The 144,179-nt window shown below is 44.2% G+C and overlaps 1 protein-coding gene and 1 pseudogene across 4 annotated transcripts; one reads left to right on the top strand and one right to left on the bottom strand.

The window, feature by feature from the left end:
• The first annotated feature begins 54,369 nt into the window (after positions 1-54,369).
• LOC133892184 (ubiquitin-conjugating enzyme E2 2-like) lies at positions 54,370-110,410 on the top strand (annotated as a pseudogene).
• An 8,021-nt stretch (positions 110,411-118,431) lies between these two features.
• On the bottom strand, positions 118,432-131,043 carry LOC133892325 (serine/threonine protein phosphatase 2A 57 kDa regulatory subunit B' theta isoform-like). Of its 4 annotated transcripts, none has more exons than XM_062333022.1 (5): positions 130,774-131,043; positions 130,498-130,630; positions 128,896-130,283; positions 118,881-119,255; positions 118,432-118,760 (listed from the first exon to the last, which is right to left on the bottom strand). In XM_062333022.1, exons 3-4 carry the CDS (start codon positions 130,063-130,065, stop codon positions 118,896-118,898), a joined length of 1,530 nt encoding a protein of 509 aa, XP_062189006.1. In that variant the 5' UTR covers positions 130,066-130,283; positions 130,498-130,630; positions 130,774-131,043; the 3' UTR covers positions 118,432-118,760; positions 118,881-118,895. The 4 variants fall into 4 exon arrangements, with proteins under 4 accessions (XP_062189006.1, XP_062189005.1, XP_062189004.1 ...); XM_062333021.1 differs by having other exon boundaries at positions 130,502-130,630; XM_062333020.1 differs by lacking the exon at positions 130,498-130,630.
• Between the last annotated feature and the right edge of the window lie 13,136 nt (positions 131,044-144,179).

Genomic DNA, 144,179 nt, shown 5'->3' with positions numbered 1-144,179 from the left:
ACTATATGTTTTTATGTGGTAGTTTGCTCAGGGGTGAGCTGTGTAGTCGTAGGTGGCTTTGTTAGCGGGCTGTTTCCTCGTTAAGCTGGTAGCCCAGCTATCTTTTGTTTTGTTTACGTTTTAACTCTGTGTTTTGTACAATTCTATATTGGCTTTCAATAGAAGCCAAGTTTTATCTCGTTTTTAAAAAAAATCTGATGATTACATATTTATACAAGCATGTGAGACATTGAGCCATGTCTAACCAACTAACTAACTAGCAATAGGTTAGCTGATTACAAGTAGAGAACGCTAGAGAACCGGTCATGACAGTTGAGGTACATACGTGCAGTAACATTATGGAAAAATTTGCTACAGGACATACTAGAAGTGTGGTTTTTGCTGCAGGATATAATTTTTTTTTAATTTATAGTGTTGGACACTACAAAAATGTGGTTATTTGTCAAAACACACTTTAGCCATTAAAATATAATATTTTGCTAATTAGGAGGGAGAAACAATCTGAAATGCTCTCGATGCCCTTTTGACCCAGTGGGACCCATTGTCAGTAAGAGGTAGAGAAGATAAGGCTGGCCGGATTTTTCCCATGTGTGTGCGGGCAGCTCAAAGAGAGAGAGAGAGAGAAAGAGCGGAGACCGGGTGGGGTTGAGGAAGGCTGGAGGGAGGTGGTGCCTGTGGGAAGAGAGAAGGAGAACGGAGAGGGGAGGAGCCGGCCAGTGCAATAAGCTCAGTGGCGATGGTGGCCTTGGCTGATTGTGGTGGCACGAGAGCAAGAACAAAGAGGAGAGGGTGGCGCTGAGGGAAAAGAGGCACCAGCGGAGAGGGAGATGGCCGCTGAGTGGTCCGCGGTGCACGCGAGCAGCACAAGGGGTCAACGCGGTGGCACGGCTATGCGCACAACGGTGGGCAAGCAACGGCGCGGACTAGCGACAGGGCATGGCTGCAAGTGCTCGTGGCCGTGCGTGCGGCGATGGCATGATGACGTGCTACGGATCGTGGCCTAGCCGCGGCATGCACTGTGTTCACGTGGTGGATGGCGCGGGCAGAGCGATGGCCTCCGCTTGTTCCGTCTTGATCCTCATCGCGAGAGCACCCCTGCTATCTCATTACCCATCGCCATGCCTCCGCCTCCGCCCTGCCTAAGAGCCACTACCGCCCCCTACCTGAGAGCCATCGCCGCCCTGCGAGCCCTATTGGCCACAGATGAAGGTTTGAATGCCCTGCTATCCTTGTGGCCGAACAATGAGGCAGAGTCCTCTGCTGCGACGCCTCCCATGGCAGTGGCCTCTTCAGAAGGTGATGGCGGAGCTTCTCTAGCTAGTTGGAGATCCAGCACCGGCGAGGCCCCAATTGATGAGTAGCTCTTGGGCTTCAATACGGTGAGGAACTTGGATCTGCTCTGGTTCTGGTGTTTCACCATGGAGAAAGGGAGGCAGAGAAGAGACAAGTGGTGATCAATTTACTCATGGATCGGGCTTAGAACATCTGGTGGTGGTGGTCTTGTGGCTACTATTCTCTTGCACAAGGGATGAACAGGGAGAAACAGATGGGTGCTTGTAGTGTGAATCCATGGAGGCAATTGATGTTGTGCTTGTTTTTTTGATCTAGGAAAAGAGAGTCCAAGAGAGATTGAGAGGAGAGGAAGCACGACTGTGGCTTCTACCCATGACACTCTTCCTACTGCCACTGCCTATGGAGATCGATCGGGCATGGCCCTCGTTGCAGCTCGTACATGTGGACGATAGAAAGGAAAACTGACTTGTAGGCCCCACCTTAACCAGTGGCAAAAATAGAAATTTCACACCCTTTTTTCTCTCCACACAAGCAGAAAATGATTATTATAATAGTTGCGGTGTGTGGTAGCAAATTACCACGTGGAGCGGTATCTAGCAGCAAATTAAAAAAAGTCATGTCATGTAGCAAATTTTCCCTAACATTATCGACTACACTTGCACACGATCAACCTTACCACGAGAGCCACTCGTACTTGCAAGAAATCGAAGGAACTCATAGGAATAAGGTATGGACAAAATATGAATTGCAAATAAAGATGAAGTACTCAAATGTGGAGTTCCTCAAATCAGCACTACTACAGAAACTATTTCTAGAGGTGGTTCTTAACCGGTTTTCACAGGCGTTTAGCGCAACTGCCTGTGATCTAAGGCCTGTGGAAATGAATGATTTTCACACAGGCCTAAGGAACCGCCTGTGGAAAAAGATTTTCGCAGGCGGTTCCTTAAGTGAACCACATGTGAAAACGGTTTTTATAGGCAGCGCACTTTAGCGTTCGCCTGTAGATAGATAGATTTCCACATGCGGATTACTTTAAGAAACCGTCTATGAAATAGATTTCATTCAAAAGAACAATGAGCATATATTTTTATTCCCTCTAGATTTCAACACATTTTCAAGACATATTTCAAACATCACAGATTTCAACAGCATTTGAATCTAACACAAGTCAAATATTTAACACAAGTACAATAATATTGACAAGTACAATATTTTACATCAAAAGTCAATTTACATCACAAGCTAACATTGCTAAGAGTCTTTCTCTCCTACTCACAAAGCCTCGGATGGCTAGCCAATTCACCTCCGAGATCAAAGAATCTTCCACTTGTGGATGACTTCGTGCATAATGAACATGCACATGTCACATTGCACATTTTGGATATCTTCATCTGTGAGACAGGTGTTGGTATGTTTGATCATCCGTGCTTGAAATGAAAATACAACTAAAAGAGTTAAAACACTATTGACAACAAAAACAGAACCAAATTAGAATGTGCAAGTGCAATGATGACTTACATACTCGGGGTTCATTTTGTACCTCCCGTTTACCCGAAGAAACTCGCAAATATAATATCCAAAAAGAACGGTATCAAAACCTTGCTTGTGGCACTTAAAAAAATGCAACGTATTGGTTAATTAAATAGGACACTTCATCATAAATAGTGAGATACAAGTATTAGAGGTGTGTTATTACCAGAAAATATGTACGGACGGCCATCGCATCTGGCTTGACTGTATCGTGTATCACACCTTTTGTTACGTGCCACTTGTAGGCCCTATTTGAATGCCAATAAGTAATTATCAATTCATAAATGTTTTTTAAGAATTTTATGTATGGGGATTGTCTTTACCTCTATATAACGTTGACAAGATCTTGGTAGGATTTTTGAGGGAGATCGGCTGAGTCAAGGACCACGAGTCTGCTCAACTTTGGCATCAGCATTATCCAAATAAAGTGGTCGCTACCTAAATCTTTATGTTAGGTTCTCGATCGACAATTAAGTTGAATACTTATGTTAGGTCCTTAACATATCACTCTTACTTAAATTTGTATGGAGCTATGATGTAGTCCTTGTCTTGCATTTCAAGCATAGCCCTTTCTACGTAGGTTGACATTTCAAGCTTGTGTGTTTTGGTAATTTCTCTTATGACACTTGTTTTCTCCTTATTACTCTTCCCCTTAATCTGAGGGTCATCATTCCTCAACTTCACAATCAAATTGGGCTGGGAAATTCATTGCAGATTAATGAATCTAACCGATAACTTCAACTTTTCTGCATCGTCAAATTGCATCGTACATAACAAGTCACTAGTCATTAGCTTCTATAGCATACATTGGTAGATATATGAATGTAGGGGTAGATTGTAGGCACTTATAGGCACCACACGCTTATGAGATTGATTTTGAGTTTGTCGCGATGGAACAAAGTGTGCATTTCCTTAAAATCCACCGTGAGATAGGAGTCTCCGCTTAGATAAATGTTAGAAGGGATAGAAGTAGTGATTATGGAGAACCCCGCGTGACATGCTCTCATGTACCAATCATGGAATGTCCTCATCTCCCATGGATCTTCTTGGAGTTGAAACAATGGCAGAAATGGCTTGCCATTCTCATATTTCTCAGGAACATCTGGTGTAGGCAAGAAATCCATCTGAGGGTACTTTATGTTTTGCTGGTCTCTTTTGCGAGATCGCCCATCGCTACAGATTCCAGAGCGGATGATGCCTTTGCTTTTGAGGACAGAATCCACCTCTTCACCGGTGATGTTAGAGTCTTTTCGTATGGGGTAACCATGATAGGGACTCTCCGATGCTTAGGTGAATGTGCCAGAGGCACAGACGCTGGAGGCAGAGATGCCAGAGTCGTAGACGCTCGAGGCGGAGGTACCGTAGTCGCAGACGATGAAGCATGATGCGGAGGTGCCTGAGGCAGAGATGCTGGGCACAGGGGCGGTCATGATGCTGGTGATTGTGACTGATGATGACTGAAGATGATATCCTGTCTGGGCCACAGAATGAAGTTACCAATAGCCTCCTCAAGAATCATGATACTCTCATGTGTGCTGATGTCTAGCTTGTACTTTATGAAAAGCGGCTGTACCGAGTCCACTTGTACGTTGGCGTAACCAGTTAAAATATCTTGATTGTGAAATGCATGGCCTGGAATGGCCTAGCCTGTGGTAGCCTTGACAGTGAAGTCTCCCTTGCCAACCGAAACATGTAGCATGCAAGGGGTAGACTCGGTGATATCATCCACAGGATATCTCTGGTTAGCAACCTGCATGGATCAGATGTTGCTCCAAAAGCCTGGGCTGGTTGGTTGATCTGTCAGTATTAATGCCACCCTTTCCTTCTCCTTTACATTACACATTTTCATAAATTGGACCTTAACCTATTCTTGTATCCCTTGCACCAAGGTCTTCTTATATCTATTACGAGTATTGTACTTGTCCGCTGCATCTGGGAATCCATGCTTTCAGCCCACTTTTGATCCAATACCTCAAGTGCAACCCGGGTGTTCCTTGTTCCCTAGGACGTTGGTAAGCAGGTCATTCTCCCTATCGGGATCTAGAGACCCTTTGTTAGCAATCTCTCGAATGGTCTGGGTCACTTACATGGCCTGGGGGCTTTTGATGGATAAGTCCCCAGACTCGATTCATTCTGACCGAGTGTAGGCCCAGTTCCTGCTTCGCTCATCACAACTTTCCAAAGGGTTGGGTTTCCTAGCCCCGACAGCCTCTTCTTCTTGCCTCCTCCATTCAGAAATTTTGGGGCGTACCCCGACGAGCCCAGGTGATGGTGGTACTTGTTCTTCTTCGCAAGGTGCTTGAATGATTCACCCAGTTTGATGGCCTCGGGTGTGGTCTTCTGTCGGATAAACTCCGCCCATTGGTCTGGTGTAATCTTTCCATATTTATTAAAGGGTACCAAGTTCTTCTTCATGAAGTTCTTATTCAGCTCACTCTTCCATCCCCGAAAGCTCTTTCCCATGGTTTTGAATGCATTCTGTTTGGCGGCTTCCTCTGTTCCCAAGGGGAATTGGATGGTTCTCTGCAATGTTGCCCACACGAACTCCTTCGCCTCATCTGGCAGCAACCACCAATCATTTATAGTGATTGGGACGTACTCCTTGACTAGAAGTCTGCAATTGTTGTGAAATTTGGCACATGCCTTACGAGGTGCAACAGGCTCCCCTTCAACACTGACTTGAGTTATTATATAAGTGTCGGATGGCAACTTGTTCCTACTTCGCTCACCCCATCTTAGTTTCAGCGTACCCCTAGAGGGACCCAGAGTTTTGGGCACAGAGGGAGCGGAAGGTTGTGTCACAGATGATCAACATGAAGATCTTTGCACCCTCACCCTCTGGAGAGAAAAAAAGGAGAGTTTACATAAACCAAAGAATTATTCCGCCATTTAAGAAGTATATATTGACTCAACTAAATACCTCTTCAGCGGGATCGTAGTCGTTGTCACTTTCCCATCATCACCTCTTCCGATCGCACAGAACAAGGCTCGGGATATGATACAAGTCCGATCTTTTGTTGCTATCAGAGAAGGACGATTGGTGCGGGATTGAGCTCCTATCTAACCTCCTGCTTGAATCCGCCCCATCTTGTGGTGGGGTGGCCTCTATTGCGAGGATCCTCTATGCCGAAGAGCCCTCGATTGCGAGGATCCTCTGTGTCGGAGAGCCCTCTATTGTGAGGATCCTTTGTGTCGGGGAGCCCTCTATTGTGAGGATCCTCTGTGCTTCTAGTTTCCTAGGGGGGCTTGGGCTCCTATCCGACCTTCTGCTTGCTTCTGGTTTCTTAGGGGACATTGTCCTCTTCTGCCCCATGGTACTTAATCGACCACTGGATTAATGTTGCCTAGAAAAAACTGACAAGTATACCATGGTTCATCAATGAAATTTCTCGTTCCAATATGCCATTGTGAAGAAAAATGCAATAAATATCATATTGCAATGGGTAATATTATTTTAGAGAATAGAAAAGGAATCAAAGTATGTGTTTTAAACTTTTAGTGAGCACATCCTTAACTTTCGTGCAAGGCGATTGCAATTCAGTAGACTGAAACACAACTACAAAAAGTCTATAAAAAGGCAATTGCATTTGTAGTACATGTCTAGGATCCATTTGAGACTCGTGAATTTCGCAATAAAAGGTCTAACTCAAATCACACATGAAACGATTGTGGTGTGCTCCCATGACTCCATGAGGGGAGTTAACTCAAATCACACTTCATATATCTTGCACCCAAAAAAGCTAATACCAGCACAAATTAAGTAGGTTGATTATGAGAAGTATCATACAGCTAGATTATGAGAAGTTTATTTATTGGATACCAGTTTCTCTTATTTATTTATTCAGTGTAGAGTTGAATTTTATACATGGTCCATGTACTACCTATAAAATGCATTAGAGTTCTGCTGTGTAAATTTTGTTTCACTTTGCTCTGTCTTATAGTTATGTAAACAATTATGTGTTACTCCACTAGTTAATATACTGCAAGAAAATAGGCCCTTTTTAGTAACATGAATATTAATTTGATTAAAATGCATTAGAGTTCAGCTTTTGGTCTATGGCACCAGGTTTAATTTGTCCACTATGCTGTTATCAGAATGACTTCATCCTGCATCACCCGAATACCCAATAGTATTTGTGGGTTTGATTGCGCTTTCATGTTTGCTGTTCGGCATACAAAGCTAATTAGTCCCCTAAATTTTTTGTATTTTACAGTTCTCTAGCCTTTATGCGGCTAGTGATGCTGTTGGTACCCCAGGTAAATTAACATACTGCCTCTTGCTTAAGTTTCTGAGATAATAAATATTTAATTAGATTGTTGTGTTTGATCTTGTGTACAGCCTTACATCATCTACAAGAAATTTCAACCATATTGATGCTTATCCACCTTTTCACCACAAGACTGAATGCCATGTATCTATGAATGCCATTTTCTATATTTGGACTTGTAGTCTGTTGATTATTGTTGGGTTTGTTTCCCCTCATTATGTTGTGTGAACTGTTATAGCGCTTATGTTGCCTTTGCTTGGCCACAAATTGAGTTAGCTGATCTGAACTTACTTTGATTTGAGTGAAGTTACTGAGATGCAGTGAGGCATATATACTCATTTGGACTTTTAGATCTATAAACAGTAAACACTAAATGATAATCATCTATTTCTTCAGTCTAAAAAGTAACAATTGAACAACCTGATTAGGTTTTATTTTTCATTAATTATACTAGTGTGCATACCTTTTCTGTGATATGATTCATTGATGACCAATAAATTCTATTCAGCCCATCCAAGAGCTCCAGCTCCAAAATGGTTCAAATGCCCCACTGGTGCATCTTTTGACTTCAGGGGTAAACTTGTTTCCTTCGATCTGGCAGCACCCACCCAAGGCGGCACGATGGTTAGGTGTCACACAGAGCAGAAGGGAGGACCACAGCATGATGGCCTGGCATCACATGGGGTAGAAGAGGGGGATGGCTACTCACCACTCCAAGGCGTCGCCGGTGAGGTGGATGGGGTCGGAGGCAGAGGGAGAGACCGTCGGCATCAGGGTCGGCTGTGGCAGATGGTGTCGGAGGGAGAGGCCGTCAGCATCAGTGGTGGTGGCGCTCGGACGAGGAAGCCGGGCTCGTGGCGGCATGGATCCACGTTGGGAGGAGGCTGGGCTCGATGACAAGGAAGATGTCGGGTTCGGGGACGAGGAGGAGGCCAGGCTTGGAGGCGTCGTGGAGGAGAGGTAGCCTGATGGCGTGGAGGAGAGTCTGTAAATGGGGTCTAGGGTTCCGTGGGGCTCGTGTGTGATATATATAAACATTCATTTCCATAGGTGGTTTGTTATGTCAACCGCCTGTGGAAATGTTTTTGACAATCTATTAATCATTGTCATTTTTTGTCACTATTGTAAATCATTGTCATGTTTGTCACTTTTGTAAATCAATAATGACATTTAAATATTTGGAGTAAAATAATGCAACACACATATATTTTTGCCACTTTTGTAAATCAATATTCAATTTTGCCTGTTTTAAATATGTTTTTGACAGGCCTATTACATAACATCAATGTCACATTGGAAAATAAGTTGCATAACATGAAAATCGCATTGAAACCTAAGTTACATAACATGGCACTATTTGCCTTGAACCGTTTCCCTACACCATCAAGGCGTATGTAGGGCATCACAGATCTATCAAGGGTTGCTTCTACAAGCTTGATCTTTTCTGGAACTTCGAAAGGTGGCACATTATCGAACTGATTGTACTCTTCCTCATCCTCCACATTCTCAACTCTGACAATTCTTTGTTTTCCAGCAACAACTATGTGCTTCTTTTCATTTGCAGGGTCGTTTATATAGAAAAGTTGTGCGACGTGATTAGCGAGTACCCACGTGTCATCTTTATGGCCTACAATGTTGGGGTCGACAGTTGTGAACCCGTAGCCTCCACCGCCACGCCATTTGGGTGTTTCACCCATTTGCACCAAAAGACGGGAATCTGCCGCTTCACTCCATACTTGAGTTCCTAGATTTCATCTATGAACCCATAGTAGGTGATCTTTTCACCTGTTGTGTCATAGGCTTCTATCTGAACATCATTGTTTTGGATCGTGCTCTTCTTGTCCATTGCTTTGGTATAAAATATGTACCCATTAATGTCATATGCTTGCCATGACGTAACTAAACTTGATGGGCCACAAACCAATATTTTCATATTTTTTCATCTACGGATTCACCATCTGGTAGGTTTTGGTTCTTGAACCATGTGGTGAAGCGACGCTTGTGCTCTTTCAAGATCCAATCATATGAGTGGCCTTGATTTTCTGTTTGAAGCTCATTCAGGTGTTGCTCGACATACAATGCCACTATCTGGAGCTACTGCAAGATGGTGAAATGTGCTTCTTCCACTGCTTTGTAATCATGATCGATGAATCTTTTCTTTCCTTTGGTCCCTCTCCCAAACAACCTCCCCTCATGTCAAGATACAGGTATACCAATCGTTTTAGCATCTTTTATGTAATTGATGCAACACTCAACGACTTCCTTGGTACTGTAGCCCTCGATCATAGAACCCTCTGGGTGAGCACGATTCCATACATAGCCCTTGAGAATGCCAATGTACCGCTCCAACGCATACATCTGATATAAGAATACAGGGCCCAGTGCAATTATCTCATTTCACAATGTGAACCAAGAGATGTACCATGACATCAAAAAAAGATGGAGGGAAGCACATCTCAAGTTGGCACAGAGTCTCTACCAAGTAACTATGTAAAGCACCACGTTTTTTAGCATCAATCACCTTCTCAAAAATTGTGTTGAAGAAGTGACACAACCGTGTGATGACCACCTTTATGTATCTTGGCTTGATACCCCTGATTGCAATAGAGAGAATCTACATCATCATCACATGACAATCGTGAGACTTTATGCTGATTAGCTTCAAATCTTTTATCGAGACTAGTTTCTTGATGTTGGATGAGTAACTAGTCGGGACTCTCACCCCATATAAGCACTTGCATAATGCCTTTTTCTCCTCAGGTGTCAGAGAGTAGTTGGTCGGAGGAAGATAATATTTCCAATTTGGTCTGTCTTCACGGTGTAGCTCTGGCCTGATTTTAAAATGCACCAAGTCCTTATGTGACTTGATTCCATCCTTTGTCTTGCCCGGTATGTCCAGTAAGAGGCCAAGGATGCTATCACACACATTCTTTTCAATGTGCAAGACATCAATGTTGTGGCGAACGTCCAAGTCCTTCCAGTAGGGCAAATACTTAAAGAAAATCGACATCTTCTTCCACAGCATTCTGGTCGGCGTCTCACTTTTCTTCCTCTTTTTACCCTTTGGCGGCTTCCCAAAAAGAATCTTGATGCTCTTGACCATTTTAAACACTAATGCCCTGTTGCGAGGTTTTGGGGCAGTACCTTACTCAATCGTGTTGTCAAAATATTTCTTCATCCTGTGGTATTTGTGAGTTTTGAGTAAGAACCATTGGTCTCACATGTACACTACCTTTTGTGAGTACGGGAGGTACACATACATGGTTTCATCCAAGCACACTACACATCCTTGCTTCCCTTTAACCTATCCCGATAGGGAAAAAATGGTGGGATAATCATTGATGGTAACGAAAATTATGGCTTTCAGCGTGAAGTACTGCCGTCAAAACTCATCCCACACCTGGACGCCATCATTCCATAGTTTCGCCATATCTTCTATCAATGGTTCCAAAAACACATCTATATCGTTGCTAGGTTGTTTCGGTCCTTGGATAAGAATGGACAGCATAAGGTACTTTCTCTTCATGCATAGCCATGGAGGAAGGTTGTAGATTGCCAGGACCACTGGCCAAATGCTATGTGAGGTGCTCATGTCACAAAAAAGATTTATTCCATTGGTACTCAACGCCAACCTTACATTCCTTGGTTCTTCAATGAAATCTGGATACATGACATCAAACTTTCTCCATTGGCTAGCATCAGCGGGATGTTGAAACCTAGTTCCATCCTTCTTGCACTTATCGAAATGCCAACATATCAGTTCAGAGTCCCTAGGGTTCAAGTATAAACGCTGCAAGCAGGAGATTACTAGCAGGTACCACATCACCATGGCAAGACCCTTCTCTTCTTCTTCGCGTTGGAAGAAGTGTCTTCTACATCACGACTAGCATTACTCTTCTTCTTCTTTACGTTTGCGGAAGCATCTTCATCCTCACAATCATCATTCCTCTTATATCGACTCGCATTGCACACTGGGCATCTATCCAAGGCTTCGTACTCTTTACGGTAGAGGACACAGTGGTTTGGACACGTATGCATTTTTTTACACATCCAATGACAACGATTAGTAAGCTTCTTCGCCTAATAAGTGGTGGTGGGCAAGGAGTTACGTTTTGGAAGAATGTTTGAAAAGAGACTCAACAGATCGGAGAAACTCTTGCCAGACCATACATTACTGGCCTTCAACCTTAGAAGTTCAAACACCGAATGCAACACCGTAAACTCCTTATCACAGCCCTTCAATTCCTCATACAAAAGATCCTTCGATGCCTTCTGTAATGCCTCAAAATTATGTAAATTTCTAATGTCCCTTAAAACATGTAGTTCTGCATGGCGCAACATTTCCTCCAAATCAAAATCAGTATCATCTTCCATCATAACATCAGTGTTGCCTTCGACTACCTCATCATCACCATCCCCTTGATCAGCAGCGATGTCGTCATTTGGTTCACTTGCACGTTGTTCATCGTGATTGGACCAACATGTGTAATCCTCGACAAAACCTCTCAAGATCAAGTGTGATTTGATTATGCTTGATTTCTCCCATAATTTCTGGTTCTTGGAGTCAGAACATGGATAATATATTTCCTTTATTTTCTTAGTCAAAATGTCCATCTCGGCAGTTTCAATAAAAGCAGAGTCATTTAATGTATATTTCTCCATATTTTGGCGCATCGTACATACATGCTCTATCCATCTTTAACTTAATTCACAAAATTAGACACATAAATTAATTAATTAATAAGAAAATCATAATTAAAAAAGTTTTTTTAGAAAAATGGCAAAATTAGGCATGTTATGATTATAATATGTCTACGCAATTAAATCTATATTGGCGCAAATTTATGGCTCAAAACAGTGTAGATTTGTTACTCTATCCCTCTACATCTAGACCTAGATCCAAAAAATTTCTATTCATAATAAAACCTCCTAGAGGCTAAAAAACATCACATTGAAGATACATTTTTGAAATGTAATGCTAGAATCATGTGAATCTACACAATTGAGTCAATATTGCCATAAATTTAAGCTAATTCGAGGATCTAAATGGCTAGAACAATGAGCATCTCTAAAACCTATTCAAACCCTAAATAAGCCACAAATCTAAATCTAGACTTCAAAAAGATGCTAGCTAGGGATGAGATACTCTTACCTTAGTTCTCTCCTCCAAAGAATTGAAAAACAAAACCTTTCTCTTTATTTTCAAATTTTGCGGCCGCCTTATGAACTCTACTGTTCGAACAACAGTGGGCTCGGTCTGAATGGAGCTCCCTATAGATAGGAACTATTTATGGAGATATTATCACAGGCGGTTCATATAACGAACCGCCTATGAAAAATAATTTGCACATATGGTTTATTATCACAGGCTGTTCCTTATGTGAACCACATGTAGAATTGACTCTATTATCACAGGGGTTCATATAATGAACCGTCCGTGAAAATGGTTATTTTCACATGCGATAACTTATGTGAACCGCCTGTGATAATTTAGTTATTTTCACAAGCGGTTCACATAGGTAACCGCCTGTGAGTTATTTTCACAAGCGGTTCCATAGGTGGTTTCTTATGTGAACCGCCTGTGATAATAGAACTATTTTCACTGGCGGTCCGAAACCGCATGGGCCCCTAGCCTACTACTCAAGTGGTTTGTCATATGAACCGCCTGTAGAAATGAACTCTAGGTGTCTCGAAAAATAGCTTTTATAGTAGTGCGATGAAATGATGAAAAATGTATTGGCAGTATTAATCTAAGAAAAAACCAAAAATTGATCAAGGGTATTCTCTAGATATTTACGAGAGGGAGGAACAGAAGGCTTCAGCCAAAGGAAAGGGTGTGCACGGCAGTAGGCAGAAGCACACGACCCAGACCCTCCTCATCACATTAAATGACATATGGGTCCAAGATAGGGGTGACACAGCACCCAAAAACACCCTCAAATAATTCTGGTCAGTTGGAGATAAATCAAGGAAACATTATGTTGTATTTCTAATTTTTCAGAAGGCTTTCCTTGATAGAAGAGGATCCTGATCTGATATTTGTCTTACGTGCGAGGAAAGGAACACGACAGGGGCTGGTTGGAGTCGATCTCGGGATTGGGCCGATGGAGGAAATAGAAGAAACCACATGTTTTCTGGTGGGGTGACACTTGATGTGTTGGTGCAGGACTTGTCTGAGATAGTAGCAACTAACTTGAACTCGGTTTGGAGCTGCCCTGGACCTGAGGAAATGCACAGCATGATGTAGCTCCACATAAACAAATAAGCAGAGTTGCTGCTGTCCTCTCCGATATTTCTGAGTAATAGAATATCACAAATGTGATTAGGTAGCAGAATGTCCTCACAATAATTATTGTTCACACCTAGAAACGAGCTCACCAGAAATTTAATTTATGTTGCACCTACTCGCGTAATTGGTCCCTGTATAAACTCAGCAGTCAAGAAGGATTACTTAACAGTATGTGTATCCGAAAGATTGATGCCCTCATCATTCTCCTCCTCTTGAATTGGAGTCATTGTTGACTCAAGCTCATCTTCTTCTCCCACATAAAACTTTAAATATGAAATATTAAAAGTGAGGCTAACCCAAAAATCTACAGGCAAATCGAGCTTGTAGGCATTATCATTAATCTTTTGTAAGACTTTAAAAGGACAACTAGCTCTAACCATTAACTTTGACTTTCTAAAGTAGAGGAATCATTGCATGTAGTGCAGCGAGCCACATAGTGCTAAACATCGCGTCTCAACTTTGACCAACAGAAATGTGCAGTCAGTACATCTTCCATATTCTGTACTCCAAAATGCACCATCAGCTCTCCTCCGTTCAACACCTGCAACAACAAAAGATAAATGGACCTAGCTGGAATGTATAGCTTGTTAGCACGATAAAGCAAACCATCATTCAACACATAGTTATTCCATGTTTTTCCATCATTAAAATATTCTATCATTCTTTTAAAATCCAAATCAGAAGCATACAAATCTTTTATTGTCTCCAAACCAAAACTTCTGTGATAGGTCAGCGCGTCGTTTATTCAGTCTATCTTGACTCGTGATATGTTTTAATGATTCATGATCATAATGTATAACAAATTCTTTAAGCCATAAATAATATCGCCATGTTTCAAGAACACAAACTAGAGTATACAATTCCTTATCATAAGTAGAGTAGTTCAGACTAGGCCCATTTAATTTCTCACTGAAATAAGTGATGGGTTTACCTTCTTGAATCAATACACGGCCTATTCCAATCCCACCAACATCTCACTCAATCTGGAAAGTCATAGCAAAATCAGGGAGTTAGAGTAGTGGTGCATGAGTGAGTTTTTCTTTCAACAAGTTGAATCCTTTCTCTTGCACAGGTCCCCATCTGAATGCCACTCCTTTCTTTATCAACTCATTCAATGGTGTGGTGGTAGTTCTAAAATCCCACACAAATCGGTGATAGAACCCAGCGAGACCATGGAAGCTCTACATCAGTGACATGGTAGTAGGCGTGGCCAGCTCTAAATGGCCTCAACCTTTGCCTCATCAACTTTAATTCCTTGCGATGTCACAACATAAGCAAGAAACACAAGTCAATTGGTGCAAAATGTGTACCTTTCGAGGTTACCAAACAAGCATGCATCTCTCAAAGTATTAAAAACAACATCTATATGATACATGTGTTCTTCATATGACTTGCTATAAATCAGGATATCATTGAAATAAACCACCACAAATTTAATGAAAACATGCAAAACTTCATTCATTAAACGCATGAAAGTACTAGGTGTATTAGTTATACAAGCTAAAAATTATAATTTTCTATTCATCTCCAAGTTTCATCCTAATTTGGTGGTAGTCACTCTGCAAATCAATTTTATTCAAAATTATAGAACCACTCAACTCATTAAGCATGACGTCTAGCCTAGGAATAAGATGACAATAACGTATTATTAATGGATCTACAATCAACACACATTCACCAACTATAAGTTTCTTAGGAACCAAAATAACATGAACAACACAAGACTGAGATTTCCTATATGTACCCTTAGTCCAATAACTCTTGGACTTGTCGCTGAATTTCTTTATTCTCTTATTTATTGGTCCTATATGGAGAACGGTTTGGTAAAGTAGCTCCTGGTATCAAGTCAATTTTATGTTCAATTCATTGCAAAGGTGGAAGACCCAGGGGTAGTTCACTTGAAAACAGCCTAGCAAACTCCTACAAAAGGTTAGCAATAGTAGGAGGCAAAGAAGGATGCAAGTCTTCAAGTGTAAAGAAAGCCTCTTTATAAATTAAAGCATAGCAAACTGAATCATGTGCACTCAACTCAAGAAATTCAGCTTTAGTAGCTAGCATGGTAGCACCCTTCAACTTAATTGTCCTTTTCTTAGTAGGTATTTCTTTCTCCTACTTTTTAGGTGGGAAAACATCGTTAGCTACTTGATGAATTTCAGAATAAGATTTATTTTCTTTTCTCTCAATTTCATCACATTCTATTTCATCTAGCAAGATTTCAGCAGGTGTCAAAGGTAATAATTTAATCTTTTACCCTTACGTGAGAACGCGTATGCATTAGCTCTACAATTGTGCACCACACCATTATCATATATCCATGGCCTACCTAGCGATAAAAACATGCTTGCAAAGGTAGTACATCAAAATGTGCACTATCCTGGTAATTACCGACCAAAAATTGAATTCTCACAACCTTGTTTACCTTTAATTACTGCAATAGTTGAACAACTAGATGTAGTAGGGACGTAGATGTGGTTCTGTAGTCAAGCAAAGCTTCTCAACCATCTTGGAGCATGCAAGATTATTGGAACTCCTTCCATCAATGATAACTTGGCCGACTCTTTCCGTCACAACAAATATGGTTTGGAACAATAGCACACATTGTGCCACGATGCTCATATATCTCCCTGTATCAACATCACCGATTTCCTCCTCTCCATCATCTTCATCACTGTTCATCTAATCGACTTCACCTGCAATGTTAATTGCAAATACTTATTCATCCCCAACGTCACTGGCACATACATAACCACCATCTTCTATTGCAATGTATGCTCACTGACTTAGGCAATCCTTCATGACGTGACCCAATCTGTATCAATGGTAGCACACAATCCCAGTCATATGACCAGTGAAAGCAACCGATGAAGAACTCTTCAGTGGAGCCTACACATTAGTAGATTTTCTCATCTCAAATGCATGTGATGGTGTTGGTGGTGATGTTGAATGTGACCTACTAGAGGAGGGGGCAACAGACCGATCAACAGAAGGTTGGGCTGTTTTGGCTTGCCCTGACGTCAATTGCTGTGTGGATGTACTAACGAAGTTGCTCCTTGTCCTTTGTTGTCTACTCCACAATTTTTTTTGACAAACAAGCAAGTGGAACAACATATGGATATTATTATAACCCTTGTGATCAACTATATCATGAATCTCACAACTAGAACCCCCAAAAAAGTGTGCCATCTTATCCTCATCATCCTCATGTAGGTCACAACGCAACAAGCCTTGATATAGGGGACAACCCGATTTTCTCGATGTAGGATCACCGAAGATAGATGGGCAAATCATAGACGTACACCTGCTGTCATTGCATGTACCTATGCCTCTTTAATACACCAAAGATATAATGTGAAACTCGTAGAATCCATAGGTGTTCACCCATTGCCATCACATGGACTTACACTTCTATAGATCAGTTGAATCACATGTTTGAAGATAACTATAAAAGCCGCAATTCTAGAGGAAAAGCAAGCACAGACTTGATTGGAACGTCCTGTTCCCCTCTATATTGGTTGTGCCTAGTCATAGGAAGAATGGGCATGAGACCCTCATCATGGGAATAGCTTGTAGCTAAGATATATTCGTAATATCGAGTCTAAGTTACATGGACACACACATGTAGCTTATATAGACTCATAATACAACTAAAATAGAAAACAAACTCATTATAAAACTTGGACTTCAATAAACAAAGACTAAACTTTCCACCATCGATTTCTCTTTGATATTGCAGTGCAAATGAAAACAAATAGAGGTTGGGACTATATCCATTTTGTGGGACATCAAATAAGTTTTCCAACGGATACTCACATGTCCAAAACAGTCTCCATACATGGGAGATATGGACTTTCTAACCTGATTCTGACTGGTGGCAATGAGGTGAATCCAAATTCACTTCAAACTTTCTTATCTTCAATCTCTATATTTGGGATGATTTGAATCCATGAAGAACTTAGAAAGAAGCCTTTTAAACCTATAGAAAGATGTGGTATAGTTGGATATCATATAGAAGTGCCTTGTAAACCACGGACTCTCCATGTTCGGCCATACTCTCGCGTCACCTTGACAGCTCACACATCTTCCATTGAAATAGCTATATCTCTTAGTAGGAAATTATAAATCTCATATATATATATATATATATATATATTAGAAAGAAGACTTCATATCCTTTCAAAATATTAATATTTTTTGCCTTTGAATCCACAGTACACGTGCTCACCACTCTATAAACATGATGGACCAAAGTGCATTGCGTGCTGATTAAAAACGATGCTAGCGCTCCACCTAGGTTGACCTCTCACTACTCTCTAGCACAAATGGTGATTAGGCAATACAATTAGATGACACAATTGATAACTACAAACTTGATTTACAATTCAGATATAACTCCATCTAATGACAATCAACACCAACAATTGATAGAACCTGGTGAGAATAAAAAATTCTTCGAAACTCATCCAACCCTACACTAAACCATCAGTATATGTCAAAAATCAATATGGAATTAAAATCCAAATGTAGAACAAGATTGCAAGATCCTACCAAGTCAACCCAGAAATCTGATACCATATGATACGGGGGATGGCCAAATCTTCTTGACGTAGGATCACCGAAGATAGATGGCGAATTGTAGGTGTAGACCCACTGCTATTGCATGGACTTGCGCCTTTTTAATCCACCAAAGATAGAATGTGAAACTCACCAAATTTTTTGGCATTCACATATTGCCATCGCAGAGGCTTTCACTTCTATAGATTAGTTTAATTCCATGCTTGAAGATAACTATCTAACTCTCAATTCCCAGTGGAAAAACAAGCACAATCTTGATTGGAATGCCCTATTCCCCTCTGTATTGGCTACACCTAGTCATAGAAAGAATGAGCATTAGACCTTCATCATGGAAGTAGCTTGTAACTATGAGTTACATGGAAACACACATCTAGCTTATATAGACTCCTAAGATACATAAAGCATAAAACAAACTAATTATACAACTTGGACTTGAATAAAAAAAGATTAAACTTTTTGTTGTCATTTTCTCTTTGATATTGCAATGCAACTGAAAAGAAACAGAGGTTGTGACTAGATCCATTGTGTGGGTCATCAAATAAGCTTTCCAACAGGTCCTTACACATCAGAAATGGACTTCGTACATGAGAGATATCAGCAAGATGTTCTCTCAGCGGCGCTAGGAAACCCGGAGCACCCAGGTCAAGTGCGAGGTGTGTTAAGTTCCCAGGGCTGGAAATATGGCTTTCCTGAAGACTTCGGGATGTACAAGAGAAAGAGGCCTGCAGTGGACATAGATGCATTGACACAGACATTGACACAGGATATCACCCGAAAAGTTTACACAAACATCATAGAGCAGCTTGCAGCAAAGGGAAAGATATTTCCATCACAGCGGAAGCTAGCCCCAGAGCTGTAGGGAAGAGTAGCTGCGCCGCCAAGGAGGTTGATCAACAAGTAGTTGCTGCTAACTGAGCGGACCTGCTAGAAGGGCCCACGCCCCGCAGCCTTGTAATCAGGCCTGGCGAGTATCACATCAAGGTTGCAAGGGGTCAGGTGCTTCCAGGCGTCCGCATCTTACATACGGTCCCAATACATGTAGCCTATGTTGTGGTTACAGTGGACATGATACATAGCAATGCCACCGCTCACGTGTTGGAGCTCCCCTCCAATGATGAAGTCATAACTTTGGGAGGAGCTCTTCGTCAAAGGATCTAGTGGAAGAGGGGCAACATCATTGTCTCCAATGCATCCCAGTCTGTATGAGCTCCAAGTGCACCGCCACCGTGCCCCTCACTTCTAGAGAAAGCAGCTTCAATGCCTTCTCCTCCTCCAGAGAAGTCAGCTTCACTGCCTTCTCCTCTGCATCCGGTAGTCTTACCTCCAGAACCAATTCCGTCGCCCCCAAAGAGCCCAAAGAAGAAGGAAAAGAGAGCTAAGAAGAAAGGCTCTAAGAAGAACCTGCAAAAGATGTTGAAGGCCATTGTATCGGAGAAGAAGACAGCGCACATTGGAGTAGTGTGGACTAGTGCCAACACAAAAATTCAATATGGGAAGCCCATGATGACGGTAGATGGCCTGACAAGGGCGGGACAAGCATGTGTCGACCTGCATAATTACTACACGTATGCTTCTAGAGATATCAATGCCACATCCATAGTCGTACAATACAAACGACGACACCTCTTAAGTAATGACGACGGCTACTTCATTGTGGGTTTCAATGACTTATACGGACCTCGTCAACCTTGATGGCCTGGACATTTCGTTATTGCGGATCTTCATATTGTAAGTCCCTTGAAACTCAATATTCATTAGTTAATACGACTAATTCTTTAATCTAACTATGTTGTTACCTGTAGAAACTTGATGAAAGAAACAAAGAAGAATAAGGATTCCATCGCATGTCTTGACCCTGAGGCCATTACAACATCGGTCATCCAACTTCACCCTGATTACGCTATGGACCATGTGGCCATAGAAATGCAACAATATTCCAAAATGTAGTACCTGATGGGCGCCCACAAAACCGTGGCCATTGGATCTTACTTCTCATTTGTCTCAAGTGGGACTTGGTATTCTACCTCGACTCACCAAGACCAATAGGACAAAAAGACAAACTTGGAGAGCGTGATTACAATGCTATAAAAGGAATGCTCGACGTGTAAGTTCTGCCTGACTTAGTTTGCATATTTAACTTTTCTAAAATTCAAATGTTCCCTAATTGATCCATCCTTATGCAGGGCTTTTGACAAGTACACTCGAGCTCAACCTGACTATGATGCAAAAGTCAGGTGCAGACTGACTCACAAGACCGGATTTGTGGTAAATGCTACCTAATAGAATACAAAATGCTCTCTATTGCTACTTTTTTCCTTGATATCTAACACTAAATTTTCTTTCCAGCAGTGCCACAAACAACCACCGGGTAACACCTACGGATTCTATGTTGTGTGGAACATACTCCTCATGCTCCGTATGAAGGATATCAAATCCTCCAATGTAAGTTCAATACGAGATTATTCGTAACTAATTTTAGTAATTGGTTTAATTCCATGATAACATGATATTGGTTACCCGTCAAATTATTCATGAATTTGATGGTCTTTTTTTCGACGATGGTGCACTTCTAGATATTCAACGACGGATCGCAGAGTTCTTGGTGGCTGAAGTCATAAACCCACACGGTGAGTTCCACTATAGAATCCCTAGGTTATGAGGTCTTCGAACATTACGATTATTTTGCCTGTCCAGTATGCTTTTTCCACTATTTTTTTTGTTGATGAAATATAATTAGCATAAGTAGATACAATACATATTAGTATGTGTTATACCCATCCTCGAAACTTGCTATTTGAAAATACGTTGATACCTGAAAGCTCAACTAGACATATTACTAGATGCATCAGACCTCGAGTAATCACTTCAAGTAACAAAAAGAATAAGGAAAAGACTTGTACAAAACTAGAAAAATAAATAACATGATGATTTTTTGCAAAATTTCACCGACTTGCATATTTAACCACTTTGCGAACATGAACTCGGTAGAGAACACACATGAGACCAACTAGAACTTCAGAACCTTGTGGTCCATTAGGCGTGAGATGTCTGACAATCTCTAATGTCGTTGTGCCTTATAAGGTGTAGTTGTTTGTCATTGACCCAACACATACCAACGTTGGTTCTATCTACTATAATAGTTGCAAAGCTAGATAAATCTTTGCAAAAAATATGTATTTATAGAATATGGTATTACTATGTAGGCCCTGACTTCCTTGTCGAGGAGAAGATTTTCCGATCAAAGAGTAAGACATAATATGCCTGTACTGTAACACCCTAGTTTTTTAACTTTTTGGAAATAGTAATAAATATCCTTTTCCTTAGAATAGGGTGTTATTCTTTGCCTCAAAATCTTAGGAGAAAGAAATTATTTTCTAAAAGCTAGAAAAATTAACCTAGGCTATATTATAGTTTGATTGCTTTCATGCCGAAATAGCTGCATTAGGATTTTTAGTGTGTGAAAAATAAGTTTTGAAAACCCCGAGACATGCCATTTAAGTTTTTGGAAAATGTTGCAAAAGTTTTCCTAAAAGAAAAGTTTTTTTTCTTCCTTGGGCTTCCTTTCTTTCCTTTTCTTTTCCTCCCCCTTTTCTTTTTCGTTGGCAGCCCAACCAAACCCTCCATTTGGAATGAGCTGGTCGGCCTCCCTTCTTTCCGGGCCGAGCACCAGCTATCTCCCGCCTACCCGTCTGGGCCGGCCGGAGGCCGCGGCCCAGCAGTGCAGCCCTTCCATTGTTGGCGCCTAGCCGGTTTCCGCCTCCGCCCGCATGTTAGCGCCCCCCGGTCTCCTTCTTCCTCCCGTAGCCACCCCGGGCACTGCCGAGCCGGACTCGAATTCGATCACCGTGCGCCGTGCACCTCTCTCCCCGAGTTCAAATCTTAACCACCTCGGTTCCATCCAAAAGCGAGCCCCGCCTATATAAACAACTGAGCCCTCCCCTCTTTCCCATCTATTCTCGTCCAGCACAAGCCACCGCCGCCTGCCACCATTGCCGGCTGACCCGAGCTCCGCCGTAGACCGAATCGTCGCCGCTTGACGTAGCCGAGCAGCCAATTATCTTCGTCGTCGCCATCCGCACACACCGGTGCCATCGCCATCGAGCGTTGGCCACCGGAGCTCCCTCCCCGTAGCTCACCCGAGACCACTGCCGTCTAACCCACCGTCGACTGCATTTTGGTGCCCCGCCGCTCGAGGTAAGCGCTAAAATGGATCCCCCTTGTTGTAACACCCTAATTTTTTTCCCATTTTTAAAAATTCTCAAAATTTGCTAAGTTTAAAATGAGTTTAAATAATTTAAAAGAGAGAAAATCCTATTTTATATGAAAGAAGGTATAATTGACATAGGAAATAAATGATTATTTTGCATTCATGCTGAATTAGGCAAATAGGATTTTTATTTGGTTTTTTATGAAATTTATTTGAAGAGTTTTTGCCTTGATTTTGAATTTGAAGTTGCATTTGAATTTAGAGAGAAAAGAAAAAGATTAAAATCTTCGCGGGCTGTTTTTCCTTTTTCCAGGCCCGGCTCCTCTTCAGCCTCGGTCCATCAGCCGCCCCGGCCTCCTCTCCCACCTGGGCCGCATCCCTGCCAGCCCACGCGCCGAGCCGCCCTCACCTGAGCCGCCGACATGCGGGCCTCGCATGTCAGGCCCTTCTTCCTCCTTCAGTCGGATTTCGACTCGAACACAAAAACGCGCCGGCCGCCGCCTCTCGATTCAAATCTGAGCCGTCCCGAGCCCTAGAGCTTCTAGATTTTTGCCAAATCAAAGCCCGGGATCCCCTCTATCTCTAATCGGCCTTATCCCTAAAGATTTCACGTTTAAACGAGGAAACCGAGCTCGAATTTAGCCCTCCGCCGCCGTGTCCGAGTCGAACGCGCTGCGCCGACGCCCTGGATGTCCCGAGCCGCCTATATAAGTAGAACCCCCTCCCCGAACTCATCTCCTCCGAAAATCGTCGAGACCTGAGCCCTAGTCGTCGAGTTCGAAGCTTGCCGAGCCGCCATTGCCGCCGCTTCAACCGAGCTCGCCGCCGCGCCGTTCCAGAGCAACACAGTGCAGCCCGAGACCACCATCACGCACGCCTGCCCCTACTGAAGCTTTCCCAGCCATCGCCTTGGTCCCTGCGCCGCCGGAGAGCCCTTCCCGACAAGATCCCGAGGCCTCCGCCGCCCCATCCGTCGCTGCCCGCCTTCCCGTGCCGCGCCGCTTCCGGTAAGCCTCAAAACGGACTCCCCGCGCTTCCCCAAACCTTTTCCGCCGCTCGTCATCGACGATTGAAGCCAGCGACGACCGTTTTCCCCTGCTCCGACGAGTCGCCGCCGTGCCCGAGCTCGGCTCCGCCGAGGACCACCCTGCCGACCGTCCCCTTTAAGCCCAGCTGTCGGATCTGAAACCCACGGCCCAGATTAGATCTATTCTTACCTCTTCGGCCAGCCAACCAGAAGCTGCCACGTGTTGCCACTTAACCCAGTTAGCAGCCATGCCATGTCATCCAGCCACCTCAGCCGCCACCTAGCCCTCTCTGCTGATGTGTCACCCCTGTCACCATGCCACGTTAGCCAGAGCAGTCCAATCAGTAATTCAAGCCTTTTTCAGTATAAAAATAAATCTGATAATTCCTTTAATTGGTAATTTTGCAATTTAGCCCTGGACTTTTCTGAAATAACAAAAAGAGCCCTATCTTTTTGCAGTTAGGTCCCTATACTTTTCATAATTACATTTAGGTCCTTCTATTTTTACAAAAAGGTCCCTAAACTTTCTGTTTAATTCAATATAAGCCCTTTCCTTTTTCCAGATTTAACCCTAGACTTGTTTTAGCCTTAACTTTTTCATCGTAGCTCTGATTTAAGCGATTCTTGCACTGATGGATTCATTTTTCAGTGCTCTTTCTTTTTAACCAGTTTTTATCTCGTTGTTCTTTTGTTTTGTGCTCTATTCTTAGTGTATCTTATTTGTTTGTTTGCTGGTTATTGTGCAATTAACTGACAATGTCCCAGATCAATTTGAGAATACACTGAGCAGCAGCAAGGAGAAGGCAAGTGTCCTTGATCATATTGAACCTACGTTTTTAAATGTTTTGTTTTACAAAATTGCATGCAATGTCTGTCAACATGATGGGTAGACCTATGTTAGGGTTTTCCCTAGATTTTCCCTTATCATCCCTTGCAACCTAGATGGTTTATGGTTAGGTGTCTTTTATGGGTAGATTGCTTAGCCATGCTTTTGGGATGTTGAAAAGTGTCATAATCTTGACTAATGAATATATGCAGTAACGATGGTTAATATGTTGATGGTCTAGCAACATGGAACCTTAGGCCTTGAGCATAGGGATGTTGATGATAGTGGTCATGGTTATGATGTTGGTTTAGTGTTTGCTCAAGTAACCTAAGTAAGGACAGGTTCGTGAAGCGACAATCCAAGAAGTAACGTACCAACCACGAGGCTGATATGGGTAAGACGTGACATACTGATTAGAGTCTGTCCAGTGTGCGTTGGGTCAGCACAAAAGGGGGCTTCTGGGTAGGAGCTTTGCTTGCGTAAAGCTTGGCGGTGAAACCTAGTGGGCAGACACACACTGGATTAGTCTCTGGTTAGTGGGAAGTGTCATACAGTGATTCTTGGCGGCACACCACTAGCGTGTGTTAAGTGTCTTGCAAGCACGGCAACATGGAATTCACTGACTCGTGGGGAAAGCTGGACAACCTCTGCAGAGTGTAAAACTGTTATAACAGTCGTGCTCACGGATATGAGAGACTTGGATCCTCACATGATTAGAGGGTGGATGGTTTTGGTTCTGGTACAGGGAGTACTAGATGGTGTGGTTTTGGTCTTAGTACAGGGAGTACTGGACGGTTCTGGTATACAGGGTGGGGAACCTTGTATGCTAGATGATGGAATGTTGGGTTACATTCATTTAATACTTGTCTAATGCTTTTGAGTCCAAATGTGTTTTCATTACTCGCATTTACGCAAATATTACTTTATGTCAGCCTATTCTTGATATAAGCCTACATGTCATTTTTTTCCCACACTTGCTGAGTACTTTATGTGCTCACCCTTGCTTTCTCCTACAAAAACATATGCTGCTCAGTGGAAGACTTTGAGGATTTCCAAGACGACGACCTGGTTTTCTAAGGAGTGTGTCTTCCAGTCGGTGCCTGTGGAGTATTGGTCGCCAATGTTCTATCCCACTGCCGTCGTTTAGATGCTGTCGTTTAGGTTAATTTTGAGGTTGCTTAGGTGAAGTCTTTTATTGTAAGAAGTGAACATTTAATTAAATAAAGAATTGCTTTTGTTACTTCACCTATGATCTCCTTATGTGTGTTAAACTTGTTGGGCACACATAAGTCGCACTTAGTCTTAGACGTTAAAACCGGGTGTGACACTTGTCCACTTCTCCCTCCGCTGCCGCTCGCCGTTGACCCCCGTGCTTGGCGATGACGTTCGCCATCTCTTCGACGACAACGCGCTGTGCCGAGCTGTCCACCGCCGCTTTCATCTCTGGAGCCGGTCAAGTAAGCCCCCCTTGCCATCAACCGTTAGATTTGTTTTGGATGGCCATGATTAAAAGCTTCACATACCCTTTCGGCATCCAATCGCATGCTGCCACGTGGCCACTTAATCCTAGTGAGCGAGTCAGGCCACGTCATCGCTTGCATAAGACGGCCACCTCATCGATTTAGCCCACGTGGCGTGCCACATCAGCACACCTTATCCAATCATAATTTCTATTTGCTAATTCGGGAATAATGGCAATTTTGCAAATAAGCCCCTGGACTTTCCTGTATTTAAATAAAAACCCCTATAGTTATGCAGTTTAGCCCCTAAACCTTTTCTTAATTACAAATAGGTCCCTCAATTTTTGCAATAAGGCCCCTAACCTCTCTTTGTTTATTTAAACTAAGCCCTTTTTATTTTCAGATTTAACCCTAATCTTGTTTGTAGCTTAACTTTCTCGTTTTAGCTTTGATTTAGATGGTTTTCGCGCTTACGTGTTTGTAGCGACGTGTACTATCTCATAGTACCTTTTTCATAGATGTTAGCTATTGTTTGGTGTACTGTACTTAGTTGGTTTTGTTGTATGTTTTCTGGTGTGTTTCGAGAGCAGACGAAGAGCAGTTTGAGAATCTTCAGGACCAAGTTTTTGAAGAGTCTGAGCAGCAAGTTGGGAGAGGCAAGTGTCCTTGAACATTTTGATCCCACTTTTGTTTAAAATGCGCTCTTTTATTTCAAACATGCATGCTGTTAATCCTGAATCCTATGTACTTATAGTATCCTGTTCCGTATAATTCCTTGTCGCCATGTGTTAGTAGAGGATATGATGGGTAGTCATGCTTAGCTTTGCATAAGGGGATGGAAGAGTTAAGGGTTAAACATGATTAACAAATTAACGCAACTATGAGTTGGGAATATTAAAGATGGCATTAGCAACATGGAACCTTAGGCCTTCAGCAAAGTTGGGTCAATGATGATGAAGTTATGATGTTGGGTTAGCGTTTACTCAAGTGACCTAAATAAGGACCGGTTCGTGGAGCGACAACCCAAGATATATCTTACCAACCACGAGACCTTGTATGGGACAGGCCTAGCCTATTAATTAGTGGATTCCAGTTTTGTGCGTGCCAAACGGAAGAGTGGTTGTGTGGGGATGGCAAAGGCCAGAACCATTTGGTTAGTGGTATGAGATGTGTAGTGGAAGGGAAGGGTGAAAATTTCCTGGAGCTACAAGGCGCAAAAGGGGGCTTCTGGGTGGTGTGAATGCCACTTTGACAGTGGTGAAACCTAGCGGGCATGCACATGCTAGATGAAACTTTGTAACGGCTTCGTAGTGACTTTCCGGGCAACACACCATTGGCTTGTGTTAAGTGTTTCGCGGACACGGCAACAAGGAAAATCACGGCTTGTGGGGAAAGCTAGACAACCTCTGCAGAGTGTAAAAAACTGTTATAACTGCTGTGCTCATGGTTATGAGAGACTTGAATCCTCACATGATTAGCCGAATGGATTTGGGTTGGTTTGGTCTTTTGGGAGCCTGATGTGGGATTCAGGTGGTTGGGAAACATGTGGAGATGTTTCTAGAAGTGGGAGGTCTGCTGTAGATTCACCTAGACAAGTAGGATGCTTTCATAATACTTCATTAGTATAGTTGGCTTTTATGCAAAACTTTAACTGTTACAGCTTGTTCCTTGTTTAAGCTTGCATGGCATTTTATCTTCCCACACTTGCGGAGTACAAGTTGTACTCACACTTGTTGGTTTTACCCAAATGTCCTCCAACCGCTGCTCAGACATTGAAGGAGATCCAGACTTCTTCATTGACGAAGATGAAGACTGCTAGGCTGGCGTTTCCCCCGATCAATTGCCTGTGGAAGTTGGAGTTTTGCGGAGTTTAGTTGTGTGCTTTTGTTTAATACTTTGTGGTCTCTTTATTTATTCTAGTTAAATATTATAATAATGACACTGCGTGTGATACATTGATGAAGTCGCTACATGTATGAAACTTGATCCTGTCATACATGTGGTTTACATCTAGTTTTGTCCCTTTCTAAAACCGGGTGTGACAGAGGTGGTATCAGAGCCGTGTTGACCGTACGTCGCAAGCCTAGCTAGAATGGACGAGTTTCTAAGGACTATTTTGACAAACAAAACTAATTTTGAAAACTCTGCTCCGTCTTTTTACGTACTTCCCTTGCTAATCCTAATTAAAACCATGCTGCTAACTCTCCTTATTTTTTAAAAATGTTCTAGATGGCCTGGACCCATAAGACTGCGCGTAGGAGTACTAACGGCCGCCTTCCTGCTCGACCTTTGACCCCCACTCATGCCATGGCCTTCGCAAGACAGCATCCACCCCGAGTTCAGCGATGGAGCCGCATCTACCACTCCGACTGACGCCGCGCTGGATGGATCCCCGCCAAGCTTTGGGAGATACTTCATAATTTGGGATCCGAGAAGGCACCAGAATATGCAGGAGTGAAGACTGAGTACGTCGATGCCCCTCCTGAGTGGAAAGTCAAAGTGTGATCTTCGGTTCGCTACCGGAGCGTGGAGCCTACGAGGTGATGAGCATTCATTACGCCATCTCACCAAGAGCTGCCTTCAAGGCTGGAATACGTGACGCTGCATGCCAAGCCCTATTGGTCCTCTACCATCACCACAGCGACGACCTGATCTTCATGCAATACAACCATTACCCTCAGTGCATCAGTGGCTTCACCGACATCACCGCTACACCCGTCATCGTGGAAGGTACCACCAGGCTTGGAGAGAAGATCGCCCTGGCCTTGGAGCTAAGTCAGGAGTTGGATCGAACCACCGAGGAGCTGCAGTACATCAGAGGCAAGTTAGCTCAAGCGCAGAGTGAGCTATGCAACAAGAAGCATCACCACCCAGACTGCTGGGAATCTTCTTTATCTGACTCTGGATCTGAGGAAGAGACTCCCCATTCCCCGCACCGTCTTCAGGCTCAGCGTCGTCCAGCTCCAGCACCATGAGGTTTCGGCAGAGTTAGGGGTTCGTTTAGGAGGCTGTCCTATAGTTGTTATGAGTCATTAGAATTGTGTGTTAGTGAGTAGGTTGATCTGGTGGTGTGTTATATAATGATTTGGATCTTTGTTTGAGTGAGCGATGTTTTGTGAAGATTCTCTTCACGAATGCATCCTTATAATATAATATATTAGTTAGTTTGGGAGTCTACCTCTATTTTCCTTCTATTGTTCTTCATAAATTCCCTGTTTCCTCATCTACCTACCCCTATCTCAGATGGTGAACCTAAGGAACCACGCCAATGCTAATGGCAATACTTCTGATGGGCAAGACAATGATAATCCCACCCCACCACCACAACCATCTCTCGAGCAGCTTTTGGCAGTGCAAACTCATATTCTACAAGGAGTGGCTCAGACCATGACCCAAATGCAGCAGAATCTCCTCATCATCGCCCCTGCACCACAATAGCAATCCTGTGACAGGCTCGGAGAATTTCAAAGGACTAAACCGCCTACCTTCTCTCATGCTGTTGAACCTATGGATGCTGATAATTGGCTCAAGGTTATTGAAAAGAAACTCTCAGTCGCTCAGTGCAACACCAGGGAAAAGGTTTTGTTCGCGTCACACCACCTGATGGGACCTATTGCAGACTGGTGGGATGCCTATGTCGCTGCTCATGAAGAACCTGACATCATCAACTGGCAGGAGTTCAAGAACGTTTTCCGAGCTCATCATGTACCCCAAGGAGCTATCAAGATTAAGAGAAAGGAATTCCTATCGCTCAAGCAAGGAGGAATAGCAGTCAACCCAAGAAAGGTGGAAGATGTTTTGAATCGGAAGTCTCCCCAGAATGTCTCTGAGATCCGAAGCTTTCTTGGATTGGTAGGATATTACCGCCGGTTCATAGAAGGATTCTCCAAGATTGCCAAGCCCATCACCAAACCACTTGAGAAAGGACAAACGTTTAAATGGACTCCTGCTTGTGAGGTAAGTTTTGAAGAGTTGAAGGAAAGACTAACATCTGCGTCAGTACTGCTCATGCTAGATACGCAGAAACCGTTCTCCATTTATTGTGATGCCTCCCGTCAAGGATTAGGATGTGTGCTTATGCAGGAAGGCCATGTTGTAGCCTATGCATCAAGAAAATTAAGGAAGCATGAGGAGAACTACCCAACACATGTTTAGAGTTAGTCGCTGTAGTTCACGCACTCAAGATATGGAGACACTATTTAATTGGAAAAAGGTGCGAGATATATTCGAATCATAAGAGTTTGAAGTATATTTTTACTCAGCCAGATCTCAACCTTAGACAACGTAGATGGTTAGAGCTTATCAAGGATTATGATTTAGGAATTAACTACAATCCCAGAAAGGCGAATGTAGTTGCCGATGCTTTGAGTAGAAAGACTTATCTCCGAATAATGTCCATACAAGATAGACACCCCGAGCTAAGCAAAGATTTTGAGAGACTTAATCTGGGGTTGGTAAACAGCGCAGAAGCCATGGTGATGGAAGTCGATTCGACTTTGGAACAAGAAATTCATAAAGGACAACTTGAGGACGAGAAGGTTATGGAAATCAGGCAGCGTATTAAGGAGGTAAAGCCCTATGTTTTACCGAGGATGAGAATGGGACGGTATAGTTTGGGAAACGAATCTGTGTTCCAGATATCAAATCTATCAAGGAAACTATACTTCGCGAAGAGCATGAGTCTGCATATTCTATTCACCCCGGGAGCACCAAGGTGTATCAAGATCTGAAGGATCAATATTGGTGGTATTGAATGAAGAGAGAAATTGCAGAATATGTAGCAATATGTGATATATGTCAAAGAGTCAAAGCTGAACATCAGAGACCTGCAGGGTTGCTTCAACCTTTGAAAATACCAGAGTGGAAATGGGAAGAAATCAGTATGGATTTTATTGTTGGTCTGCCCCGAACTCAAACTGGATATGATTCTATTTGGGTGATAGTGGATCGTTTGACAAAGGTTGCTCATTTCATCTCAGTCAAGACCACCTACATAGGACTTAGACTTGCTGAACTATACATTGCCAGAATTGTGTGTCTGCATGGAGTACCCAAGAGGATAGTGTCTGATAGAGGAAGCCAGTTCACCTCCAGGTTTTGGCAAAAACTACATGAGTCATTGGACACCCGGTTAAACTTTAGTTTAGCATATCACCCGCAGACCGATGGTCAAACCGAGAGAGTAAATCAAATTTTGGAAGATATGTTAAGAGATTGTGCCTTGAGAAATAAGACTAGTTGGGATAAAAATCTTCCCTATGCAGAGTTCTCCTACAACAATAGTTATAAGACTAGTTTGAAGATGTCACCGTTCGAAGCCTTGTATGGAAGAAAATGCAAAACACAGCTGTACTGGAATGAAACCGGTGAAAATCAAGTGTTTGGCCCGAAAATTCTTAGAGATGCAGAAAGACAAGTACAACAGATCAGGGAAAATTTGGGAACAGCTCAATCACGGCAAAAGAGTTATGCAGATCACTGACGTCGTGAATTGACCTTCGAAGTAGGTGACTTCGTGTATCCATGAGTTTCGCCGATAAAGAGGATTTCGCAGATCTGAAGTAAAAGGAAAACTTGCACCCAGGTTTATAGGACCTTTTAAAGTGTTGGAAAAGCGAGGAGAGGTAGCATATCAATTGGAGCTACCGCCTCAATTGGCAGATGTTCACGATGTTTTTTCACGTGTCACAGTTGAAGAAATGTCTACGAGTTCCGGAAGAGCATATGCCCCTAGAGGAGGTAGAAGTTGGAGAGGATCTCACCTACATGGAGTATCCCGTCAGGATTCTAGAGACATCAGAGAGAGTTACTAGGAACAGAAAGATCCGTATGTGCAAGGTACAGTGGAGACACCGTTTCAAAGAAGAAGCAACGTGGGAAAGAGAATAAGATATGAACACAGAATTCCCGCATCTTTTCTCCAATCCTTCCGAATATCGAGGGCGAGATTCCTTCTAAGGGGGGTAGGTTTGTAACACCCTAGTTTTTAAACTTTTTGAAAATAATAATAAATATCCTTTTCCTTAGAATAGTGTGTTATTCTTTGCCTCAAAATCTTAGGAAAAAGCATTTATTTTCTAAAAGCTAGAAAAATTAACCTAGGCTATATTATAGTTTGATTGCTTTCATGCCGAAATAGTTGCATTAGAGTTTTAATTGTGCGAAAAATAAGTTTTGAAAACCCCGAGGTGTGCCATTTAAGTTTTTGGAAAATGTTGCAAAAATTTTCGTAAAAGAAAAGTTTTTTTTTTCATCCTTGGGCTTCCTTTCTTTCCTTTTCTTTTCCTCTCCCTTTTCTTTTTCCTTAGCAGCCCAACCAACCCTCCTTTTGGGCTGAGCCAGTCGGCCTCCCTTCTTTCCAGGACGAGCACCAACCATCTCCTGCCTACCCGCCTAGGCCGGCCAGAGACTGCGGTCTAGCAGCGCAGCCCTTCTGCTGTTGGCGCCTGGCCGGTTTCTGCCTCCGCCCGCACGTTAGTGCCCCCTGGTCTCCTCCTTCCTCTCGTAGCCACCCCGGGCACTGCCGAGCTGGACTCGAATTCGATCACCGTGCGCCATGTGCCTCTCTCCCCGAGTTCGAATCTTAACCACCTTGGTTCTATCCAAACATGAGCCCCGCCTATATAAACAACCGAGCCCTCCCCTCATTCCCATCTATTCTCGGCCACCACAAGCCACCGCTGCCCGCCACCATTGTCGGCTGAACCAAGCTCCACCGTGGGCCAAATCGTCGCCGCTTGACGTAGCCGAGCCGCCCATTAGCTTCGCCGTCGCAAGCCGCACGCGCCAGTGTCGTCGCCAACGAGTGTTGGCCACCAGAGCTCCCTCCCCGTAGCTCACCCGAGACCGCCGTCGTCTACCCCGCCGTTGGCTGCCTTTTAGTGCCCCACCACTCGAGGTAAGCGCTAAAACGGATTCCCCTTGTCCACTTCTCCCTCCATCACCGCTCGCCGTTGACCCCCATGCCCGGCAATAAGGTTCGCCATCTCTCCGGCGACAACGCCGCCGCGCCGAGCTGTCCGCCACCGCTTTCATCTCTGGAGCCGGTCAACTAAGCCCCCCTCGCCATCAACCGTTAGATCTGATTTGGATGGCCATGATTAAAAGCTTCGCATACCCTTTTGGCATCCAATCGCATGCTGCCACGTGGCCACTTAGTCCTAGTCAGTGAGTCAGGCCACGTCATCGCTTGCATAAGCCGGCCACCTCATCGATTTAGCCCACGTGGTAGTGCCATGTCAGCACACCTTATCCAATCATAATTTCTATTTGTTTTAATTCGGGAATAATGGCAATTTTGCAAATAAGCCCCTAGACTTTCATGTATTTAAATAAAAACCCCTATAGTTATGCAGTTTAGCCCCTAAACCTTTTCTTAATTACAAATAGGTCCCTCAATTTTTGCAATAAGGCCCCTAACCTCTCTGTGTTTATTTAAACTAAGCCCTTTTTATTTTCAGATTTAACCCTAATCTTGTTTGTAGCTTAACTTTCTCGTTTTAGCTCTGATTTAGATGGTTTTCGCGCTTACGTGTTTGTAGCGACGTGTACTATCTTATAGTACCTTTTTCATAGATGTTAGCTATTGTTTGGTGTACTGTACTTAGTTGGTTTTGTTGTATGTTTTTTGGTGTGTTTCGAGAGCAGACGAAGAGCAGTTTGAGAATCTTCAGGACCAACTTTTTGAAGAGTCTAAGCAGCAAGTTGGGAGAGGCAAGTGTCCTTGAACATTTTGATCCCACTTTTGTTTAAAATTCGCTCTTTTATTTCAAACATGCATGCTGTTAATCCTGAATCCTATGTACTTATAGTATCCTGTTCCGTATAATTCCTTGTCGCCAAGTGTTAGTAGAGGATATGATGGGTAGTCATGCTTAGCTTTGCACAAGGGGATGGAAGAGTTAAGGGTTAAACATGATTAACAAATTAATGCAACTATGAGTTGGGAATATTAATGATGGCATTAGCAACATGGAACCTTAGGCCTTCAGCAAAGTTGGGATAATGATGATGAAGTTATGATGTTGGGTTAGTGTTTACTCAAGTGACCTAAATAAGGACCGGTTTGTGGAGCGACAACCCAAGATATATCTTACCAACCACGAGACCTTGTATGGGACAGACCTAGCCTATTAATTAGTGGATTCCAGTTTTGTGCGTGCCAAACAGAAGAGTGGTTGTGTGGGGATGGCAAAGGCCAGAACCATTTGGTTAGTGGTATGAGATGTGTAGTGGAAGGGAAGGGTGAAAATTTCCTGGAGCTACAAGGCGCAAAAGGGGGCTTTTGGGTGGTGTGAATGCCACTTTGACAGCAGTGAAACCTAGCGGGCATGCACATGCTGGATGAAACTTTGTAACGGCTTCGTAGTGACTTTTCGGGCAACACACCATTGGCTTGTGTTAAGTGTTTCGCGGACACGGCAACAAGGAAAATCACGGCTTGTGGGGAAAGCTAGACAACCTCTGCAGAGTGTAAAAAACTGTTATAACTGTCGTGCTCGCGGTTATGAGAGACTTGAATCCTCACATGATTAGCCGAATGGGTTTGGGTTGGTTTGGTCTTTTGGGAGCCTGATGTGGGATTTAGGTGGTTGGGAAACATGTGGAGATGTTTCTAGGAGTGGGAGGTCTACTGTAGATTCACCTACACAAGTAGGATGCTTTCATAATTCTTCATTAGTATAGTTGGCTTTTATGCAAAACTTTAACTATTACAGCTTGTTCCTTGTTTAAGCTTGCATGGCATTTTATCTTCCCACACTTGCAGAGTACAAGTTGTACTCACACTTGTTGTTTTTACCCAAATGTCCACCAAGCGCTGCTCAGACATTGAAGGAGATCTAGATTTCTTCGTTGATGAAGATGAAGACTGCTAGGCTGGCGTTTCCCCCTGTCAATTGTCTTTTTTTGTACTTTCCTTGCTAATCCTATTTAAAACTATGCTGCTGACTCTCCTTATTTTTTAAAAAATGTTGTAGATGGCCTGGACCCATAAAACTGCGCGTAAGAGTACTAACGACCGCCTTCCTGCTCAACCTTTGACCCCGACTCGTGCCATGGCCTTCGCAAGACAATAGCCACCCCGAGTTCAGCGATGGAGCCGCATCTACGACTCCGACGAACGCCGCGCCGGATGGATCCCCGCCAAGCTTTGGGAGAGACTTCATAATTTGGGATCCGAGAAGGCACCAAAATATGCATGAGTGAATATGCAGGAGTGAATATGCAGATGATGTGGTGCTGACTTGGCATGTTATGCATGCATCAACTTGGATTAAAGAAGAAGTACGCTGAGGTCTAGTCTCGACCACCCATCATCAAATGGCCGAGATTACCCTTCTAGGTTAAGGATACTATCAGTAAGTCTGTGTAGTGGTGGTGGTTCGGGTTTCATCGGAGATGGTGATCAGGCATGCGGCCATTGACATCGATGTTGGACTTCTGTGGTGTTTCAGCGAAACAAGGGAAGCATAGCGTAGAACGCGGAAATACTAACTCTGCGGTATGGTTGGTTTTGGAAGGGGTCATCCGAGGTAGTGGCAAAACAGTGATGACTGCTGCCAGGTTTGGTGGTAACTGCGAACAGACACAGCAACGAAGATGCTAGCATTCCAGGAGATTGGCTATGAAATTTAAGAAACCGTCTGAAGAAAGACTTTCATATTCCCTGGGAACACAATGCTACGGCATGGGTTTTGGTAGATCATCCACTGAGAGGAAGAACGATCAGCGGAGATGAGATGGGTGACGGTTGTGACATGCTGTGGTTGGCAATCGTGTTCCGGTCGTTTCGCTGCACAAACAGGGATGGGCTCCTAGAGTCACGTAGAAGACTCGATGGGAGACGTCGTGACATAGTTGGTGGATCTGTACGGCTTTTGGATTGACAGGGAATGCAAATGCAAATCTGGTACGCGTGCAAAATGCATCCAGAAATTGGACAGCGGTATGTTGACCTATATTCAGGTCGTTTGGCTACTGTACTAGCCGATCTGGATGGTGAGGGCATGGGGAACATCATGGGACATGCACGGTGAAAGGGCTTGGTGATTTGATCTCTAGTCAGCCAGGAACATCGATGCCAATCAGCTACAGCGCAGCTATCAGCGACGACGATGACCGTGGCTATGTAGATTGGGCTTTGGCGGGGACTAGGGCTTGGCTAGGGACTTAGTATTATGGTAAAATAGTACTAAGGGAGGATAAGAAGTGGTTCTCACCTTGCTTTGATGGTCGAGGAAGGAGAATTCGCGGAGACGACGACGTAGCACATCACGTGCGGCGGCTCCACCAAACGGCGGCGCAAAGACAGGGCAGCAGCGGCGTCTAGGGCTTGGTGGTGTGGAATAGGGGTAGGAGAGGGCGTGCAACTCCTATTGATAGGGCTTGGGATGGCTGGTTAAGGTGGATTCCAAGCCAAACACGAATCGGGTTTGAGTTCGAGTCGGTTATGATTTCCTTTTTCGTAGTTCCCTATTCCAAGGTTGATATCTCCACCGTTCGGACTCCAAATTGGACATTTCTGGACTTTAAATTGTAGTACTCGATAAGATCTACAACTTTGGTATGCATTGAAAATTCTGAAAACATAATCTTGATTTTTAAAAATGCACCACAAGATAAACTCGACATGAGGAATTTTTATCCCGTGGTATCGGTGGCACACAAGTCACCCCTAGTCCACATTGGAGCTCCACAAAGGATATACTCCAGGTCGCCATGTCTCTTTCGATCATGGCCCTTGAGATACCAAGTCACCAAGACAAGGCCTCAAGCACGATGAGCCACCAAGTCACCAAGGTGAGGTCTCACCACTAACCTCTCTTCCAGTCACTTGCGCACCGTCTTCACTTCGGAGCTTTAATCACAAAGACAAAGGCCTCCGTGTCCCCGTATAATTCTCTTGTCACCGCTCCACACCAAGTCAGAGGTCAACAAGTTACCAGTGAGTCACAAAGACTCGAAGGTGCCAGCGTACCAAGAGGTACAAACTTAGATCACTCCTTGATCCACACTGTAAGTTGCAACACTTAGCAACTCTTCTTTCTATGCCTATAAGCACTAATCACTTTCTAATGGTGTGCTTAATTGCCTTAGATAAACACTTTATGCACTTATATGGCTTGGATGTCTTCTTAGATGTACAAGGGTTTCTCTGGACTCCAACTACTTCAAATGAATGAGTGGAGGGGTATTTATAGCCTCAACCCTGCGGACTAGCCGTTATCCCAACGGCTTACATATTCTGTGAACACCGGATGATCAGGCGTTAACACAGGTACAAGCATCGGACCATCCAGCGTGTACATTCTCAGAAACTAGCCGTTGGAACTCCACCTAGAGTTGTTCAGAACATCAGATTGTCCGGTGTAATCTTCAATCCATCACCGGACTATCTGATGAGTACACTTGAGCCAGACCGCGCCAAACTTCTTCTCTGCACAAAATACTCTAGAGTGCATTGTCTTCATGACCAGACCTTCTGGTATGTAGAACTTCTCCTTTTCTGGGTTTTCTACACACTCTGTTAAATGCTCCGGTGAAGCCTCTGGTGTGCATCATTTCATCACCGGACTATCCGATGAGTACATTCTCAGAAACTAGCTATTGCAACTCCACTCATAGTTCTTCTGAACACCAGATTGTCTGGTGTAATCTTCAATCCATCACCGGACTATCCGATGAGTACACTTGACCCAAACCGTGCCAAACTTCTTCTCTGCACAAAATACTCTAGAGTGCATTGTCTTCATCACCAGACCTTCTGGTGTGTAGAACTTCTCATTTTCTGGGTTTTCTACACACTCTGTTAAATGCTCCGGTGAAGCCTCTGGTGTCCATCATTTCATCACCGGACTATCCGGTGAGTTATAGTCTTCTACACCGTGACACAAGTCACAAAATGCTCCGGTGTGATATCCATCTCATCATCGGATCATCCGGTGCCTTATAATCCATTTCCTCCGAAAATACCAAGCTGATGTACATTCTTCTGATCACCGGACCTTCTGGTGAGTGCAATCCACTCTAACTCCTTCTAACAGAATTGCTCCGGTGTGTACACTCTTTATCACCGGATCATCTGGTGAGGGAAACTGCCTTTGGAAATAATGCTCCGGTGAGTGCAATTCTTACAGCGCTGAACCTTCCAGTGAGAATAATTTCTTTGAGACTTTTTCGAATTCAATCAAACTTTCACCTGGCTATGGTGGCTTCTTGATGTATTGCATCCATGAGAACTACTAACATATATTGTTGACAAACATGTTAGTCCCATTGACTATATTATCACTAATCACTAAAATCACAATCATGACCTAATAGTATCATTTTCGCTACAACGGTGATGACCGTGGGAAGTCTCTTGATAGAGAGGACGTTGTTGAAGGGTCATCAAATGACACTTCATAATTTACAAAAAAATAATTAATATTTGTTTTCAAAACTTGCTATAATTAATCTATCTAAATTTCAAATGAACAATAATACCAAATTAAAATATAATTTTACATAACAATTAATGCCAATTGTTAATCCATTGATCATAAATTAAGATTAATATATGCTCATATCCTTGCACATAGGTCTATTAAAATTTCTAATGTAAATTCATATACAGGATATATGTGACTCATCTATCTAGCTAGCTTTCAGCTAGATATATATTACCCATATGAACAATCTAAAAAAATCCTCATATGAGCTCATCCACCATAAACTACTGTTGGGGGAAAATAAGCCAGTCTGAGGATAATGGTTGAAGATTACTGTCCAGGTCCCTCTGGAGCTTTGATCTCCGGATCCTCAGCTAAAGGCTCAACCTCTGAAGTTATGAGGTCCCTTCACAGTACCTCTTCGTACCTGCGAAGCCTTCCCTTGGCTTAACCGGCTCGGCCTCTCGAAGGCTCAGCCTCCCCAAGTCTCAGTCCCCCGAAGCCTCAACCTCCCCAAGCCTAGGCTTCTAGAGTCCTGCTTCCCGAAGCGTTCACCTCCCGGATCCATGCCTCGCGAGGCCCTCGCCTCGGGACGATCAGGCCACCTTCCTGAAGGCAGCAGGGTGAGTCAGCAGTCCATGGGAAGATCTACCAAAATGGGAGCACTGGTCGTGCTTTGCCTGTCAAGAAGTGACTGTTATTAAAGACCTAGCTGATGGGTGCCACTCTGATACCTTGGCGTAATGGAGGCTATCCTGACACCCCTGACAGTGCAACGCCGAGACGCAATTGGCGGCCGGCTTGCCGCACTCCAGGGGGCAGGCACCATGATAGTTACCACGTGGATATTTATCTCCCTGAGAGGATGGATAGTAGTTATCCAGGATAGGGTCCAATAATTCGATCGGATCCCAGATATTCGTACATTATAATAACTTGTACGCTAAGCTAGACATGACCCTATAAATAGGGGGCCTTGGTCGTCTGGGGACAGGGGAGAGACAGGCGAACAAAAATGGTAGCGACGGACACAAAACACGCATCACAGTAGACTTGTGATTCTCCTCCAGATCGAGCCATTTTTCCTATCATCAATATACTCATCTTCTTGGCTTGCATGGTAGAACACTCAGATCCAGTCAGCTCAGATATGCCACCAGCCACCTTGCAACCATATCAGTACCCCATCATCCGCCACCTGAGCCTATATGCTTCCTTGTCATGCTACATGTCCTGCCTAGTCAATTTTTCTTTTTCTTTTGTTTTTGTTTTTGTTGTTGACGTTATAAATAGGTTAATGACGCAATAAATAAGTTTTCAATATAAAAATAATTTTATTAATTATTTTAGTTTGATAATAATTTTAATAATGTTTTATTGAATAAATAAATAGTTAATAAATATGTTTAATGCTTTTTTAGTTAAATAATTCAAATAAATTCTAAAAAAATCTTTAAAATCCCAGAAGATCATAGATCACATTGAAAAATTCTGGAAAATTCCTAATTGCTTAGTTTCACATGTAGTTATTCTTTTAGTCCTATTTTAATCTTTTGAAAGCCCTAACTTGTCAACTGTAGCTCTGATTTGATCTGTTCTTTCGCTAAAATTCTTAGAAAATCTTAATTTTTCTAGTGGAAGGTGTTTAGTATCAGTAAGGTAAGTTTCTATTTTTCTAGTCATTGATTCCTATTTGATCTATTATTAGCATGTATGTTTATTAGAAAAGTTCCTAATTTCTTAGTATTAGGAAGGTAAGTTGGGTCCTTAACCATATGGATCCTAGTCTTTCAAAATGTTTTGTTTTAAAAACATACATGCTAATAATATTATCAGAAATCTCAAGTTAGGGTTCATCCTAGTTTTTTTTAACATCCTTGTCACTGTGGTTATAGTTTTGGTTATAGAAGGGTTGATCATGCTTAGCATTGCTTTGGGATGGTGATAATGATATGGCTCAACTGAATATGAAACGCGGATAAAAGATAATAATATAATTTTTATAGCAACATGGAATTAGGATTTGGACAAGTGGTTTGGATGAGAGTGGTACATGTTGTACGGTTGGGTTTTGTGGTAGTCTTGATCACATCTAAGGATCAGTTCATGGAGCGATCACTCTGAGTTAATAGTACAACCACAAGCCTGGTATGCAATAGGCCTAGCTAATTAATTTGTTTTACTTTCAGCATGGTGTAGATCAGTTGATGGTACGTGGAATTGAATGGTGTAATTCCCTGGATCTGTATGGCACAAGAGGTGGCTTCCATTATTGAGGTGTAATTCATGCGGTGATTAAATCTTAGCTTGTATGAACATGTTGAGAGGGGCTTTGTAAAGTTTTTGTAGTGGTCTCTCGGCGGACACCTTAGTAGTTCTAAGGTACTGATGGATACAGGCAAAAGAGTTTATCATGACTTGTGGGTAAAGTATACAATATCTATAGAGTGTAAAACTAATTAATCAGCCATGCTCACGGTCAAGAGTGGCAAGAAACCCTCACATGATTAGAACTTGTTGGTTTGGTTAGTTTGGTCAATCACGGTGGTGATAGCTATGATTGAGGTGTTGGTAATGGTCAACCTAATTGGTGAGAATCTTGGTTGAGGTGGTCAGCTTTGTGGTTAAGTCAAGATGGTTCGAATCTTGATGTTATATTAGTGTTTATTTATTGTTGTTCACTTAATTCATTACCCGCTTTTAACTATTGTAATGTAAATGTCATTTTCATGCAAAGGAGCCACATTAGCCATGCTATTGGTAAAGCCTTCATATGCATATTTTTCTCACAACTTGTTGAGCACTACATGTGATCACACTTGCTATACCGAAACACAGTTAGTTGGAGAAGACTTATGGATTCTATGAAAGAAGGTGCATTCGAAGGTGGTTATTCATTGGTTCGCAAATGGAGTCATCAAGAGAAATAGAGACTAAGTAGATATATTGCAGTTTTAGTTGTTTCTTTGAACCTTGAAGGTCACTTTTGTAGGTCGATTCAAGTACGATTAAAATGAATATTGTTTTGATTATCATCAATAAAGTCACTATGTGTTGAGATTCGTTCCTAGCTTAGCACATAGCTGACTGCAAAAGTTGCCTCCAAACATCAAAACCGGGAAGAATGCTCAGCTTGAGCTTTCAAAGGTGATGGAGGGGCTCATTTATATTGTGACATGTTATCACTGTCAGTTCATATCATGAACCGGCAGTGATACATCATATATAGTCGTTTTAAAAAATAAACCGACAGTGATAATTTATACTATTATTGCTGGGTCATTGTATCAACCAACAGTAGTGTATCAATACCGGTTGATACCATGACTCGGTAGTGATAAGTTTTCATATATTGCTAGCTCAGTTTTTAAACCGACAATCTACATCGGTCAATAAAGTGAGCCGGCAGTAATACGGAGTTATCACTGTCGGTTCATAGCCACCTCAATCATTTGAGGCGGGTTGACTTCTTGTCAAGTTATTGATACTTGTTTATGCCACCATTGTATTCCATGCCAAATTGTTATGAAACATGATTTGGCACAAAGAAAAGTAATGTGACATTCATATAAGCACCATTTCCTCCCGCACTTCAGTCCGCTGCAATAGATTTTTAAACAAGCGACCCATTGTAATTGCATGCATAAGTTCGCGCATGTCGTAACATAAGAGATTTAGGAAATCAAAGGTCATGATGTCCTGATCGGTATTTTCAGGTTGGAAGATAAATGATTCCAAAGGAGCTTCCTTGCTCCCTTGAGCATTACGGCAGTGCTAGAGCAGACCCAGCACTGTGAAAGATGGGAGAGTGAGTAGCGAAGAATCGAACAGAGAGATGAGTTGCCGTAAGGAAGACTGGAGAGCCGACAATGGAGCGCTCTCCGTTATGCCATCTGGCCATTTCGTGAGGAATGGTAAGGACCGAGAGAAGAGGTTTTAAGTGGGCTAGAATGTGAATTTCCACTCAAATGTAATAATTTTAACCATCAATTGGGTCTAGCCCTGAAATGGATCATAGCAGGTTTCATATAATTATTTGGTCGCCGCGATATTTATACAGGGGCCGGTGACGCTGCGGTGTGGAGCAGGATTGTTACCGTCGCCCGCCTGACAGCGTTTGTCCGTTCGTAACCTTTACTTTACAGCCTGTTAATTAGCCTGTTGACCACTGGACGAATCTGCAATTGGGTTAGTTTGTTAACCAATTGAATTTAACATATTTTTTCTTTGTTTCATTTAAGTTTAGATAATGCTTTCTTCTTTTTCTTAGTTTATTTTCTGTACTTGTTTCCTTCCATCCAAATCCTTAAGATTACGCACAATTTCAGCTTCCTCACCAAAAAAGAAAAAGGATCCATAAATTGGAACTAAGCTAGTTAAATGCTCATGTTTTGCAACGGGAGCCAAAAATTTTCATTAGGATAATATAGTTGATTGAGTGAAATATATTCAAAATAACATAACACATCAAAAGAGTATTAATCTGACTCATCCGATAGCGTGCAATGACTTGAATCAAGATAATGAATAGAACTGCTGCGAGAAGCCCATCGATGGTTACACCACCATTGGTACCCTTTCGCACCCTCTGATTGTATTTAATGTTGAAAGCAATAACAAAATTATATGCTTGCCAATGGCTTGTGCAATCGAAAAAAGGTGTAATGCATAACTTGAATGTTGTGATAATTCGTGGCTCAGCTTTGCTTGTGCAATCGAAAAAAGATGTAATGAATACCTTGAATGTTGTGATAATTTGTGGCTCAGCTTTGCTAAGAATGCCGAGCTAAGAAGACCATGTATCACCATTACAGCAAGCATAATGTCCGATGATACCACCAATAAGAGCAGTTACAAGAGTCGACTCTTTTGAATCCAAGCACACATCTGTCCCTCCAGTGACTAATGCTATCAAAACTACTAAGATACTTGCAATGCCGCAATTTGACAAAACTTGCGTCCTGCCAATAAGAGTGGGGTGCACCTGCATTAGAAAGATTAGAAGGGAATTTTCTGAAATCCAAAGACATCCATCTCAGTAATGGTGATGTCAACATTTTTCAAAATTAGAAAGCACAAATACAGGCACATTGGTTGCATCATTTACATCCACATCAAGAGCTTTATCAGAAATTATCTCATTAAATCTGAAAATTGGATAAATATGGATGGAAGATAATATTACAACAAAATAGAAACTGTTTGTGCTTTATATTTACTTGTATTCTAGCAAAACTTTGTGTAAGACTGAACTTTATGTAATAATTAATAATATAGCTCCTGAGCTAAAGAAAGTAGGTGCAAAAGGAATGAGGGGCTTACCAGACAAACAAAGAGCCAGTTATAGAGATTGAGAGATTTATACTTCTGCATGGGAAACCATGCTGTAGTTTGAAAGAGATTAGAAAGCTACCAGCTGCCTTCGGTCACAAAGATGTTAAAAACAAGACAACATAGTTCACAATCATTTGCTTAACATATGGACTTATAACAAATTACATCTATGACTATATACAATAATGCAATACATTCACCAGTATCTACTCATGTGGCAACAAAAATCATTCAGTTAGGAAAGGAAGTTTCTCATTAGTTTAACCTGAGAGCCCAATCCAATGATGCCGATCTACTTGATCCCCTTGAATGCCTCCGGTAGCAGCGGAACAGATTCCTCCCACCCCTCACAATATACTGCATCACAAACCAACAAAAACCCACCAAATAAATGTAAGCTCGCACAAATCAATCTCCGAATTAGGACCAGCGAAAGCAACAACACGGGCTATAGATCAGACCTTGTCATGGTCAGCGAGGGATGCCTTCTCCTTCTTAAAAATGGAGGTCTCGAAGTCTAATGATGGCATGGTGGTGCCGATCGTTGATTGTGATGAACCTTCGCTGCCGCGTTGGTAGCCGGTGGAGGCGGCGAGGAGGCATGGGGGCTAGGTAACGGGGAAGGAGACGGAGGCGACGGCGGCACCTGGGGTTCTGGCAAGGCAAGGTTTAGGGTTTTATGGGATATGGTGAGTGTGGAAGCAGAGGAGGTGGCCACCGCCATTTGGAACAATATTGAACCCATATGGAAGAGATGGGTGCGGTCTAGCGGAACAGGGGAGGGAAGGGGAGCAGGGAATGAAGAGCAGAGATGGGTTGCTAGCGTTGTCGAGGATGAGCCCCACACTATGCGGTGGGAGGACGAGCTCTTCGTCGGTCTGGAACGGGATCTACGAGCAGAGCAGGTCCACCGTGGCCTGGCGGTATAGCCAAGGCACACAAGACAATGGTTGGCGTCGAGCTCGTCCTCCCGATAACGAGCTGGGGGTGGCCGAGCGGATCTGCGACTGGAGGCCGTCGAGTGGCGACGTGTGCATGTCCGCCTGGGGGCAGTGTGTGCGTGTGCGTCTAGGGGTGACAGGAGGCTAGGGGATGAGGAGCTAGGGTTCGCGCATGGGCTTAGGGGTGGGTCAGCTGGCTGGGCCTTGGCCCAAGTTGGAGGGAGGAGAGGCAGGACGTCCTACCTGGTGCGGGAACAACTATGTACTTTTTATGTAGTAGAGATTTTGAATGTTTGCAGAGCAGTCCTCTCGTAAACATGCCTTAGTTCTTTTCTAATATATTTTTTTATATTTGTTTGGTCCTTATTTTTTCACTCCTTCCCTATTGACATTAGTTCCCCACGGGTTTCAGACCAGGTGGGACTGCGTTCGGGTGAAAAAAAATATCTCGCTGGGCTATCGGGTTGTGGCCCCGACCTGAACCGGGTTCGAATCCAAGTCTGTTTTTTCACCCATAGGGCCACCCAAAACCCGAAAATACCTAGGCCAAATCTCGACCCAAACAGAAGCTTGTCCCGCTCCTGCAGAAGGCTAGCCCTGCACTACTGCTGCAGCGTGGGCGGCGTGAGCTATGAGCCTTAGTGGCTGGTGCTGTAGTGGCGTGGGCAGCGCCCCTACACCCACACTCACGGTCGGGGTGGCACCGCCGCACCCATGCCTGTATATTTGGCTTCCCTATGCTAACCATGTGTGATCAGTGACCCGTGTGTGTGTTCTTGGCAACGAGCCGGTGAGTTATTGATCTAGAGTGGTGAGAAGTGGTGCATGTGTGCTTCGTTGTGCCACCGACGCGGGCTCTTGACATCGTGTGTGGGTGATGTGGCAAGGGACGACACAACGAGGGAGGGTGCTAGCGAGGGAGGGTGTGTCGCAGCGCATGAGGGCACTAGCGTGGGTGATTGGCAGGATGTGTGGGAGGCACAGTGAGGGACGACGTACGCAGATGAGTGTGCACGGGCTACCGCTGGTGCAAGAGTCGCACCATCGTCACAAGGAAGGCAGATCTGGATCCCCAGGTCTCGAGTCCGCCATCAGGTCCCGGGTCCAGGGCCGGGGTTATTTTTGCACCCTGTAAGGATTTCAGGGTTGGGTCAGGTTTTCTATCTTGGATTTTGAGTCGAGTGCGTTCTTGCTCTATCTGGCCCCGACCCGATCCGTTATCACCCTTAATCAGTTCTTCCATTGATTGTCTATCTTTTCTTTTGAGAATGGAGATTTATTAACTATCATCGTTACATCAAGATGATACAAACGTATAAAAGTTTACTCCCAGCCTCTGCATAACTAAGATGCACGTATCCACCTTCCAAGCAAAAACAACCCGGTACATGAGACACAAAATAAGCAAAAGTCTAACAAGATGGAAATACATCTCCTTAGTTGAGATTATTTTGCTTAGGCTTCGATAAGAAGTTTAGGCCGTCATCCTAACTGGGTAAAAAGCTCCTTGGTTGCCCGCTCCAGTAGCGTACATGTAAAGAAGAAACATATTCCTTTATCCCTAATCAAGGTTCTTTATCCCTAATCCACTTAGGTCTTTGGGTTTACACAGGACTTTCTATTTTAACAGACAATACTTCTTTTTGTGACTATCACTTTTCCAATAGAATCTTGATCGAAGATAATCAATCTTTCTTAGAACTCTGCGTGGGATTTGGAAGAAGGACATCATATAGGCAGGTAGACTACTAAGAATTGAGTCAAGAAGTACAAATCTATCACCCACAGTTAAGTACTTGGTCTTCTAGCTACTCAGTCTTTTTTCGGTTCGTTCCTCAACTCCTTTCCAGTCTGAGTTTCTGAGTTTTCAATAGTGAATTGGGATTCCTAAGTATTGCAGGGGTAAGTCACCCATTGCGCATCCAAATATTTTAGAATATTGATCGCCTTGCCTTGAGCCACCCACAAAGCAAAACAATTCACTTTTATGAAAGTTATTTTTAACCCTGAAAGTTGCTCGAATGCACAAATCAAATTCTTCATGCTCTTGGTCATTTCTAGGTCATCATCCATGAATAAGATTGTGTCATCGACATATTGGAGGATTGATAGCCACTTTCTACCAATTGAGGTACAACTCTTTGACTAGGTCGGTATTTTTATCCCTCTCAATCAGTACTGCTAACATATATACGACAGTGTTAAACATAATCGGAGAGAGTGGGTTTCCTTGGCGTAGACCCTTTTTAGTTTGGAAGTAGTGGCTAGTTTCTTCATTGACTTTTACTGCTACGCTCCCCCAGAAATGAAGCTTTTAACCTATGTGCACCATTTTGGCAGAAAGCCTTTCATCCGAAGGGATTTTGCAAGAATGGCTATTTTACGTTGTTGTAGGCCTTCTCCAAGTCAATTTTGAGTATTACACTACTCATTTTTTTTCGATGGAGTTCATATAACATCTCATGTAGAATGATCAGCTCTTCTAGGATATCTCTTCCATGCATGAATGTCTCATTTGCCAATGTGTGATATGTAAATAATATCTATGATGTTATTTAATTTATGCATCATGAGGTGTTTATGCCATATTACGAGGGCAGCTAGGAACAAAACTGCTTACAGAGGAAAATGGTCACATTGACAGTTTTTTAAAAAACCGTCTGTGAGACTTAACACAGATGGTTTTAACAAAAACCTTCAGTGAGTCTTACTCCTCACAGATAGAGTTTAATAAAATCTATTTGTGATCCTTACTAAAGAAAGATGTTTTTTTAGAAAATCCATCTGTGTATAACTCTACTACAAATGGAGTTTTAACTATCTATAACAAGGTTGGTATCACATGTACTTTTACAGAGATATAACCTATAACTATTTATGATAGGGTTTAAAATCTATCTGTAATAACTCGTTCTGAGGTAGTGCAGTCAGATATCCTGTTCTAAGCTATCTAGTACTTTGGTCATAAATATAAGTCATTTTGAAAAATGTTCAGTCAAACTTTTAAAACGTTGATTAACAATAGATTTCAAAATATTTAGTTTCAAAACCTTAAAATCATATGTGTTGCTTTGTGTTGAAAACTAATTTGATAATATGATAGATTCAATGGATTTTATAACTATATTCTAATAGAAAATAGTGGTCAAAATTTTATATTAGAAACCGTGTCTTACCCAAAAAGACACGTATTTATGACCGGAGGAAGTAATTGTTTGTATTACATAGCTGATTTTTCTATGAACTATGGTTTTCATTAATTTCTTTTTCATGCTACCGTTATTTTGATTTCAATATTTCAAGTCATGGATTTATGATTCTAAGGTTGTCTTTCTGATTTTAATCATCGGTTTTCGTACGGTACCAACATATTTTCGTTCAGATGAGTTCGTTTTCCTATAGCCGACAATCACGTGTTCATTTTTGTTTTTAACTTTCCTATTTTATTTTTCTTCCTGTTGAGAAAACGTAATAGTGAAAACGATTAGATTTCCCCACCGGTTTTCATTCCTACTTCCAAAGTACTGCTCAAAGGAGAAGACAGCAGCGCTTAACCGCCTGACACTCCTGCTGTCAGGGCTTGACACAGAATCTGATTCTGCGACCGCCTAACACTACTACTGTAACAAACTGAAATCGCAGTCGCGTTCGCATATGCTTACTTCATCTGTATGTTTTTATCATGCACCGCATCCTTAGTTAGTGTCGTCACAAATTCATGTAACTCAAGTTGTAATTAGATTAGTTATATTAGATCTCTCCTTTAAATGGGAAACTTTTTACATTTGAAAGTCAACAAGACGTTAAGTCGACCATTAGATTTTGACAACGTATATTCGACAAAAAGTCATGGAAGTTTCATATGATCCATTCAAAAATTTACTGGTACCATTTTGTATCCGAATTACCGGTTTTAGATATATTTCATCGAACTTAATTCAGTTACAACCAAGGCTTGGTGCGTAGTAGTGACCAGAAAACCTGGCTTTACTTAACCCCCTGGCCTCAACTGGCCAGAAAATCCTTGCCACACCTGATTCGGCTCGCCAACAATAGGGACCTCTTTCTGCCTGCTAATTACGCTAGTTCTAGGCACCAGGCGAAACGAGCTTTGTCACCCTTGCCGGATTTTGCGCAGATTTCGGCTTGCGAACCACGTTGGGAATTTCCATACGAACGTGAAACCGTATAGATTTTGTGTAGATTTCGATTCCAAAAATGTTCAAGTTTATGTACATATTCAAATTTATTATACGATCGAAACAAATTCAGTAAACCTTTGTAAAACATGGAATAAAGTTTTAACACAAAATCATAAAACAATTCAAGAAAGAAGGGCGGAAAATTGAAGCTCAAGAAGGAAAACAAAAAGATCAATTTCACAAGGGCGAAAAATTGAAGCTCAAGAAGGAAAACAAAAATCACAACCGAAAATAAAAAACTTGCAAGAGAAGTAAGGGAACCAAAAGAAGGAGTCTAGAAGAAGATGAATACAAGCGTATGTGAGAGAATCAATTTCATTAAGTACAGAGGTTAGCCCTATTTTAAACAAATTATAAAGTATTTTTTCTCTCACAAAAGCTCTAACTTATTACAAAGGCTAAGCATATCATCTCATGTTCTCTAAAACCTATCACTAGGCTCTCAAATGGCTGGCTCCATGACTCTCCTACATCTCTACCCCTCTATTTATAAGTCTAGGGAGGTGTCTTAGCCCTTAGGTTTCTTTATTCCCCAAATACCTCTTATTTACAATGACCTCCTACATACCATCATGACATTTTGGTTTATTTTTCACTCCATCCATCGAACGGTCATGACACTGTCACGACTTAGCTTCGCCTCAACACTTGCTTCGTGATGATGCCACATGCACTCCATCCCTCTACAGTTTTGAAGCCAAACCGTGAAACCGCTTCGCACGCTTCTCAAAGCGTAACTTACTACTGCTTGCTTTGACCCTAAGTAAGCATCCTAATGTTGACACGTGTACTTCGTATTGCGATCTTGACTACTGGAAAGTCTCTCCCGCTCTCGATCTCTTAGGCCACCTTGTCACTTGCATCGGTATCCCCTTCGCTTGACTTTGTCACCACGTCGTCTTCATCCGTCCTTTCATGCTTTACTTGACCTCTATGTACACAGCTAGGATCACCCATGACTCCACCCAAGCTCCTTGATCATTCGGCACCAAACTCCCCGCTTGGCCCTGATCATCCCACCATCGTTCGTCAAATTGTATCCATCACTTGCACAATATGAAACAAGCAAATATGTTTCTCCAAATCTTAAAAACATCTTCAATTAGCCTAACATCAAAATCCCTATCGAAGGACCAAATCCATGAAATTTTTCAAACATCGGATGTTCTAGTGTGTACCCGACTCTGAACACCGAACCATCCGGTGTGTGCATTGATTTCTCTGCCGAAAACCTTCTTAAAACTCCTCCGGTTTGTACCAAGCCTATCACCAGATTATCTTGTGAGTACATCTGCATCAAACCCCATTATGCAACCTCTATTATAAGTTATAAATGATCTGGTGTACCCTCCAGTGTTCACTCTGCTCATTGATGGACTATCCGGTGTGCATCTTCTCTCTGACACTAAAAATAGACTTCTCTAGAAAATTGTCCGGTGTGTACTAAGCTCCATCGCCGGACCATCTGGTTGGTCGAACTCCACCTGACATCAAAAATATACCTTTCTGGAAAATACTCGGATATTCACATCCTCTGAACACTAAACCATCTGGTGCATAGTGCAAGTTTCGCCTCTGTATAGAAAAAGCTCTAGTGTGCACTATCTCTGATCACAACCATCCAGTGAGTACAATTTTTGTAGAATCACAGAGAAACATAAACTCCATTTCCTTTTCACCTTTGGTTAGACATGATCATATTTGCAGCATATAGACATGGTCATGCAACCCAAAGGTCATCAAACTAAGACTAAAATCTTGTTAATCACTCATCACACAGAAACCAAAACACACATCCACTTGGTTTAGCAGCATTCAAGAGAAAAATATTTGCATATTCATACCCCATATAATCGTCAAGCTTTTGTGCCTCTACTACAAACCTATCCAAGTGGGTCGTGCCTATTGGGCTGGACTGAGGCCTGTCACTATAGGCACGTCCTAGGCATAGCATGGCCCAAGCGTAGATGGGTCGGACTGGCACGACACAGTGTGACGGGCCATGCCTGGGCCGAGTGTGTGGCATGCCGCGCCAGCATAGCACGACCCGACTGATATAGGCTGGCACAGGCACGGCCTAGCCCACCACGCCAATGGCCCGTGCGGCATGGGGCCCGGCATGATAGCAGCCCACTGTGGCATGGCCGACCCGGCTAGGCACGCCTGGCTCGGCCTAGCACGGCACGCCAATGACCAACGCGGCACTCAGTGGCATAGCTGGCTCGACCAGCATGACATGCCTGGCGCTAGCTATTGGGCGTGTGGGGCCGACACGGCCAGAGCACGAGCGGCATGGCCGGCACGCGGGGGCACGGCCAGTTAACTAGCTAAATGGGCTACGCCCAGCCCGTTTAACCCGTTAACCCGATTTTTTTTTAATTTTGTAGCCATTTTGTGATCGTTTGAGCTGCAAAAAATTTGATTTTTTTGCAAAAATCATCATTTTTCACCTATAAATAGAGCATCATCCTGCTATTTTATTCCACACCAGCAACATCATTTTCTCTCTTGTTTCCTCCTCTCATTCTTGTTTCAATGTTCTTGCGAATTTGTGAAATTTGGCACAATTAGGATGAATTGTTGCCAAAAATCCTAGAAATTTCAACACCATCATCCTGCTGTCTTGAGAAAATCTTGTTTATTTTTTGAATCGTTGTTCGTTGTTGTTTCTTCCAAATTCCAATCTTTTTTTATTATTTGATTATTTCTAACTCTGAATATTTGAATTATTTGTAGTGCTATTCGATATTGATTATTGACGCTGGTGATCAGGATGATACATCTATCGATTATGATTTTTTTTTTCTTCAAGGATTCTCAGGGGACTATGACAACTTTGATACCAGTGCTGCAAATGAAGAAGGACCCGACGGTGAACTTCTAGTTGGTTCACATGCAACAACATCTCCATCATCAGGCTCTACAAGTGTACATACGTTAGCAAGCACCGGGTCCAAAAGATTAAGAGCCACTACTTCCGATGTTTGGTAATACTTCGAAAAGATCTACAGAGAGAAAGACGGGGTAAGTGTTAGGTATTCTAAATGTTATATTTTTAAATATGAATTATCTGTAAAGTCTTCAGGTGGAACATGATACTTGAAGAGGCACATCACAACTTGCAAGCGAAAGAGTGGAGTAGCCATGAAGCAGATGGTGCTGCAGTACAACCCCAATAGCTCTATTCGTCATTGGGAGTATGACTCCGCTAATGCTCGAAAAGAGCTATGCCACTTCATTGCAAGAGCGGATCTACCACTAAACATCAATGAGTCTGTGCATTTGATGATTACATTAACCAAGCTTATAAGCATAGGTTCACGCATGTTTCTAGATAGACAACTACTAGGGATATGGTAAAATACTACAATGCGAGTTGTAGCAAGCTTAAAGAAATTTTACAAACATGTACATTTTTAGTTGCTTTGACCTCGGACATAGGGGCAGGTAGAGCTAGCACCGACAACAAGTAAGAAGACCTCCACTAGCACTGACAACAAGTAAGAAGACGACAACATACGGAAAATATTTGGAGGAGGTTCTTTATCAAGAAGTTTAGACTCTTCATCATGATCAAGAGCCAAAATTCCAACATCTGGAGGGGAGTTGACAACCTTCATCGACAGTGACGTTATCAGCCATAACAAGAAACTTTCAAAATACTACAATGGTGGTATGAGCACAAGACGAATTATCCAATGCTTTCACTGTTACCACGAGATTTGTTAACGATCTCCATATCTACAGTTTCTTCGTAGGCTGTCTTCAGTCTTACTGGAAAGATAATCGAAGAGAGAAGAACAAATCCCACGAGTAAGATGGTGGAAATACTCGCCATAGTAAAAGACTAGGAACAAGTTGAAACATGAATGCAACACACTACAGAGAACACTGAGCTTGAAGATTCATTAAAAAATTTGTATCTAGATGTTGATGAGAACATGTAATTTGTGATTTTCTGAGCAAGGTTGTACTCTTTTTTCCTTTTCTGGAAAGGTTTTTAATGAGGCAACCTATCAATAAAGCTTATTCTTAAAATTAATTATGTGTCCCTATTATTTTTCATTTCTTTATTTTTTTGAAAGTGACCCGCAACCACTCACGGACTCACCTCTCTGGCTCTCTCCATATTATTTCCAATTTCTTTTATTTTTTTAAAGCGGCCCATCACCACTCACCTCTAGTCTTAGTCTATAAATAGCCACCATCCTAATACCTAAACTTCCAAAGTTCTAGTGATCACATCCGCCACCCATCTCGCTTTTTCTACTTTTTAGCCAAAGGCACTAGCCCACTTCAACAAATCAAAACATATTTTCATTCATGAATCAAGACGCGAGAACTCGCGTGTATGGTCATTTGTGTGACAACATTTTGGAAATATCTTTAGAGAAATTAACAGGGAACATATAATATTTGCTCAGTGTAATATATACAGCAATGAAATAGGCGCTAGGTCTACACATGGAATGGGGCACTTGAGGAGGCATGTTAAATATTGCAAGAAAATTTTGGGGTTTCTAATGAAACCATGTAATTTTCAGAGCATAGGTTGTACTCTTTTTTCCTTGTAATAGAAAGGTTTTTAACGACGCAACCAATCAATAAAATTCATTTTTATCTATTTTTAATATATATTTTTAGAATTTTATAGCTATTATTTTTCTATTTTTGGATCTCCTCTATGCCCCACTGCGGCACTACCCCGTGCCAAGGCTTGGCTCCACCCGTGACCCCTCCACCGTGCCCGTGCCTGGCCTTCTGCCTCCACCTGTGACCCCTCCACCATACCTGGGCCAACAGTGCCGCACCGTGTCTCTGGGCCGCACTGTGTCGGCGGGCCTCGCCGTGCCACTGGGTCATAATCGTGCAGGGCTGGCCCGGCACATTACGATGGCTAACGGGTCATATTGTGGGCTGAGTGCGCGGCATGCGGGCTGGCACGACGTGGCCTGTCACACTAACCAGGCCTATCGGGCTGGGCCATAACCGGGCCATGCCTAGATGGGCCCATGCTGGGCCGATCCAGTAGGCCCATTTGGACAACATTACTCTACTACTTAAAAAATATGAAGTGGTTCCTAAGGCCTTCCCACACCCTCTTTGTTCTGCCTCCACCCTTCTCCCAATTTTGCCACCGCTCTACTCTGCTGCACCTGACCTCAACCGGTCCTTGCACTACTACCTTGTCTCTCACCATTGCCCCGTCTCTCCCCGATTGAACCGTAGCTCTCTTCTCTCACAGCCGTGCCAGCGCCCGTGCCCTTCCTCCCTCCGCCGCCTCCCCTGTCCACCACGGCTGCCTCCTCCTTTCTTCTTCCCTACGCAACCTCCCTTGGCCATGTCCTCGCCCGCGTGCATGCCTCCGCCTCACCGCCTGCCATGCCGACACCCTCCTACCCTCCTTCGCTCAATCCACTCGATCTGGTCATGCCAGAATCGCTTGATCCAAAGGGAGGTGTTGCTCATCTAGATGTATGTGGCCGAGAGAGAAAAAGAGATGAGCCGGCACTGCCCTCACAATCTCAAGGAACGAGGGAAGAGGCACAAGAGGAGGGTGGCATGGGCAAGGCGGTAGTACGATAGACATAATGGGGTGGAGATAGCCGCTGTATTGCCTAGATGGACACTGAGCCTTGCCTCCTCGCATATGCCGTTGTCATGAGCGATGACGCTGCTACACTCCATGCATGGCTCGCTGAGGTGGTGGCCGAACCTACCATGCTACAGGCTGGTGTAGATCCGCTCGAGGGAATGTCACCAAGCATTATGAACTACTCAGTAGCAGGCGCTTCTTTCATCGCTTGCTCCTCTGCATCATGTTAAAATGGACTCCTTTTCACACCTGCCTTGCCTCTCGCTCCGAAGCTTCCCCTCTCTCGGCTCTCTTTCCAGCGAGAGGAGGCGTGCTTAGCTCGCACATGCGTGCTGGGAGCGAGAGAGATCGAAGTTAGAACCATGGTTTGGGAAGTGGCGGCGGGCTGAGATGTCGACGCCAGTGAGGAAGTGGCTAATGCGGGAATTCAAGCGGCTGCAGTAGGACCTGCTTGCCGGCATCAGTGGCATGTCGCACAACAAGAACATCATGCTCTAGAATGCCATCATCTTTAGGTAATAAGGTTGCAATCCCCCTCTTGTTTAGTTTGGGTGCTTAGGATCTAATAAGTTTGCAATTTTTTTCTTGGGGTTTTGGTGATAATAATGTTTGTTCCAATTCTGCAGGCTGGATGATACGTTGTGGGATGGAGGTGAGCACATCGACTTAGTATGCTTTGATTTGTAATTGTTCTATAGCCAGCGTTTGCAATTTGGGTACTGCCAATTTCGTAATTTGATGATTAGTTGACTGAAACTCTAGCTTATGTAAATTTTAGTTGGTAATTGTGTGAAAAAGATGCCATCTCTGTCGTTTGATTAGGCATCTTGAAGTGTAGATGCAAAGAGACACACATGAACTACAAATATTTAGCCCAACTGTCACACCCGATTTTAACGGAGAAAACCAGATGAGGCTTATATGTGCCTAGGATGTTTAACACACATAAATATGTCAAAGGTGAAGTAAAAAAATTAATAATTTAAAGAAATAAATGTTGAACTCTTACAGCAATTGACATATATTGTCTTCTATGTAGATATGTACAACGGAACAGAAACATTGATGCCAACAACACCATAGGCAACCGACCGGGAGACACGCGCCTAGAACGTCACAACCGTGTCCTGATAGTTCAACATGTTCAACGATAACTCCATAGGCAATCGACAGAGAACACCTCACTAGAATGCATCTTTCATGAGGTCTTCAAATTCTTTCCCAACAGAGTGTTTGGTTATAGTAAGTGTGAGCACATGTCGTACTCAACAAGTTGTGAAGGAAATATTATGCATATAAAGGCCTTAACAAGGTAAGGGTGGTTGGCTCTTTTGCATAAAACAACATTTAAGTAAAAACATTTGAAAAGAAGTAGTAATTAAGTATATGATTGTAAACAACCAAGCACCTCAAGATTACACCCATCTTGACTTAACTAATTGACCACTTCAAGCAAGGTTCTAACCACCAAGGTTGAACACCAACACCTCAACCATGGCTCCCACTGCCAATGTTGAACTACTAACCACCTCAACCACTATTCCCACTATCGTGACTGACTCACACCTCAACTATGTCCCCACCACCATAGTTGACCACACTGACCAAACCATCAAGTTATAATCATGGTAGGTTTTTCGTGCCGCTCGTGACCGTGAGCACGGCTGAATATTCAGTTTTAACTCTGCAGAGGTTTTACTTTACCCAAAAGACGTGATTTCATCACCTGCAAGTGACTAAGTCTCCATTTTGTCCGTTTTAGATGGACACTTGCACACTCCGAGGTGTGTGGTCAGGAGATCACTGCAAAGCCTTTAAAATGCCCCTCTTAGCATATGTCTACCCACTACGGTTTCACTGTCGTGTGATTCCACCTCAACAATGGAAACCCCCTCTTGTGCCTTTCGGATCCCAAGACATTTCATCCATTCATCACTCTTATGCTTGGTCTACGCTATGCTGTGAGTAAAGAAAATTACTTGGTCAGGACCATCCCATACTAGGCTTGTGGTTGTACTGTAAAAACAGAAAGGTCACCCCATGAACCGGTCTTTAGATTTGAGCAAGACTATCATTTTCCCATCACACACCATCCTCATCATACCACTTAGTCAAATCCCTATGCCATGTTGCTACAAAAATTATTTCATCATATTTTTTCATTGTTGGATATGACCATTATCAATTTTGTAGAGTAGTTACCATGATCACCATCCCAAAAGCAAGGCTAAGCATCACCTACCCTTTCATAACCCAAAACCATAGTAAGGCAACAAGGATGATAATAGAAAACTAGGATAAATCCTAACTCTTGGGATTCCCAACACATTATTAGCATGTATGTTTATAAAACAAATATTTAAAAATTAGGATAAGTTTGTTCAAGAACACAACTTGCCTTCCCTCGACTCAGTTGGGTCTTCAAAGAAGTATTGGTGTTGAAGTCCTTCTAGCTCCTCTAGAACATTGACTAATCGCGAAAAGTATCGACAAACAACACAAAGGAAAACACTAAGAACAACATACTAAACATAATCAAAACACTTTAAAAACACTATGGTTGGATGGGTATGATTTTATAGAAGAAATTTAGATGCAAGAATGCCTAAGTTGCAGTTAGAATGAACGATAACAACTTTCGTAAGATGGATTAGGCTGAAAAGGAAAGGCTAGTTTACCAGAGTTATCTTTATATAGGAAAAGGTTTCATTGGAACATTTGGAAACGCAACTTGATTTCCAAAAATGCGTCACAAGATAAACAGTTTGAACTCAGACTTATCTGTGCAGCACTGATTTCGGGGACCATAATTCCTAGCTCTATTATCTAAAAGGGGACTTAAATAGGTGCAAATTGAAGCTCTCGACAATAACTACAACTTCGGTATTGTCAAGATTTCCATTAGAGGCTGTCTTAAACTCCAAAACTTCATGGGATCATGAGGCTATCTAGGACTCCATGAATATTTACATATTTTGTGGATCCTTTTGTTTGGACTTCTAGAAGACTTGTGTGCCGGTCAAGAGCTTGGGCTTTGGTAGGATTTGGGCCCAAGGCATATCTAGGGTTTTAGAAAAGAAACTTTTATATAGAAATTTGAATAGGGTTGAATTTGAATTTAGATTGGATAGGATTTGAATTGAACTAGAGAAGGATTAGATATGATCAAGGATGAAATAGATGATGAATTCAAGATTTTGAATTCTAACCATTAAGATCCTTAACCTACCCACTATTGAATTTTCTAAAAACATTTCAAAACCATTTTCACTCCAAAACACCAAAGAGAAGAAAATGCTAAAGAACTCTAATGCATTTAAATGGCTCCTAGCAAAATTCAGCATGCAATGCACAAGAAATAATAACCTAGGTTGCTTGGTTGTTTATGAAAATAGGTTTTAAACTGCTCTACTAGTGAAGCTATTCACTAAAGTTGGAAAATTTTATAAAGTTGTAAAATCATGAAAAGTAGGGTGTTACATCAGCAAACTTGTAAGACCCCATTCCCGGGTTCTCCTGTGCTTCCAGTATCAGTCTCTGGATTAAATAGCTGATACGAACAGTATAATAGTTATAGTATCACAGTCAAACTTCATACATAATTATTAAGGTTACAGAGTAGAAAAGGTTACAAACCATAGTGTATTCATTACAAACCTGGCCGAATGGCCTAAAACATAGCGGAGAGTAGAGACCCAAGCCACAAGCAGCTAGGGTGCAAATGTGACTTCTAGGACTACTCTTTATCCTCGCCTTCACCTCTAGTGAAGTCGGTATTGGCTTCCACATTTGAATGACAACAAGGGTGAGTATGGAAGGTACTCAGCAAGCACTATACTACTTAAAGGTGTTGATAGATGCATAAAGGGGTAATTCAAGGCTTTACGGTAGTTTTAAGCATAAAGCAGTTTATGCAGGTATCTAATTGTATCATCTAGGATTGACTTAAAAATAGTTTAAACATTTCAAAACCAGGTAATAAGCTATATCTAGGGATTTTTTGGTCCTGGGAGGGCTACACCTCACTCCGCAGTCCCTGTCATTACCTCTAGTGTATCTCTAGTACCACACAACTTTTGACGGATTGAGCTAGGAACCTCATCACATGGATATCTAGTCCACATACTCACTCATCAAGACACACGCACCAAGAGTCTAGTCAAAATGGTTACTGTTGTCGCATGTCCATCACCATGGACATGGCTATTCGAATAGGTTTGCACTCTACAGAGGTTATACAGCTTTACCCACACGATATGCTCAGCCTTCAACTGTTGCAACTGGAGGAGCAAATCATAGCAAGACATTACAATAACCTTTCATGTCGGGCTTTTCTAAGAGATTTACCCTCAAGTACTAGTGGTATTTTATTGAACATCAGGTTCTCTTTTTAAGCATTTGCCAGTCTTTGCATGCTCAAACAGAGGGCCACATAGTCACTTGACTACTCACTGCTCTCAACCTCCTAATATGATGCCCAACTCAGTCTGGTGAACGAGAAGTCAAGTTCTTCCCATTCAAGACGCATGGTTGCATCGGGTAGATAAGCATGACGGCGCAGTGACTCGGTCCTTAAATGGCCAGGGTAGGTATCTTCTGGTAATGAATACCACATAGGTAACTCAAGCCCCCGAGAGCACCCTCATCCAGAGTACTACTCCACATGCCCTCGCCAAATAGTTTTCACCCATTTTTACACATCACCACCCATATCCCACATGATATCAAGGATTTCAATCACGGAATTCACAACCATCAAGGATTCATGGTATATGAGTTATCATTGATAACAGTAAATCTCATCTCTGAGGGGAGGTGTTTTTAAAAGCGACGTCTCCGAAGAGACGTATTCAATCCTAAGCATGCTAGATATCAAGACGTCGTCTATCATAAATATAGAACAACAGGTAATCCTATGGTGATATGTATTTTGGATGATAACATTTATGGCATGACAAGTGTTGATAGGATTAACTACTACAAGCAGTTTGTAAAAGCGCAATACATAGCACATGTGATATAACTCCAGTTTTAAGTTGATCATGTAGATTAATTGAAAACATAGGTTCAATATAATGAACAAGATAGGACATGCCTTCTGTGAGGTTTTCTTCAAAGTCTTGGTTGTAGTCAAGATCTTTCTCGCTCCTGACACTTCCTGAGCAGCACTCACAGAATTCTAGTGGTTCTGTAATTGTGACTACGATCAGTAATAAGCTATGCTAGAGAAGAACCAAATTTAACACCAAATGGAAAGCCAAATGAGCCCTAATGGATATCACACTATGATAGATGGGTAAATCAAGAACTTAGATGAATTTTAGCCAAGGAATCACCAAAATCGGATCCAGAACGGAGAAGTTATCGCTTCTGGAAGATCTAATCTAAAATTAAATTGAGAAATTACAAAAATATATTATTCATCGATGAGGCCCACAAATGGGATGCACTGAACAGTAGCCTGGGTCCACATGAACGTGATTTGGTGGAACCCACATGAATAGTAGTAGTTTGGGCTGAATTGGCCTTAGATGGGCCTAGTCTAGGACTTGATCATCCAGGCCGGGCTTTGGGCTACATAGTACTGGACTGCACAATTCCAGCCCGCTCAGGATTGGGCTGGTGGTCTAGCATGCCTTGGTAGTGGGCTTTAAAGCTAGGTCGGCCCATGGGGCATGGCCACTGGGATGCTGGGCCATCTTAATAGGCGGGTCCACTCATGGCTGGGCTACACTAGCATGGCCAGGCCACATGGTGCGCGAATAGCGGCCTGGCTATGCGTGCGTGTGCGACTGTGTGACGATGAAGGGGGATCAGCAGGCGATGGCGAGGAATTGAGGAGGAACGATGGCAGAGAGCTCGCCAAAGTTGGTTTCCAACTGGGGTTCTACGCGACAAGGCAGACTCGATGTAGGGCTCATCGATGGAGGCTGATGGTGAAAGCGATACCAGATGGCTGCTGAAAAGGGGGCAGTGGCATGAGCAAAATTGGACAACACCTCCCCTGCATAGGGAGGTGCCAACACAATGGCTGGCCTCACAAACATAGCACCAGCACACCAGCGGCGACCACTACATGGCGGCGGAAGGCAAAAAGTACGGCGATGTGTGGCTACACGCTAACAGAGAGCTCAAGGCGGTGACATGCTACCTATGTGGACGTGAGGGGGAACTGGGAGGCTCACCAGCGTCTGGGTCAAAGCAACAGGAAAGCAGCCAGCAGCGAGAAACTTCAACGGCGACGGTGTTGGCATGACTTCATGCGCGAGCGACTCCAGTCGGGCTCTCGGCGTACAAACGGTGGCACAGGGACAGCGGTGGCTCCTAGGTGCTCCGCGGTAGCTTGTGGAGGTAGGACATCGATGATGAGTTCACTGTGGTGACAATGGTGAAGATGGCAGCACGGTGGTGAGGCAAAATGCTGAAAGAGAGAAAGAAAGACCGGGTTGTGCTATTTATAGACAGGAGAGGGGAGATGGAGAGAGACGGTGGGCACGTGATGTTGGGCGGATGTCAGCAGGCAGCAACGAGGCGAGGTGGTGTACAATGCCCACAATTTCCCCCACGGTATGGGCGGTCTGTGTCGTCCACGTGTGAGCGAGGTGCGAATGTCACGCAGCATGGGCGCTCAGGCATGGGTGGAGGGAGAGCGAAAGAGAAGGGAGAGAGCGGGAGAAAAGGAGACCGGTCGGGGCGCATGGGGATATTTCCCAGAGGAGGCAGCTGCCGTGATGGCAAGCGACATAGCATTATGCTGGAGGAGGAAGGAGGAGAGAAGCGGGCGCTCGTCAGATCGCTAACACATGGACGTCCACTAGACACACGGCGAGGGAGCGTGCGTGGAAGCAGGCCGGCGCAACGCGGGCTAGCTGGGCCGGCAGCACGATGGTGTGGGCCGAGCGCATGGGAGGGAGAATGGGAAGGGAGATGGGCTAACCGGGCCGAGAAAGAGAGAAAGGAGAGAATTTGAGCCCGGGGTGAATAGGAGAAGAGGAAAGAAAATTGGTTATGGGGTTAAATTCAGATGTGTGTTTTGAATTTGTATTTGACTTTGGATTGAGATCAATTCAAATAAACATATTTGAATTATGATTTGAACTTGAATCTTGAGCTTCCTAAGATGATTTGATTCAAGGGATTTGAGTTTGAATTGGATTTTAGCTGAATAGAACCTAAGAATAGATTGGAAATTGAGAGATGTTCAATTTCAAATCTCCACACAAAGAACCATAAAAACCTCAAACCAAGTATATAAATCAATCTAATGTAGAGACTATTTTGGAAATAAATTTAGTGAAATTTTGGAATACTTAGTCAAACTAATATATATATGTATGTATACATATTGGTATATATATAAATATACATTCATATACATATACATATTTTTTGAGTTTAGTTAGCTTAATTAAACATATTTTTTTTTAATTTGGAGTGAAATATGTAAGTAATTTACATAAAACTCAGGATGTTACAAACCTACCCCACTTAAACGGAATCTCGAACCTGAGATTCGGATAGTTTGCCAAAGAGATTTGGAAATTCCTTCTTCAAATCCTCTTCACGTTCCCTTGTAGCCTCAGCTTCAGTGTGATTGCTCCACTGTACTCGTCATAATCTGACTTCTGTCCTTCTGGTTTGACGACTTGTCACATCCAAGAGTCGGATGGGTTTTTCCTCATACTGAAGATCTTGTTGCAGGTCAATAACTTCTAATGAGAATTATTCCTCTAGAACCCTCAAACATCTCTTTAGCTATGCTACATGGAACACATTGTGCATATCTGACATCTCTTCCGAAAGTGCCAACCTGCATGCCACTGCTCCAATCTTGTCAAGAATCTTGTATGGTCCCACATACCTAGGTGCCACCGTTACGTGAACCTGATATTTTTGGGTGCCTCTTATTGGGGATACCTTGACGTATACGTAGTCTCTGACTTCGAAGGTCAAGTCGCTCCTTTGGTTATCTGTATAACCCTTCTGTCTACTTTGAGTTGCACTAAATTTTCTCTGATCTTAGCAACTATTTCTTCTGCATCTTTTATTAACGCGGTCCGAAGAGCGTACGCTCTCCTACTTCCGACCATAGTAAAGGTGTTCTGCATTTCTGTCCATATAAGGCCTCAAAAGGCGACATCTTTAGACTGGCTTAAAAACTGTTGTTGTAAGATAACTCTGCAAATGATAGAATTTTCTCCCAATCTTTTCCGTAGGTTATCACACAAGCTCTTAGAAGATCTTCCAAGACCTGGTTTACTGTTTTAGTCTGACCATTAGTCTCTGGGTGGTAAGCAGTGTGCAAAGTCCTCTAGAATCTAGCGGTGAACTGGGGCCTCTATCGGAGGTGATCCTGCTTGGGATTCTATGCAGTCTCAAGATATTGTCAATATACAAGTCAGCCAACTTATATCCACTATAGGTTATCCTAACAGGTATGAAGTGAGCCACTTTAGTCAGATGATCCAATGTAACCCATATGGAATCATTACTCTTTTGAGTTCTTGGTAATCCAACTATGAAATCCATACCAATTTAATCCCATTTCCAAGTTGGGACCTGCAATGGTTGCGTTAATCCTACCAGTCTTTGGTGCTCGGATTTGACCCTTTAACATGTGTCACACCGAGCGACAAACCCTGCTATGTCAACCTTCATTCCTATCCACCAGTATTTGACCCTCAAATCTGTGAACATCTTGGTACGTCCAGGATGAATGGAGTAGGGAGAGTTGTGGGCTTCATCCATGATTAACTCCCTAAGATTTTCCCTATCCGGTACACATAACCGATCCTTGTAACATACAGTCCCTTTCTGATCTACTCTGAATTCAGGTGCTTTGTCTAATCCAAGATTCTTTTTGACTTCTAGAATGTCTTCATCTTCTGACTAGGCCTCATAGATTTTATCCTCTAGTGTTGGATGTACCACTAGAGTATGAAGTTGTCCTTGTGTTACGTGCAGATTTAGATGTTGCATCTCTGCAAGAAGTTCTGGCCTTAAGTCCTGCACTTGTAGATTATTGCAGTAAATTTTCCTACTCAGGGCGTCAACCACAATATTAGCCTTGCCTGGGTGATATTGGATATTCAGGTTGTAATCCATTATCAATTCTAGCCATCTTCGTTGCCTCATGTTCAATTTTGTCTGAGTGAAAATATACTTCAAGCCCTTGAGTCAAGTAATTCTCTTGATGTGGCTTTAGTTTCCCGAGTGCATAAGTTACAACCTTGCCTTCTTGCATCAATACACAACCTAAACCTTGGCATGAGGCATCACAATAGACCATGAAGTCCTTCTAGATATCTGACAATTTTAACACTGGGTCGGTAGTCAGTCTCTTCTTGAGTTCTTGGAAACTCTTCTTAGATGCTCCATCCGATCCAAACTTGGTGTCTTTTTGGAGAAGCTTGATCATTGGGTTAGCTAGTTTAGAAAATCCTTCAATAAACTTGCGGTAATAACCCACTAGTCCAAGAAAGCTTCTGATTTTTGAGATATTGACTGGTTAAATCCATTCGACCACTACTTCAACTTGAAGGGTCCACCAACACTCCTTTGACTTGAGGACATATCCAAGAAATGTCACTTCTTGAAGACAAAACTTACACTTGCTGAATTTCACGCAGAGTTGGTAGGCTCTTAGCATTTCCATAACCACCCTCAGATGTTGTTTGTGCTCTTCGTCACTCCTTGAGTAGATGAAAATATAATCAATAAACACTATCATAAATCAGTCCAGTTCTTCCATGAACACCTTGTTCATCAGATTCATAAAGTATGTTGGGGCATTTGTCAATCCAAATGACATGACTGTGAACTCATACAATCCATACCTTGTTACAAAGGTGGACTTGTGGATGTCACTTTTCCTAATCTTTAATTGGTAGTATCTAGATCTCAAATCTATCTTTGAGAAGTACTTGGCTCCTCTTAACTGATCGAACATATCATCAATCCGAGGTAGTGGGTACTTGTTCTTGATGGTCATCTCATTCAAGGAGCGGTAGTCAATACACATCCTTTGACTCCCATCTTTCTTCTCTACAAACAGAATTGGTGATCCCTAGGGTGAAGAACTAGGTATGATGAAACCACTTGCCTGTAATTCTCTGATCTGCTCCTTCAGTAACTCCAGTTCATTGACTTCCATCCTATAAGGTCTCTTGGCAATCGGGGCTGCTCCGGGTAAGAGATAAATAATGAACTCTATGTCACAGTCCGGTGACATACCAGGTAATTCCTCTGGAAATACATCAGGGTATTCACATCCTCTATTGACTGGACAGTTTTGTTGCATATCATTGGGCCAGATTTGGGTCATTTAGGCTCAAACTCTACTTTGATTCTTCTATGATTGACCATGGTAACTCTTCTACTAGCTTAATCTATATTGCCTTCATGCTTGGTTAACCAATCCATTCCCAGTATGATATCTATTCCATTTGAATTTAGAATAACTAGATTTTCTAGGAACTCTACCCCACTTAAACAGAGTTTAACCCAGGGACATCCTAGACAACACAAGATACTTCTTGCAGGGGATTGAATCAGCTTGGGATTCTTAAGAACCACAATTGACAACTTATGAAGTGCAGCAAACTTTGAAGAAACAAATGAATGCGACACTCCAGAATCAAATAAGACTATTGCAAGGGTTGAGTTCACAGGAAACTCACCGAGTATGACTTCCAGTGCTTCATGTCCTTCCTGCGCATCGATGTGGTTGACACGGCCTCATCCATAGTTCCATGACTATCCAGCTGCATGATTCCCTCCTCATCCTACTCCTGCTATTGGAGCCCTAGGGGCTGAATGGGCTAAAGCATTGTTCCTGTTGGTATTGGGGCAGTCCTTCATGTAGTGACCTGGTTTATGGTAGATGTAGCATATCCTCTGCATAACTACTAGATAATGGGTGCTACTCCGCTGGGATTGACCTGCATTGGAACTACGGGGAGCTGACGCTGATATGCGGGATGTGAACCCCGGAGTCTGGTATTGCATATTCTACTATTGCCGATATTGGAGTTTTTGTTGCTGGCTTTAGCAGTTCCCTCGGGGTCTACTATCATGTTTCCTTTGGTCAGAGAACTTTCTCTTCCTTTCTGCCTCTATGGGTGCACGGGCCTCTTCTAGAAGGATGGTCCTGTTCATCAGAGTGTTGATGGCAGGGTAGATGACAGGCACAAGCTGGGCATAAAAGCTACGCTGCAGTCCTTTCTTGAAATGATCATATTTCATCTTGTCTGTTGGTATGTCTTTCGAGGCATAGCGGGAAAGACGGATGAACTTCTAGATATACTAGTTTACTATCATTGATCCTTGCTTTAGGCTACAAAATTCGTCAGCCTTCAGTTTTATGGTCACTTTCGGCACATGGTACTTCCAAAACTCTTCACAGAATTCCTCCCAAGTGATGGCATCAGCATCTATTTATGCCTCATAGTAATTCTCCCACCATTCTGCGGCTAATTCAGCGTGTTGATGGGCAACAAGATTCACCCCATCTTGGCCCTCACAATTGATGACCTTAAGCCAGTCAGCAGCTTTTAAGGGGTCATCAGTACTATCAAAGGTTGGAGGTTTGATCCTCATAAACTCTCCATAACCTCGGTTGTTGTTTCGTCCATGTGCTATGGCCTCTAGTAGGCGGGTTTGGTTGGCCATCACCACCACTAGGTCAGTCTCCGGTGGTGGGGGTAGTGGGGTCCCTTGACTACTGCGATGGTGATACGCATTTACCCGATCTTTCGAAGGTAATACGATAAGTCTATTGGTGGAGTTTCGACATTGATGATCCAATGGCTCCAAGCAGAATAGATCGAGAACCCTCACAACCACTACACTACTACTCCGTGGTTATCAACCGTGCTAAGACGCAGTTGACCTTCGCCAAGAAGGCTTTTCCTAGAAGCGAATTGAGAACACAAGCAAGAACAGTTGGATGCAATCTGAATATTGCTAATTACCAATGAAGTACTTGAGTTGGAGTTCCACAAACCGAACAAGCGGCAAAACTGTATAAAACAGAATAATCTAACCAAAACCCAAGCCTAAACTATGTCGACTACTATGTATATATAGGGGGGACGTGAGGAGGTTGACCTAGGATTGTGCAATAATGAAAAGAGGTGTGCACAACCTGGACTCCACACGATTACAAGACCTAACTAGGTCCAAAATGGTGGCAAAGTACATTATTTCTTTGATTATAATTAAACTATAAGGAATATTTGGTCGAACACATATCCATTGGAAAGGGCTCATCGTAAGCTTTTTAGAATGTCCAAGATTGCCTAAAACATACTTCGTATTAGAGAGTTATGCCCGTTTTACTAACATGATGTCCTGCGACTCGACCGCAACCACGACTTCGACCATGACCACGACTAGAGCTCAGCCTCGAGTCCGTGTAGACTTGTCCTTCAAGGGGTGACATCTGGGTAAGGTTGTGGTTCTTCTCCCACATTCCTAAGCAATAAAACATCACAAGAATTTAGTAGGAATCCATCCAAAGAAGCATGAAGAGCAAGAAACGAGTTCACCTAGTGGTCTAATTGTCGTGCATGTGCTCTTGTAATTGAACCTTGTATGATTTGAGGATTATTGGTGGTATTGATCGTATCTAAAGGAGCCACGGCTCATAATCCTCCCCCTCTTGAATTGGAGTCGTCCTCGACTCAAGCTCTTCTTTTTCTCCTAAGTAGGGCTCCAGATTTGAAATGTTAAATGTGGGACGAACCTCAAAATGTAAAGGTAGGTCAAATTTTTATGTATTGTCATTGATTTTCTCAATTATCTTAAATGGTCTATTAGCTCTAGACATCAATTTTGACTTTCTTAGTTCTGGAAACTTATCCTTCCTCAAATGCAACCAAACTAAATCACCCGGTTCAAAAAAAATTTCCTTCCTACCTTTACTTGCTGCAATCCTATACTTTTTAGTCATACTCTCTATATTATTTTTAGTGGTTTCATGCAACCTAAGAATAAATTCAACACATTTCTTAGCATCTAAATTAAGTCTTTCAAAAGTAGGCAAAGGATGTAAATCAATAGGAGCACGGGGATTAAATCCATCTAGTATCTAAAATGGACTTACCTTGGTGGTGGAGTGTACCGACCTATTGGAAGCAAATTAATATGTGGTAAACACTTGTTCCACATCCTCAAATTCTTCTTTAGACCTACCCGTAATATGGTCGATAATGTACGGTTGACAACCTCTGTTTGACCATCGGTTTGGGGATGACATGTAGTAGAAAACAATAGCTGCATCCCCATTTTATTGCAAAGTGAACTCCAAAAGTGACTCAAAAACTTTGTGTCATGATTCGAGATGATAATATTAGGCACTCCATGTAGTCGAACGATTTTCCTGAAAAATAAATCAGCTATGTTTGTAGCATCATCGCTCTTATAGTAAGGTATAAAATGTGCCATTTTACAAAAATGATCCATAATTACAAATATGTTATCCCTCCCCCTCTTTGTCCTAGGTAATCTTAAAACAAAATCCATAGAAATATCCTCCCAAGATGCACTAGAAACAGGAACAGACATGTAAAGACCATGTGGATTTAAGTGAGACTTAGCTTTATTGCAAGAGGTGCAATGTGACACGTAGCACTCGACATCACGTCTCATCTTTGGCCAAAAGAAATGAGTGGCCAGCACATCTTCAGTCTTCTTTACTCCAAAATGTGCCATCAATCCTTCTCCATACGCCTCCTGCAACAACAAAAGATGAACGAGCTAGCTAGAATGCATATCTTGTTAGCACGATAGAGCCATCCGCCATTCAGCACATGTTTATTCCATTTTTCCCTTCTTTACAATGTTCAAGAACTTCTTTAAAATCCAAATCAGCAGCATATAGTTATTTAATGGTCTCTAAACCAAAAATCTTATGATCCAGTTGAGATAACAAGGTATAACGCCTAGAAAGCGCATCAGCTATCATATTGTCCTTTCCTTTCTTATGTTTTATGACATATGGAAATGACCCAATAAATTCTACCCATTTAGCATGTCGTTTATTTAGTTTAGCTTGACTCCTAATATGTTTCAGCGATTCATGATCAGAATGTATAACAAATTCTTTGGGCCATAGATAATGTTGCTAAGTTTCAAGCACACGAACTAAACCATATAATTCTTTATCATAAGTGGAATAATTCAGACTTGGACCACTTAATTTCATGCAGAAATAAGCAACAGGTTTACCTTCCTAAATTAGCACACCTCCAATTCCAATGCAGTAGCATCACATTCCAGTTCAAAGGTCTTATCAAAATCAAAGAGGTTGAGCAATGGAGCACGGGTGAGCTTCTCTTTCCACAACTTGAATGTTTGTTCCCATTTGAAAACTACTCCTTTCTTTGTCAACTCGTTTAATGGAGCAGCAATGGTGCTGAAATCCCCACAAATCACCAATAGAAACCCGCAAGGCTATGAAAGCTCCTCACTTGTGTAACAATCTTAGGAGTTGGCTAGCTCTTTATGGTTTCGATTTTTGTTTCATCCACCTCTATTCCCTGTGGAGTAACAACATAGCCAAGAAAAGAGACTCGATTCATTCAAAAGGTGCACTTTTCGAGGTTACCAAACAAACGTGCATCTCTCAAGGCGTTAAAAACAGCACTTAAGTGATCAAAATGTAGTTCATATTACTTGCTGTAAATCAAGATGTCATCAAAGTAAACCACCACAAATCTCCCAATGAAAGCATGTAAAACTTTGTTCATCAATCGCATGAAAGTACTAGGTGGATTAGTTAACCCAAAAGGCATTACTAACCACTCATACAAACCAAACTTAGTTTTAAATGCAGTCTTCCATTCGTCTCCAAATTTCATTCTAATCTAGTAGTATCCACTTCGCAAGTCAATTTTAGTGAAAATTATAGAACCACTCAACTCATCAAGCATATCATCTAACCTATGGATAGGGTGATCATATCTCATAGTAAAATTATTGATGGCTCGACAATCAACACACATAGCCAACTACTGTCTTTCTTAGGAACAAAAAAATGAGAACAACACAAGGGCTAAGACTTTCTCGTACATACCCGTAGTCCAAAAGGTCTTAGACTTGTCACTAAATTTCCTTAGTCTCTTCCGGGTTGGTCCTATATGCAGCATGGTTTGGCAAAGTTGCTTCTGGAATCAAATCAATTTGATGTTCAATCCCTCGAATAGGTGGTAATCCCGGAGGTACCTCAGTTGGAAATACATCCACAAACTCATGCAAAATGTTAGCAACAGTAGAAGATAAAAAGCTAGATATAAGTAAAGCATCTTTGCATATCAAAGTATAGCATGGCGGCTCATTATCACAAATTTCAGCAAGGTCAAATTTAGTAGCAAGCATAACACACCCTTTTAGTCTAATTCTATCGGACTTAGAAGTTGTTGCTTTCTCTTTTTTAGGTGGAAAAACTTTTTTCGCTACTTGCTGATTTTTAGATTCATTCTCAAACTCTTTTCTCTTATTTTCAGCTATCCCTTGTTCACATTTCACAATTTCTGTAGGGGTTAAAGGTAGAAAAATTATTTTCTTTCTTTTATGAACAAGGGTGTACTTATTACTTCTACCATAATGTGTTGCATCAATATCAAACTTCCATGGTCATCCTAGCAAAAGAGAGCATGCTTGCATAGGAACTACATCGAAATCAGCACAATCATGGTATGAACCAATAGAAAAATACACCCTAGCTGTTTGCATTACCTTCACCTTACCACTATTGTTTAACCATTGAATATGATAAGGGTGAGGATGATTTCTTGTTGGCAAGGCAAGCTTCTTGATCATATCTGAACTTACCAAGTTGTTGCAGCTTCCTCCATTAATAATGACTCAAACACGATTATCCTTGACTATGAGAAGCATCTAGAACAAATTATGACGTTGCATCTATTCCGCTTGCTCTATTTTAGTGCTTAACACTCACTACACAATGAGGGTCCGATAATCCTCCGTGGCAGTGGCATCAAACACTTCCTTATGGTCGATATCCATCTCACGACCATCCTCATCACCTTCATGGTTAGCTGCAAGAGCATATTCATCCTCAACATCACTAGCACTTACATATCCACCGTCTTCTGTTACAATGTACGCTCGTTGACTTGGGAAATCCTTCATGACATGGCACATTCCCTTGCATCGGTGGTAGACAATCCTGGTTGATCGGTTGGACCCTGCACACTTACGCATTTTCTTACCTTAGGAGCGTGCGACGGTGTCAAAGGTACTGTTGAATGCGCCCTAATCGAGAAGGGGGCAACAGACCGTGTAGCTGAATATGGGGCTATTTTGACTTGGCCTGGTGTTGATTTTTAAGTGGTCGTGCTTCCAAAATTTCTCCTTGGCCTCCGTTGCCATCCCTGTAATTCTTTTTCTGCCAAACATGCAAGTTGGAATAATCTAGGAACACTATTGTATTCTTTGTAATCAACTATATCCTGAATTTCACGCCTTAACCCTCCATAAAAGCATGCCATTGCAGCCTCTTCATCCTCAATAATATCACAATGCAACAAAGTAATTTGTAGCTCCTGATAATATTCTTCTATGGATCTATCACCATAGTTTAAGCGCTGTAATTTCTTATGCAAATCATGTTTAAAAGAGGGTGGAACGAATCTGTTACGCATAGCAACCTTTAAAGCATTCCATGTAGTAGGCGCTAACCCATTGATGCAAACTCTATTCCACCAGATTCTTACAAAATCTTTAAATTTACTAGTGGCTTGCCTAACTCTATACACTTCAAGAATCAAATGTGCATTAAACTTTTGTTCTACCGTCATCTCCCAATTTAAATACTTTTCAGCATCATAAGCACTTGTAAAAGATGGTATGTTAAACTTAACCTTAGCAAATGGATCATCATTAACACGTAGGTTATGTTGCTGAAAATTATTACCTCTCATACCTTGATGGTTGAAGTTTATTCAGTCCCGTTGTGGTGCATAAAAGGAGTCTTGTTCTTGCCTCAAAATTTCATCATCTACGATGGACTCCTCTTTCTCATGGTCTGTGCCATGAGGATCCATAAGCCCACGGTTTGATGGCCAATTAACCACTCGATCAAAGCGTGTATTTAGCATGACGATATTATCATTAAGTCATTGCAATGTAGTTTTTGTCTCCACAATCTTCTTATTGAAGTCGTTAGTAGTAGCTTGTCGATGATCACTCAACACCATTGTGAGTTCTTCCCTCAAAACTACTAGGTGGTGGAGGTGGAGTCACACACTCTTGAGCATCTTACCACACTCTTGCAAGTGTTCTTACCAATCACCGCAATTGGCACAACCGGTGGCTAATTCGTGATACCTTATCGGGTGCAAGTGAGGTAGTTGCAAGGGGAGAAAACCATTCTGATTGAGAGAAGGTGCAGCCTGGACAGGCAGTATTTAGTAGCAAGGAATAGCAATAATTAAAATCAGATTAGCAAAGCTGAATAAAAGTCCACAATACTTGTCATAGTTGCTTGACAAACACGTTCCTAGAACTAGCTCAAACAAGCCGAAAACTATAACAGACACAAGCATAATGGAACAAAATTCGCAATGCAAACTGATTCTCTTTTTTTTAATTCTCTCTCTTTTTTTGCACTCTTTGCTTCTTCTTTTTTGCACTCTTTGCTTCTAGCTTGCTTTTCTTTTCTTTCTTCTTTTCTTTTTTTTGAATGTGACACAAACTCAAAACTCTTCTACTTCCATTACTAAGAACAATGAGGTACATGGGTCACAAACTCTCTCTCTCTCTCTGAACTTTGGCTACCTCTGTTTGGGCTATCGAGTGATACTCGAACTTTGTCAAACAATGCTCGTTATGATGAGCATGTAGGGTGTCCAAGAGCAGCCAGAAATAGATAGACTCTGACTAGGTTGTGGAGGCAAAAACGAGTGGATAGTTGAATCCAACTAGATGGTCAAAACGACTAGTAATCGAACCCAAGTAGATGGTCAAAATGAATAGTGATCGAACCCGAGTAGACGGTCCACTCGACTAGAGTCACAGTCTCAGCTATTGCAGACAAGGGCAAGCCAAGATACAAGACGACTAAACAGCAAAACTCGACACTAGAAACTAGATCATGATGACTCGACCAGCAAAAAAGACACTGACGATGGACTCAAACTCAACAACACGAATACTGAAAACAAAATTGCGGAGGCACGAAGTGGTTTAGACAGCGGAAAAATTAAGATCTAAATAATTTTTTGGGGCAATTTTTTGGACTCCAGGTAATGGAAAATGACGAAACAAAGTGGATAACTAAGATTACCTAACGGGCAGCCCAGGCTCTGATACCACTTGATACGCGTTTGCCCGATCTTTCGATGGTAATATGATAAGTCGATTAGTGGAGTTTCAATGTTGATGATCTAAAGGCTCCAACCAAAGCAAATCGAGAACCCTCGCAACCACTGCACCACTACTATGTGGTTATCAACCATACCAAGACGCTGTTGACCTCGCCAAGAAAGCTTTTCCTGCAAGCGAATTGAGAACACATGCAAAAACAGGTAGATGCAATCTGAATATTGCTAATTACCAATGAAGTGCTCGAGTTGGGGTTCCACAAACCGAACAAGCGGCGAAATTGTATAAAACAGAATAATCGAAGCAAAACCTGAGCCTAAACTACAACGGCTACTATGTATATAAAGGGGAGACGTGAGGAGGTCAACCTAGGGTTGTGCAACCATGAAAAGAGATGTGCACAACCTGGACTTTGACCCCGACACGATTACAAGACCCAACTAGGTCCAACACGGTAGCGCAACACTTTATTTCTTTAACTTTGACTAAACTATAAGGAATATTTGGCGAGCTCATATCCATTGGAAAGGGATCATCCAAGATTGCCTAAAACGGACTTCGTATGAGAGAGTTATGCTGGTTTTAATGACGTGCTGTCTACGACTCGACCATGGCCACGACTTCGACCACGACCGACTAGAGCTCAGCCTCGAGTCTGAGTAGACTTGGCCTTCAAGGGGTGACGTTCGAGTAAGGTTGTGGTGCTTCTCCCATGTTCCTAAGCAATGAAACATCACAAGAACTTAGTAGGAATCTATCCAAGGAAGCATGAACAGCGAGAAATGAATTCACCTGGTGGTCTAATTGTCGTGCACGTGCCCTTATAATTGGACCTTGTATGATTTGAGGATTATTGGTGGTATTAATCGTATTCGAATGAGCCATGGGCTCATCAAATGGCTTGCTGGACTTTCTGCTCCACTGGTTCTCGGCTAACTTCGGAGTTGGCAACCCTGCCTCTACCTCCACCTTGGCCCGTAGAGGCTCTCCCTCTGGATCCTATCACACTTCTAGTTTCAGATCCAACCTCAGGGGCCACAATGATGAGAGCTCCCTGGCGTTGTTGCTGCAAGTGAGACAATTGCCTGGATGACTCTATTTGTTCTCTGTAGATAAGAGAGGAAGCAAGAGCTAAGATGCAACTAAAAGATGAGGGCAAGCAAGATAAAAGCAAGGACAATCCTTGCCATTCACACAATCCAGAACCAACAAGAATCAACACCAAACACAAGCACCAACAACATGTATCAAACAAACCTAGGACTATCTCTGCTAGGTCACTAGTACAAAAGTTTTCGTTTTACAACGACAAAAGCCTGCTCACATAGCATCTAACTATAGGGTTATCTACAACAAAAGCTACAAAAGGATCTACTCCTACTACTAACTAGCCACGGCACGTCGTCCTCACGTGCCATCGGCTGACTCAACAGGTGAGAGGATCCCTACTGGTGTCAGGGTGGAAGTGGGGTTGAAGACCCTGTCGACGTCGTTGTTGCTATCATGGTAACTAACAAGCTCACGCTCGTTAGGGTCCTCCTCCTCCAAGTCATCAGTGGGTAACACCATATATCCATCCTGAATCGGCTCGGCGGGCACTAAACCTCTACTGGCAGCTGGAACTGGCGAGGGGCCAATCCTACCATCTGCTATAGCTGCTGCTATATGTGCTGGTAGGTGAGGTACACTTGAAAGAATGATGTGTTGGCTCCGACTCGCGGGTAAACTAAAGGTGCTCTTCCTGGTAGTTGTTCTAACTCGGGAGCCATTCGTGGCATTCTACCTATTAAGATCCTTATGATGCACCCTTACTGCTCTCTGCTATCCTCATGGTTCCTTACCACAGTGTCTTCAGAGGCTGCAGCCTGGACTCTGATCTGATCCAGCATCACACAGACACAGAGAGCTCTTTCTCTCGTGTCTCTGACACCTCTGCCCTCTAGCGAACAGCTGATAGGTCTCATCATGCATGTGCTACAAGGCATGGAGGTACTGTGCCATAACAGCCACGGTGGTGTCATCCTCCTCTTCCTCTTGTCCTGCATCCTCCTTGGCGGTTAGGCATGCACACCAAGCGGCTCGTTGGCCAGCGGCACCTGGAAAGTGCCTCATGGGAGTGTGTGCCTCCTATATAACATCTCTCCTGCATAGGTGCTAAAGTGCATCGTAGGCCACAAACTAGTACGTGTCAGGGTCCTGACGTGCCATGGTTGCTAGTTAGGGTATCACGCATAGTCGATGATCTGTGATAGAACCTGGCACTTCTGGGATCCATTCTCGTCATACTCACGCTCAGTGTTCTCTGGGCGTCGGGTATATCCCAGGCAACAACAAGCTTCCCACATCAACTTGGCAAAGCCCTTCACTCATAGACATCACATTGTGTTCTAGTCCTCATCTTCCATCTGTCGGGGAAAAAGGGACAGCTGAGAACTAGCATAATAAGTTTTCAAAGGTAACAAGACAGAAGGTAAGTACGGAAGCAATTTTGATAACGTAGTTTTTTTTGGAAAATAAAGAGACACGAGCAATTCTATCCTAAGGTCATGTCCTATAGCCAAGTATGGCTCTGATACCACTCCTGTAAGACCCTGTTCCCGGGTTCTCCTGTGCCTCTAGTATCAGTCCCTGGATTAAGTAGCTGATACGCACGGTATAACAGTTTTAGTATCACAGTCAAAGTTCGTACATAATTATTAAGGTTACAGAGTATAAAAGGTTACAAACCATAGTGTATTCATTGCAAACCTGGCCGAACAGCCAACTAAAACATAGCGGAGAGCATACACCCAAGCCATAAGGCTTTACAGTTTAGTTTTAAGCGTAAAGCAGTTTATGCATGTATCCAATGGTATCATTTAGGATTGACTTAAAAACAGTTCAAAATTAGGTAATAAGCAATATCTGGAGGATTTTCGGTCCTGGCAGGGCTACACCTCACTCTTTAGTCCCTGTCATTACCTCTGTTGTACTTCTAGTACCACACAGCTTCTGGCGGATGAAGCCAGGAACCTCATCACATGGACATCTAGTCTACACACTCACTCATCAAGACACACGCACCCAAAGTCTAGTCAAAACAGTTACACCTGTCGCATGTCCAAGACCGTGGACGTGGCTATTGGATGTAACACCCTAGTTTTTAATTTTCTAATTCCCTAAAATTTTGCTAGAATTTAATTAGGGTTTGAAATAAATAGGATAGGTTAGAACCTATTTTCTAAAATAAATTGAATTTTGACCTAGGTTATATTTTTGTATTGCATCCATGCTGAGAATAGATGCACTAGGGTTTTTATTGTGTGGAAAATAATTTTTGAAAACCTCAAGGCATGCTGTTTGAATTTTTGAGAAGTCTGAAAATGATTCCTAAAAAGAAAATCTCTTTACTCTTTCTTGGGCCTAATCTTCCCCCTTCCTTTCTCTCTTCAGGCCGAGCCCATGCTCCCTTCCCTCACCCCCGCCTCCCGCCTGGGTTGACCGAAGACTTCGGCTGAGCCACTGTTGCGCCCGCCTCTCTGTTGGCGCCCCTCTCTCTGTTGGCCATTCAACTGCTAGCCTCTCTCTGTCCGATCGCCCCTCTCTCTAGTAGCCGTCGGATCCGAGATGGATAGCCTACAATAGAACCCATATACCCCTTCGCCCAGTCCAATCGTGTGTTGACATGTGGCCTCATAATCCCAGTTAGCATGTTTTGCCTCGTCATCATGCCATGTCAGCTAGTCACCTCAGCACCTAAGCCCATGTGTCAAGCCCAGTCACTGCCACATCATCCAAGCCTTTACCCAGTCATTTTACTTTTTACTTTAACTCGGGAATAATGGCAATTTTGCAATAAAGCCGCTGGACTTTTTTGAATTTACCAAAAAGTCCCTATATTTTAACAGTTTAGACCCTAAACTTTTCCTTAATTACAATTAGGTCCCTCTATTTTTACAAAAAGGCCCCTAAACTTTCTGTTTAATTCAAAATCGGTCCTTTTCTTTTTCAGATTTAATCAAAAACTTGTTTTTAGCGTAACTTTCTCGTTCTAGCTTCGATTTAGGTGATTTTAGCGCTCACATGTTCATAGCAGTGTGTATCTTTTAGTACCCATTTCATACATGTTAGATATTGTTTGGTGTACTGTTCTTAGACAGTTTTGTGTGTACTTTTTTGGTGTATTTCAAGAGCAGACGAGGAGCAGTTCGAGAATCTCTAGGATCAAGTATTTGAAGAGTCTGAGCAGCAAGTTGGTAGAGGCAAGTGTCCTTGAATATTCTGATCCTAGTTTTTCAAATGTGTTCTTTATTCAAACATGCATGCTATTAATACTGTATCCTATTTATTTCTAATACCCTATTCCATATTATTCTTGTCGCCTTAGCTGTTAATAGTGGTTTATGGGTAGTTTATGCTTAGCTTTGCACAAGGGTATAGATGGGTTGTTAGTTAAACATGACTAATGAACTATACAATGATGGAATTATAGTAATTGTCGTAGCAACATGGAACATAGAGATGTCGAGCAGAAGGTTGTTTGATGATGGTGCGTGAAGCACAGGTGTGTGAAACACGATGGTGGGTGGTTGTGAATGCTCGGTATCCTAAGGACCGGTTTATGGAGCGACAACCCAAGAAGTAACGTCCAAGCACGAGGCTTATATGGGTACAGCCTAGCTTAGTAATTAGTAGATCCTCGGCATAGAATGAGCCACTGGTGGTGTAGTGGAAGGGAAGAGTGATTCTTTCCAGAGCTACAAGGAGCATGAGGGGGCTTTTGGGTGGTGTGACTCCACTTTGACGGTGGTGAAACCTTAGCGGGCTTATTCTTGCTGGGACGATGCTATGTAACAGCCTTGTAGTGATCTCCGGGCGACACACTATTGCCATGTGTTAAGTGCTTGGCCAGCATGGCAACAAGGAAATCATGACTCGTGGGGAAAGCTGGACAACCTCTGCAGAGTGTAAATTCTTATATATCAGCCATGCTCACGATCATGAGAGACTTGGATCCTCACATGATTAGTTGGTTTGGTTTAGTTGTTTTGGTTGGTTACCTGTGAAGGGTAAATGTCAGTGGATGGTTCTTGGTTACCTGTGATGGGTATCAAGTTGCTTGGTTTGGGAACCGATGTGGATTTCAGGTAGTCGGGAAACAAGTGGAGATATTCCTAGGGCTTAGCTTTTCAGTGCTTTTCTTGGCTTCTTCTGTTTAAACCCTGTTATTGACTCTCCTTGTCCTTTTCAAAATGTTATAGATGGCCTGGACATGTTAGACTGCACACAAGAGCACTAGTGGTCATCTCCCTGCTCAACCCTTCACCCTGACCCGTGCTATGGCTTTTGCAAAACAGGAGCCACCCCGCGTTCAGCGTTGGAGCCATGTCTACCACTCCGATGGACAACACGCGGGATGGTTCCCTGCCAAGCTTTGGGATACTTCACAGTCTGGGATCCAAGAAGGCACCTGAGTATGCCGATGCTCCTCCTGAGTGAAAAGTTGAAGTGGTGATCTACGGCTCACTACTAGAGCATGAATCCTACGAAGTGACGAGCACCCACTACGCCATCTCACCGAGAGCTACCTTCGAGGATAGAATGCGTGACGCTGCATGCCAAGCCCTTCTAGTCCTTTGTCATCACCACAGCGACGTCCTGATCTTCACTCAGTTCAACCATTACCCTCAGCGTGTTAGTGGCTACACCGACATCACCGCTACACCCGTCATCGCAGAAGGCACTACCAGGCTTGGAGAGTAGACCGCTTGGCTTTGGAGTTGAGTCATGAGTTGGATCGTACCACTGAGGAGTTGTAGTATGTCAGAGGCAATCTAGCTCAAGCGTAGAGTGAGCTACGCAACAACAAGCGTCATCACCCGGGTTGATGGGAGACTTCTTCTTCTGACTCTGAGTCTGAGGAAGAGACTACACGCTCCCTACACCGTCTTCAGGCCATCATCGTCTAGCACCAGCACCCTGTGATTTTGGCAGAGTTATGAGTCATTTAGGAGGTTACCCCTTTAGATATTTTGAGTCGTTAGCATAGCGTGTTAATTAGGGAGTTGAGTTGGTGGTGTGCTTTGTAATGATTTGGATCTTTGTTTGAGTGGGTGATGTATTGTGAAGAGCTTCTTCATGGATGCATCATTATAATAATATATTAGTTCATTTGGGAGTCTCTCTATCCTTTTTCTGTCCGTTCTTGCTTCTATTGTTCTGTCTATTTCCTTGTTTCCTCATCTTCCTGCACGTATGTTAGATGGTGAACCTAAGAAACTGTGCCAACACGAATGGCAATGCTTGTGATGGACAAGGCAATGACAATTCCCCTCCACCGCCGCAACCTTCCCTCAAGTAGTTTATGGCAGTGCAAACCTAGATTCTTCAAGGAGTGGCCACACAATGGCCCAAATATCGCAGAATCACCTCGCTACCGCCCCTGCACCAACACAGCAACCCCGTGACAAGCTCGGGGAGTTTCAAAGGACTAAGCCACCTATCTTCTCCTATGCTATTGAACCAATGGACACTGATGACTGACTCAAGGTCATCGAGAAGAAACTTTCAGTCGCTCAGTGCAACACCAGGGAGAAGGTTTTGTTCGCTTCATACCAACTGATGGGACCTGCCGCAGACTGGTGGGATGCCTATGTTGCTGCACATGAAGACCTGATAGCATCAACTGCCAAGAGTTCAAGATTACTTTCCATGCTCATCATGTTCACCAAGGATCAATCAAAATCAAAAGAAAGGAATTCCTATCACTCAAGCAAGGAGGAATGACTGTGAGTGAGTATGTCACTAAATTCACTCAGTTGTCCCGGTATGTACCAGAAGATGTGGATATTGATGAGAAGAAGCAAGACTGTTTCTTAGAAGGTCTGAATGATGGACTGCAGCATTCTTTGTCTTCTCGTCATTTCAAGAATTTCCAGGCCCTTGTAGATCGCGCCATCATCTTGGAGCACAAAAGAAACATGATTGAGTGCAAGCGTAAGATGGACCGCCCAGGTCAGTTAAGTAGCAACACCAGGCTCTGTTATGACTCATCTCAGTCAGGATCTATGAATTGTTCTGGTCAGCAGTACAACTAGCCCAGAACATAGGCTACAAATCAGAACTCATCCAGGAATGCGGCACAGTACCTGCGCTCCAATTTCCAGGCACCCTGCACTTCAATTCAGACCTCTCAAAGGAACAACAACGTCGATAACAACACTCAAGTTTCAACTAAATGTAAACCTTGTTTCCATTCTGGAGTGGAAGGACACTTTGCCTATCAGTGTCCTCAAAAGTGTCAAAGTCAACCACCTGCCCAAGGTTCAAACCAGTAGCAGAACCGCAATGGGAGTCAACCCCAGAATCATTTGAAGCAAAACGTTGCTAGAGGCCCTGTGAACCTGGTCGCGATTGATTAAGCTCAAGATGCAACTGATGTCGTGATCGGTATGTTTCTCATCCACTCCAACTCCGCTACAGTATTATTTGATTCTGGAGCATCACATTCATTTATATCAACCAAGTATGTGGCAAGATACACTCTACCTATAACTCTTATGAAGCTTAGAATGGTTGTTAGCTCCCTAGGTGGAGAAATGAAGGCAAGGCATGTATGCCCTAACCTTAGTATTAGAATAAGGGAGTAGAATTTCTGGCAAACCTTATCATTTTGGAATCAGAAGGGATAGATGTCATTCTATGAATGGATTGGTTAGGCAAATTCAATGGAATTATTGACTATGTGAGAAAAGCTATTTTCCTGACTTCTAAAGAAGGTGATGAAGTGGAATACGTTGTAGAAGTACCACCAGCAATCAGAGGAACAATCAATCAAGTTGATGGAACCCCAATCGAGCGCATTCCAATAATTTGCGAGTATCCGGATGTTTTTTCAAAAGATTTTCCAGGTATGCCACCTGACCGTGACATCGAGTTTGTTATAGAACTATTCCCTGGTACGGCTCCTATATCTAAAAGGTTGTATAGAATGGCTGCTAATCATCTAGCGGAACTTAAGGAACAATTGCAAGAATTGTTAAACAAAGGTTATATCTGACCTAGTTCATCACCATGGGGTGCACCAGTAATATCCGTACCCAAGAAGAACGGTACCCAAAGGATGTGTATAGGTTGTCGAGCCTTGAATGAGGTGACCATCAAGAATAAATACCCTCTTCCCAGGATCGATGACTTGTTTGATCAGCTTAGAGGAGCATGTGCATTGTCCAAGATCGATCTTCGCTCATGTTATCATCAATTGAAGATTCAAGTATCCAACATTCCTAAGACAGCTTTCGTCACCCGTTATGGATTATATGAGTATATGGTCATGTCTTTCATATTGACCAATGCCCCTGCCTACTTCATGTATTTGATGAACAAGGTATTCATGGAATATTTAGATAAGTTTGTGGTAGTCTTTATAGACGACATCCTAGTTTTCTCAAAGGATGAAGAGGAACACATAGTCCATCTGAGATTGGCTCTGCAGAGACTTAGGGACAATCAGTTGTATGCTAAGCTGAGCAACTATGAGTTTTGGCTAGACCAAGTTTCTTTCCTTGGTCATGTCATCTCCGTCGGAGGAATAGCAGTTGATCCAAGTAAGGTATAGGACGTTTTGTATTGGAAGTCTCCCCAGAATGTCTCTGAGATCCATAGTTTCCTTGGATTAGCTGGTTACTACCGTCATTTCATAGACGGTTTCTCCGAGATTGCAAAGCATATCACCCAATTACTTGAGAAGGGTAAAACATTTAAATGGACCCCTACTTGTGAGGCAAGTTTTGTAGAGTTAAAAAAAAGATTAACATCTGTGCTAGTAATGGTTATGCCAGATACACAGAATCCATTCTCCATATATTGTGACGCCTCTCGCCAAGGATTAGGATGTGTTCTTATGCAAGAAGGCCACGTGCTAGCCTATGCATCAAGACAATTGAGGAAGCATGAGGAACACTACCCGACACATGATTTGGAGTTAGCCACCATAGTTCATGCACTCAAGATTTGGAGACACTACTTGATTGGAAAGATATGTGAGATATATTCAGATCATAATAGTTTGAAGTATATTTTCACTCAGCCAGATCTCAACCTTAGGCAGCGTAGACGGTTAGAGCTTATCAAGGATTATAACTTGGGAATTAACTATCATCCCGGAAAGGCGAATGTAGTTGCCGATGCTTTGAGCAGAAAGGCTCATCTTAGTCTAATGACCGTGCAAGATAGGTGAATCGGGTTATGCAAAGAGTTTGAAAAGCTCAATCTCGGATTAGTAAACAACACAAAACCTATGGTAATGGAAGTTGATGCTACTTTGGAACAAGAAATTAGTAAAGGGCAACTCGAGGATGAGAATAATTTGGAAAACAAACAACGGATTAAGGAGGGTAAAGCCCCAGGTTTTACCAAGGATGAGAATGAAACAGTGTGGTTTGAGAAACAAAACTGTGTTCTAGATATCAAATCTATCAAGGAAACTATCCTTCGAGAAGCGCATGAGTCTACATATTCTATTCATCCCAGAAGCACCAAGATGTACCAAGACCTTAAGGATCAATATTGGTGGTATGGTATGAAGAGAGAAATTGCCAAATATGTAGCAATATGTGATATATGTCAAAGAGCCAAAACTGGACATCAGAGACCCGCTGAATTGCTTCAACCATTGAAGATACCAGAGTGGAAATTGGAGGAAATTAGTATGGATTTTGTTGTTGGATTGCCCCAAACTCAATCTAGATATGATTCTATTTGGGTTATAGTGGATCATTTGACAAAAGTTGCTCATTTCATCCCAGTCAAGACCACATACACAGGACCTAGACTTGTTGAGTTGTATATTACCAGAATTATTTGTTTGCATGGAGTACCCAAGAGGATAGTGTCTGATAGAGGAAGCCAGTTTACCTCTAGGTTTTGGCAAAAACTACATGAGTCACTGGATACCTGGTTAAACTTCAGTTCAGCATATCATCCGTAGACCGATGGTCAAACCGAGAGAGTAAATCAAATTTTGGAGGATATGTTGAGAGCTTGTGCTTTGAAAAACAAGGCTAGTTGGGATAAAAATCTTCCTTATGCAGAGTTCTCCTACAACAATAGCCATCAGGCTAGTTTGAAGATGTCACCATTTGAAGCCCTATACGGAAGAAAATGTAGAACACCATTGTTCTGGAATGAGACTGGTGAAAGTCAGGTATTTGGCCCAGAAATTTTAAGAGATGCAGAAAGACAAGTACAACGGATCAGGGAAAATCTGAGAATAGCTCAACCACGACAGAAGAGTTATGCTGATCATCGACGTCGTAAGTTGACTTTTGAGGTGGTGGTACACGTTCATGATGTTTACCGCGTCTCACAGTTGAAGAAATGCCTATGAGTTCCCGAAGAGCAAATGCCCCTAGAAGAAATGGAAGTTTGAGACGATCTCACCTACATGGAGCATCCTGTCAAGATTCTAGAGACGTCAGAACGAGTCACCAGAAACAAGAGGATCTGTATGTGCAAGGTGTAGTGGAGACACCCTTCCGAAGAAGAAGTGACTTGGGAAAGAGAAGCAGATCTGAAAGTCGAGTTTCTGCAGCTCTTCTCCGATCCTTTCGAACCTCGAGGGTGAGATTCATTTTAAGGGGGGTAGGTTTGTAACACCCTGGTTTTAATTTTCTAATTCCCTAAAATTTTGCTAGAATTTAATTAGGGTTTGAAATAAATAGAATAGGTTAAAACTTATTTTCTAAAATAAATTGAATTTTGCCCTAGGTTATATTTTTTGTTCCATTCCGCCTATATAAAGCTCCGACCCCCTCTCTTTTTCCCATTTTTTTTGCAACCCTAGCTTCCACCGGCCGCCACCATTGTTGCTCAGCTGAGCTCACTGCCGGTCGAAACCTGCCACCTTTTGTCATAGCTGAGCTGCCCACAAGCTTCTCCATTTTCTGCTGTGTGCGCCAGTGCTGTTGCCTTCGAGGTTTGACCGTCGGAGCCCCTTCTCCGATGGACTCCCATGAGCTGCCACCATCCTTCTCACCATCGACCGTCATCCCGTGTTCTACCACCGATGGTATGGCATCAAACAGAATCCCCGTGTCCCCTCCTTCCTCTTCCGACTCTCGCCATCGCTTCCCATGCCCGGCGACATGATTTTCGCCGTGCGCCAGTGAGTCCAATGCCATTCTCCATGCACCGTCGTGGCCAAGCCGTTCCACCGCTAGCCTCTCTTTGTTCGACCGCCCCTCTCTCTAGTGGCTATCGGATCTGAGATGGATAGCCCAGATTAGAACACAAATACCCCTTCGCCCGAGCTAATCGTGTGTTGACACGTAGCCTCATAATATGAGTCAGCATGTTTTTCCTCGTCATCATGCCATGTCAGCCGGCCACCTCAGCACCTAAGCCCATGTGTCAAGCCCAGCCACTGGCAAGCCTTTACCCAGTCATTTTTCTTTTTGCTTCATTTCGGGAATGTTGTAGCAAGAGTTCATCTTGCCCCAGCAAGTACGGTGAGAGTTTTTTCTAAGGAGGAGACTCAAGCTTGGAGATGAAGTTTAAGAGGAATGAACACCACGAATGTATTGATGGTAGAAAAATAGGATCGATCTGGGAGGAGTATCACAGTGTGACTTGGTGTGTTTTCACCTCTGTGTCTTTCTGTTGTCTAGCTCGTCCCTTTAGCCCAGGCGACCATGGCTCCTATTTATAGGGCCGTGCATGGCTTGGCGTACAAGTTATCATAATATACAAATATCTGGATCTGACCGATTTATGGGGCCTTATCCCGGATAACTACTTTCTACCCTATCTGGGAGATAAATATCCACTGTAGTAATTATCGTGGTGATAGCCCCCTGAAGGGGGCGAGCTGGTCGCCAACTGCGGCCCGGCGCTGCACTTTCAAAGGTGTCAGGATAGCCTCCATTATGCTGGGGTGTCAGAGCGGCATCCACCAGCCTAGGCATTTAACGCCGGTCACCTCCTTGCAAGCAAAGTATGACCGGTGCTCTCCTTCTCGCAGATCTTTCCTGATGCATGATGACTCACCCAGTAGCCTTTGGGAAGCCAGCTCGAGCAGTGGGAGGTCGAGGCTTCGGGAGATCGAGACTTCGGGAGACCAAGCCTTTGGGAGGCTGAGCCTTCGGGTGGCCAGACTTCGGAAGGCCGGGGCTTTAGGAGGCTTAGGCTTCGGGAGACCGAGCCTTTGGGAGGCTGAGCCTTTGGGAGGCCAGACTCTGGAAGGCCGGGGCTTTGGGAGGCTTAGGCTTCTGGAGACCGAGCCTTTGGGAGGCAGGACTCCGGAAGGCCAGAGCTTCGAGAGGCCAAGGCTGGTTAAGCCAAGGGGCCATTGGGGGTCCTTAACAGTGACCCCCAACAGTAGCCCCTCGCAACGGCGGCCAGCAGAGCAATCAGGCCCATGGTTCCTTCAGAGCAGGGCCTCCGGCGGTCCCTGGCTTGTGGTTGATGGCTCATGGTCCAAGTATTGCTTGCATTATCTTGGAAGGTTTGACTCGGGCAACTGGAATGATACGCTGGATGACATCGGCGACAGGGGGCATTGAATGCGTCCTGGGGAAAGGCACGATCCTGCCCTATCGGGTGGGTGTGTGACGCGTGTCGTGTTGTCGTTGGGGGGTCATGGGGGTCGGTTCCGCTCCTCCATGATTTTGGCCTGGTAGGCGAAAGGACTAGGCATACGCCCGCCGCCTAGGGGGTGTATGTTGCTCCTTATTTGTAGAAGGAGGCGGATTGCCCAGAGTGAACCTTTCTCCAACTCCTCATTCTCATCTGCCTTTGCCTTCAGCGTCTTTTGCTTTGCCCGAATCATCCTTTTATCCCTGCTCTTCCTCTCTCTTGTAATCCAGCGCCTTTCGCCATCCTCCTATGGTTTGTATGGCTAGCTCAAGTACCCCAAGTGGGGCCAGAACTCAGGTGGTGAGGGAGATTGCCGGAGTAGCTGTGGCGGGGGACCCTCAGGTGGCATCGGTTTTCCCGTTGTTGATGGGGCCACCACCAGGGATGGAGCTCCAGTGTGCCAGCAAAAGTCACCCCTAGCAAACCACCACACTAGTGGCATCTATCATCAGTGATGAGGAGCTCGATACAATGGTTAGGGAGGGGAAGATTCCCTCCACAGCCATCGCTCGGCCTTCGCTGGGCGAGGGGGTCCTGAAGCCTCTGGCCCATGAGGTCGTGGTGTTTGAGGCCTCCTTCGAGGAGGGCCTGAGTTTTCCCTCGGTACCGCTACTCGAGGAGGTGCTCCACAACTTCTACGTGGAGCTTCCATAGCTCCACGCCACCGCCATTGCTCGCCTAGCCATTTTTGAGTGGGCCATGCAGGTGGAGGGGTGTGAAGGGAGGGTAGATTTCTTAGCGGCCCTCCATTTTACCAGCTGCCAGCCGAAGCGGGAGGTGATCATGGGCCCCTCTACTCTAGCGCAGCGGGAGCGGTGAGTGGCCCTAGAACAGAGCTGGGAGTGGTACAACCGAGTCTACTTTTATCTCATAGTGGGGGCTTCGGCATGGTGGGATCCTCCAGAGCCTAAGGCTGCTGGAAAATGAGCGCGTGCAACCCCCCAATCCATGCGAGGACACTCCAGGCCCAGCGGCCTTCTGCCTCCGATGGCTCGCATACCGGTTCAACCGTTGAGTCGTCGGAGGTGCCCCTAGTTTGCAAGAAGCACCTGAGGCAGGTTGGGAGCATGGGCGACCAGTCTGAAGGTGAGGGCCAGTTTGGCGGTGATGACTGGGGGAAGAGCCGGGCCTCCTCGGATATTGTGGGTCATGGCTAGAGCCGATAGAGAGGTGTGGCCTCAGTGGACTATGATTTTGGTATTGTCGATTCGGACATCGAGAACATTACGGGCCCTCCTGTAAGAGGTTTGGAGGAACTAGGTGGGGCATGTTTTGCTTTGATAGCCATATCCTATTTCGGTCGTGCACCGGGATCTTGATTTCTGTTTCCTTGATTTTTTTTTGGTAGCGATCCTCGAGGTGGTTGCGCCCTTGACTCCACCCCCCCCCCCCCCGAGGCCTCGAAGGCCCAGTAGGGATCAGGGACTCCTCTAGAGGGGTCTCCGAAGGCCATCCAGGGGGACGTGGCTTCATTTCTACAGAGCCCCGAGCTAGCTGGTGACCTGCCCTTGGCGGCTGGTGCTGGAGACACCGTGCCATCCATCGAGTGTCCCTTTGGACCAGTCGAGGGGAACTCTGGCCTCAGGGTCTTGACCCTGAACGATTTTGTGCTACGCCTGGAGACGTCAAGAGCCTTCACTGTGGCCTCCTCTCTTCTCTGAAGTGGAGAGGTCGAGCAATCGTTGGTCCAGCATCCTTTGGAGGAACTTGAGGCACGGTTGGTAGCGGCGACCCTTCAGGTCTGTAGTATTGGTTACGATTTGCCGGGTCCGGCATTGGGCTCTCAGTAGCTCATTCTGTCCTTTTCCTTCTTCTGTTGTGCCTTGTAGCAAGTAATTTTGATGAGGGCACTGGGAGGTGGGTGGCACTAGGCCTTTCTCGCGGCCCGTGACGAGGTTGAGGGCCTTCGCCACGCCTTGGAAGAGGCCTGAAAGCGGTCGGAGTCTACGGAGGGTCATCTTCAGGAGGAGATGGCGCTTCGTGAGCGTGCGGGAGCTAAGGCGCGGAAGGCTGCCAAAGACCTCCAGGAGGTGAGGGAGTTCGCCGATGTAGCCAACACAGCCCATGTGTCCGCCGAAGGCGATTTTGACACCCTTCGGGCGGCGGTGGGTAATATGCAGTGAGAGTTGGATAAGGCTCGGGCATCGGAGGGGGCACTGCGTTCGGAGTGCCAGCAGTTAATGGTACTTGCATCGAATGTGGCCCGGATTACCTCTGATTCTTTGAGCGGCCTTGGGGCTTGGTGCCCGACACTACCCTCTGACTCAGAGGCATCGGTTATGCCACTCTTGTGGCTTCGGTCTTCCGCAAAGGTCATGGTTAGAGCCGTGGAGGTCTATGCGAGGTCCAGTGCCTGTGTGGCCACTACGCTTCAGCTAACCCTGTTGCACCAAGCGGGGGGTGGGCCCCTCAAAGCACTGGAGCACAGGTGCTGGACTTTGTGGTCGAGGCTTTCTGGCCAGCAGCACCTCCTACGGAGATTAGGGCAGCCCTGGAGAGCTTCCACCGTGGTGTATGTCCGAAGCATGGCCGAAGCGTGACGTTGCACTCCATGGCCGGTCAGGGGACTCTGAGTGCCTCGGGGGGGCTTTGCCCAGGTTCTTCATTGTGAGGTCTGGTCCTTCATCTGGAGTCTACGAGCGCTTCGCGGTCCTTTGAAGGTTCTTTGTCTGGCAATGTTGCCCCACCGGAGCCGTACGTGGATGCCCCGGAGGTGTAGCTTTGTCGTGGGTTATCTTTTTTTTTCTTTTCTTTCTCGTGGGGGTCAAGTTTTAGCATGTTGACTACCCCCTTCTGCTTCATGTATATAATCTTTTCCTATTTTGATGGAACCCCACCTGTCTTCCTGCGGTTTGCCTGTGTTGTTTCTGGAATGTTTGTGCCTTTGAGTTCAATTGGAGTCCGATCTGCGTATATAGGTATGGCGGCCCGAGGCTAGAGGAGGCCTCGTCTGTATCTTGGATAGTGCCTCCGGGGAGGGATCGTGTGCATCCGGAGCGTCAGGGGCTACTTCGTCTGTTCAACGGCGGAGTAGTTTTGTTATGCCCCATGATTCCAAGGGGCGTATTGATCCGTAGGTGGCGGCTGATGTCTTGGTCAAGGTCGAGCTGGAGGATCCCCTTGTGTCTGCTTCAGATGTATATTTTGTTGCAAGGGATGACTGGTGTGCAGCCCGAACAGCCCGGGAGGTTGCTGGCTCACGCTTCCTACAATGCTTTGTCCTTCCCCGGGATTCTGACGGGAGAGTGACTTTGGAAATTCTTGAGTCTATCCTGGACGAAGTGAAGGTGGAGGAGTTACAGGCCGTGGAGGCCTCACCGGAGGGGCAGGAGGAGGAAGAGCTGGACTTCTCGGCCCTCGACTTGTATCCTTTCCTAGCGGATCTTTCGTCTTCCTGAGGCCGAGTCTCCGTTTTGGGCAATAGCTCTTTTCGCGGAGGGAGCTCGCATCGGCCTCCTGTGCTTAGTTGTCAGGGACAACTCTCCAGGTCCCGCGGTGTTTCCGGGAGGCATGGCGATCGGACACCCTCGTCTTCCCGTAGTGCTACAGGGAGGCATAGGAGGCTAGCAAGTTTATTGGGCATAATTTCGATGTACAGCGGCTAGCTATATGCAAAGACTCTTTGTATGTTATGTATGTACAACTTGCGTTGTGTTATCTTGTTTTTTTTGTTTCTTTCTCTCTCTCTCTTTTTTATGATTGATCGCATCGACGCTTTGCCTATGCCCCTTATCCCAGCCCCATCGCATCCTACGGCTACTTAGTGGCCACGGGGTGCAAGATTCGAGGGGCATTGTGTTGTAGTAGGTGGGAGTGGGGAGCTCGAAGTTTTAGGTTTTCAAGATATCGGAAGGGTCAGGTCATTTTGGCATGGAGACTTTTGGTCGTGCTAGTCCCGAGGGGTTATCCCTCTACCAAGTTAGGTCAGCCAGGCGTTAGAAATGATGGAGGGTGTTATGCATGTCCGGTATGAAGGCACTACCTTTAAGATGCCGGAGCGGTCTTTGCCTATCCGCCATTTTAGGTTTGCTAGGCTCAAAGGATGACAGACGGAATGCCTATCCAGCACGGAGACTTAGGTCTTCAAGATGCTGGAATGATCTTTGCCTATCCGCCACGTAGGTTAGCTAGACCTTAAAGATGACGGACAGAATGCTTGTCTAGCATGGAGGCTTATGCCTTCAAGATGCTGGAGCGGTCTTTGCCTATCTGTCACATTGGTTAGCGAGACCTTAAAGATGGCAGACGGGATGCCTGTCCAGCATGGAGGCTTATGCCTTCAAGATGCTGGAGGGTCTTCATGGATTTTTTTTGTACCTTTGGAGAGGACTGAACCTAGGGCCCCCTATACATAGTACATGCGGAGGGTCTCCGCATTCCAACTGTGTTCAAGGGGGGTTCCTTCTGTATCGGCCAGGTGGTAGGAGCCGGGTTTGTTAGACATAAGGACTAGGTATGGGCCTTCCCATTTGTTACGCAGCTTTCCCGGAGCTAGGGCACGTTGAAGTACTAGTTCGTCGGGTTTGAAGTTTCACGACGCAACCCTTGGATCGTACCAGGCCTTAGTTTTCTTGATGTAGAGATCGAGATTCCGAATGGCATGGAGCCGCGTGCCTTCGATAAGGTCGAGGGAGAGCTCCCTTTCTCTGTCAATTTGTGGAAGTTGTACCCTGAGTGAGCAGCCCTTGATCTCGGTGGGGGTCGTGGCCTTGTCTCCATACAGGAGGCAGAAGAGTGTCAATCCGGTGGCCCGCGTGACAGTGGTGCGGAGGGATCGCAAAATCTCAGGAAGTTCCTCGACCATAGGCCTCGAGCTAAGCTGACAGGTGGTAGGATGTTGCCATTGGCCCTTTCGACGGCCCCATTGGACTGAGGGTGTCGAACTGTTGTGAAGCATAATTCGATGCCGAGGTAATCGTAGAATTGTTTGAAAGGCCTGGGGTCGAATTGTGTGCCGTTGTCCACTGTGAGCTATCGTGGGACACCGAAGTGGAAGATTATGTTATTCCAAAAGAATTTTTGGACATTTTTTGACGTGATTGCAGTGAGAGGTTCGGCCTCGACCCATTTGGAGAAGTACTCCAATGCCACCACTACGTACTGAAGGTTTCCTTTGGCACGGGGAAATGGACCAATGAGGTCCAAACCCCAACGAACCAAGGGCCAAACAGGGGCGATTGATTGCAAGGGAGTTGGAGGTTGGTGGCTTTGGCGTCCCATCCATTGGCATCCTTGGCATGTGCGAAAAAGGTCTTCTGCATCGGACATGATCGTAGGCTAATGGAGCCCCTGGCGAAGTGCCTTACTAGCTAGGGCACGAGGCTCCACATGATTGCCATAAAGGCCTTCATGTATCTCCTGGAGGAGGTTGGCTCCTTCTTGTTTAGTAATGTAGCCAAGGAGGGGAGCGCAGATACCTATCTTGTAAAGGGCGCCATTTATAAGACGGTAGCCCCTAGCGTGATGCTGGATACGGCAGAGTGCAATCAGGTCATCCGGATCTTCTGTTCCTCTTAGGAAGGATAGGAGGGGAGCCCTCCAGTTTGTGACTTCGATGGGGACAATGGCGGCGGCCGTTTCATCAAGAGCTCTGGCAGTCGGCTGGTGTAGGGTCTCGAGGAAGGTCCCTATCGGTGGGTCTTTACCCATGGCTACGGCCTTTGCTAGGGCGTCTACCTGACTGTTGTCTGCACATGGTATGCTTCGTATTGATATGCCACGAAAGTGCACCTCGGCCTTGTGAATGGCCTCGAGGTATGTTGTCATGTCCGAATGTCGAACTTAGAAGTTCTTGTTGACATGACTGGCGACGATCTGAGAATCAGTACGGATGATGACTTTTGCTTCCCACAAGGCTCAGGCCTTTCAGAGGCCTAAGAGTACGGCCTCATATTCGGCTATATTGTTGGTCATCTTGAAATCTAGGCGAGCAGCGCATTGGACCTGCTGGCCTGTAGGAGAGATGAGGATCGTGTCGGCTCTAGAGCCCATGGAGCAGTATGCTTCATCAATGTAGATAGTTCAGATATCTTGGGAGGGTGTAATGGTGGGTTCGATGGGTGCTGGAGTCCATTCGGCGATGAAGTCTGCCAAGATTTGGGATTTTATGGCGGTGCGGGCCACAAACCTTACCATGAAGGGGGCTAACTCTACCACCCACTTGCCGATGCGTCCCATCGCCTCCCTATTGTGAAACATGTTGCCAAGTGGGTACGAGGTTGGGACAGTGATGTCATAGGCAAGAAAGTAGTACCAGAGCTTGCGTGAGGCCATCAGCAGGGCGTAGGCTATTTTTTCGATCTGGATGTAGCGTGTCTTGGCCTCGGCTAAGGCCTTCGAGATGTAGTATACAGCCCTTTGAGTGGAGTGACCATTAATCTTTTCCTGTCGTACCAAGTCGGCACTAACGGCAGATGTAGAGACGGGTAAGTATAGGAGTAATCCTTCACCGGGGAGGGGCATCACAAGTGTTTTGAGGTGGGAAATGTGTGCCTTTAGGGCCTTGAATGCCGCCTGGCATTCCAGTGTCCAGCTAAATGGTTCAAAGCCCCTCAGCATTTTGAAGAAGGGGAGGCTATGCTCAGCAGATTTTATGAGGAAGCAGCAGCGGGCCGCGAGGTGGCCGGCCAAGTGTTGTACTTCTTTCGGATTGATGGGAGGCGACATTTCTGCGATGGCACAAATCTTGCCCGGATTGGCCTCGAGGCCTCTTCGGGAGATGAGATATCCTAGCATCTTTCCGCCCCTAGCGCCAAATACGCATTTCTCTGGGTTCAGTCGTACGCCAGTGGCCTAGAGGCTGTTGAACGTTTCTTGCAAGTGGGCAATATGGTTAGCTTATAGTTGGCTTTTTACTACGATATCGTCTACGTATGCCTCAACGTTGCGGCCCAACTGCTGCTACAGCACCTTGTGTACTAGGGGAGAGAAGGTGCCCCCAGCATTCCGAAGAACGAAGGGCATCCGAACATAGCAGTACACTCCAAAGGGGGTAATGAAGCTGGTCTTCCTCTGATCCTCCGTTTCCATCCACACCTGATGGTACCCAGAGTAGGCGTCGAGGAAGCTCAGCAGTTCACAGCCAGCGGTGGAATCCACTAGCTGGTCGATGCGAGGAAGGGGGTATAGATCCTGGGGGAATACTTTGTTTAATGATGTGAAATTGATGCACATACTCCAATTTTCCGCTATATTTTTTTGACCAGGACGGTGTTGGAGAGCCAATCAGAGTGGATAACCTCTCGAATAACACTAGCTTTTAGTAGCTTCTAGACCTCTTCCTTTGCAGCATCTGCCCGCTCTAGAGAGAGCTTGCGAAGCCCCTGGCGTATGGGCCTAGCCTTCGGGTTGACCTGGAGTGAGTGCTTGATAATGCTGCGGCTGACTCCTGGGCATCACAGTGGGGAAATTTTACCCCCTCGGAGTCATCGACGGTGAACATCATGGGGGAATCGGCCTAGTCAGGGGCCTGTCGATGGATGCTAGTCACTCCGATGTGGTGTACCCCATGTGCATAGTCTCGCCGCTGTCATTTCGAAGTGCAATCGGAGGTCCCTCCGCCAGTAATAGCGAGGACGATCTATTTGCCTATGCCCCTTCATCATTGTACTGCTCTAGGGATGATTGGGGTGGCGAAGGTAGGGCCAGCTGCATAGGATTCTGCAGGGTCAGATGGTCGACCTGTCGGTTGGCCGATGGCCTGCGATCTTTGGACCACCCCTTGGGGGCCCCATCAGTTGAGGTGAAGGCTGCCTGCCTCCCGAGGTACTCCTCTCAGAAGGTGGTGAGGATTCGGCAGTTGTCGGTATTATGTCCTCATCCTGTGCCGTGTAGAGTGCACTAATATTCTTCCTCGGAATGCTGGTTTGGAGCGTGGCTTCGCACCAGTAGGCCTTCGGAGCGTCCCCGACCGCGTCCCCTGGGGTGGCTTTGGTTCAGAGCCCCGCGGCCTAGGCAGATATTGCTGATGTTTCGACATTGTCGTTGCCGCCCCTTTTGGGACCTGGCGGGAAGGGCCTCCTTGAAGCTCCTCTTTGCTGAGGGAGCGGGGGCGTGTGATGATCTGGCCTAGGAGTGTGGCCTCTCGGAATTGGCACGGGAAGCCTCGCTAGCTTGTGAGTGCCTCCAGCGGGGTTTTTCCTCCTCCGCCCGCACATATTCCTCGAATTTGCTCATAAGGACTTCTATCGTGTGTATTGGATGTCGGTTCAGCTGATCATATAGGGTGCCTTTGGCCAGGCCTTGGGTCGCAGCGTCGATGACCAAAGAGTCCGATATGCCTCTAATCTGGGACTTAGTCTGGGAGAACCTTCGGAAGTAGTCTCGGAGGGTTTCGTCTAGCTCCTGCCTGATAGTGAATAGGCTGCCGGAGGTTAATGTTTTAATGAAGGTGCCCTAGAAGTTGCTTCGAAAGAGGTCACAGTGTTGGGACCAGGTGTGAATGGTGCCAGGGTCCAGCGCCCAGAACTAGCATATGGCCACCCCTTCTAAGGTGAGGTGGAAGCATTTAGCCATGGTGGCCAGTCCACCCCCGCTGGCCTCTATGGCTAGGGCGTAGGACTAGGCGAACTCGTTAGGGTCCGAATCTCCTTTAAACTTGGGCAACTTTGGGGTCCGAAAACCCTTTGGGAAGGGCGTGGCATGTAGGTTGGCCCACAGGGGAGAGTCATGGACTTGCAGGGGGTCCTCGTGACACCGGCTCCGAGGCTCCGGGGACCGAATGGGCTGGGTCCTTGCGCCAAGGGGTTCATTTGTTTCGTGGAGCTTGGGTCAGAACTGAGTCGCCCGTCTCGGGAACAGCGACGAAGGTGTGGCCAGCTTGCTGTTCGGCCCGCAAGGCTGTTCGTAGTTCCTCTATTTGGGCCAGGAGTGCCGCCAAGCGTGATTGCCGCTCGGGAAGAATGGTGCTTTCAGCAGTAGCACTGGTCGTAGCCCCTAGGGGCACAGTGGGGGCCTCACCTTGCTGCTGCTGGGTCTCCGGGGTAGAGAACCCTTCGGTGCCACCCGCGGCTGTGGTTACGGTTGGGTCGACGGTGGCCATAAGGTTCTCGTTCCCTTGGCTGGGGGGGCATTGTCGGTGCCACCTGCGTATAGCCGGCTGGACTATCGCGCAGGCGTGACTGGTGGGTCGACCGCCCTCGACACAGCCTTGGTGGTCTTCTTCTTAGGTGGCATCCTACCTCTCTTAGCACTTCTGTGTTTGAGTCCCCACGGACAACGCGCTGTTGAAGCAAGAGTTCGTCTTGTCCCAGCAAGTACGACGAGTTCTAAGGAGGAGACTCAAGCTTGGAGACGAAGTTTAAGAGGAAGGAACACCATGAATGTATTGATGGTAGAAAAAATGGATCGATCTCGGAGGAGTATCACAGCTTGACTTGCCATGTTTTACCCTCCGTCTTTCTGCTGTCTAGCTCGTCCCTTTAGCCCAAGCAACCATGGCTCCTATTTATAGGGCCGTGCATAGCTTGGCGTACAAGTTATCATAATGTACAAATATCTGGGATCTGACCGATTTACTGAGCCTTATCCTAGATAACTGCTTTCTACCATATCTGAGAGATAAATATCCACCATAGTAATTATCGTGTTGTCGGGCCCCTGAAGCGGGCAAGCCGGTCGCCAACTATGGCCTGGCGCCGCACTTTCAAAGGTGTCAGGATAGCCTCCATTATGCCGAGGTGTCAAAGCGGCGTCCACTAGCCTAGGCATTTAATGCCGATCACCTTCTTGCAAGCAAAGTACGATCAGTGCTCCCCTTCTGGTAGATCTTTCCTGAGGCCTGAGATTTGCCAAGTAGCCTCCAGGAAGCCGGCCTGAGCAGCGGGAGGCCGAGGCTTCGGGAGACCGAGCCTTTGGGAGGCTGAGCGTTCGGGAGGCAGGACTCCGAAAGGCCGGAGCTTCGGGAGGCCGAGGCTAGTTAAGCCAATAGGCCATCGTGGGTCCTTAACAATGACCCCCAACAGGGAATAATGGAAATTTTACAATAAAGCACCTGGACTTTTCTAAATTTACCAAAAGCCCCTAAATTTTGCAGTTTAGACCCTAAACTTTTCCTTAATTACAATTAGGTCCCTCTATTTTTACAAAAAGGCCCCTAAACTTTCTATTTAATTTAAAATAGGTCCTTTTCTTTTTCAGATTTAATCCAAAACTTGTTTTTAGCGTAACTTTCTCGTTCCAGCTCCGATTTAGATGATTTTCACGCGCACGTGTTCGTAGCGACATGTACCATCTTTTAGTACTCTTTTCATAGATGTTAGCAATTGTTTGGTGTAATGTTCTTAGATCGTTTTGTGTGTGCTTTTCTAGTGTATTTTGAGAGCAGACGCGGAGCAGTTCGAGAATCTCCAGGACCAAGTATTTGAGTCTGAGCAGCAAGTTGGTAGAGGCAAGTGTCCTTGAACATTCTGATTCTAGTTTTTCAAATGTGTTGTTTATTTCAAACATGCATGTTGTTAATATTGTATCATATTTACTTTTAGTACCCTATTTCATATTATCCTTGTCGCCTTAGCTATTAATAGTGGTTTATGGGTAATTTATGCTTAGCTTTGCACAAGGGTATGGATGGGTTGTCAGTTAAATATGACTAATAAACTATACAACGATGAGATGGAAATTATGGTAATTGTCGTAGCAACATGGAACATAGGGATATCGAACAGAAGGTTGTTTGATTATGGTGCGTGAAGCACAGGTGTGTGAAACACGATGGTGGGTGGTGGTGACTGCTCGGTATCCTAAGGACCGGTTTGTGGAGCGATAACCCAAGAAATAATGTCCAACCATGAGGCTTATATGGGTATGGCCTAGCTTAGTAATTAGCGAATCCTCGGCATAGAATAAGCCACTGGTGGTGTAGTGGAAGGGAAGAGTGATTCTTTTCGGAGCTACAGAGCGCATGAGGGGGCTTCTGGGTGGTGTGACTCCACTTTGACAGTGGTGAAACCTTAGCGGGCTTATTCTTGCTGGGAGGATGCTTTATAACAGCCTTGTAGTGATCTCCGGGCGACACACCATTGGAGTGTGTTAAGTGCTTGGCTGGCACGGCAACAAGGAAATCACAACTCGTGGAGAAAGCTGAACAACCTCTGCAAAGTGGAAAATCTAATATATCAGCCGTGCTTGGATCCTCATATCATTAGTTGGTTTGGTTTAGTTGTTTTGGTTGGTTACCTGTGAAGGGTAAATGTCAGTGGATGGTTCTTGATTACCTATGATGGGTATCAAGTTAGTTGGTTTGGGAACCTGATATGGATTTCAGGTAGTTGGAAAATAAGTGGAGATATTTCTAGGAGTTAGAAGTCTAGTGATGAATCACATAGTTAAATATGATGCTTTTATAACTCTTTTACGATAGCATAGTTGGCATTTATGCAAATTTACCTATTATAGCCTATTTCCTTAATCAAGCTTGCATGCCATATATTTCCCACACTTGCGGAGTACAATATATACTCACACTTGCTATTTCCATCCAAATGTGCATCAAACCGCTGCTCAAACAATGGAGACATTGAAGGAGAGCCAGACTTCTACATCGATGAAGACGGAGATTGTTAGGCTGGTGGATTCCGCGGTCAAAGGCCTCTGGAAGATGGGAGCTTCGTTGCATTTAGTTTGTGTGCTTTAGTTAAAGACTTTGAGGTCTATCTATTTTGTTTAAGTTAAACGTTGTAATAATTGCACTATGTGTGATACACTGATGAAGTCGTTGCATGTATGAAACTTGATCCTGGCATATATGTGGTTTGCATCTGGTTTTGTCCCTTTATAAAACCGGGTGTGACATTCGAATAGGTTCACACTTTGCAGAGGTTGTACAGCTTTACCCACGTGATATGCTCAGCCTCCAACCGTTCTAAGTGGAGTTGCGAATCATACTGAGACATTTCAATCACCTTTCCTGTTGGGCTTTTCTATGACATTTACCACCAAATACCAGTGGTCTTGTACTGAACGTCTGGTTCCCTTTTTAAACATTTGTTTGGTCTCTGCTTGCTCAAATAGTGGGCCATATAGTCACTTGACTGCTTGCTACTCTCAGCCTCCTAGTATGATACCCAACTCAGTCTAGTGAAGGAGAAGTCAAGTCGTGCTCATTCAGGATGCGTAGTTGCACGGGGTGGCTAAGCATGACGGCGTGGTGACTCGTTCTTTAAACAGCTAGGACAGGTATCTTCCGGCAATGAATACCACAGAGGTAACTCAAAACCCCGAGACCATCCTCATCCAGAGTACTACTCTACCTGCCCTGCCAAACAGTTTTCACCCATTTTAACACATCACCCACCATATCATACGACCTTAAGGATTTCACAATCATCATAGAATTCGCAACCATCAAGGATTCATGGCATATGAGTTATCACTGATAACCAAAGAGATCGGTGACGTCCTAAGAGGGGGTGAATTAGGACACTTAGAAGTATTTCGGCTCTAAAAACTACATAAGATAAACCTATATCAAATTCTATTTAGATGTGCTCTAGGTTTATCTAGTGTATTTACTCTACCGATCAAAGCATTTGCAACCTATAATAGAAGGTAAATTGCAAGAATATAAATGTGAAAATGTAAATAAGGTAGAGGGAGCAAACTCGGCACAAGAATTTTTTTCCCGTGGTATCAATGGCATGAATGCCACCCCTAGTCCATGTTGGAGTCCATAAAGGATATTCTCCAGGTTGGCACCCGGTCACAGCCCTTGAGCCACTTAGTCACAAAGACAAGGCCTCCACCTGGATGAGCCACCAAGCCACCAAGGCAAGATCTCACCACTAACTTCTTTTCCGGTTTCTTACTGTCGTGATCACTTTGGAGCTTGATCCACCAAAGCAAGGGTCTCCACGACCCTGCACAATCGCCTTGCCACGGCTCCACACCAACTCAGAGGGTCAACATGCTTGCCGGCGAGTCATTAAGACTCCAAGGTGCCAGCGTACCACTTTGTACAAGGTTTGATCACTCCTTGAACCGCTCTCTAGGCAGAAATGTCCTAGCAACACTCTCTCTAGGCCTATAAGCACTAATCACACTCTAATGGTGTGTTTAATTGACTTGAATGATCACTTTAAGCACTTTGGTGGCTTGGATGTCTTCTCAGGTGTTCATGAACTTCTCTGGACTCCAGCAATATATCACCCCTTCAAATGACTGAATGAAGGGGCATTTATAGCCTCATACTTGCGCACTAGTCGTTAACCCAACGGCTCTGAAAAGATGTTAACACTGGATAATCCGGTGAGAACAATAGTACTAACACCGGATCATCTGGTGAGTACACTCTCACAAACTAGCTGTTGGAACCCCACTCGAGCCTCTGTGAAAACCGAACACTCTGACGTATACTTCATCTTCATCACTGGACTATCAAGTGAGTTATCCTGAGCCATCCGAGGATTTCCTTCTTATCTATGTAAATTGTTCCGGTGTATGCATCTAGTGCAAATCACTTTATCACTAGACTATCCGATGAATTGACTACAGCCAACTGAGCCAATGCAACCCTCTCTGGAAATAATGCTCCGGTGTTACACAACCTTCATCACTGGACCATCTGTTGCCTTGAACTTTGTTCTACTTCTTTGCACTGTTTATTGTCCAGTGTATTGTCCGATGTTCATTCCATTTACACCGGACCGTTCGATGGGTTGAACCTTCGATCTTCAGCGACTGCATCCTTCTCTGGTAATAATGCTCTGGTGTATTCATCCTTCTCAACACTGGACCATCCGGTGAGATGAGACTTTTCTTATTTTTTCTGAAAATGCTTCGATGCAACTCCAACTGATTACCGGACTATACGGTGAGGCATATTCTTTAGCCCAACACCTTTTCTGGAAGAATTACTTCGGTGAGCACTCTGCTCAAACACCGGACCTTCCAGTGAGGTATTCAGGCCTCTCTCCCATTTGACAAATATACTCTTGTGAGTTCAACACCCAGAGCACCGGACCATCTAGTGAGGCAAATCTTCCTGAGACTTGTCCAATTCAGTCCAATTTTGCCCCAGCTACTGTGGCTTCTTCATGTATTATATCTGTGAGACCTACTAACATATATTCTTGACAAACATGTTAGTCCCATTGACTACGTTGTCATTAATCACTAAAATCACAATCATGGCCTAATGGGGCCATTTTCGCTACAATCTCCCCCTTTTTGGTGATTGATGACAACACAACCAAAACAAGTGGTAATACCTAATGTAAAGATCATTAGCGGGCACAAAGTCTTACCACATTACTTGGATGCATGTTGTCACCACCTAGTCCCTTTGTTGTGGCTCTTTTTTTCTCCATTTCCACTATCGCCCTTGAAAGACATATGCAAGAGTTTCTCTTTTGTCAATCTAGGTGCCTAGCATCTTTTCTTCTCTCCCTTTGTCAACTTTGGTATTCCTAGATGTCTTGCTTAATTGTTGCTACAATCTCCTTGTATTGTTCATCTTGCTTTCATCTTACTTTGGTTGTCAAACTTCTTCCCCTTTGTCAACAATCTCCCAAAAAGGCCTATAAACACATGTTGAACTCAAGGAAAAATACATTAGAGTACATGGAGAGAGCTAATAAAAGGATACCAATTGTATGGATATCACTACAAAAGAATGATATCAATTGTAGGCTATGAAAGCACATAGATCATAATTTATGAAACTCACATAATATAGTCTAAACTTTCCCTATATATTTGCATACATATAATGAGAAATAAATATATGCACAACTAGACAATATATCAAGATAGGAAGTTTAAGCCATATTATGCATGGATGTAGCTTAAATAAATAAAAGATATGACAATGATACCAATTAAAGTATTTAAGCATTGCATACCTCCAGAGATATGTTGATTGCTCCATGAGACTGATGAGTAATGTTGGCCTGATCTTCCGACAGGCTTCGACATTGATGATCCAAAGGCATTGATGATCCAAAGGCTTCGACCCGAACAAATCGTCTCCCTTGCAATCACTACACCACAGCTCCGATGGTTATCAACCGTGTCGCGCGGTTGACCTCGCCAAGAAAGCTCAATCCCTGCAAGCGTACCGAGAATACAAGCAAGAACGTAGAAGATGTAATCTGAAATATTGCGAATTGAATTCAAGCACTCGAAGTCGGGGTTCCACAAACACTTGCAGCGGCCTAGTCGGTCCGGAACAAGAGTGAAAATCTCACAACTGTGTGTAGATCAATATCTAAGCAAAACCCAACCCTAATTAGGGCGGCGACTACTGTATATAAAAGACTAGGGTCGGCCAAGGACCCCTGGACGTGTCCCTAATGGACTCCAACACGTTACACGGCCCAACGGCCCAAAAGATGGTGGTGCAGCACCCTGACAGATTCTGGATGTCACCTTGTTTCGAGAATTTGGACATGGGACCAGTTCCGTTGGAAAGCTTATCTCCTTATCTTTCGAACCATGTGTAGAACGTCGAAAACGGAGTCCGTATGCGTCCTGGGCGACGATTTTAGTGCAGGCTGGTCCTGGACTCCGAAACGGACTCGAACTTGATTGGACCTCCACCTTGGCTTGGGCGCCCTTGCTGTTCTTCTCCCGTGTTCCTAAGTAATAATACATCACAATTATTCAGTAGTATCCCATCCTTATCAAAATATAAAGGAACACTAAGGAACGAGCTCACCTCATGATTTAGTTGACGTGCACGAGCTCGTGTCAATGGACCTATTGTTGGAGGAATACTCGGTGTGTGTATCCGAAAGAGTGATGTCCTCATCAGAGACTACAGAAGATGTCACTAGAAATACATGTTAGTCTCAAAATCACAACCTATAGGATATACTCTCTCTAAATGTGTGCATACGAGTGTTGAATACTTGTGAGATATATATGCACTTGTTATCGATAACAATGTGGATTTATCCTATAGATTGGATCATGGCACATGAAAGATACCAATTGTAAAAACTAGTGCCAAGAAATGAACCTACAACTAATAAACTATATAGGTTGCTCATGGGTCAGAGATAAACATAGCAACCTACCATATGAAAACCTACATTAGGCATTGCAATAAATTTAAATAAGCATATGCAATCCTAGACGAGGCAAATGAGCTACAACAATTAAAAGAGTTTGCATCTAGCTCCATTACCTCTTTTACCTTTGGAAGGGGATTTCGGTATTTGATGATCGTGATCTTCATCAATGTGTCCATCTTGTATACTTGGCTTCTTTGCTTAAACCTTTACTTCATCTTGTAAGCCAAGCTTCCAAATCCCCAAGTCGACTTATGCTTCAAATCTTCTTTGAAACCTAAACCGATTGGGGCCCCTTCATATTGGTGATGACTTCCTTGGACACCCAAATGGGTTGGTTCCACCTCCGGTCTTTTCTCCCAACCATGTGTGCAACCACCTTGCCATTCTTCTTGAGCCTGTAGTGGTTACTCTTGATCTTAATCTTGTAGTTATACTTGGTGTAGAGGTTGGAGATCTTGTTGAAGAGATTCACCATCTTCTTCTTCTCCTTGATCTCCTTCTTGGCTTGCTTGCATTGCAAGGACTTGTGACCTTCTTGATGGCATTTGAAGCATGTCACGGTGGACCCCTCCGCAAGCTTCTTCACCATGGTTGTACGATTATCTTGAGGAGGTTGGACATGATTCTTGCCCTTTAGTCTTGTCAAGTCCTTGAGTTTTTCGACTTCTTTCTTGAGCTCATTATTTTCTTGCGCAATGAGGTCATTAGATGGTTCTACAAAAACATTCTCAATGCATTCCTAATTGCAAAGGGATGAGCTAAATAAAGTAATTAAATCATCACAAGAAGCGGAAGCATCTACCTTATGATTGTAATTAAATAGAGAGGTAAATTGCTTCAAAGGGACCTTAGTTTGAGATTCAGTGCACTCAAATTTCTCTTTAAAATCATCATGCTCCTTTTTAAAAAAATGAATTTGCGTAATAATTATTCATAATTAGTAACAAAGGTAGCATGAATGTCATTAAGTGCATTGAATTTATTAAGCTCTTTAGATTGTTTCTTAAGGGCACTTTGTTGGTCATTGATCAAATGAGGGAGTTCATCATAGGAAGGAGAATCCTCATCAGATTCATCATCACTTACATTTCTATCCATATCTTTGGTCATAAGGCACATATGAGATGACTTGCGCGATGACGACTTGTGTGATGACAACCTTGAGGAAGAGCATTTCTTGGAGGGGAGGATGGTGAAGCTTTCATCACTTGAGTTTGACACTTCATCATCGCTCACCCATCTCTTTATGCTAGCATGTGCATTGGCTCTTCCCTTGTCTCCCTCTTCTTGATTGGTCTTCTTCTCCTTCTTGATGTGATCAATTATGTTAACCAAGTCTTCAATGGGGATAGGATGATCAACCTTAGCATTGATCATCTTCATATTTTTCTCTAATTTTGAGAAGAGCTTGGACATCTTAGGATCATTTTCTTCATCACTTAATATGCTTTGATCATCCTCTTCATAGCTTGAGCTTGACTCTTACTATTGTCTCCTCATCCTTGCCTTCATATATTGACATTGAGATTTTTTGCTTGTTAGAGCAAGTTTCTTGGTGTTAGATGAGCTTCCACCCCTATATTCATTGTCATCTCATGGGTGAAGATTTTGCCGAGCACTTGACTTGGAGTCATCTTCTTGATGTCATTGTTATCGTATATGATAGACTATCAACTTGTACTTTGGAAGAAGAGCGTGAAGTATTCTTCTCACCACTTGATCATCTTCAATTGGCGTCAAACCTAACCTGTTGATCTCATTAACAAGAATTTTCAAACATGAGTACATATCATTAGCATTTTCATGGGGTAGTTGCTTGATGCATTTGAGCTTTGTAACAAGCACATGATATTTCTCATTGTGCACATCATTTGTGCATTCATGTATTTCAATGAGACTAGTCCAAATATCATGCGCATTGGTGAGAGAATAAACATGATTAAATGCATCAACACATATAGATGATAAAAGGATACTCTTGGCAAATGCATCTAATTGTCTCTCCTTGTTGGTGATGCGAGGTCTCATCCTCATCCTCGATGACTCTCCAAACATCCAACCCTTGGGCTTGCAAATAACAAATCATTAAAAATTTCCATCGAGGAAAGATTATACCATCAAAAAGTGGAGTACTATGGGAATTCATCCCAACTCCAAACGTCACAACTCACTAGGCGGTGAAGCCTGAATGATAACAATAAAACTAAGGCTCAAATACCACTTGAATTGGTGAAACCTTGCAAAAGGTGTGAAGCTTTAACACAAATTTTAGAGCTAGATGTGAGCCCTAGCTCTGATACCAATTGAAGGGTTCGTGACATCCTAAGAGAGGAGGTGAATGGAAACTTAGAACTATTTTAGCTCCAAATACTACACAAGATAAACCTATATCAAATTCTATCTAGATGTGCTCTAGGTTTATCTAGTGTGTCTACTCTACCGATCAAAGCACTTGCAACCTATCTAAGAAAGTAAAATGCAAGAATATAAATATGAAAAGTAAATCAGGTAGGAGCAAACTCGGTACAAGGATTTTTTTTTCCGTGGTATCAATAGCATGAATGCCACCCTTAATCTACGTTGGAGCTCCACAAAGGATATGCTCCCGGTCGGCACCCGGTCACGGCTCTTGAGCCACCAAGTTACAAAGACAAGACCTCCACCCAGACGATCCACCAAGCCACCAAGGCAAGGTCTCACCACTAGCCTCTCTTCCGGTTCATTGCCGTCGTGTTCACTTCAGAGCTTGAGCCACAAAGGCAAGGGTCTCTGCGTTCCCGCACAATCGTCTTTCCCTCACTCCACACCAAGTCAAAGGGTCAACAAGCTTGCCGATGAGTCACCAAGACTTCAGGGTATGGGCGTACCACTTGGTACAAGGTTTGATCACTCTTTGATCCACTCTCTAGTTATCAATCACCTAACAACACTCTCTCTAGGCTTATAAGCACTAATCTCTATTTAATAGTGTGCTTAATCGCCTTGAATGATCACTTTAAGCACTTTGGTGGCTTGAATGCCTTCTCAGATGTTCATGAACTTGTCTAGACTCCAGCAGCATACCACCCCTTTAAATGACTGAGTGGAGGGGTATTTATAGCCTCAAACTCGTGCACTAGCTGTTAACCCAACAGCTCAGAAAAGTTGTGAACACTGGATGATCCAGTGAGAACAATAGTACTAACACTGGATAATCTGGTGAGTACACTCTTACAAACTACCCATTGGAAGAATACTAGACACTCCGGTGTATACTTCATCTCCATCACCGAACTATCCGATGAGTAATCCTGAGTCATCCGAGTCTTTCCATCTTCTCTGTGTAAATTCCTATGGTGTATGCATCCAGTGCACATCACTACATCACCGGACTATCCGATGAGTTGACTTCAGCCAACTGAGCAAATGCAACTCGCTCTGGAAACATGCTCCGGTGTTACACAGCCTTCATCACCGGACCATCCCGTTGCCTTGAACTTTGTTCTGCTTCTTTGCACTGTTCATTGTCCGGTGTATTATCTGGTATTCATTCCATTTACACCGAACCATCTGATGGGTTGAACTTTTGATCTTCAGTGATTGCATCCTTCTCTGGTAATAATGCTCTGGTACATTCATCCTTCTCAACATCGAACTATCTGGTGGGTTGAGCCTCCTCTTCTTTCTCTGGAAATGCTCTGGCGCAACTCCCACTGATCACCGGACTATACGGTGAGGCATATTCTTCAGCACAACACCTTCTCTAGAAGAATTGCTCCGATGAGCACTCTGCTCAAACACCGGACCTTCCGATGAGGTCTTCAGGCCTCTCTCCCATTTGACAAATATACTCTGGTAAGTTCAACACCCAAAGCACCGGACCATCTGGTGAAGGAAATCTTCCTGTGACTTCTTTTATTCAGTCCAACTTTATCCCGGCTGTGATGACTTCTTCATGTGTTGCATCCATCAGACCTACTAACATATGACAAACATGTTAGTCCTATTGACAATATTGTCATTAATCACCAAAATCACAATCATCTCCTAATGGGGCTATTTTCGCTATAATAATAGTAAATCTCATCTCCGAGGGGAGGTGTTTTTAAAAGCGACGTCTCCGAGGGGACGTATTCAATAATAAGCATGCTAGATATCAAGATGTCATTTTCCATTAATATAGATAGCAACAGGTAATCCTAGGGTGATATGTATTTTGTATGATAACAATTATGGTATGACAAGTATTGATAGAATTAACTACTATATGCAGTTTGTAAAAGCGCAATATATACCACATGCAATATGTCTAGATTTAAGTTGATCATGTACATTAAATAAAAATATAGGTTCAATATGATCAAGGAGATAGGACTTGCCTTCTGATAAGCCCATGGCTCCTTTGGATATGATCAATACCGCAAATAATCCTCAAATCATACAAGGTCCAACTACAAGAGCACATGCACGACAATTAGACCACCAGGTGAACTCGTTTCTCACTGTTCATGTTTCCTTTGATGGATTACTACTAAATTCTTGTGATATTTTATTGCTTAGGAACATGGGAGAAGTACTACAATCTTACTCAGACATCACCCCTCGAAGGTCAAGTCTACTCGGACTCGAGACAGAGCTCTAGTCGAAGTTGTGGTCGTGATCGAGTCTCAAGACAACACCTTAGTAAAATGGGCATAACTCTCTCATACGAAGTCTGTTTTAGGCGTTTTTGGACTTGCTGGAAAGCTTATGTCTATCCCTTACCAATGGATCTATGCTTGACCAAATATTCCTTATAGTTTAGTAAGAGTCGAAGGAATAAGATGTTGCATTACCGTTCTGGACCCTATCGAGTTTTGTAATCGTGTCGAGGTCGGAGTCCAGGTTGTACATGCCTCTTTCCACGGCTGCAAAACCCTAAGTTGACCCCTCATGTCCCCTATAAATATAAGGTATTCTTCATAGTTTATGCTCGGGTTTAGCTTAGATTATTCTGTTTTAGACAGTTTCATCGTTTATCGGTTTGTTGAACCCCAAACTCGAGTACTTCATTGGTAAATAGTAATACTCAGATTGCATCTACCTGTTCTTGCTTGTGTTCTCGATTTTCTTGCAGGAAAAGCCTTCTTGGCAAGGTCAACCGCGTCTTAGCACGGTTGATAACCACTGAGTAGTGGTGTAGTGGTTGCGATGGTTCTTGATCTGTTCTGGCTGGAGCCTTTGGATCATCAATGTCAAAACTCCACCAATAGACTTATCATATTACCTTCGGAAGATTGGGCAAACGTGCATCACCTTCTTCGAGGTTTTCTTCAAAGTCTTGGTTGTAGTCGGGATCTTCCTCGCTCCTGACACTTCATGCGTAGCACTCGTAGAAGTCTAGCGGTACTGTAATTGCAACTACGTTCAGTAACGAGCTATGCCGGAGAACAATCAAATTTAACACAAAATTGAAAGCCAAATGAGCCCTGATGGATATCACACTATGATAGATGGGTAGATCACGAAGTTAGATGAATTTTGGCAAAGGAATCACCGAAGTCAGAGCCACAATGGAGAAGTTATCACTCCTGAAAGATTTAATCTAAAATTAAATCAAAAAATTATGAAAATGTACTATTCATGGGTGGGGCCCACTGAACAGTAGCCTAAGCCCACTGAACAGTAGCCTAAGCCCACTGAACAGTAGCCTAAGCCCACATGAACAGTAATTTGATGGGACCCACATGAACAGTGTTGGGTTGGCCAAACTGGGCTTAGATGGGCTGAGTCTGAGCCTGAATGGATCGGGTCAGGCTTTGGGCTGCACAGTACTGGGCTGTATAGTACGAGCCCACTTAGGATTGGGCTAGTGGTTTAGCAGGCCTTGGCGGTGGGCTTTCAAGCTGGGCTGGCCCACGGGGCGCGGCCACTGGGAGGCTGGGCCGCCTTAACAGGCCAGCCCACTAGTGGCTAAGCTACACCAGCTTGGCCAGGCCACACGGTGCGTGAATAGCGTCCCAGCTATGTGGGGGCACACAACGGCGAAGGGGGATTAGCGAGCAGTAGAGAGGAATCGAGGCAGAACGACGCCGGAGAGCTCACCGAAGTTGGTTTCCCGCCGGGGTTTCACGACAATGAGCGGACATCGGGCTTCTACGCGACAAGGTGGACTCGACGGAGGGCTCATCGGCGGCAGCTGACGGCGAAAGCGATACCAGACGGCGGTCGAAAAGGGGGCAACGGCACGGGCAAAATCGGATACCACCTCCCCTACACAGAGGTGCCATCTTGCAAATAAAAGGGGCCTGAGGCCCCTAGCCATCACAGCACGATGACCGGCCTCACATACACAGCACCAGCACACTAGCAGCGACCACTACAGGGCGGCGGAAGGCAAAAGGCATTGTGGCGTGTGGCTACATGCTAACAGAGAGCTTGAGGTGGTGACAAGCTATCTATGCGGACATGAGGGGGAACCGGGAGGCTCACTGGTGTTTGTGTTGAAGTAACAGGAAGGCAGCTGACGGTGAGAAGCTGCAGCGGCGATGGTGTTGTCTCGACTTCATGCACAGGAGGCTCCCGTCTGGCTCCGGGTGGACAGACGGCAACGCAGGGATGGCGGTGGCTCCTAGGTGCTCCTCGGCAGCTTGTGGGGGTAGGACGTCCAAGGCGAGGTCACTACGGCGGCAATGGCGAAGGCAATAGTGCGATGGTGAGGAGAAATGAAGAAAGAGAGAGAGAAAGACCAGGCTACGCTATTTATAAATGGGGGAGGGGAGATGGAGAGAGAGACGGTGGGCACGTGATGTCGAGCAGACGTCGCAGGCAGTGTCGCGATGAGGTGGCAGATGGCGCCCACCATTTTCCCTGCGGTATGGGCGGCCTGCGCTATCCACGCGCGAACAGGGCATGAAAGTCGCACGGCATAGGCGCTCAGGCATGGGCAGAGGGAGAGCGAGAGCGAAGGGAGAGAGCGGGAGAAGCAGAGGCTGGTCAGGACGCGTGGGGATATTTCCCGGAGGAGGAAGGAGGAGAGGTGTGGGCGCTCGTCAGATTGCCGACAGGTGGACGGCCACGCAACGCGCGGCGCGGGATCGTGCGTGGGAGTAGGCCTGCGCAATGCGGGCGAGCTGGGCTGACAACGCGGTGGCATGGGCTAAGCGCACGGGAGGGAGAAGGGGAAGGGAGTCAGGCTAACCAGGCCGAGAAAGAGAGAAGGGAGAGAATTTGAGCCCGGGGTGGATAGGAGAAGAGGTGTTTTGGGATTAAATTCAAATGTGTGTTTTGAATTCGTATTTTACTTTGGATTGAGATCAATTCAAATAAACATATTTGAATTATGATTTGAACTTGAATCTTGAGCTTCCTAAGATGATTTGAATTAAGGAATTTGAATTTGAATTGGATTTGAGCTGAATAGAACCTAAGAGTAGATTGAAAATGGAGAGACATTCAATTTTAAATCTCCACACAAAGAACCATAAAAACTTCAAACCAAGCACATAAATCAATCTAACGCAGAGACTATTTTAGAAATAAATTTAGTGAAATTTTGGAATACTTAGTCCAACTAATATATATAAATGTATACATATTGGTATATATATATATTCATATACATATACATATTTTCTTGAGTTTAGTTAGCTTAATTAAACATGAAATTTTTTAGAGTGAAATTTGTAAGTAATTTATATGCTAAAACTCAGGATATAACAGAACTATAAGGGATCTTCCTACCTTAGGTTCCGTGCTTCATTTGCTTGCTTTCCTGATGTAGGAAACATACAGTTGTGCCATCTCTTATGTTATTGTTTGCTGAAAAAAGTAGAACAGCTTGATCTATCACAAGTTTGTTTAGTTGTTTGTGCCATGGGCTATCACAAGCTAGAGAAAGGGAAGCGATTGGCATGAAAATTATTTAGTCAACTCTGGATATATGCATTTTAGCCAAGCAAAAAAATTGGTACATCTCAGTCCTTCATTATACAGCTGATAAAAGAATAAGCGCTGTAGCTATAGGAATTATGGATTGATGAATTAAGCTATTGACTTTCACAGGAGCCAATGAGAGCCACTTCAGCCTGCAGCTATTGTAAACCATTACTAGCTTAGTATTGGCTTCAGTACCAGCCTACCAGGATATGCCATATAAATATTGTATGAGCATGAATGGAGGAGGCTTCCTTTTAGTTGTAGTCAATATGTCTGTTGATGTTGGACTAGGAAACTGTTGGTTCAACTCTTAATATTTGATATCACAACGCAAACAGCATCAGGATAGAAGTTAGACAAACCATTATGCTTGATAAATACATCAGTATCATTTGTTAGGTACATATTTGTGCTACAATATGGGATTATATGATACAGGAGAGAAGGCGAACCCACCCCAGTGGATGTGTCTATACTGTTAACAACGAACGTCCACAGAATTCCTTAATATTTCTACAAGTGTGGTCATGTTAAATAATTAATTGAGACAATTCATCTGTTCGTGTAATTTATTTATGTTTGGAACTATTTAACAGAATATCGAGCAAAAATTAAGCTTCTGACATCCACAATTTAGCTTTTGTTGATCTTTTGAAAAATTAAGCTTTTGCATGACCTTTTGAACTTTAGCTATGGCGTGATGTTAGCTGCAGTCTTGTCTTGATTGTGGTCGAGTTGTGCGTTTGTATGCCTGATGCTTGTGGTAGTGCGGCATGCGAGTGCACTCTTTAGGACCTGGTCCTGGATGCTTGTTACTTCTGTTTCTTAAATGGAACGGGGTCTCACCTTGTTTCTAAAAAAAAGCTTATGACATCCATAATCTCTTCTTTTGATGCCTAAAAGACTAAAACCCCTGTTTTTCTTTTATGATTCGGACAATCAATTAACAAATCTTTGGACATCAACTGCCTATTGTTCATGTCCCTTAATTTTGGTTTGTTAAGACTGCAATTGAATAGCTTACTTCATTCACTTACTCGAGATTTTTTTTCATAATACAGGTGAAATCAAACATAATTTAGTAGGGTACCGGTAAACATGGTTCATGTCGTGTCATTTTTAGGATATTAATTGTAATCTCACTAACATTTGATTATTTTACACTTGTAGGCACGTTCAAGCTGACCTGCAATTTACAAAAGATTACCCCAATAAGCCACCAACTGTTTAGTTTGTCTCGAGGATGTTTCACCTAAATAGTATGTTCTCTTTAGATGATGTTCTTTGTTCATGTTGTTGCTTTTAGAAGTAACTAAATTATCCTCATATATTGAAGCCTTAATAAAAATGGTTTAATACCATCATTTGCTTTCTAGTCTATGCGGATGGAAGCATCTGCTTGGACATCCTACAAATCCAGTGGAGCCCAATATATAATGTTGCGGCAATAATGAAATCTATTCAGGTATCATTTATTTCATTCTCAACCCGTCCAGCGAAATCTTTCATTTTGTTTTATCGTTGCACTGTCTGTTGTGCTGCTGTAGTTGACTAACAGCTTGTGATAGCCAGTAAAAAGTTCATACTTGGTTTTTATGTGTGTTCAGTGTATGCTCGAATAAGAATGTAAACTTGATTGTACAGTGGTGTATTGTCTAGTGTTCAAAATAGTGTATTTAGTATTTGCAGTGCTTCAACAATATTAACAATATTATAGTTTGAAAAATACTTCGACGATGATAGATTGTTTTAAGAAGTCAACGATGTTATCGTATGCGAACTTTAGACTCTTGTTGCAACGCACATACATTTAACTAGTACTCACAAAATCATTAAAAAAATGGAAAAAAAAATGTAAGAACATTTCATCACTAACCCATACAAATTTTCTTACAAGTTCAAGAAAACTCTGTAGCATACCAGGTCCTTCTTTTAATAAGTTCAAGATTTGAATCCCATAAATATTCAAGTTTTTTTATACATATTCAAAAAATCGTACAACAAAAATTTCGAGGGTGGTACCATGTAGGGATGGCGCTTCGTTTTGGTCTTGTGCGTGCCGCGTCGGCACCAACCCTGGGAAATTGCTGCCGCTTCTTGTGCTGAATCTATGCCCTTCATACCCAAATCTGCACGGAATAAGAGATGGAGGGCTTGGAGGAAGCGGAGGGATCAAGGATGGTTGGGATGAAGTGGCCTGGAGGGCAGCGTCGGGTGAATACTGAAGATAATTGTGAGGTTAATCGAATGATATAATTCTTAGAAACTAGAAGCCCGGGAGGTGGGGATGGTATGCGCTCAATGACAACAACCGCAAAGGGGAAGGGCGCACATTCATAGAAATTGATGAAGGTGTTCTCCCAAGAACCCAAAAGTAGTAAAGCCCTCTCCTGAAAGCAGTAAAGCTTGTAGCTGTTCCATGCGGTTATGCAGTGGAAGGCTTAAGGTTCTATTACATCCCACATACGTCAAGCCAGAAAAACAGAAATGATTCCAAAACAGCTGTAGTAAGAGTGATAGAGGGCTCTTTGTCCGTGGCTAATGTCACGGCAGAACTACAGAGGTTGATCCCTGGCAGATGGAAGTGGGTAGTGGAACAAAATGGTCCAAATACGTTTAGAACTATTTTCCCTTCCAAGGCAGAACTGAAGCGCATGGTGGAATGGGGTGTTTTGCAAACTAAGTCTCAGAATGCAAGGATGGTGATCGAAAAGAGAGTTGCGGGTGAGGAGGTCAAGTATATTATGCCTAAGGTCTGGGTGCAGTTCCGCGGTTTGACTAAGGAGCTAAGAGAATTCCTTACCATTTGGGCTGTGGGTTCCTTGTTGGGAGTAACACAAATGGTGGACATGAAATTTACTAGAAAGCATGATATCGTTCGCATGCAAGTTTCTGTCTTAGATCCAAATTTGATTCCGGAATATGTTGATGTGATCATTGGTGATTTCTCTATGAACTGCAATTTAGGGTTGAGCCAACGGATAATGAAGCAAATCCGGTGCCTATAAGTATGAACAACGCAGGGGATAGTGATGGGAACGGAGAAATGGAGGAGGATACCAAGATGGAGGAGAAGAATGCATCAGAGATGGCTGCTGGTGGAAAAGAACAAATTTTTTATGCTCAGCTGGGTGGAACTACCTCACAGCTTGCTCCAGCAAACAAGGTAGCTACTGTGTCCCATTCGGCAGCACCTCTGGATGCTTCTAGCGACCTGTGTATGGCTGCGTCACGGGCGGTGAACTCCGTGCAGCATGCTTCTGGTGATCTAGCCAGTCTTGTACCAGGGGGACAAACGGCTTCACAGGTGGGAGCTCCAGGCGGGATAATAGAAGTTGCTGGGGTGTCGCCGGTAATGCGAGATGCTGGATCGGCTGCACTTTCTCTGGCTACTATTCCGGAGGCTTCAGGTGATGCGGTGCGCAGGAGTAAACATTGGGCCAACACAGTGGATCAACACTCGTTGGACAGGGCTTCGAAGGTGAAAGCTGGACATGATCTAGAGGAACCTAAAGCGGAAGGCAATTTTTCCAGTTACAATCCGATTTTATCTTTTTTAGATGATCATATTGCTTCTAATATTAATAGCATTGGTATTCTTTTGGGTAGCAACAAAATTTTAATTGATCAGTCTATTGGTAATCTTGAGGATTCTGAGATAATGCGTTTAAGGCAAAATCAAAACAGTGATATGATTTTGGATCTTGTAGATATGGAAGAAAAAGAAATACAAGAGGATGGGGAATTAGATTATCTAGCTTTGAGTCATTTATGTGGTGACATAACAGAGGTGGTAATGGACACGGGTTCTGATCATTTATGTGATCAACAAGACCCGGTTAAGTCTACAGTTAAGCCCGGTAAAAATATTGGGATCCGTGTTGGACGGAGATCCAAGACAACTAAACATCATTCTGGATGAAAGGGGTCTTCTGGAATAGCAATGGGTTTAAAGACCCAAAGAAGCATAAATATATTTCGGACCTATCAAAAGAACAAAGATTAGATTTCATTGCGATTTCTGAAACGGGAAGGGATACCTTTTCTGACAGGTTCCTCAAGAATCTGTGCGGGGGGAAAGAATTTATTTGGCATAGCAAAGCACCACGAGGTAGATCAGGTGGTATTTTGCTAGGGATCAATTTTGATACATATGACATAGGGGGTATTGCAGAAGGAGAGTTTTATGTTAAATTCCAATTGCGTAATAAGTTGGATGGTTTTAAATGGGCTTTGGTGACGGTCTATGGTCCAGCTCAAGCTGAATTTAAAGACCTTTTCTTATTGGAATTAGTTCAGATGTGCTCAAATGAGACCTATCCTATTCTAATAGGTGGAGATTTCAATATTTTGAGAAGTCCATTTGAAAAGAATAACGATAATTATGAACATAGATGGCCTTTCTTGTTCAATGCCGTTATTAGTGGACTTGATTTAAGAGAACTACAAATGTCAGGGAGACAATACACTTAGGCTAATTCGATGAGTGTTCCGACTTATGAAAAATTGGACAGAATTTTAATGTGCACAGAATGGGAGCAGAAATTTTCGCTCTCAATTGTTCAAGTATTAACAAGAGCAATATCTGATCATACTCCTTTGCTTTTAAACACAGGAGAGGTATCAGTATATAGTAATCAACCTTTATTTAAATTTGAACTAGGTTGGTTATTAAGAGCAGGTTTTTATGAAATGGTAGCTGATATTTGGACCAATGTAACAAACGTAAGAACCCCTATGGAGAGATGGCAGTCAAAAATCCGGCGGCTAAGACAACAGTTAAGAGGTTGGGCAAAGAATGTAAGTGGTCATTATAAGTAAGAGAAACAGAAACTTATAAAGAAATTAGACAAGCTGGATAAAAAAGCCGAGAGTGTACCTTTGGCTCCAAATGAAATCGATTTAAAGCAATATCTTAATGAGCGGTTAGCCAATCTGTTGAGGGAAGAAGAGATAAAATGGTACCAACGTGCAAAGGTAAAAGGGTTACTTGAAGGTGACTCTAATACTAAATTCTTTCACTTGGTAGCAAATGGGAAATCGCAAGCAAAGTATTTTATAGCTGCAAGATGATGGGGTAATTATACGTGGGGAAGTAGATCTTAAAAAACACATTACGTCATATTACAAAGGGTTATTCAAGAATCCCGAGAGTAATCACTTTGTGATGGATGAGAGCCAACGAGAAGATATCCCACAAGTTTCAGACTTAGAAAATGAAATGTTAACATCAGATTTCTATGAGAATGAAGTGAGACATGCAATTTTTCAAATGGAACATTATAAAGCTCCGGGACCGGATGGTTTTTTGGCAGAATTTTATCAAGCCTTTTGGGACTTGATAAAAAGCGATCTGATGGCTTTATTTGTAGATTTCAAGAAAGGAATACTACCTTTGCATAGTCTCAACTTTGGAACCATAATTTTGATACCTAAATTAAAGGAAGCCTCACAAATTCAACATTATAGACCTATTTGTCTATTAAATGTGAGTTTAAAGATTTTTACCAAGTTAGCTACGAACAGAATCTCTGGGGTAGCTCAAAAGGTAATAAGTCCAACACAGACGGCGTTCCTAACAGGTAGAAATATCATGGAAGGAACAGTCATATTACATGAGGCAATACATGAGATGCACCGAAAGAAATTAAATGGAGTTATACTTAAAATCGATTTTGAGAAAGCCTATGATAAAGTAAAGTGGCACTTCTTACAACAAGCTCTACGTATGAAAGGATTTTCACAAATTTGGTGTGAATGGATAAAATCTTTTGTGGAAGGCGGAAATGTGGGAGTAAAAGTGAATGACCAAGTAGGACAAAATTTTCATACAAAGAAAGGTCTTAGATAAGGCGATCCTTTATCTCCGATCCTGTTTAACATAGTGGTGGATATGCTAGCCATCTTGATAAGACGAGCTAAGAATAATGGTCAAATTGCTGGGGTCATTCCGCATTTAGTGGATGGTGGTTTGTCCATCTTACAATATGCGGATTACATGGATCATAATCTAGAACAAGCAAAAAACATGAAGCTTTTGCTATGTGCCTTTGAACAATTATCCGGCCTCAAGATAAACTTTCACAAGAGCGAGTTATTCTGCTATGGTTCGGCACATGATTGTCAAGAACAGTATTCCGTACTTTTTGGATGTCGTATATGTACCTATCCTTTTAGGTATTTAGGCACTCCTATGCATCATAGAAAACTATGTAACAAGGATTGGAGGATAATAGAAGAGAAATTTGAAAAAAAAAAAGCTGAGTACTTGGAAAAGTATGCACATGTCAGTGGGAGGTAGGCTAGTCCTGATTAATTCTGTGCTAACTAGTTTAGCAATGTTTATGCTCTCTTTTTTTAGGTCCCTAGAGGAATACTACAAAAATTAGAATATTTTAGATCAAGGTGTTTTTGGCAAAGTGATGGCCATAAGAAAAAATATAGGCTAGTCAAATGGGACATTATGTGCCAACCGAGGGACCAAAGAGGTCTAGGTATATAAAATATTGACTTACAAAATCAATGTCTTCTTAGCAAATGGCTGTTTAAGTTAATAAATGAGGATGGTTTATGGCAGGATCTTCTTAGGAATAAATACCTAAGACACGAAACAATTGCTCAGGTGGAATAAAAGCCAGGCGACTCACAATTTTGGTCAGGATTAATGAATGTTAAAAGGAAATTCCTACATCTTGGTATTTTCCATATCAATGATGGAAACAAGATTCGTTTTTAGAAGATAAATGGCTGGAAAATTTCACCCTTAGAGAGCAATACCCTTCACTCTTATAACATTGTTCATAGGAAGAATACATCCATATCAACGGTGTTTAGTAATGTTCCACTAAATATCTCTTTTCATCGATCACTAGTTGGTAACAACTTAACACTTTGGCATCAGCTGGTGGCTCAAGTCATGCATATCCATTTGAATGATAGTCATCATATTTTTAGGTGGAATTTACATCAGAATGGACAATTTTCAGTTCATTCAATGTACAGGGCCCTTATAAACAATGGAAATATAGAAGCGAACAAGGTGGTGTGGAAAATGAAAATTCCATTAAAAATAAAGATTTTCCTATGGTACCTAAAGAAGGGGTTATTCTCACCAAAGATAATTTAGCACGACAAAACTGGAATGGATGTAAAGCTTGTTGCTTTTGTAGTAGCAATGAAACCATTCAGCATCTTTTTTTCGATTGTCATTTTGCTAAGTTTATTTGAGAGCGGTTCAGATAGCCTTTAACTTGAATTTACCTTACAGTATTGATAATCTTTTTGGAGAATGCTTAGCGGGAAGGGAAACAAAAGAAAAAAGGTTATTGTTAACCAGGGCATCTGTTTTATGTTGGGCTCTATGGCTTAGCAGGAATGATATGGTTTTTGATAAATCACCTTGTAAAACTTATATGCAGGTAATTTACAGAGGAACATATTAGCTCCGGTTCTGGCGCTGTTGCAAAAGTGTGATGAAGACAAAGAGATGCTTCTTGAGACTACGGTGATGCAACTATTTACCAACCATGAATGGAGGTTTAGGAATAGAATTAGTTCTTAATAAATTCTCTTTATCCAGGTTTTGTTAGTTTTTTTTTTCTAAGTTTCTCTTCAATCGCGATGTGTGATATAGTTGCCTGAATGCAACACTTTGTAATAAGTTTTGGAGCCGGATGCATTCGTGCAGAAGACTGGGATTTTGATTCCATTATCTTAAAAAAAAAACCCAAAAGTGCCTCCCGGATCGCCATGTCGTGGCTATTCTGCGCTTAAAGGTGTTCACCGAAATGGTAGGGTCACTCCATCTTGTACCAATCGCCGACACCTTTAACACCAGGAGACATATATCCTTTGAAATAGATGGACGCCATTTGAAGCCAATTTCTTTCGCCAGATGGTCATCATTATCTGATCACTATTTTTCGGCAGTTACGACAACGACCCAGTGTAGCTGTAGGTGCTCTGCTTGAACATTCCTTTCTCCAAACCACATTGCGAACGGAACCATCCTGACTGAAGGAATTCCTCACAAACTGCGGTTCTGCGAGGATGAACTGCACCGGCTCTTGAGCAACATCGCCCACGGATTTCACATCATTCGCTCGCATGTACAATCATGACTATGTCAACTAAATGAGTAAGGAAAACATACTGAATCTTTATTATTTCAGCCAACTACCCAGCATTCGAATATAAAACGAAAAAACCATACCGGATTCCCTTTAACCGAACTATCTGGTTACCAAGATACCAAAAAAAAAAAAAGACATCCATTCTCCAAATTACAAACTACAAAAGCAGACCGAACCACCAGAATGCCAAAAGAAGCTATGGTATGGGATTTACAGAATCGGTGCTACTGCTTCTACACAATAGGCTTCTCAGATCTTAACTCAATTTGCACACCCGCCTTGGAGGCTTCATATACCCTTGTATCTATAACCCAATCTTGTACATTCTCTGATGCTAAAAAAAAGTCATCAATGCTGATTAAAAAATATATTACTATTGATTTTAAACTGTCAGTGGTTAACTATATAATTATCACTGCCGGTTACAGAACCGATAGTGATCACTACCGATTCATGTCACGAATATTATTGTCGATTTGTATATTTATCACTGTTGATTTCAGCTACAAATCGGAAGTGATACTCTACCTAGAAGAAAAAAAATAAAATTTAAGCAGATGTGCAATAATTTAACCAAGCTTTCTATTACTAATATCTATAATTAGAGCTTTATATCATACTAATCTATAATTAACTCACTAAATCTATTATTATACATAAAAAAATAAAAGACATGCACAACCACGCGCAAAAACCCTAAATCCCCACACGCAAAAAATCTAAATGCTCGTGTCACATCTACCGGCCATCGGCCATGACAAAAAAAAGTAGTAGTCATTCTCGTCCTTGTCATCGCTGTCATCGTTCTCGTCGTCGTCGCTGCCGTTGTCGGCCTCCTCCTTATCTGAACACGGCCGAGACTTCTTCATCTTAGGCTTGTCGGGGAAGAAGTCCCAAATGTCATCGTCCTCGGAGGGAGACCCTGTTGAATCGCTAGAGTTTGAGGTCTCCACCATGTTCAACGACCTCACTAGCGGGGCCTCCGCCTCATTGAAAACGACGGCGTGCGTGGGCGAAGAAGGTGGCAACAGAGTGGGAGAAGCATCGCATGGTGACGACAGCAAAAGGGAGAGGGTGAGATCGAGAGAGAGCAGTCGCGTGAGAGAGAGATCGCGTGAGTATGATTTTAAAGGCGTTCTAGAGAAATCTAGAGAAATCGAGCAGACGAGCGTAAGAAGTACAGATTTTTTTATATCACTATTTGTTCGTAAATACAACTAGCAGTGATAACCATTATCACTACCGATTATTGCAGACACGAGTTCGTACACATTAACTGACAGTGATCTTACTAGCTTAGTTTTTTATGTGCACCTTAAGCGTACAAAACTATAATAATTACCTGTTATTACTGAACCGGCGGTTAAAAAGAGACAAAGATGACCCATCATTTGGTAGTAGGATTTCACATCATTCGCTCGCATGTACAATCATGACTATATCAACTGAATGAGTAAGGAAACATACTGAATCTTTATTACTTCAGCCAACTACCAGCCATTCGAATATAAAACGAAAAAACCATACCGGAATTTAACCGAACTGGGTTACCAAGATACGAAAAAAAAGACTTATCCATTCTCCAAATAACAAACTACAAAAACAGACCGAACCACCAGAATGCCAAGAAGCCATGGTATGGGATTTACAGAAACGGTGCTACTGCCTCTACACAATAGGCTTCTCAGATCTTTAACTCAATTTGCACACCCGCCTTGGTGGCTTCATATACCCTTGTATCTACAACCTAATCCTGTACATTCTCTGATGCCTCTCCAAGGACCTAGAAGTATGAAGGATCCAAATATTATAAACTGCCAGAGATCAACAAATACTTGAATCATCCTTTCAAAAAAAAAACAAATACTTGAATCAACCAAACAAAAGAAAACAACTTGCTTACCATTTAAGGAAGTTCCTACATGGCTGAAGATTGACGAGGCAAGGTCGGAGTGACCAGGACAGCCTCCCCGCTTGTTGCTTTCGCTGATGCAATCTCGTCTAGACGTTTCCATGTCGATTCTTGCCTCAATTTAAGCTCCTTCTCTTTAGCTTTGTCTTCCTCATATTTCCGCAAACACTCATCAAATAGTTTAGGGTCACGATCGGAGAATAACTTTCGGACATTCAGACTGAGGCTTTGCACGACCTGATTCCAGTGCCCATTTATATTTTTCTCCAATGCAGGGAAGACAATAGGCAGTATCACCTTACTATTTTGTTGAATCAAATTCCCGATGTGGTCATTGTTCCACAAAAACAATGCTCTCTCAGCAACCTAAACCAAGCATAAGCACATTATTATAGATATGTGTAGTTACCACAGTAGAATATAAAGATACTAGAATAAATTATATAAATATTGGGCACACCCATCAATGGACAGGAGCAAACTAATCAAGCACACTCCGGGTGCCTCCCTACCAAGGTGGGGGCCCATTTTCACCTTTATTGTGCAAGTACACAAGTAGCATTTTATTGATGAGTATGCATAAATAGTAAGAGAGAAAGAAAACATATTTCTACAAATGAATATATCTTACCAATACTGAAGGAGCCAACTACATACAGTACACACTACAGTTAACAGCAATCATTCAAAAGATATGCTTATACATGGTTACCAAAAAGTATTTTTCTCTCCCACTCCATAAGTATAAAATCAAATTTCATAAAAAAAATTACGTATTGATTCTGCACATCTAACACAATAGAAGTATCTTTTTTTTTTTTTCTGAAACATGCCGTTGTAGAGTCAAATATAATCTTTAGACAAGGCTGAGAACACTCAACAAGGCCCTAATTCTGGCCAAGGATAAAATAAATAAAGCTTCTAAATATTGCATCATACACAGGTAAATAAAAATGATAGGAAACCCAAAACAAGTTATGATTTTACTGGTGATGAGTGATGACTATATGATCCATTAATCAGCATGGCCAAATAAATCTAGAAAACTCCAGATAAGACATACCGCATGTGGAATTAGGTGAGCTTCACGGACTGACATGAGTAATTTTCGTTAGTATTTTTAACTAGGTCAGCATGATCATAACAAAATAGGCATTGACACTAGCTTAGGCAGAAAAGAAATGGAAGAACGTTCATGAGTTTATGTGCAGCTAGTGTTTGCTCTCAGCATTTGCAATATTTTGTTCCTAAGCTCAAAAAAAAATCTTTACATCAATATTATGTGCCTGGGCTATGGGTACGGGCTGATGGAAAGGGATAGGGCACACGCCCGCAATCAGCTGGATAAGAAGCTCTTCCTCTGGCTATTCCTCTGGCTGTCAATACAAGGCTCAGAGCCCTTACGAAAAAATAAGGGGGAGACCAGAAAATTTTATTTTATTCCTATTTTTTCGAAGACCATAACTACAGTTCTCATCTTCGTAGCTCATATACAGGGCCTTACTCATTTTTCTTATAGAAAAACAATCTTGTCTCTTGCATGTACAAACCATGTCTTTCAGACAACCATATCTTTTAGACAACCAACTTTTAGGAATCCTAACAATATAGAAACTAATAGATACAGAACTATTTTTAATAAAACAATACAGAAACCTATCAACTGTTTCTTGCTGCTCACCCTATGAGGCCCCCCAAGTGAACCAGAAATTTTTCAGAAGAGAATCATGCTGTTAAAGGTGTTGTACCTCTTCCTTAAACTGTTTCTCTTTCTTCAGTTATTTGATGGTTTTGGCTTATGCAGTTATACTTTGGAGTACCAAAACAAAAGGCCGTTGAACAAATATCTAGACAGAATAGGAATGTTTGCATATATTGAGAAATTAATAAACAACAATTATTGATGCCCAATTTTCCACAAAATCAAGTAATTGATACATATTCAAAATAAAGAGTACTCTGCTATGTTGTGCAATATTAACTGATGATGAACAGTTAAGATACTAGGTGATAATAACTATTAGCACTTGGCCAAAGAATGTGGGTTACAAAAAGAATACAATTGCTACATATATGCTATTTTATAAACTACAGACCTGTTGGGGGAAAATAAACCAGTCTGAAAATAACGGTGGAAGATTACTATCCATATCCCTCCGGAGTCTTGATCTCCGGACCCTCAGCTAAAAGCTCGACCTCCAAAGTCATCAGGTCCTTTCGCGGTACCTCTTCGTACCTACGAAGCCTTCCCTTGGCTTAACCGGCTCGGCCTCCCGAAGGCTCAGCCTCCCAAAACCCGACCCCTCGAGATCTCGGTCTCCCGAAGCCAACCCCGAGGCCTCGGCCTCCTGAAGCCCCGGCCTTCCAGAGTTCTGCCTCCTGAAGCCCTCAGTCATGCCTCCCAAGGCCCCCGTCTCCAGTTGCTCGGGCCGACTTCCCGGAGGCAACAAAGTGAGTCAGCAGGCCTTAGAAAAGATCTACTGGAAGGGGAGCACCGGTCATGCTTTGTCTGCAAGGAAGTGACCGTCATTAAACGCCTAAGCTGGTGAACGCCGCCCTGATACTCCGGTGTAATGGAGGCTATACTGACACCCCTGACAGTGCGGCGTCAGGCCGCAATTGGCGACCGACTCGCCGTCTTCAGGGGCAAGCACCACGATAGTTACTAGGTAGATATTTGTCTCCTAGTTAGGGTATAAAGTACTTATCCAAGACAAGATCCAGTAATTCGGTCAGATCTCAGATATTTGTACATTATAATAATTTGTACGCCAAGCTACGCACGGCTCTATAAATAGGGGGTCATGGTCGCCTGGGAAAAACACACGAGCTAGATAACAAAAAGAGACAGAGGTGAAAACACACCAAGTCACACTGTGATACTCCTCCCAGATCGATCCATTTTATCTACCATCAATACATTCATGGTGTTCCTTTCTCTTAAATTTCGTCTCCAAGCTTGAGTCTCTTCCTTAGAAAAACTCTCGCTGTACTTGTTGGAGAAGATGAACTCTTGCTCCAACAACGTGCCGTCCGTGGGGGCTCGAACACAGAAATGCTAAAAGAGGTAGGAATCTACCAGAAAAACCACCAAAGTGCTAGCCAAAACCGTCATACCCACCGTTGCAAGCATGCAACCATATGCATGGCTGTCTCAGCCATATGCACCGTATGCATGCTCCAGCCCCACTGCCATGTGGGATGGCGTTCCTCCGACCTTGGCCAACCTAGGACTCTGGGTCGGCACAAGAACTCCAGACAGCGCGGAGACCTTCCAGCCTCTGCACGACGAAGACCTCGCTGCCTCAGGAGAGGACGCGGCCAAAGCCTCAGCCAAGCAGGCCGCCTTCCAGTGGTTACAGGCGGTCCAACCCAAGAGTGTTCCCACCTGCAATTGGTCCCAAAGTACCCACTTCGACCACACCTGGGATACCCTGAGCGAGCAGATATCTTCGAAAAGTCTGTCCACTCAGCGCCCTCCTTAGGCCCGTTTAGGCAAAAGAGGGTTTCAAGGAGACGAAGGGCTCCGGAGTGCGCAAACCCCGCCAGCGCCTCCGATGCTGCCCTCGCAACGCCAACCGCGCGCAGGGAACTCCAAGCCCACCTCGTCCGGTGAGACATAGTCAGAACCATTTCGGCTCCAAAAGCCGGTTCCCCAGATAGCCTCGACGGCCCCCCAAAGGGGAAGGAGACCATGGGGAAACTACAGGCTCCGGGACACACCGCCTTCAATAGCGACCCCAACGACAACTCCAAGCTCCGGTGCCCCCAGAGGCACACGGGTGCATCCTGCACGAACCAAGGCGCAGCCACAACACCAACAGCTGTCGCACCCTCGTGACCTTCCGAGAGGAATACCTAGGAAGGCAAGCAGAATACCTGGCCGCAGAAGGAGCCGGCGAAGGATGACGCAGGATTCGGAGACCTGGGGCAAACTCCCAGGCAAATCCCTAGCCCCTAACCCCTGCACTGTCACTACCGACCCTACTAACAATGGTACCATATCCGAAAACGAGAACTGAGTCGAGGACACGCCGTCGTCAGGCTCCGAACAGAGTACCTCCAGAGCCGGGTAGCGGCTAAGGGCCGAGAGGGTCGTGGACCACCTCTCCCGCCTAGCCCTCGACTTAGTCTCCAACACGTCCGGAGTACCTCCGGAGCAAGGAAGCGACTAAGGGCCGAGGGGGTCGCGGACCACCTCTCTCTCGGCTTCGCCTCCGACACGCTGTCGCCAAGCTCCGGACGGAGTACCTCCAAAGCCGGGCAGCGGCTAAGGGCCGAGGCGGTCGAGGACCACCTCTCCCGCCTAGCCCTCAACTTCGCCTCCAACATGCCGTCGCTAGGCTCCGAACGGATTACCTCCGGGGCCGGGCAACGGCTAAGGGTGAGGGGGTCAAGCACCGCCTCTCCTGACCTAGCCACAGGCTTCGAGGCCTCTAAGCCTCACAATAGAGGCCTTATTCCTACAAATGTACGCTCACGGTTAACTATCAGTAGTTTACCTAGTGATCCGTCTTTCATATAGTAAGGTTAGAGTATGTTGGAGGCCTCCAACCTTATTGCTAGAAATCTTCTGCAATAGATAGCCACTGGGTGAAAACAGTAAAACTTAAGTTATATCCTCATTTAGCATGAATAGTTAAATAACCTAGCTATGTTTCATACTACCATCAGCTTCTTATTGCCAACAGTAGACTGCAAAACTTAACTAGTATAACTATGCAAAATCCCTACACTCCCGCAAACGCATCGTGTCTAGGTCGCCTGGGGGCCGGGTCTGGTCAGGTTTCCTGGAAGGCATTATGCGGCCTCGGAAGTATAGTTGCCATGTATCAAGAGATTTCCTTGATAGACCATGTTGCAGTGCCACCCGTAGGACATCTTCGGGTGGCGTGACAAGCCCACGTACCGCGGACGTAGCATGCCTAGGTCACCTGGAAGACAAGGCTGCCTAGATTTCCTGGAAGGCATTGCATAGCCTCGGTAGACAGTGAGGCCTACACACCGCGGGCGCCGCTTATGCCTAGGCCACCTGAAAGGCAGATTATGCACAGGGTGCCCTGGAAGGCATTTGTATAGCCTCAGGTGTCAAAGCCACGCCTCGGAGGATGTCCTCGATGGTGGAGATGCGGTGCTTTGAGAAATGTTGTCGGAAGGAATCGTCATTGACATGCCTACACACCGCGGGCATAGCATGCCTAGGTCACTTGGAAGGCGACTACCTAGGTTTTCTAGAAAGTATTGTGTAGCCTCGATAGTGTGTAAATGCCGGTTATCAAGGGACTTCTTTGGTAATGTAGTTGTGGCGCCCCCGAGGGATTTCTTTGAAAGCGTGACAAGCCCACACACCTCTAAGCATTGCTTGCCTAAACCCAAGGTCACCTGAAAAGGTTTCCCGGAGGGTAGGCTTTGCCCTGGTAGGCAGTGGAGTCCACACACAGCGGGCGTAGCATGCCTAGGTCACTTGGAAGGCAAAACTGACTAGGTTTCCTAGAAGGTATTGTGTAGCCTCCATAGTGTATGAACACCGCATATCAGGGGACTACCCTGATGTGAGAATGCGGTGCTCTGAGGAATGCTGTCGCAAGAAATCCTCGTTGCACAACATGCTTATATACCACGGGCGCGGCATGTCTAGGCCACCGCTAAGGCATCAAACCTAAGTTTCCTAGAAGGTATTGCATAGCTTCGGTCGTATAAATACCACCCGCCAGGGCACATCCTTGGTGGACAGTGTTGCGGTGCACCCCGGGCGTTTCCTCGGGAGCATAATAAGCCTACACACCGCGGGCGTAGCATGTCTAGTCACCTGGAAGGTATTGCGTAGCTCCGATAGTGTGTAGAGCCTTCGGCATGAATACATGCCAAGGAGTCTTACAAAACCTCCGACAAAAACGGAGAACCTTGCAAAACCTTCGACAAAAACGGAGTCTTACAAAACCTCCGACAAAACGAAGAGTCTTACAAAACCTCCGGCAAAAACGGAGAACCTTGCAAAACCTCTGACAAAACGAAGTCTTACAAAACATCTGGCAAAAACGGAGATCCTTGCAAAACCTCCGAACAAAACGAAGAATTTTACAAAACCTCCGACAAAACAGAGAGCCCTACAAAACTTCTGGCAAAAACAGGGGGCTTTACCTCCGCACAACGGAGCAACTTCCAAAAACCTCCAGCAAAAACGGAGAACTTTACCAAACCTCCGGCAAAAACGGAGAGGTTTACCAAACCTCCGCACCACGGAGTTTTACCAAACCACCGCCAAAACAGAACGACTTCCAAAAACCTCCGCACAACGGAGAGTTTTATAAAACCTCCAGCAAAAACAAAGAGCTTTATCAAACCTCCGCCAAAATGGAGACTTCTGAAAACCCCCGCAATGGGGATGTTTCCCGAAAACTCCACCAGATGGAAAGGTTCTGAAAGGACCTGACAGGAAAGTACTGCGGCATCTTGAAGGCAAATGCCTCCGTGGCGAAGGGGTACGAAACCCGCTGACCTCCAAAGGGCACAGCACACAAATCAAAGGAGTATAAAAATGACCCTCCCTACAGGGAGGGGTATGACCCGCGTGACTAAAACACGTATGGTAAAAGATAAAATCATTGCCCTACCATCTCTTTTAAAGACACATTTCATACGTCATTTTATGAGTGTTATACTAACATTTAATAAAACCCACGCTGCGTGGCACGAGAAACATAGTGGAACCCTCAACTGTCCATTGCAGAGACCGCAAATTCATTACAGCCTAGCCTTCGGTTTCGCCACCGACACACCGTCGCCTTCAACTCGGGCAGTCGCTAAGGAACCCGAAGAGTCAAGGACCACCTCCGAGGCTTATCTCCAAAGGTTCCAGACAGACTTCGCTGAGTCAGAAATATGGAACAAATTGGGAAGAAGACCCTACCAGTGCCGAGCCTGAGTACACAATAACCAAGAGCAATGAGGTCGCCACTGCTTCACCAGACCATCCTTAGTTACCCTACGCCTCTACCGCCACTAGATTCACGAGGCCACCTCTCCCCCAGAAGGAACGAAACCGGCGATGATCTATGCGAAGGCTCGGTACCTTGGTCATCCGAAAAACTAGCCATCGCCCACGAAGGGGACGAAGACGCACGGCTCGAAGGCACAGAGGCACACACACGTACAGTCACCCATTCGAAAGATCCCCTTGCACTCCGATGCAGAAAGACACGACCATCCCCGAAGGTCCATATTATATTTTTAAAAAAACTAATACATCTAGAGGACACACACAAAAGCGACAGTATAAGAAATTGCCACGAAGAAGACAGACCCCGACAGAGCAAAACGGGGTAAGAAAGATTATAAGGTGACTAAATCAAGCCATGGGCCCACAACAAGGCCATGGCTGACCGTGAGACATGGATGCCTCATGACTTCACCAAGAACTCCCTCCAGGAGACCGTCTTCACCTCCAACGGGTCCCGGCAGGGGCCACGCATGGGACAACGTATGCGCCTCATCTGCGGCCTGCCGCTGCGGAAGCCGATACAATAGCCTGCTCCCGAGCTGTCAAAGGACGAAGAAGAGTCCAAGGAGGTCACCGGCGGGGCCTTCTCCCTCGCCTTCCCGGCCTGCTCCTTTGCCGTCGCCTCCGCAGACGCCTGCTAGCCCTCCCCCCGCAGGAGATTCCAGTCGATCTCTTCATCGTCATCGGAGATATCGATGATCTCGACGGGCATGGCCTCCCGAGCCAAGGGTTGGGCCGGAGCGGCAGCAGCCGCCTCCCCTCAAAGATAGAAGCGGCGTGATCACCGGCGCCTCTGCCGACGACCGAAATGGTCCGGCTCCCGAAGAAGCCGTCGAGATCATCATCTCCGAAGAGGATAAGGCGGAAGATGACGCCATACTCAAAACAAGGTTAACTACTCGCTCGAAGGGCTATGGAGAATCCAGTCGGGTGACCCCAGCTTTATACCCGGACCAAACAGCCACGTAAGCCCGGAAGATGATGCGGAACCAACACCGCGGTGTCCCCCATTGAATGCCTGAGGGGACCATGGCCATGCACCGGTCGTCCCGCCAGCACGTGACGACGTTCCATGACGAATACCTCGTTTTCTCGCGCGGACGTCCCGTCACATTAATAACCCATACTCCTTTCGGCTCGTGATAGGGGCGTGGGTTACAAGACCCTAAACGACCCCCTCCGAAACATCGGGACCCAAGAATGAGGGGGTACTGTCACCCGAAGACCTCGGTCTCATGAAGCCGACCCTGAGGCCTCGGCCTCCTGAAGCCTCGGCCTTCTAGAGTCCTGCCTCCCGAAGCCATTACCTCCCGGAGCCATGCCTCCCGAGGCCCTCATCTCCAGCTGCTCGGGCCGACTTCCCGAAGGCTACAAGGTGAGCCTGCAGACCTTCGGAAAGATCTGCCGGAAGGGAAACACCGGTCATGCTTTGCCTGCAAGGAAGTGACTGGCATTAAATACCTAAGCTGGTGGACGCCGCTCTGACACTCCAGCATAATGGAGACTATCCTGACACCCCTGACAGTGCGGCATCAGGCCGCAGTTGGCGACCGATTCGTCGCCTTCACGGGGCAGGCACCACGATAGTTACTACGGTAGATATTTGTCTCCTAGATAGGGTAGAAAGTAGTTATCCGGGATAAGACCCAGTAATTCGGTCAGGTCCCAGATATTTGTACATAACTTGTACGCCAAGCTACGCATGGCCCTATAAATAGGGGGCCATGGTCGCTTGGGAAAAACACACAAGCTAGACAGCAAAAAGAGACAGAGGTGAAAACACACCAAGTCATGCTGTGATACTTCTCCTAGATCGATCCATTTTATCTACCATCAATACATTCGTGGTGTTCCTTTCTCTTAAACTTCGTCTCCGAGCTTGAGTCTCCTCCTTAGAAAAACTCTCGCCGTACTTGCTGAGACAAGACGAACTCTTGGTCCAACAAGACCACATTTTGTAGGGTTAAAATAATAAAGCTAAAAATTACAGTACAAATAATTATTTATGATAAACTAGGTTGCACAAAGAAACATATGGCGATAGTGTTGATCAGAAGTAAATTTGTAAAACAAACAAGTAGATCAGCAAGCAACAAAAAATTACAGCTTCTTCTTTGTTTCTTATCTTGAGTCTCAGATCTGGGCCATCCTGTAGTTCTCATGCCAGTAAAATGTTGGAAACCCCATCTTTAAGCAGGAACTACACTGACATGAATGCATGTTGCAGGATGCGTTGGGGGTTGAGTTCATGTGTCTAGTTTTGCACAAAATCCCGTGAACCGGCTGGAATGATTTTAAAAACCATCTAATTTCACTCCAAATGTACACAGTTAATTCTAACAGGATTCTTGACCAATCAATTATTGTCTAACCTGGGCGATGATCAAATAACCTTTATTTAACATCTTAAAAAGATGTAACAAAGTTCAAATTCATGCAGATAGACAGGCCAATGTTCTATGGCTAATACCCTGATCAGACTTAATGTAAAATAATTCAAAATGGAAGAAGCTAAATGAGACCTGCATTCTGCCTTTGGAATATGAGCAATTCAAGAAGGTGATTAAAGTAAATAAGTACAAAACTGTTAATAGAATTGTGTTTCTTCTGTTCAACTTTTGCATTTATGACACTAGGAAATAAATACCAAACAAAGGGACAAATATTAGGTTGATGATAAGCACGTACAAGAAAACACATTGTTCACTTATTCAAAAAACGTAAAAGCAATGCTAAGAGAAAGACTTGTCAGAAAGTATATTAGCAATCCATATAAGAAACAATTAAAATTTTGTTTTTTAAGTTGTTAGTCAAAAAGTTGTTACACTGTTATTACAAACCAACAAGGAAATAACCTATATCCTAGCAAAACATGAAAATTCTTTTAGAGATACATCTCATGCTATTTTGATTAGGGAAGAGTAGGAAATGACTCAAGCAAAGGACAAGCCGATAATAAAGTTGCAAAGAGGGAGCATTCATTAAGAATAAGGTGAATAATATTACCTGAAAGTGAGAACTGTTCAAGCAGCGAGCAATCTGGTGGAAAAGAGGAACCATACATTTTTGAAACTCGGTAGGTTGTGTTGCTTCTAGGATATCTTCCAACTCCCCTAAAAACATCACCTCCTTTGTGCTATTTGTGATTGGCCAATATTTTACGAGGCCCCTAATAACAGTATCCGCAAGCTTGCAATCTTTTTCAACAAACTGTGTAATGCTGTAAGACAACTGCCGATGGTACGTTGAAATGCACCTTGGCTTATGAAGTGGAATTAAGATCCTTACAAGGAACAGTTTGTGCTCTTCCTTGAGTGGCAAAGCAAATCCATTGATGATACTTCCTAAAATCTCCAAGAGCTCTCCTATTCCATTGTGCTTTTCGGTTTCATATATGAACTGGTAGAATATGTTATTGATAGCTTTCCGAATAAATGGCCGATACACCATAAACTTTCCATACATACGGTGAAGTATCATCTTAAGGCACTCCCTCTCCCTAGGGTCCTCAGAGTCAAAGAGCTCAAGCAGTCTTAAAATAAAGGAATGATCAATATATTTTTTTGCCAATTTAGCATCATTTTCTGGAGATATAACAAATCTCAAGAGCAACTCATACACAAACTGCAAGTGTGGCCACGCAGGGTCTGTCAATGGTTCCTCCTCTTCTAGATCAAAAGCTTCAAGCACTTTTCTCTCCCTGGGTGGGGAAGTCAGTGTCCTGAACAAGTTTACTGAAATCATTTTTGTGATTGCTTCAACAACATTCTCAGGGAACTTCACATTGGCAGACACAACATAGTCAACTATCTCCAACAGTGTTTGCCTCTTTATTTCCTTCTCCTTTATGTTCTTTGTCGGATCTGTAAAGTCAAACAAAGTGCAGCACAAGTTCAACTTTCTAAAGAACAGGTTTTGTTTCTCTGCATTTGGCACATCCTTAAAGCTCGGCAACGGTTGGAAGTTAGAAGAGAACAAAGTATCATTTATCCTTGAGTTTGGCAACCCTACATGGTTTCCACTTCCGTAGCTAAGTCCACTACTCGACAGAATTGGCGGCTGGCTACTCGAGTTGGCAATTCCAGAACCCGACAACACCAAAGGGCTCGTCCCACCAACAAATTCCTTATCTGCTGATTTGGACGCTTTCCGCCGCCCAAATATTTGTTTCATCATGCTATCACCCAGCACAGCTGACTCTACCCAAATCAGCACCGACGAGCTTCAAATCCTCCCTGGAACGAGCGACAAAAATGCTCCTTGCTTCCTTTTTAGCAGGAGCTACTACCACATACCAAGCCCTAACCCCCCACTTCCGCTCCACAGAGTACTCCCATCGCAGACAAAATAGCTTGATTACACCAGTTATCCTGCCAAATCAAGACATCTCCAACCTGCAATAACGAAAAAGAGGGATCAGAAAAACGGATGAACAAATCAGCCTGGCCAACACTACAAAGAAATCATACTAGTACAACAACCATCTCGCAAGGACGACCTGAGCTGCTCATCTTCTACCCGCTGTATCCCAAACATGAAATCTAAGGAATTCAACCCAGAACCCAATCCGGCCAAAAAAAATGTACTAAGAAACCACCCAGAACCCACCTACCCTTCCTTGCCTGCAAACCGCCGTTGCCAAGTTGAAATCGGTGCGCGGGGCTGCCCCAAGAAACCAACCGGAAGCGATCCTACGCGGCGAGAGTCCAGCAAGCACAGATTGGGCGACAGACAGCGACCTCTGAAAGCAACGGTCAACACGGTCGGCGGGCTCGGGCCAAGAAACGGCGGCGCAAGAGAAGAAGAAGCCCTCTCTTGCGCGGCCCCTTCCGCTCCAAAAGAGGCAAGAACTGCAACAAGGGGACTGGACGGAGGAACACGTACCTACCAGCGGCGGCGACGGCGAGCTCCGGTGGCGGAGGTGGCGGAGCCCGAGGAGCTTGCTTCGAAGAGTGATTCGAGCGCGGTGGTGAGTGGTGGGGACGGGGAGAGGGACCGAGAGGGTGGCGGGTGGACGGCGTGGAGTGGACTAGGGAGGGGAGCAGAGCACGGCGGCAGAAGAAAGGAGGAGAACACGAGGGGGAGGAAGCGAGGAAGGAAAAGGAGTTCGCCTCGTTGGATCTCCTCCTCTGTACTTCAATTTTATTTTAAATTCCTCTTTTACCCCTCCTTTTTCTCTCTCTAGAAGACGGCCATAGCAGAGCAATTTTGGCCGGTAGCAACACCAGCGTGTTCGTTTCCCGACTTTCCATGGTGTTTGTTGGAGCCATGTTTGCTGGCAAGCGTGAGCGCAAAGCACAGACAATGGTGTTTTGTTTTCCTTTTCTATGGCTCATGGTCCATTATTTCCCAAATATACAAGGAGAGGAAGAAGCGTACAGTAGGACATTTTTATCTTAATTTTGAAATTAAACTAAGGTCATACTTATCAAAAAACTATCACAAATCATATTCATTTGATGTTCACTAAGTGAATCAAAGAATTCCTATTTGATTATTGAATTAGCATGCACAATGCGCTTCCTAAAAGGGCCCGGGAAACCTAACTATCTCAAGAATATTACTGTTGACACAAAAGTTAAATACTGAGTACCTAGTTTGCAAATATTCGGCGAGCAGCGCCCAGAGTACACTGGTCATGGTGCTGCGGCATTAGACCTTCGTCGTCACATACGCCGGAGAGGGATCCCTTAAGAGCACATATGACCGACAGCTTATCCTTGATCGTCGAGATTAAGAATAAGCAATAATGGATTGAAAATAAGAATTAAGGTAAAAAGAGATTAAAACAAAAGGTAACGTAAATTGTGTTTAATCGATGGTTGATTTTTCAATCCAGCCTGACCTTTTTCATATTGAAAAGGTGATAAGTCTTAGGTATAAAATATCAGAACTTCTAATTAAAATCAAACAAAACTTACATATATGATTCAGCTATATCATCTGATCTTCAAATTTTCTATAACTAACATATCTTTTCTATTTGACCATGTAAATTCCCGTACATCTACCCGAGTATCCTTTATTAAAGTTTGGCCTTCTTCAATTCAACTCCTACTCGATCTGAACATCTGTTCACATACCACTTTATCGGTTTGACCACCTGTTTAGAGTCTGATTGCTCTATGTGTCCATATGCTAGAATCCTACCAATCCTTCCACCTGCTCAGAGACCAGCTGCTCAGTCTGACCATTTCTCGGAGACCATGTGCTTGAATTTGACCACTCAATATTCGATCTATCACCTGCTCAAAGACCATGTACTCGAATTCAACTAGTCGAAAACACAGAAGTGTTTGCTCAAAGATCACTTGGTCAGAGACAACTTTAGCCAGAGATCACCTGTTTGAAAATCACCTGGTTAGGGATAACCATAGCGAGATTACCTGGTCGGAAATAACCATAACCGGAGATTACCTAATCAGAGACCACATGCTCGGTTCAACCACTTATACACGTATTCGATCAGGTCCAATAATATTCCATTAAACCAATCATCACTATAATAACCACTATAGATATCAAATTTTATCATCAATAATTACAAATTATGTACAAGATGAAAATAAAAAGAATATCGAACATAATGCCCATAAATGGGGTTTAGAGACATGTGATAGTGTCATCGATGATATTTCCTAATGCCGACCAACTTTGCTATTGTAGTAAGCAATTTGCTCCAAAATTTTGTTTTCTCAATTCTGTTTCTAGGCCACACATGCTTTCATTTGTCAGCTGCATGAGAATGTTTATGCAACGTGATCAGAAGGCAATCCTTAAGCAAATGCTAATACTGGTTGGATGATGCTAAAATTCGCACATTGTCCCCATATCATCTAAATTCGTCCATTAATTGTGAATCATCCACAAAAAGATTTTGGCACACATATTGATTTTTGTATCCAAACCATGCCACCCTCCATCCGCAGTGTAATGGATAATGAAGGTTGATACGCCTTGCGGCCTTGCCTAGAGTAAGAATTTTTGGTTGGGCTTAGATACATGAGAGAGAATATACTTGTACTATCTTGAACGAGACAGAAGCTGAGTGCATAACCTAGAGACTAAGGTCTATATAATAACAAAATGCATTGAAGAGCTTGGCCCAGAGAATCCAAGAAGATGAGTGAGATAGAGAATAGAAATAAATATAAGGATGTGCTATTTATTAAGATCTAAATTTCTACATAAAATAAAATTAGAAGAATTGTATCAAAACAATTAGGAGGAATTTAATACAAGTTTATATATAGTATATTATATATGATTTCATGACATTATAAGTCAGAGATGATTGTAGAGAAAGGAGAGTGTCGGTGTATCAGGAACCGGGGGTCCCTGAGTCCCGAGACCAGGCCGGCCGGCCGCCACGTGTCACCATCCCGCGAGGTCCCTCCTGCAGGATGAGGAAAATCTAAGTTTCGGGAAAAGGTGCTCGGGGCCACAGCCTCTGGTCCCCGAGCACCCCAGTTCCCCGATAACTCGCAGAGTCCAAGTACCGGGAAGAAAGTGCTCGGGGAGGTGCCCGCTCGCCCCCGAGTACCATAGTCCCCCGATGGGCCGAACAGCCAAGTGCTCGGGAGAGAGTGCTCGGGGCTGCACGTGGCAGCCCCCGAGCACTCGGTTCCCCGAAGGTTCTACAGAAGTGCTCGGGAGAGAGTGCTCGGGGCTGCACGTGGCAGCCCCCGAGCACTCGGTTTCCCGAAGGTTCTACACAAGTACTCGGGAGAGAGTGCTCGGGGCTACACGTGGCAGCCCCCGAGCACTCGGTTCCCCGAAGGTTCGCGCGAGAACACCCGATGCCCTGACGACCCAGAAGGACCCATCGACGGGGTGTCAACCAGTCAAAGGTCCGAAGCCGCATTTAATGGGCATGCGCGGCCTGACATCCTGACATCCTGACATTCCCAACTGCCCACGCCGCAGTGTCAGTCCCTGCCATGCTTTGGCAGGGGGGCGTGGGTCCATTAATTGCACGGGTCCTATCCCGTATCATCCGGGGTATCTAGGGAGAACGTTGCCAGGATCAAAGCGTTCTGCCTGCCACCCTGCCCTGGCAGAAGAACAAGACAGGGTGGGCGCGCCAAGTGCCTCTATGGCCGCCCGGTGGGCCCTCTCAACGCCGCCAGGACGTCCACAGTGACGGGTGGTCGGATGCGCGCCGCGTTTTTCCACCGCCCTTGTCACTTCGCCCAGAGGGAATGATGACGCCTTTCTCAGTCGTGGCGTCTTGGATCTCGAGCCCCCTCTTTCCCATTTGGGGTAAGTCGTGGTCGGTGAGTGTATAAAAGGAAAGGATGGACAACACAGGAAGCGATCCTTGAGATCGATCCTGGAGAAAGACGAAAGCAAACAAGATCAGCAAGACAGAAGAGGCGCGAACAAGATCAGAGAGATACACGAGAAAGCATCCGAAGAACACCGCAAGCAAGCTCGAGTAGAGCTAGAGCAAGGGAGCCTCAAGCTCTCTGTTAGACAATATACCCTTGTAACCAAATATATCCTTGAGGGATTCCCTTCGAGGAAGGATATTGCATCCACACAGCGCAAGCAAGCTCGAGTAGAGCTAGAGCAAGGGAGCCTCAAGCTCTCTGTTAGACAATATACCCTTGTAACCAAATATATCCTTGAGGGATTCCCTTCGAGGAAGGATATTGCATCCACACAGGAGTAGGGTATTATGCCCCTGTGCGGCACGAACCTGTCTAAACTCCGGTGCATTTATTTCTCTTTGCACTAGGTCGATCATCCCCCACCACCGGCCGTTGCATTTATTTCCACTTCCATTTATTTCTCCGACGAACTCGTTCAGGATCATCCCCCCGGCCGAATCTCTAAATAGGGGTCTCTCGGGATCCCTGCGACAGGAGTTCATCCTCCGACAGAGAGGGTAGTTGGTAGCCGAGTAGAAATAAATACAAGGATGTGCTTTATTAAGTACTCAATTTCCACATGTAATAAATTAGAAGAATTGTATTGAAACAATATGGAGGATTTTAATTAATACAAGTTTCTATACTGAAGTGCTCCGGGTTATCCCGGTGCTTAAAACTGTTATTATATCAGTCCCTCGATCAGTCGCCGGTAATAAGAGTCTTACAACAGGAATTACCAAAGCCATATAACTCGAGGGGCGGTGAGTATAATCCACCAGCCTAATAAAACATACAGCACTAAGCCTAAGTGCATTATTAAAGGGTCTACGACAACAAAGTACACAACAAAGACAGCATGACGAACACACCACTCCACAGGCAACTTGGGTGCGGACGTGACCAAGCCTACTCGTCTGCCTCGGTGAAGTTCGAATTGTCCTCTGAAAGTACAAGTAAGGGTGAGTACAAGAGTACTCAACAAGTCTCAACCCTTACCCTACAGCAGGGATACGAATACATGCATAAATGGATGACAAGGATAAGTTGTAAGGTTGAATTTTGCAGAAAGCTAAGTTTTACACATGCATGATTCAATTCATATAAAGCAATTTATGAAAATGACATCAGTAATAAAAAAGGGTTGTCCAAGTTTTATTGTTGCTGGACACCCCGTCCACGGCAACCCACGGCACACGGCTGGACCTATATTCTAAAACAGAGCACACCTTGCCCACTCACTCACAAGGAGAACACACGCAACCCATGCTAGTTGCTGCGGCCGAACCATAGTCGTCTATGACTGTGGATACGGCTATTCGAATAGTTTTACCACTGTAGAGTTGTACACTTTACCACAAGCTGAGTTCGTTAACATTCCACTGCCGTGGAAGCGCGACTCAACAAAGCCATTACCCACCACAACAACATCACACTAACCGCCTACGGGAGCTAACCAGGGGTTCATGACCTTTATCTAGGCCTCCAACCGGGTCGCCTGCACCTGCACCGCCTGCAACTGCTCCATGGTTCCCCGCTGCACACCTACCTCCAGACGATAGTAGACTAGCTGGGGGGATTTAGACTAAGCCCTGCCCATAGAGGATCGAGTGGTTCTACTGTATAGACTACGTAGGATCTCACATCAACTCGGTTCTTAAATGAGCCAAGGCAAATATCTCCATATGGAGCCTGCCACATGGGCAGCACTCCTCCCGAAGCCTATCTCACGGACAGTGCTTCTACTCTCTAGGCATTCCCGAAGGAACCCTAATTTTTTCCCAGCTCTAATCCCATCTCAGAAATTAACATTATCATCCAACAAGATTTTGCCTGACCATAACCCACACAACACCAACACTAAGTTTTACACCTTTGAAAAGCTAGATATAATTAAGCATGAAATAACAGTAAAGATTATCATTCCTAAGGTAATCGCCTAGGCATAAGTAAATTAGCTATGGCGAGATCCTAGGTTTACCAAGATTAAGCACACAAGATAAACACAAATGGCTGGCTAAGCTACATTAGGTTATAACTAGATCAATAGTTTAAAATATGCCAATAGTAACACTGCATGCATTATATCGGAGTAAAATGGCTGCTACAGGTTGAGTTGATAAAACTAGGTTCAATATGGTTAAAGGGAAATGGATTGAAACTTGCCTTCATTGAAGTCCTTGAGGGGGTCCTGTTTGAACTCATGTGTTCATGGCACCTCCTCCTCTTGCTCAACGAACTCTCCGACGTCTAGTCGCGACACACAATCAAGGCAACACACAATTAAAACACAAATAAAAATATAAATAAAAATGAAAATGGTATGAATAGATAGAGCTTGAATTTAGATGAATTTTGGTGGGAGAATCGTCAAAATTGGAGTTAAAACAGAGGAGTTGTGGGCTTTGAAAGTTTGTTGGAAATTTAAATTGAGAAAATAAAAAGGAAAGGAATATTACTGGAATATTCCCTATAAATCTGATTTTGGGGAAAATGGGAAATGGTATTGTGCATCACTTGTTTAATGGGCTTCGGTATTTGGCCGGTGGGCTGGTGGATTGGGTTGAGCTGGGCCAGCCTTGCAGGCCATCTGATCGGGGCCATCCAAGCGGCCCGAGGGGGATTCGGCTCCCAGCCGAGCGAGCGCTGGGTGGCGCTGCCGCTCTGTTCGTCGGACCATGGTGGTGGAGTGTAACACCCTGATTTTCAAATTTTGCAATTCTCTAAAATTTTCCTAGATTTAATTTGAGTTTAAACAAATAGCATAGGATAAAACCTAATTTCTAAATGTTAAATTCAAATTTGAATTAGGATTATTAATACTAAAAGCTCCCATAAAAACGAAGAGCTTTACAAAACCTCCGGTAAGGACGGAGAACCCTTCACAGGCCTCCGAAAAAAATGGAGGGCCTTTTTCCAAACCTCCGCACAACGGAGAGCCTTCACAAAAACCTCCACACCATAGAGAGACTTCCGAAAAACCCCCACGATGGAGATGTTTCTTCGAAAACTCCACCGGGCCAAAAGATTTGGAAAAGCCTAGCGGGAAAGGTACCCTGGCATCTTGAAGGCTAATGCCTCCATGCTGAAAGGAGTACACAACCCACTAGCCTCTTAAGACGCATAGCAGGCCAATCAAAGGGGTATAAAAATCCCCCTCCCTACAGGGAAAGGGTGACCCGCGTGACTCCGAAACACGCATGATAAAAGATAAAATCATTACCCTACCATCTCCTTTAAAGGCACATTTCATACATCATTTTTTGTCATACTAACAATCAATAAAAGCCCACGCTATGTGGCATGGGAAACATAGTGGAACCCCTGATTATCCATTACAGGGACAGCAAGGCCGGGCAGCGGCTAAGGGTTGAAGGGGTCGCGAACCCTCTCTTCCGCTCGGCCCTCGGCTTCACCTCCGACGCGCCGTCGCCAGGCTCCGAACAGAATACCTCCAGAGCTGGGAAGCGACTATGGGCCGAGGGGGTCGCGGACCCTCTCTTCCACCCGGCCTTCGGCTTCGCCTCCGATGCGCCGTTGCTCAGCTCCGGACAGAATACCTTCGGAGCCGGGCAGCAGCTAAGGGCCGAGGGGGTCGCAGACCCCCTCTTCCGCCCGGCCCTTGGCTTCGCTTCCGACACTCCGTCGCCAGGCTCTGGACAGAATACCTCCGTAGCCGGGCAGCGGCTAAGGGCCGAGGGGATCACGGACCCTCTCTTCCTTCCGGCCTTCGGCTTTGCCTCCAACGCGCCATCGCGAGGCTCCGGACAGAATACCTCCAGAGCGGGGCAGCGCACAAGGGCCGAGGGGGTCGCAGACCTTCTCTTCCGCCGGCCTTCGTCTTCACCTTCGACGCGCCGTCGCCAGGCTCCGAACAGAATACCTCCGAAGCTGGGCAGCAGCTAAGGGCCAAGGGGATCGCGGACCCTCTCTTCCGCCTAGCCCTCGGCTTAGCCTCCGACGTGCCGTCACCAGGCTCCAGACAGAATACCTCCAAAGCTGGGCAGCGACTAAGGGCCGAGGGGGGTCACGGACCCTCTCTTCCTCCCGGCCTTTGGCTTCGCCTCCGAAGTGCCATCGCCAGGCTCCAGACAAAATATCTCCAGAGCCGGGCAGTGGCTAAGGGCCGAGGGGGTCGCGGACCCTCCCTTCCACCCAGCCCACGGCTTCGCCTCCGACGCGCATCGCCAAGCTCGGGACAGAATACCTCCGGAACCGGGCAGCGGCTAAGGGCCGAGGGGGTCGCGGACCCTCTCTTTTGCCCAGCCCTCGGCTTTGCCTCTAATGCACCATCGCCAGGCTCCTGATAGAATACCTCCAGAGCCGTGCAGCGGCTAAGGGCCGGGGGGGTCGCGGAACCTCTCTTCAGCCCGGCCTTCGGCTTTGCCTCCTTCGTGCCGTTGCCATGCTCCGGATAAATTACCTCCGGAGCCGGGCAGTGGCTAAGGGCCAAGGGGGTCGCAGAACCTCTCTTCCGCCTGGCCCTAGCCTTCGCCCCCGACACGCCATCACAAAGCTACGGACAAAATACCTCCTCTGCCGGGCAGCGGCTAATGGCCGAGAGGGTAGCGGACCACCTCTCTTGCCTAAGCCTTCGGCTACGCCTCTGACACATCGTCACCTTCTACCCAGGCAGTTGCTATGGAACCCGAAGGGTCAAGGACAGCCTCCGAAGCTCATCTCCAAAGGTTCCAGAGGGACTTCGCTGAGTCGGAAATCTGGAACAAATTAGGAAGGAGTACGCAGTAACCAAAGACAACGAGATCGCCACTACTCCACCCGGTTCTCCTCAATTAGCCTAACTATCCATCGGTTGTCAGAAAAAACAGCCATTGCCTTCGAAAGGGACGATGAAGTACAGTTGGGAGGCACGAAAGCACGTACGCATGCGGCTACCACTTCGAAAGGTACTCTCACATTGCGATACGGAGGAAGATACGACCGTTCCCGAAGACCCATGTTATATTATTAAACAACCAGTACATCTAGGGGATACAAACTAAAATAACTATACAGAAATTGCCATAGAGAAGATAGATCCCTATGGAGAAAAACAAGGGAGAAAGAGTACAAGGTGACTAAGCATAGCCCTCACATGGGTATATCACTACGCCACCAAATACGACATCCCGGTGACCGCCTTCACCTCCTACGGGTCCCAGCAGGGGCCACGCATAAGACGACATATGCACCTACCGTTGCGGAAGCCGATATAGTAGCCAGCTCCCGAGCTGCCAAAGGACGCTGAGGAGGTCACCGGCGAAGCCCTCTCCCTCGCCTGCCCAGCCTCTTCCTGCTTCATCGTCGGCCCCATTGACGCCGACTCACTCTCCCTTAACAGGAGATCCCAGTCGATCTCCTCGTCGTCATCGGAGATATCGATGGTCTCAACAGGCACGCCCTTCGCGGCCAAAGGTCGGGACGGAGCAGCTGATAACTGCCTCCCCTATAGGGGAGGAGGCTATTTCTCCTCCGACACCTCTACCGACGACCAAAATAGCCCAGCTCCTGAAGGAGCCATCGAGATCATCAATGCCTCCGAGGAGGATGAAGAGGAAGACGATGCCATACTCAAGTTAAGGATAACTACTTGCTCATGGGCTAGAGGCTCCAACCGGGTAACCCTGGCTTTATACCCAAGCCACGCAACCATGTAGGTCGGGAGGATGAAGCTGGATGAACGTCGTCGTGTCCTCCCATTGAAACTCCTAGGGGAGGGGACCGTGGACCTATCTGTTTTCTCTCCAACACATGGCAGCACTCCATGATGAAATGCCTCGTTTTCACGCGCAGACATCCTCTTTCGGCGCGAACCACTTTCAGCGTGTGAAAGGATCACGGGCACAAGACCCCAGGGACCCCTCGCATTATCCAGTCAGAACGCAGCAATGACATGTCTTGACCCACCAGGCGAGCGTGCAGGATTCTCCAAACCTACACGAAACCTCTACTCTAGTGACTTCGAAAGACAGAGAACCACCATCAGGTATCCTTGATACAATACCAGGCTGGGGTTGATTTTTCCTTCGCATCCTCTCCCCCTCCAAAATGTCGGGGCCCGAGAATGAGGGGATACTATTGGGGGGAAAATAAGCGAGCCTGAGGATAATGGTTGAAGAGTACCATCCAAGTCCCCCCGGAGCCTTGATCTACGAATCCCCAGCTAAAGCCTCGACCTCCGAAGTCGTCAAGTCCCTTCACGGTACCTCTTTGTACCTACGAAGCCTTTCCTTGGCTTAACTGGCTCAGCCTCCCAAAGCCTCAGTCCCCGAAGCCTCAGCCTCCCGAAGGCTCGGTCTCCCCGAAGCCCCAGTCTTCCGGAGCCCTGCTTCCCGAAGCATTCACCTCCCGGATCCCTGCTTCCCGAAGCATTCACATCCCGGATCCATACCTCCCAAGGCCCCCCACCTCGGGATGATCGGGCCACATTCCCAAAGACAGCAGGGTGATTCAGTAGTCCCAGAGAAGATCTACCGAAAGGAGACCGCCGGTCGTGCTTTGCCTGTCAAGAAGTGACCGGACTGCAATTGGTGACCGGCTCGCTACACTGGAGGGGGCAGGTACCACGATAGTTACCACGATGGATATTTACGTCCCCAATAGGATAGAAAGTAGTTATCCTAGATGAGGCCCAGAAATTTGATAAGGTCCCAGATATTCGTACATTATGATAACTTGTACATGGTCGTCTGGGAAAGGAGCGTGGAGAAAAGACGGACAAAGAGCATGAATCACAGCAAACCTGTGATTCTCCCCCCAAATCGATCCATTTTCCTACCATCAATATACTCATGATGTTCCTTCCTCTCAAACTTCATCTCCAAGCTTGAGTCTCCTATTTAGAAGAAACTCTCACCGTATTTGCTAGAGCAAGATAAACTCTTGCTCCAACACTTTTGTTGCTGGGACAATAGCTATGAACTCAACTTTGGTTCTATCTCCATTAGTTAGGTGAAGTGTCCTTCTGGCACACTCTATAACTCATCGAACTCGGTTAACCAATCCATTCTAAGAATCACATTTATGCCTTTAGATTCCATGATGATAAGATCTGCTGAAAAATCTACCCCTTATTTTAAGACTCATTCTACGACACATATATTGCACCCTCAAATCTCCTCTGAGAGAGCTAAAAGCATAGTGTGTTTCATCATAACCATAGGTAAGCCATGCTTTGCAACAAATTGAGTAGTTATGAAGGAATGCAAAGCTCCAAAATCAAATAAAACTGATACAGTCTAGGAGTTGACAAGGAACATATCGTATACCACATCCTGAGCATCCTGAGCTTCTTCTGCATTGACATGGTTGATCTTCCCATAGATGAAGTTCTGTTGTCCATGATTGTTCTAAATGAGGGTCTGGCTTCCATTGCGCGCTGGAGTTTAAACTGAGTAGGCTTCTGAGTGTTGGTGTTGACCTAATTTGGGTACTTCTAGGGACATCTATTTATATAGTGTCCTTCTTCTCCACAATAGAAACATCCTTTACCTGAGGCGAAAGTAGCTAGGTTGTTCTTGACTTGAGTTGTGGCTGGTGGAGTAGAACGAGGTGTTTGAAAGTTGGGGCACTGAATAGGTGCTTGAGGCTGAGTCATGTACTGATTGTTAGAACGAATCATGGGACCTTGCTGAGGTTCTTGAGTTGCCAATCGGGGACGTGTGTTGCTTCCTTGTCCTTGAAATGGCATCTTCCTTTTCTTCTCATCCAGCTGACGGCACTTATGTTCAACAACTAACGCTTTGTTCACCATAGCTTGAAAATTGGCGAACTCTTAGGGAAGTAAGGCATACTTTATAGCATCATTCAGACCTTTCAAGAAGTGTTCCTGTTTCTTCTCATTTGTGTCCACTTTATTTGGTGCATACCTAGACAACCGAATGAACTTGGTCACATACTCCCTCGCAGTCATTGATCCTTACTTCAAGCTTATGAATTCCTTCTTCTTAAGATAAACATCACCTATGACACATGATGAGTGCGGAAACTAGCTTTGAATTCCATCCAAGTAATGGCTGATGGGTTGTCATGTGTGGCATAGTATGCTTCCCACCAGTCCAAAGCTTGACCGATGAGTTGGTGCGAAGCCTAAAGAACCATTTCTTTGTCAGAGCATTGTGCAACTTGTAGTTTTCTTTCTATGTCCTTCAACCAATCATCAGTATCCATGGGCTCTACTGCATGATTGAAGATTGGGGGCTAAGTTTTCTTGAATTCTCCAATTATTGATGGTTGATAGAGTTGAGGAACATGATTTGGCTGCTGTTATTGTATCTGTACCATAGTTTGAGCTCGAGCTTGTAAGATCTGAGTCTGCATAGTCATCTATTGTTCCAAGGTCATTGGAGGAGGCGGGGGTGGATTCTGGTTGTTGTTCCTATCATCCTCATTGTTACCACCAAGGCTTCTCCTTGTGTTAACCATTTGATTGGGTTTGAAAAGAAAGATAGGAGAAGATAATCAAGGCTGAAAAAGATTTATCTAAAGGAAAACCAACTATAGTATATTATATTATATGTTAAAGATGCGACTGTGGACAAGGTGTCAAAGCATTCCATAGCACACACCGACACTCAAACAAAAGATCCAAATCACACACTTAGCACCATAACAAATCTCACACTAACATTAATATACTTAACGATTAGATCGACACTAGACTCTAGCGACACCAAGATGATTCTACTAAAAGACTACTACTCTAGGACTCCTCTCTACCTTCCATTCCACATATCCAGTTCGTTGCTTCTTAACTCCTTGTTAGATTGGCTTCTTTGTATGTCCAAGTCTAGAAAGTATTCCCTACAGTAGACGAGAAAGGTGTCCAGTATGAATATCATCACTCTCGTAGACATCGGGAACGGGATCCATGTTGTGAAAAGTAGGATCGTTAATCTCCTCTTCGGTTGGAACACGTTGAAGAATGGGCGGATGTCCTCCAATTGACTTGTGGGCATTGAGCAGTTGACAAACCATCTATAAAGGAGAAAATATGATATAAGAAATAGCCTGAAAAGATAGTAAGAGACGAGAAAAGAGTTAAGAAAAGCTTCTATAGGTTGAAACGAACTAGAACAGACATTAAGGACGGCCATTCTAACTAAGCGTGCGGTCCTACAATCAGTATGATTCTGATACCATCTTTGTCACACCCGATTTAATGGATAAAACCAAGTACAGTTTATAACATTCCTAGAAAGTTTAACACACATAAGGACATTACAGGTAAAATAACAAAAGCACTATAACTAACAACCGTTCAACTCTTATAATACTAAACTAACAACTTTATTAGCTAAACTATAACAACTTAACGATGGCAACAGAACAAAAGCATAGACAACCACGCAACTCCACAAGCACTGACCAAAAGACACACTCCTAGCACACCAGGTCGTCGTCTTATAGACCTTCAAAGTCTTCCACCGAGCAGCATATGAATTGTGGACGAATAGCAAGAGTGAGTATATGGAGTACTTAGCAAGTGTGAGAAAATAATGATATGTAGGATTTCAACAAGTGTTCACCATGTTGTAACTAAAGTGTCTACCATGTTGTAACTAATACTCACTCGACAATGTTACGACCATATTGCAATTGGCAATGTTGTAACTATATTATTCAGCATGTTGTAACTATATTATTCAGCATGTTGTAACTATATACTGTTCAGGATGTTGTAACTAGAATATCTACCATATTGTAACTAGTCCACACTCAACTACCATTTTGCAACTAGAGTGTTTACCATATTGTAACTAAAGTGTCTATCGTGTTGTAACTAGAACTCACTCGACAATTGCATTAACATAACATAGAGCAAGTCGAGTTACAACACGCTGAACAACAGAGTTACAACATGGTAGGCATAACTTGACTGTCTAATACTCTTATTCTAATTTTGAAATATTTTTTCTC

Source organism: Phragmites australis, chromosome 15 (genome assembly GCF_958298935.1).
Source record: "Phragmites australis chromosome 15, lpPhrAust1.1, whole genome shotgun sequence".
NCBI lineage: Eukaryota > Viridiplantae > Streptophyta > Magnoliopsida > Poales > Poaceae > Phragmites > Phragmites australis.
The sequence above is the reverse complement of the archived record's forward strand: the minus strand, read 5'-3'. Positions and strand labels throughout refer to the sequence as shown.

Excerpts from the sequence above, each read along its gene's own strand:
- LOC133892325 (XM_062333022.1), bottom strand. The coding sequence starts at position 130,065 with ATGATGAAACAAATATTTGGGCGGCGGAAAGCGTCCAAATCAGCAGAT. Across the intron at positions 119,256-128,895 it reads TGAACAGTTCTCACTTTCAG|GTTGCTGAGAGAGCATTGTT; the intron begins GTAATATTATTC and ends TGCTTGGTTTAG.